This window comes from Mytilus californianus, unplaced genomic scaffold (assembly GCF_021869535.1).
Source record: "Mytilus californianus isolate M0D057914Y unplaced genomic scaffold, xbMytCali1.0.p SCAF_1, whole genome shotgun sequence".
Classification (NCBI taxonomy): Eukaryota; Metazoa; Mollusca; class Bivalvia; order Mytilida; family Mytilidae; genus Mytilus; species Mytilus californianus.
Genome location: NW_026262581.1, coordinates 57,865,311 through 57,990,460, shown reverse-complemented (window position 1 = coordinate 57,990,460; position 125,150 = coordinate 57,865,311). Strand labels below are relative to the sequence as shown.

The 125,150-nt window shown below is 32.3% G+C and overlaps 2 protein-coding genes across 2 annotated transcripts; one reads left to right on the top strand and one right to left on the bottom strand.

The window, feature by feature from the left end:
• Nucleotides 1–8,836: 8,836 nt before the first annotated feature.
• Nucleotides 8,837–28,036, bottom strand: LOC127722210 (tryptophan--tRNA ligase, cytoplasmic-like). Its single transcript, XM_052229118.1, has 9 exons — nucleotides 27,997–28,036; nucleotides 21,190–21,325; nucleotides 19,691–19,799; nucleotides 16,797–16,916; nucleotides 16,407–16,589; nucleotides 15,178–15,391; nucleotides 14,221–14,394; nucleotides 10,332–10,472; nucleotides 8,837–9,395 (listed from the first exon to the last, which is right to left on the bottom strand). The coding sequence occupies exons 2-9, from the start codon at nucleotides 21,317–21,319 to the stop codon at nucleotides 9,237–9,239; spliced, it is 1,230 nt and encodes a 409-aa protein (XP_052085078.1). The 5' UTR covers nucleotides 21,320–21,325; nucleotides 27,997–28,036; the 3' UTR covers nucleotides 8,837–9,236.
• Nucleotides 28,037–28,527: 491 nt separating this feature from the next.
• Nucleotides 28,528–86,045, top strand: LOC127722179 (tryptophan 2,3-dioxygenase-like). The gene is made up of 12 exons (XM_052229073.1): nucleotides 28,528–28,619; nucleotides 52,878–52,968; nucleotides 56,070–56,140; nucleotides 56,391–56,456; nucleotides 57,292–57,353; nucleotides 63,173–63,248; nucleotides 66,127–66,240; nucleotides 77,087–77,167; nucleotides 77,391–77,430; nucleotides 78,309–78,461; nucleotides 82,757–82,847; nucleotides 85,111–86,045. The coding sequence occupies exons 1-12, from the start codon at nucleotides 28,560–28,562 to the stop codon at nucleotides 85,193–85,195; spliced, it is 990 nt and encodes a 329-aa protein (XP_052085033.1). The 5' UTR covers nucleotides 28,528–28,559; the 3' UTR covers nucleotides 85,196–86,045.
• Nucleotides 86,046–125,150: the final 39,105 nt, after the last annotated feature.

Below are 125,150 nucleotides of genomic sequence, written 5' to 3'. Positions count from 1 at the left end.
GGTCGAAATGCTATACTTACGAGTTTTCTCTAGTAATGTTCTTTAAGCAACAAAAAACATCATGTACCGGATGACGAATAATATAAGGATAAATATATGTACCAATTTTATACGGACAAATACATGTACCTCTTTTAATTTCCTTTCATACTGACGGGATACAATCATCTTCATATCATAGCTTATTGTCTTGGCATGTCAGAAAAATTTTAAATGTCGTAGTCATATATAATAAGGATCTCGTAATAATAATAATACATTATGGGTTGCACATTTATCTTTTGTTTTCATTCTATACTACAACGAACATACAGTAACTTAGTGTTTGGTCATTCAGAAATAACATTACGAATCACAAACGAAACACATCGTATTGTCCTATTCATTCACCGAAAGATACAATAATCGTATTTCAAAAGTGAAGGACAATAGAATGTACTATCATGCTTACTACGGAAATAAAATGAATTGGATGCATATTTGTTTTAAAAAGGGTTGAAATGTTGCGCTGTTGCTTCTGCATGTTTTGAACAAAAAACTAAATGCTTATTAGAAATGTAGTTTAGGGCTGGTACTATTATACTAACGGGACTGAAAGCCGTTATACCAATCAGTGCAATCGTACTTAACATCACGGTCGTTGAATGCTTGATTTGTCGATTCGCCATATTGTTTTGACATTGCCAGTGTGCCTTCATTGCGTAACTTTTGTAAGTTGTTTTTATAGATATTTGATAATCCTTTTATGTAAACATGATTATTATTATGATAAAAGATATCTCGATCATTGACAGTTGTTAGTAAACCCCGCCTTTAATGTAAAAAATGACATCTAAAGCTGCCAGTAACTGCGAGTACTCTCAGATCTGTACTTTGTGTCTTTTGTTGCTAGGGATGTATAAATATCCTGCCACGTCATGTCTGTGTTTTTGTTAGATGTTTTTCTGCTTTGTATCGATCTGATTAGTTAAGCCATTTTCAACTGATTTTTATAGTTTGTTCTTTCCCGTTAGTTTTCTCAATTGAAATGTTTCATATTTTTCATGTCGGGGCCTTTTAAAGCCGACTATACGGTATGGGTTTTTCTCATTGTTGAAGGCCGTACGGTTGCCTATAATTGCTTACATCCATTCGAATTTGGGGGGATTGTTGTCTCATTGTCAAGCATACTGCATCTCCTTATTTCCATATTAACGAATATAAAGTTTAGTAACGATAAAAAATCAAAAACAGCAAGAAATGTATGTCCTATATATTTCTTTTCCTACTATTTATGTTTAATTTATGATTATAGACATCTATCTAAATTTTTCTATTTCGTGTAATCAGTTGTAAAATGACTTAATAATAACTCATGAATTGCATTTAATGTATAGTATCATTCAATTTGTTTTACCTAAACATTTTAAGTCTTCAATCATATACTAAGAAAAAAAACAAGCAAACGTTGATTCGGATACTGGAAGAAAATGCATGGACGATGTTATGCTTTGATGGTCTACCCCGTATGCACTGAGCAGCCGAATCCAAGACTCGTGTTTGATTGTTTAGACTGCGACAAAGAGTTTGTATGCAAGGAGGAATTCGAAGACCACACGAAGGAACATCAAAACCGCCGAAAATACAACAATATAGTTCTAACCCCCGCTGAGTTTATTGATAAAATAATTTATAGTAAATATATTGTTTTTTTAACTTCCTGCTTGCTATTTAAGCATTTTTGATAAAAAAAAAATCACTTAAAGTTATTATTTTTTTTTAGATTTAGGACATTTTGAAATGAACATGATTAAGGCAATCGTTTTATTTTTGTGGGAATCAGCCTTCATTGATCTTGGAAAAATGCTTGGGTTTAACAGTATACGGGTACTGGTGTGCTGTAAAAAAATGTTCAGGTATGCCTGAAATACAAGATGAAATTAAGAAAATGTGATATAACTTCCAATGTGTCAAACGACAAAGTTGTAAACGATTACAAAATTACCGTGGTAAAATTGATTCAAAAGAGAATTTAATTTTGTTGTTGCACTGAATATGAATCATATAAATAAAAAAAAAAACATACTATAAGATACATTTGTGTTACTTGTTTTATTGTTGAAGTCTGCATGTTGACTTCTGGGTGGATTTATTGTTTTTTTTCTTTGATTGAGTAAAAATCACCATTAATGTTGGCAGATGTTGCAAATCTTTCTGCATGCAATGGCCCAGGAACTTATTCTTCCTTATGTACAAAAGGTTATATTGGAGGGTGGCTCTCCTTTCCCCTGCATGTTAACTCATAAGACGAAGAAAAACAGTCAACACCATTGAAACAAAAAAACAACAACGGAAAAAAATTTCTACAAAACACTTCACAGAAACCTAGAGAGTGAGTAACAAAAACCCCACCTAAAAACCAGGGTTGATCTCAGTGTTTATCTTACAAAATTGTATTTTAGTAAGGTTTAAGCTGTTTCAAAAGTCATTTTAAATCAACTGCGTTATAAAAGTGATTATTGCATTGTTGCTCTGTAATAGTTTTGGGACAGTGAACTGCCAACTCTCATTTTCTTTACGAGTAATGTCACGCAAGTTTTTTTAATCTTTATTATATCATGCCAGTGATATCTTAACTGCTTGCTTCCCTATAAGATAAAAACGGGAAGGCCACAAATGTATTTTTTAGACATAGTCAAAGACTGTGTTATTGGACAGCAATTGGTTTTTTTTAACCTGGAAATTTTCCCGATGCAAAGTAATATCACACTATATTAGCGGTGTCCTCTATGAAATGTGTCTACTACGAATTTGCCGCAATACAGGGACAATGATTAAAGCTACTCTTCTTGTTAACGTCAAAGACTAACGAAAAACTTATGTTACGTATTGTAACGTTATATCTTTATTACGCTATATTGTATGCATAACGTCTCTAGTCAGTCTAGTAAACAGAGTTTGAAAACAGCTGAAAAACTTTAGAAGAAAAGAGACGTTTTACAGGATTTGGACACCAAGATTATTGACATTACAGAAGTCGGAGAAATTAACAAGAAATATTTGATACGGATGATAACACGTTTCAAATGGGAATCACTATTCGCAAATTCAAGGATATGTTGTCGAACTCATAGGCAAGCGTACCACAACAAATGGTGAGTGATTTTAAACATTCTTCGTTGCATCACACTACTATACTTAATCAGAATTGTAATCAAACTCATGAGGATTTTGAAATAAACCCGTTACAACACATTCCCGTAATCCCGCCAAACTTCTATCACCGGCTAATTAAACTAGATTTACCGACATTTTCCGGGGATATCTTAATAGCATTGCAAACCTTTAAGGATTCTTTTCATACAACAGTGCACACAAATCCGTCTCTAACGAATGTTAGAAAAATTCAGCTACTTAAAATCCCAATCAGTTCAGGAAGCTGAGCAATGTATTTGAGGACTAGCTTTCACAAGCGCTAACAACGAACAAGCAATTCATCTATTAAAGGACCGTTTTGGACACAAATAGCACAGTATGAACGCATAAGATGTTCAACACCTTGACCTACAACATCCTTCCATACTGGAGCAAAATCTAGGTACAACACTTGTATACAGCAAAACAGACAAAATCAGAACAAAACAAATGAGGTAAAATCATGCGTTTATTGCCAAGAACGACATTTTGCATCAGAGTGCACAGAAGTAGATACGAATGAAAAGCGCTATGCCTTTATTTAGCAGGAAAAGCTTTGTTTTAACTGCTTTGGAAGTCACAAAATTTAGAGTGTAAATCTAAATATACATGTTGTAAATGCAACAGCATCACACAAGTTTTTCTGACAGCAAACGCCGAACATAGAACCAAACAACCAGACAAACAAGCCCAGCCGTTAATACTACAAATGGTGAAGTAGAAACACATACAGGAACCTTTTTCACCTCGTATGAAAATCCCGTAAAACAAAGAACCGACGTACTCGTGAAGACAGCCATATCGCCAATACTGCAGGTAATAGTTCTACTTTAACAAATATTCTTTAAGACGAAGGGTCACAGAAATGTTAGATCACCAAGGATCTAGGAAAAAAGATACAACTAAAATCCTGTGGAGTCACTTCACTCAGTCTAGCTGCTTTTGAATATGCTAACTGTAATGTAAGGAACATAGAAAAAGCCGTTGTTAACTTGGAGACTTTATACGGAGGTAAGACATCAATAGAAGTACTTATAGTGCCAATAATCGCCGCAACCCTATCAAATCATATCCATTACGAAGCATTAAAGTTGCCATGTCTACAAGGTATACAATTGTCCCATCCTGTAAGTCAGGAAGACAATTTTATTATAGCTATGTTAGTTTGACAGACTACTACTGGGATATCTTTGAAAACACCATACGAGGAAAGGGTCACACTGAAGTAAAGTCAAAACTATGATATTTATTTTCTGGACCAATGCCAACAGCAGGAGAATCACTAGCATCATCTGCTGTATTGAATGTATTAGTACAACGCAATAAGGAAGAGGTAGATCTGGTGCGATTTTGGAAGTTGGAATCTATGGGAGTAACGCCTGATGAATCTACACAAAAGGACAAACATTTCCACGAGACGTACAAGTCACCTATAGAATATCGCTACAATCACCATATAACTAAATCATAATGGAAAGATAATTGTCTTGAGCTACCGAGTAACTATACTGTAACCAAGAACAGAACATTAAGTACGGTCAGTAGACTGAACAGGGAATCAGAAACACAGAAAATTTATAGCTGATCAAGAACAAAATGGATTTACTAATCGTCCGATTACAAAACTATAACAAATTGAACATTTACCAAGCGAAGATGCTACCAAATTTCGTCGACCAAAGGAAGAGGCAAAATTAAAGATTCGACAATGGACAATATAATTTGTGATTTACATAGACACTATTCAGTAAAATTTATTTATCCGTAAGAACTTTTAAGTAATAATTAGTTTTTATACAAGGATTTTAAAGTGATTAGAATCATGTGCAAAACAGTGTAGCCGAAACCATTGATTGGCGCGCTAAAATATCCCATTGACTGGGTCAGATTAGGTGAACGTTCGTCTGTAACGCCCACAACTCACGACGTATTTATTATAGACATTTAAACTGTGGGGTCACCAAAGGGTCTCAACGCCTAAATAAAATAATTCGAAAAACTAATCAGGAATAACCTTTGTGTTTTGATTTAAATTGAATACTTAAACGTTCTTTACTTGTGTTTTTGTTATGTTTTGATAATCAATTTTTATGATATCGGACGTTCTTTCAGCAAAAAAGGATTTAACTGGCTTTAAAAGTTACAATGGATGTGTTGATTATTATCTTTTTTTCGGACGTCAAAGCGATTTAACAATTGCGGTTGTCCAATTATGTCATCTTTTAACTTTTATCTGGTCAAAATTTTATTTTAGAACGAATGCATGATCAACTTTAAAAAGTGTGCAAACACAAAACATATAGACTAAATATGCTTCTTTCCTGTCTTTTTCGTACTTGCAAGTTATTAGACAGTAAAAAGGCTATTTGGATCAAGCCTTGTGAAATTTGCATTTACGTTTTTGAATAGGTACACTGAAATGCAGTCAAGTTTAGCGATTGATAATTCATTGATAACATTCTGGCGTATCACAAACAAACAACTTGTAACGTCTCATATCATTGGCCGAAAGATTTAAATACAACAACAATTGAAGTGTGCACGTGAATTGACACATGTGACCGACAATGGAATGTACTACGTTACTACGAACGTAAAAAACAATGATTTTTGGTCGAAATAATTAAATAAGTATTTTGTGAATTTCAAAAAGTGGGGTCGAAATATTATACTAATAATTTGTGTTAAGTAATATTCTTTATGCATGCAGCACTTGTACCGCACTATGAAAAATATAAGGATAAAATAAAATACATGTGCCGCTTTTATACGGATGAATGTATGAACCACTTTAATTTCTTTCATATTGACGCTAGGTTATTATCCTGACAATGTCGTAGTTACTTATAATAAGGATCTCATAATACTGATCCATTTCAAATTTATGATGGGTTGCGCATTCGTCTTTTATTGTTTTCATGCTATAAAACGAAAATAAAGTAGCTAAGCGTTTGGTCATTCAGAAATGACGTGTCATAAACGAGCAAATTGTCCCCGAAAGATCGTATCATGTGTGCACGTGAATATAGATGTACTATGCAATGTACTAGCATGGTCACCACGAAATTCAAATGAATTCAGTGAAGGCATGTTGGTGTAAAAAGGTTTGAAATGTTTCATCGGCGAAGATTTTATTTTTGCATGTGTGGAACTAAAAAATAAATAAATACTTGTGAGAAATGTCGTAGTTTATAAGGAACTATATAAATGTACTGTTTTCGATTTTAATTGGTTGAAAATTTATCCTCTAGTTTCATACCGTAAGAATAGAGCTTTGCATAACATTGTTGAACTATCCGCCAAAGTAACGTGTGGCATGCGTGCGTATTAAAATGAAATACAAAATCATACATGTATGATAAACTTATAAACGAAATATTAAAAAATTAAGGATGACTACTGTAAAAGTATGTACAAAAATGGAGTCACCTTTTATCAATACATTTAGTGAATAACCACACTGTTTAAAACTGATTGTTTTCTATGCAACTGTTTAAATATTTACAATATATAATTTTCAACCGAGGATAGCAAAACAGTTAATTATAAATTAAGAAAGTATATCGCTGGAGTTTATAAAGTACATTTCCTTCCACTGTGCCATGGTTTGCCATCTTCATTTTTTCTCTAAACAAAGCATGGCTGGTTACATGTTCTGAATTTACTTAGAATTTCGGGATTTTTTTTTTCAAAATCAAGTAAACTAAATCAGAAAAAAAATCACACTATCCTAAAACTTATGAAAGAATATGAATAATGAACATGACAGTTTATAACACAAACCCATTTACTATAAAAATCGAGCAATATCTTTAGTATGTAATTTGGTTATTTTTGTAGTTAAGTACGGTTTCATTTCAAGTACAACGTTAATTCATCAAGTCGATTGAATAAAAGATAAGGCAGGGTGAGCAACTTGACAAAAAAAAGGCAGGATGACGATTTATGTAAAAAAATCAGGATAAACTAATAAATATAGTCAGGACCTGACAGACTGAAAAATAGAAAGACAGGACAGAGATAACAACTAAAAAAAATGCAGGACAAAATGTTTCATCCAAGTCCCCCACCCCCAATCAAAATAAAATGGTAGCTCCCTTAATCCAGAACCAATTGAGAGGAGACAGTTGAATTAAATATTTCGACGTGACTGTTCAGATTAAAGTTTAAAATTTTACATGCACATGTATAAAAGCTAGAATTGCCATGGAATAATCAAGAACACAATCATGTACGTGAATACGACGATGGAAGTTTTTAACGACCTTGACCGGCTACGTGAATACTGATCAGTCCATTCAGCTTTATAGTACGCGTGTTCTATTTTCGCAGGTGTGAGGTCGAAGGTTTGAAATTGAATTGACCAATGAAAACGATCGTTCCTTAACGAGTTAATCTAATAAAGTTTGTTTGACTGATTATGTTGCACGACCTTTCGCTAAGCTTGGCCGCAGTTTAGTATAAAATGTATAGTTTGATGATCTTTTCTGCTAACTACTATACTTGTGAAAAACCCTTGGCAATAGAAACATATTCAGCTTTTTTTTTAATCGACCCAATTTACATAGTAATGGACGACTTCGTACATTTTATGATCGCAAATAAAATATGTATATAATATACTGTGCACTGTAGTTCGTATATATACTGAGACCCTTTGGCAACCCCACAGTTTAAATGTTTATAATAAATACGTCGTGAGTTGTGGGCGTTACATACGAACGTTCACCTAATCTGACCCAGTCAATGGGATATTTTAGCGCGCCAATCAAAGGTCTCGGCTACACTGTTTTGCACATGATTCTATAATTCATGGTTAATGTTTTAAATTTTCGATTTTATTTCTTTCTTTTTCTTTTCACTTTCCAGCAGCCGGAGTATTACAAATTTGCCGCAATATAGAGAAAATGATTACAGCTTATTGTTAACTTCAAAGATTGTAACGAAAAACTTAAATAACGTATGGTAACTTCATATCTTTATTACGCTATATTGTATGCATAACTTCTCAAATCAGTCTAGTGAACAGAGTTTGAATATACACACGTTTTTCTATTTACACAAAGCGAAGTACTAATCAACTTAAACCAAACAGTGCCTTTGCTTTCTCGGTGTAATATGACTTCCATTTTGAATGGACTATGTATATTTATTCCATGTAAATGTATACGGCGATATTAAGGATCATGCTTGTTTTATATCAAAAGGTTCTGAAATGATTTTAAAGAGGGTTTAATTTATTCTTTGGCATTTGTACCAATATTTTCTATCTGAATTGTCAAAAATCTTGGAACGCCACCCAACGTTCAAACAATACACCCAAATTCTTTTAACTAGTATTATTATCTTATGTAAATATGCAATCAATGTATGCAAAATTCATTCTGAAATACATCATCTTAATTAAAAGTGAAGAATCAACATAGAAAGTCAAAAAACCCACAAAAAACATACCAAACTGAATGTACTGTTGTCATTTGGTGTTGCAAAATAGAAGTCACAGTACACCGAAAACGCGAAGGCACATTTCATAGAGGACACTGCTTACATATACTCCAAAAGTGGAGCAAAACAGCTGTGCTGAACAATATACAATTGCATATTATATATATATATATATATATATATATATATATATATATATATATATATATATATATATATATATATATATAAAACATAGACTAATAAAAAAATTGATAATAAAGATTACAACTATATCATATGCTTAATTTCGATTGTTATTTACAAATTAAATATTCAATGAAGTATTAATGAAAGCGGTTTATTAAAGTTTTAATCAATGCTAGAAATAAGTAAAATATTAGGAAAGAGATATAATCACTACACGATTTCAGCATTCCGATACATAATTTCTTTATATATTTATTAAATGCAAACACTCATCTCACCATTTCAGTTCAAATAGCAATGGAAAATATTTTTACTGTGGTCTTAGAAAACAGATTGGTTGTTTCTACTATTTATAAAATACAGTACTTTTAATCATTTTTTACGGTGTTCTGTTAATCAAATGAATAGCGGGATCCTCAAATATATTTTTAATAGTCAAATTTCAATTTCCTTGATTTCATGTATTCATTCACTAAGTTATCAGTGACGTCGGCTCGTGTCTTCCGGTGCTCTCCAACAAGATTTTGCAGAACAGTAATTAATTCCTGTTTCAGCTCACCTGTTAACATCTCACCACTTGAATACCTCTGAAAAAAAAATGCAAATAAAATATGTAATGAGCTCAAATTGACTTATAAATCCGGTGTAGCAAAAGTATACCATATTTCTGACTTGGTACAGGCATTGGTATTGAGGTCTTGTTTGCATAGATGACGCAAAAAGTTTTCAACTAAAATCAAAGCAATGAAAGAAATTAAAAGCGAACAAAAAGTGCTAAACGGAAGTCAAAACGGTCTAAGTACGAATTTGCATGGTAACATCTGTTTCCCTATTTAGAACTTCTTCATTCAAAACTTATCACAAACCGGATTTCTTTTAATCGTTAAATTAATGTCGTGGTATATTTTTAATTTCTATATCAATATCGATGTTACACATATGACTCATTACACATAAATGATGTAAGATAAAAAGATGCACCAAATAAAAATACCAAAATAAATTAAAACAACAACAAAAAGAGGTCAACAAAGATTTTGTAATGATTAACAATTATAATGCCGTTGATTACAATGCATCTCATCGGTTATTTCAAATACCAGTAACATAATACAAACGATAAATATAAAATTAAATTTTGTTATTTTGCTAGAAAACAAAGACATTATTTGACAAGATCCTACTTCACATGAATGTTAATTTGTACTTGGAGGATAGTTATGATTGAAAATGTAAGACTTGATAAAAAGGATGTTGCGTATACATATATATTTCAATTTCAAAAACGGTAACCTAGCTTAAGTTGAAAATGTCCTTTCGAATAATGCTTTAAAGTGCAATTTAATAATATTAACATACCAATATTACTGCACTAGATGAAATATATTTCGTCATTGATGATTGAGTACAAAGTATTTGAAAAGTCAAAAAAGATTTTATAAACCAAAAAGGAAAAAAAATTATATCTAAAAGTATAGTTAAATGACTAACATTTGATCAAAATAAATTAAGTAACTTATTACCGCTTTGATATCGGCCAATTTGTCGTCATCTTCCATAAAGAATGTCAGATATTGGTACGACACATCTGTGTCACAGTCGCCGCCATGCTTTTTATGTTCTTCTTCAGTTGGCATTCCTCCAGAAAAAGCATATTTGTTGATCTTTATATGAAAATACAATAAAAACGAATATTTTTTATTAATATATAACATAGGTATAAACTTCTTTTTTATTACCCATTCTTATCATATGTTCTTCGTAAAGGAAATAGCTTTATTAAGGATTAACAAAAACATAAAGAGGATGGAAATTTTTCCATAAAAAAAAATGAAAACAACGCTTTTCTGGATTTACCTTCACTAAGAACGCTCAAAGCCGAATATTTGATAATAACCAAAACAGTTGAAGAGCTATATGACAAGAAAGAACATAAAAAATTAGCTACTTGCCTGAGGGAGTTTAAACCTTAGTTTCTTAATAATTTCTTTACTGATAAACGAACAATTTTACAAATGTTAGTTATAAATCACGCCAATTCCGATAGTCCACCAGTAGCGGTATCGACCCAGTGCGGTAAAAAAGGAAAAGCACTCTTTATGAATTTTATGCGTCCGAAGCGGTTTTCTGGATTTACCTTCATCAAGAACACCCAAAGCCAAATATTGAAAGTCAAACCAACACAGACCAAAATGGACATAAAAATAAAAGCCAATCTATCTAAAGTCAATTTTGGCTGATGGAATTTCTTAAAAATGTCTTAATTTTTAAACAGATAATTTAACAAAGGTAATTTTATAGTTTTACACAATAGGAACATATTTAAAAGATTTTTAATCCTAAGTACACATATATAGTAATCACTGTTCTAAGTTAGTAAAAACACATTATGACGTATTTATTAACATTTAACCAAATTGTAAAGGTGTAAATAAAGGCAACAGTAGTATACCGCTGTTCGAAAACTCATAAATCGATAGAGATAAAAACAAATCCGGGTTACAAACTAAAACTGAGGGAAACGCATCAAATATAAGAGGAGAACAATGACACAACAAAAATACAACATTAAAATGTAACACACAGAAACGAACTATAATATAACAATGACCATTTTCCTGACTTGGTACAGGACATTTTAAGAAAAAAATGGTGGGTTGAACCTGGTTTTGTGGCATGCCAAACCTCCTGCTTTTATGGCAACGTCAAACACAACACCAAAACGACAACATCACATGACAGGACCACAATACAAATGAATGGGAGAACATATAGGACAAAGAAACACACGAATAATAGCTAACAAAAGGTACTAGGCTTAAAATTCAATACGCCAGACGTGCGTCTCGTCCACACAAGACCAACCAGTGACGCTCAGATGAAAAAAGTTTGAAAGCCAAAACAAGTACAAAGCTGAAGAGCACCGAGGACTAAAACTTCCAAAAAGTTGCGCCTAACACGGCCAGGGTTTTCTGCCTGGGACAAGAACATCCTTATAATTTAGAATAATTTATAATTTTGAAAACAGTAAATTTTATAAAATGACTATATAATAGATAAAGAGCACACTCCTGTATATGAAGCACGAGAATAACGTATCAGTTGTAAAGGTGATTCAAAACTGCCATTTCTTTATAGATTTTGACCAATTTTGAGTAGTCCACCGGAATTGAATTAACAAGAAAGGTATTTGGTATTATAAATTAACATTATATTAAAAGTAAAGGTTTGTATTGGGTCTTAGAAATAAATAAAATGATTTTGACTTCTGATGTTCTTCGATGCAAAATTTTACCTTACATGTAAAATTTGAAATACAATTAACGTTACCAAAATTGTATAAAAACTCGATGAACAATCCTTTCGGCATGATATTGTTGTTTAGTGATTTGGATATTCAAACTCCAGAAAGTTTCAACAACTGTCTGATTTCCCCTGAAGTTCAAGTACAGGGAATATCGGATATACTTCTAACCATTCATCGACTGATAACGAAATGTCAACAAGAATATGACTTGGTTAAAATTCGATAGAAAGCAAAAGGTTTAAATTTTGAACAGTTTTATCTAAGTCAATGTTTAAGTTTTTATACCATTTGTATTGAGAAATTATAAACACACGTCCAACTTCGTCTAATCAGAAGATTAAACGTGAATATCAAAAATAATAATAATAATTATATTTGTATGTATCTTACCTTAGTACATTACATACTAGGATATAGTCTGATTAATCATCAGCATCCCCTATGTCTAACATTGGATGTCAGGCATTTATTGAGGGTCATAAACCATGAACTGCAAGGGAAGTTAAATATTGCTACCTACTGGGCCAATTAACAGGTGGTCAACCAGGTGTGTAATTGTATTGCCACAGGTTGACAATTTTGTTTCATATTTTGTACATGCAGAGGTTCATGTTTACCTTTGTTTTACAGGTGAACTTTGGATAGGAAAAATCAATAAAAACAGGAAATAAAAAAGAAGATGTTAAGTAATTGTACATTTTCAAAAAATATATGAAGTAAATCATATGTAAATGCTATTTTCATTTTTAAAACTTTCAAAATGAGAAAAGTATTATCAATTAAGTTATATTAATTTATTTATTCAATATGAAAGGACTAATGTTTAAGGTTATCAGAAAATACGCTAAATGATATAGAATAAGATATAGCATAAACAAATAATGCTGTTGTCACTTCCAATTCCTTTTAATCACATGACAAACGACAACATCTGAAGTCAAGTTTAGATACCTGTTTCAATATTTTATTTAAGTTTTTTTCTTCACCAATTTAAGATAATACTATTTAAAAGATGTAGGACTGAAAGTCACAAGACAAAAACTGACAGCTCTAAGATAAATAAAATTTCTTTGATAAACAAACTATGTATGTTCAAAATTATTTTTGTATTTTTCTTGAATAATAATACATTACATATTTTTGTTAACGTATAGTACAAAAATAATAATGATCATATTATTGTAAGAAAACACACGGTCAACATGCTAAAATACTGGCTTCTTATTTGTTCATTTAAATATGATATTACTAATAAATAAACAATGTCCTTCAATGCATTTTTTTTTCATAAAAAGAAACTATTTCAAGGATTTTCTCTTTTTTGTCCTATCAATCCTTAATCGAAACTATAAATTAAATAAGATAATGAGTTCTTTATATCAAATTGAAAAACCTAAACAGTATATCAAAATTTTGTAAACTTTCATTTTACTTTTATCACATGTCATGGCGTTGTCAGTTTATTTTCGATTTATGAGTTTGAATGTCCCTCTGGTATCTTTCGCCCCTCTTTTATGGATGTTATGGCAAATGTCCCTTCTTTTTACATATATAAATGCAGTATAATTTTTACATCCACTCACTTCTGAACTATTTCAAATACTAAGAAAGTTTGATTTATAGTAATTTCGTTTACCATGCATTTTAAAAAAGAGAATGAAATATAAATTCTTACAATGTCAAGATAGCAAAATTGAAATCTAACAAACACTTCGAAAACAAAATTGTTTAAAATTCATTTATCTAGATTTTACCTGTAATTTTATGTTTTAATCCCTGTTGTACTTTATTATCCTTAATTATTATAATACCTGCCTATTTTATTACACCTGTTTGTCACCTATTCCCCTAATCACAACAAGTGGTCTGATCATGGATCTAAATGCCCAACATGTCAGACATACAAAAAATGCTCAGCATAATTCAGACTATGTCCAAGTGTGTACTGTACATGTACATTTGATCTCAAATAGAGCAAACTTTCACCTAGATCTGATCATTGAATGTATATAGTGTCCTTTGTATGAATATTTAAAGCCTTTTTATCACATAATGTTCTTTACAAATAACGGACGAATCTTAATTTTGAAGAATTTTTATTTTACCTTTGTTTTAATTTGTTCGTCCGAATCTGTTAAAAAAATAGACGAATTTGGATCACTTGCACTCATTTTACCATGGGCTCCTTGTAATGCAGGAAAGAAAGTGGAATGAAGCAATGCTGGTTTGAGAAGTCCCAGTCGTGGTGCTACATCACGAGTCATGCGGAAATATGGATCCTGTGATATAATGTATAAACTAATGCAGTACATTCGTGTAATTATCTTATTTTACAATTATTGAAACTTCCAACATAGTTTTCATGTATAGACATATTGAAGATTTGCAACCCACACTAAGCATGCTATAAGACATTTCCCCTTTGTATGTACTTCAAAAAAATAGGGGCCTCGGTGGCCGAGTGATCTAAGTAGTCGGTTTACTGTATCACTAGCCTATCAACACTGAGGTTGTGAGTTCGAATCCTGCAAGGGGCAGGTGCACTCGACTCCAATCTTAATTGACTAGGATTGTCAGTTTTCCAACCGAAGGTCGGTGGTTCTCTCCGAGCACTCCGGCTTCCTCCACCAATAAAAACTGACCGCCACGAAATAGCACAATAGTGTTGAAAGTGGCGTTAAACACCAATCAGTCAGTCAAAAAATATGTTAAGGACAGATTATTATTTCAGGAGTGTCATTTTCTATTTCTTCTCTTCAAGATTTATAATGGTGATTAAAATATAACGACATATGATAATAAGACTTAAAACAAACTCGTAAATAAGTGGCTAAAACAGATTAATACTCTTTTCTTATAATTTAAAAAAAAATGTGTTAAAAAAGTAATTTTCATAAAAATCAACATTTTGAAGACTGCGTATTTTCTAACAACAACCCTCTCCCATTTTGGGAAAATTTGCATACCAACGGAATACAAATATTTTAAAGAGAATAGCAATAATTTAACAATTATTTGGATACAACATACAAGGAAATAATGCATTACATCAAATATAATACCTGATCAATAGCACACGGAATAAGACAAGGTACGTCTTTCTTTCCTGTGAATATCTGAGGAAATGCTGAACTGAAACTTGGTGTGGCTTGAATGGCAGGAAAACTAATTTTACCGATGCTGTCACTATCTGTGAATCCGAAGATTCCCTTCACCTGATTGAATGTGACGAGTTTCTGTATTTTGCACATCATTTTATAAAATTCCGTGCTCTCTCTACAATACAGTTTCCAGATAAATGTCAAGTTTCTGTATATATAATGTGAGCAAATATTTTAATTTCAAGTGAAGCATAAGTTGTTCTTCGACTAGTGTGTCAGTGACGTTTACCCACATGTGCTTTTCTTATATAATCAATATTACACCCCAACTAAAGTCTCCTTATTTCATTGAAGACCCTGTATGAAATCGTATTTTGATACTCACAGCCTTAATATCGGTATAGATAGTGCGTATAATTGTGAATTTTACTGTGTTGTCAAATTACATTCTATATTGATATATTTATATAATTGTGAATAACGAAAATTTGATGATTTGGCGCGGCTGTGAGTGGATTTGAGATGTTATTACAACAGGTATACCAAAAGTAAAAAAAAGAATTATATACAAAATATATAGAAGAGAAAACAAATTTTGAATACTTAAAATTGGAAAAAAAATATTTCTGGGCTTTCACAAAATTTTTATATGAGTAAAAGATTGCATCAAGGAATACCATCAAATCCATGCATCGACAAGTACCCTAATCATCCTTTTATTCATCATGTTCATATTGTTAAAATTTTGAGATTACAAAATTTATAAATTTAATTCAGATAAAAAATATTTGATCAGAAAACAAGAAAATGATTCAACTTGTAACAGAAAAACAGGAAAATTATGTTGTAGACACGAAATCTCTAACGCACTTGACAAACCCAAAGCAAAGAAACAACGCATTTTTAAGAGCTTTCTTCAAGAACTGAGCAATGCTAAATGGACAACATTTAAATCCGATTTGTAGCGTAATTTATTGCTATGTCGATAACGCTAAGTCTGTCTATTAGAATTTGACACCGATGCAGTGTTATATCAACAAACTATGACTAGTGTATGGTTTTATATAGATAAGGGTTTTGTACAAGTTTGAGCAAGCGTACTAAGCGAAATTTTAATTTTCAAACACTTGTCCTGTGGTATGCTACATATTTTCTTCTTTATGAATAATAAAAAAATTAAAGATGATTACGAAATATATTCTACATCACTGAAGATAAATGTCTTGTCCTTATCAAAGCCACATGCGATGATGTCTTTGGCATTCTCATGTGCAAGTTTGTTTGTCTCTTCAATCGTCAGATCTTTCCATAGAAATTTCTCATCATCGGTCATTTGGATCACAAGTGGAACATCAAAGGTATCTTGAAGCCATCTGTAACAATAATAAGGCAAACAATTCAGAAATCGTGTATGTCCCTTTGGTATCTTTCGCCTCTCTTTAAAAGTCGCGTTGTGTTCATATAAACTGTTGAATTTTATAAAGTATATCGTTTAAAAAGAAAATTTTATATACAAAAGTCTGAAGGAAAACAATCTGATGATAAATTGTATAGAAATGAAAAAAAAAACAACATTATACTTTGTAAACATGAACGGAATCAAATGACCCAGATGCATAGATTCTGAAGATGGTCCTCTCCCTGTGTACAAATAAAATCCTTTCTTCTTTTCAACAAGGTCAAGTATCTGATGCATATCTCTGTTAAAAAAGAGGATCAATATATACTTGTTTATTACATAAGACAAAACTAGGTATTGAAATTGCAGTTATTACATAGTTAATGGTTTACATGTGTATCGAACACGTCATAAAACGATATAAAACAAACACAAATGGACGTTTATAAATAATCAGACGCGTATCATACCTTATTTGGTAATTTCGGAAAAAATCACTAATGTCAATACTCTAAACAATGCTAATTTTATTATGTATAAACTTATATTTTTTTTCGAGTATGTGGTTTCCTGATTAGTTAATGTACCTCATTTAACCTCCAATATAAGTAGTTCAAATTGCAAAGGAGTTGTGTGAGTATTCGGTAGCTACTTTAAACCCGCGAGATTTGTGCCTTGGTCAACTCAAGCATACATATGGTGATTTCCACTGTTTCCAATGTCTACACATTTGTTTTTCGTGGACTCGTTGGATTTTGGTGAAGGGTAGTACAGGGTATTCTTGACGATTTTTATTAAACCTCTTGGATTCATTTTGATAAATTTTGATCTTATACAAAACAGAATTGCTTATTTGCTTTATTGTTTAGCAAGGTACTAAAGCTTTTTACATGTCTAATCTGCAATATTGAAAAGCAACAGTATAGGTCGCCGTTCTTTTATCGAATTTACATTTTCATGCAAGATATGCAACTATACAACTGTTGTTAAGTTCGAATTTTGTCCAATTTAACTATGTTCCTTTGCATTTTAAGTCCCCTCTGATTAATTCATATCTAACACATATTCTATATTGCATCTTTTAATACTTAAACAAAAAAGAAAGGAATACAACGCGAATATTGGGGAAAAAAAATTCCATCGCAAGAAATTTTTAGCGGGCTACCCGCGGCTCTTAATGGATTTTTTTTTTCATCGGGAATGAAAAAAGCTTCATATTTTCAGCAGCAACAACCATCTAACCAAATAACATATAGAAGCTTCATATTAAAAAGCACACTTTCACATTGGATGCCAATGGAATTAAAAACACAGAAGAAATCCTTCTTCATGCCATAGAGTTTTGCTTTGCTAGTATATTTTCTGCTAGAATTAAAACAGATATTTTAGAAAGATCCACATGAACAATATCTCGTATAACATTTTAAGTTACGTTTTCTTAACGGAAGATTTGCGGACAAAGGGTTTCTTTATCGTATTTAGAGAAAAAACAAAGGATCTATAGTAAATCATGTAAATAACATATTATAATTAGAATTGCCATTGCAAAGCAATAGTGGATGTCACCCCGTTTCCCCAATTTCATGAGAACGGCAGCCATTTACAAAAGTGAAAAGTCGAGTGCCACATCTACACATGCCAGTTTGTAAAGTTTCATTAAGTTTAAAGCGTTTTAAATTTTTTGACATTTTTGAAGTTTACATGGCAACGGTCTACATTCCACAGTCAAACGCCACATCTACATATGCTAATTAACATTTCTGTAATGTTTTATTAAGTTTAAAGCATTTGAAATGTTTTCCTGTTTGTTGTGTTCCAATGGCAACGGCGGCCATTATGAAAATTCCAAAGTCAAATGTCTTATCTACAAATGCCAGTTAACCTTTCTATGAAGTTTAATTAAGTTTGGAGCGTTAAACAGTTTTGCTGTTTCCATGGTAAAGATGACCATTTCCAAAATTTCAAACACACCTAACACATTAGCACATGACGGAAATAACCATAAAAGTTTCACTAGGTTTGACCTACCATGTTAAGTGAATAAATACTAGTTTGAGGTTTTCCCCATAGTGTTGAATGGTAACACTTATCCTGGCTCCATGGTAATAAGTAGTTCCAAAGATTCTCAAAATCATCTAAAACCTGAACGTAGTGGACACCAACATTGTTCCAAAAATTTGAAGACTTTTCGTTGAGGCATGCTCAAATTAGACATCAAAAACCAAAATTTTACTTTATACATTTTTGCTGTTTCAAAGATAACGGCTACCATCTTGCACATTCTTAAGTCAGGTGCACAAGGTCACATGGTGGTCCAATTATGGTATAGTTCTATCGACATTGGTCCATTCAGTTCCGAGAACTAGCGTGGACATAAAGTGTGGAAGAATAGAAATAAGAAGAAAAAAAAACATAGAATAACAATATGTCACCCGACCCTCGGAATGACATAATTAAGGCTTGAGACACGTAAAATTACTGCTTTGCGTGTAGGTTCAAACGCCTTTCAATATATATCATAGAAACAGTGAATTTCATCGTAGAGTTAGTTACCTTTGTTCAGTTGATTGAATCAACGTGCTTTTCTATTTCCAGTTTTCCTGCATAAGCACGAACACCGGTTTTCTTTGAAAGTTAACGAGCTTTATATTTTACAGGTTTATTAAATAATATCTACCTTAAGACTACAATGTATAACTAAAACATGTACTAGTATCCAATATTCACCGCATTATCCTTGGCTTTCAAATATTCGGCTTTGAGCCTTTCTAAAATTATCCGTTAATAAAGTTTGAAATTGTTAGAAACTAAGGTTTCAACTCCCTTAGGCAAAGTTGACCTTAGATGGATTTGGCTATTTTTATTTATGTATGTTTTGGTTATATAGCTCTTCAACGGTTTCGGTTCATATACATCCTTGGCTTTCAAATATTCGGCTTTGAGCGTTCCTGATGAAGGTAAATCCAGAAAAGCGCATGAAATTTATAACGTGTTGTTTTCATTTTTTATGGCAGTAGTTCTGATACTTTTTGTTAGCAGAAATGCAAACAAAGAAAAGGTATTTGTAAAAGAAACCTGTGAGAGAAGAATATGCCCCTTCGCAGGAAGTGATGAGGCGGTTTTCCTGTTAACTTGACCATTCTGTCTATCAACTCTTTATCTATTTCAGAACTTCCAAACCTTTCTGTGAAAGAAAATTTTTAATAGATATATATCATATATATATATACATATATTTGGTTTGTAGAATTATATGACAATGTACATACATAAAAACTAAAAATAAAGAAGAAATAAAAAGAATTAGTAATTAATAATTTCATCATAGATACCAGGATAGAAAATGTTTGCACACCAGACGCGCGTTATGTCCATATAAGACCCACTAATGACGCTCGAATAAAAACAAGTCAAAAAGGATTAATAAAGTACGAATCCAAAATGCACCGAGGACCAAAAATTCCTTAAGTTTTCTCCAAACACAGCTTAGGCAATCTATCAGTTAATTCATAATTATGACCATATCAATGATAATTCATGTCAACACAGAAATGATGACTACTAGGCTGGCGACTCCCCCGGCAAAGAAACCTCCACTAGCAGTGGCATCCACCCAGTGGTTGTAAATAAAATTATAGATACCACGCTTTAAATTGTATACGTCACACGTTCATTTCCTCTACAACAGACTCACCATAGGCGCTCGAATAAAAAAAGGTAAAAAGGTCAAATAAAGTACGAAGTTGAAGAACATTGAGGATTCAGAATTCTGAATGATTTTGTTAAATGCAGCTATCATAATCTATTCCCTGGTAGGACAATCATAATTATTTCGAAAAATATAAAATTTTGTAAACGGTTAATTTATAAGTATGACTTTTTTATGCTTATTCATGTCAATGCAGCTGACTTCTGGGCTGTAGATACCATCGGGGAGGAAACCGCAGTCAGCGGTGGCATCGACCCAGTGGTTGTAAATAAACTCATCATAAATACCAGGCTTATAATTCTAAACGACAGACTTGTATTTCGTCCAAAACAGACTCCTCAGTGACACTCGACTCAAAAAAGTTAAAAAGACAAAAATAAAGTACGAGGTTGTAGAGCATTGATGACCCAAAATTCGAAAGGTTTTTTTCCATATATATAATATATATATATTATGATTTATTTTTTGGTTTTGCTTTTGTATTTCATAAATTAACCAGTTTTCCATCATTTAATATTTCACCTAAAATAAGTAATTACAGTTATACTACAGGAAACAATAAAATTAATCACGCACACGACCTTGTACAATGTAGGCTGCAAATTTATGTGGAAAAATTTGTTTGTGCTCACATAAGTTATTAGAAAATATGAGACAGTATTGTTGGTATTATCACGTACTAGTTTACCAGAAAATACGGACTCTTTCGAATACAATACTCTTTGAAGCATTCAAACTGACTTGATATCTTAACGATTAACCAGTCAGCCGATGATATAATTGTTAAATTATTAAAGCAGATACGATTTAGGAAAGCGAGCTATCATTTTGTACATAATTTGCAATGGATCCAGATTATACCTACTGATAAGTTTACTATAGTCTACTCCTTTGTCAGAAGAACTAACAACATCCCATGGATTAACAATGTCTTCATCATCTTCAATTGATATTTTTTTAACTTCCTCAGACACTTTTTCAGTGTTAGATGCCATAATCTACTACAATATATAAATGCTCCTATCAAAATAAGGTTTACCGCAAAAAGAATTATTTTACACACATATTAAACACAGCCTAGAATTTTTTGCTTATTTACTCAGTATGCAACCCGCACATGAAAAGTTGACCTAAGACGATTGTGGCTGTTTAATTTCCAAAAGAATTAGGCTCTCAACCGTACCCGATGAAGATTAATCCAGCAATATATATAGGGCGCACTGTAAATTGAGACACGATATCCTGCTTTGTTTTGTCTGCTTCCATTCAAGTACCAGAAATAAATACTCTTGATGTCGAATTGTAAATAAACAAGTCCTACAAATGAGTCTAATTTGCTGAAATCGTTAGTAGACACTTTGCATGAGTGATTGCCCTTTGAGTGAATTTTGTTTTATCCTTTTTATCCGTTTTTATGTTCTGGGTAAAATTCGAGAAGATAGAGAGAAACTGGAAAAAAAAGATAGGCAATACAGGATCAACAAAAAAGAGATTTTTGTCATGAATTTTATTCTAATCTACAATGTTGGAGAGTGTCTTTTTTGAAGATGTACATGGACCTAAACGAGCGACACAGGCTCATTATAGCCAGTAGAATTTGAATTATCTCCATCTGGAACGCTCAACGCCAAAAAGTTTAAAGCAAAGTACCGAAACACGTGAAGAGCTATATGACCAAATGAGCCAAAAAAAAAAAAAGCGAATAACATCTAAGGGCAACTTGCCTGAGGGAGTTGAAACTTTAGTTTTCTCAATAATTTCCTAATTAAACACAGCCTAGAATTTTTTGCTTATTTACTCAGTATGCAACCCGCACATGAAAAGTTGACCTAAGACGATTGTGGCTGTTTAATTTCCAAAAGAATTAGGCTCTCAACCGTACCCGATGAAGATTAATCCAGCAATATATATAGGGCGCACTGTAAATTGAGACACGATATCCTGCTTTGTTTTGTCTGCTTCCATTCAAGTACCAGAAATAAATACTCTTGATGTTGAATTGTAAATAAACAAGTCCTACAAATGAGTCTAATTTGCTGAAATCGTTAGTAGACACTTTGCATGAGTGATTGCCCTTTGAGTGAATTTTGTTTTATCCTTTTTATCCGTTTTTATGTTCTGGGTAAAAATTCGAGAAGATAGAGAGAAACTGGAAAAAAAGATAAGCAATACAGGATCAACAAAAAAGAGATTTTTGTCATGAATTTTATTCTAATCTACAATGTTGGAGAGTGTCTTTTTTGAAGATGTACATGGACCTAAACGAGCGACACAGGCTCATTATAGCCAGTAGAGTTTGAATTATCTCCATCTGGAACGCTCAACGCCAAAAAGTTTAAAGCAAAGTACCGAACCACGTGAAGAGCTATATGACCAAATGAGCCAAAAAAAAAAAAGCGAATAACATCTAAGGGCAACTTGCCTGAGGGAGTTGAAACTTTAGTTTTCTCAATAATTTCTTAATTAATAAACAACAAGTGACATCATTATTTATATAATTAAATTGACCGAGAGTTGATTTTAAACTTATACTCAAATATTCAATGATCGAAAATAAAAGAAAAATTAATAGGTTCAGCAAGACTACCTACATGTTCGTACACAAAAACCTATATATTGGAGATAACGCATAAAAAAGAACGATAAATATATTTTGTGCAACTCATACAAAGATTTGTATTTATTTGCTTCAACAAGCTGGATTTTCGTCCATACAGAGGTTTAGAGAAAAAAAATATCTGATTCAATTTTAATACATTTTTGTACTTTGCTTTAATCAGTTTAGGCTTTCTATGTTATTTTTTTTTGGAATTTTTTCTTCCAAGTGTTGATAATAGTTTTAGATAATGAACACTGTAATTGCTATCCACATTGTGATTTTTTTTTAAATTTGTAATACCGATATTAAATCGTTTCCGAACTAATGAACACAAACGTAAATCATCAGTTGAGACTTTTGTTCTGTAATTTGAGTGAAACAATCAGAAATAAACAAGGTTTAACGCTCACGTTTTAAATTCATACACCAATATTTAAAAAATAAAGAATAATTTGAGAACGCATATGTTGAAATATGTTGGAGTTTAAACGAATGGCTAAATTAACTGCTTAGAAAGTATTTTTTCCGTAAATAGAATTTAGAATGAAAGATATGAAACCGATAATTGGTCGTTAACCAAATAACATTATTATCCAACAGAGTAATGGAGGAGTAATTCATTAACAATGTTTTCATATACCAATTTTGAAAAACTTAATAATTTATTTATCATTGACAATGTTCGTGTTAAAGTAAATGAATTTTTATTTTCAATATATTTCTTTGAAAGATAATCGGATAAAGGATGAAAGCATCTTTAACACCCTCGAATTTTCACAGGTTTAAAAAAGAGAGGCGAAAGATACCAAAGGGACATTCAAACACATAAGTCGAAAATAAACTGACAACGCCATGGCTAAAAAAGAAAAGATGCATGTATTTTGAATGGGAACGTACATAACCCAAATTTAACATTCATTAAGACAAAATGTGGTTTTCAATTAAAAATAATCATTAGGTGTGATGTTGCCTATAAATAATAACCGAAGTTTTAAATCTGTATGATGGCGTCATTTAATTTTGTTATGTCACAAAGTGATGTTAGAAATTGAAATCCAAATTGATATTTGAATTTGATTTTGAAAAAGTAAAACTTTTTACATAGCTAGCTAATAGACTTTGTTCTCTCTTACAAGTAACAATTTTCCCATTCAAGAATTGAATGCTTCACTTTACAATTTTATTGAAGTTTAACGCGTTGACCGAAGACGCTTCATATTAAAAATGTGCGCACGATTAACGCTTTTACAACGCTAATAAAATTATAAGAATAAGTAAGCATTCAATTCTTATAATCACATGTGTATGCTACAACCATGAACTTATGAGTTATAGCAAGCTTTTTTTATTGTTTTCAGTGCATTGTTTTAACAATTTCACGGATAGCACGTGCAGTCATAGCTGTTGTATTCTATACGGAAATAAAATTGGAGTGCCTCGCGATTTTTGTCAGCCAATCAAAATTACGGATTCTAATGAAACATACGTGTTATGTAATTATATTATGACAAAGCAATACAAATGAGTCCGTACATGTTGAATAAAGTATGTAGGAGACTTTTAGAAAATATGAAATGCAATGTAATGGTGATCAGCATTTAGCTCTCTTAAAACATACTTTCTGTTTTGGATCAAATAGCATGCTTCTGTTGTTCAGTTTTTCTTGCAATCGTGATTCAGATAGATATTGGAAAGTATGAATCATGAACAAATTTTAGTTTTGTCAAGTATTATGTAAATTTGAAGTTAATATTAAAGGTATAACAATCTGATCGATTGTCTAACTACAAAATCTATTACGTGTGACCAGCTTAGGGACCGTTCAATATTTATCAGAGGGATGGGCCGGTGCATGCTCAATATTGTTTCATTAAAAAAGTTGATGCCCATCCTTTTAAATTCTGCAAAAAAGTGCTTGCCCATCTCAAAAATTCTAATAAAAAAGTTCTTGCCCCTCTAAAACTTAAAGACGATCAATAATGATTTAGGTTCTTTTTCTCAGGCTATTTTAAGGTTTGCATGTTTATGCCTGGAAATAAAAAAAAATCCTTTGAAATACATATAAAAATTTACTTATTATTTATCAAGTAAAAAACCGTGATTATTATTATTTTTTATAGTTTTGAAATTGTTTGGATAACAAGTGACTTGATATTTATTTTTTGGTATGTGAAACTCATCAATGATCTTTTTCAAAAATGACAGTAAATTATATTGCTAATCAATAAATTATCTCCCCTTTCTAACAATTTTGTATTATATTCAGATCCCTTTTTACATTTTTACTCAAGTCCATTCAAAATATGGGAGGTACATATGTATACATTATCTTCATATCTTTTAACTGCACCGCAAAAACTCATTTAATAAAACCTTTCGGATTTTCTTTTAATGCATGTACCTTAATCATATCCTGCTTGGTTCTTGAAATATAATAGAAATACTTGTAAATTGTAAGACTGGTGTTTGGAATATTTTTGGAACAAACTATTGCTATATATATATTGATCCTATAGCTGTCTTAAATATTAATATAAAATATTGTCCATACGATAAAAGTATCTATCATTGAATCATGTAATAGAGGACAGCCTCTGGTATTATTCAAAGTAGAACAAATAATTTACTTTTTTTAAATACATGTGCGCTTGAAGTAATTCTGTCATTTTGTAATTAGTATAAGTCAGTATGCAAATCTATTTCTATAGTTATTTTATATTTTCAGCATTGATCAGAAGCTATATACTGAATATATTAAACAAGTATAATTTTACAAGTTTAAATACATTGGAGATAACTTCGTTCATCTGAAAATTGTTGGTTGATCAAAGTTTTAAAATGTTGTGTTTTCATGATACATGATTTATTTTTTTCTAAAATACATCAAAATCATATCAAAACTGTTATTTTTGTTTTTATTATAATTTGCGTGTCTGCAAAAGAAATTTCCTACACACCGATTATCGTGAATGTTAAATGATATGAAGTGGAAATGATTATTATTAGACAAAAACAAAAATGTTCATATTACCATAATCTGAACTGTCTCAGTAAATAAAGGCTCACGCAAGTGTTTACAAAAAGGACAAAAGAGGCAATCAAAACCGATACATTGAAATGAAATAGATTTTGTTTTCAGATACCCACATGGAAGTAAATCCAGTTTTGTTGAGACACTTACCTTATAGTTATTTAGATATTAAAACATATTTTTTATCATTTGTACTGCCTAGATATTGAATGATCCATTCTAAGGCAATTCATTCCAATATATGTTGTCAAATTTAATACGTTCCCTTTTTTTGACCAATTACAAAGATCAAAAATATCCCTTTGAATAATAAATGAAGACTCAATACAAAAAACTATATTTCACCAATTAATAGAAAGTTTTTGTCTGTTTGAATATACACAGGGTTGTTAAATTAATTTTTTTGAGAATCAAACCAAAAAAAAATCTGCATTTATTTAGCGTCAAATTTCTCATTGACAAACTATTTGGATTGGAATGATAAAAAACTCATCATAGATACCAGGATTGAAATTTTGTATTTGCGCCAGAAGCGCGTTTCGTCTACAAAAGACTCATCAGTGACGCTCGAATCAAAAAAAAATAAAAAGGTTAAAGTAAATTAACTTGTTGTAATGGTCAAGTATGTAACAGATTAAAGCTGTTATGCATACTATTATTACTTAAACCATCATAAAATTGCCTTTAAAATACAAGGGGTTGAATTCATTGATAGAGAGCGGTATGGGGAATTTATTGCATCCATAGGATCAAAGTTTGAAAATAGTTGAAACCTACTTGAATTTTAAATAATGTTAATGACTGATTTTCATATTTCGTTTAACACATATCACAATAGACCCTGTAGGATTTGTTTATGGTAACTATTGAACACTTGACACCGTTTCTTACCAATGAAATTTTAATTTAGCGCTACAATTTTCTGTTGAAGACAAAGTTGATACCAGTTCGAAATATGATAATGATGTAAGCTTTTGTGAAAATTTGCCTTGAATGCAACCTTAAGCAAAATTACTTAAGCTGTATCTGATAAACAGTTCAAATAATCAATTCGGATAGAATATTGATTTAAGTTGACAAATACTCCAAAATTTCGTTCAGACCTGGAAAACACAAACACACATGTGATGTCCATTGAAAAATGCGATACCTTAAGGAAATAGCCATGACGTAAAACATTTTCCAGAACTCGGCTTGCAATTCTTGGCACGAAAAACATCAAGAAAGTGTTTTGATCTTATTTCATGAGTTTTTCTCGTGTTGATGTTTTCTAACTTACCAATAATATTTATAAATTAAATAAAGATCCATTTTGTTACATCTTGTGATCCGTTTATTTGGCAATCGCTAATGGCAGTCAGCAGGGTTTAAGAACATCCGTTGTTCGACCTGTAAGTCAAATGCGTTTTGTTTAAATATACTTTTTCACTTTTTTGGTCTTTTGGAAAATGTTGTTTGTGCTGTATTTAGACCCCGCTACCAAGAAATTTGTTTTGCACGCACACGTATAAAAAATGCTGTTTTTATCATACGCAATCATAGGTTTGAACGTTGTTTTCAATTTAGACTTAATTATATCTTATATATTGATATGTTAAAATATGACAACCTCATATTTAAGATTTGAAGGCAGAGCGTTGAAGGTAAAAGGGTAATACATTGATGAAATACCAGCCTCAAAAATAAATGTAAAAGATCAAATTTGTCATGTTTAGTGTAAGTTATATGATAATTTACCTTCGCCAATACTATTTGAGTGGCTTTAATTGAATGAACTTTTTGACGAAAGAAAACATAAGATAGTACACACTTAAAATCACATTCGAGAAAACGCACAAAGTTTATTCGATGAAACCAACAATTCAATCATAAATAAAAATTAATTACAAAACAAATCTATAGACAAGACCTAAATAATGTTATAATATATTTAACATATAAAATTCAAGATTATGTCGGACAAATACAAGTATATAAAGTAGTTACACATTACAGTTTAATTACGCATCTACTAATTACAAAATACATGCTAGATGACTTACCAGCTCTCTCTGGTCAGGATTTCAATCTGCAATAAAAAACGAATATGATAAACTATAAAGAGTTTCTATCCAATGAAATTCTAATTTTCAGAAAACGATTGAACAGGTGACTACAAAGAAAAAGATTTAAAAATAGAATATTTTTTTAAATGACGAATAACAGATTACATCAACACATTTTGGTACATAACTATTTATAACATATGCGTACATATTGGTGTCCATCAGGTGACCATATAAAAGAGAGAACCGTGACAAAAATCCTTAAAAAGAACTTCGGCTACGTTCAGCACTCTCATACAGCTATTTTTACATAAACATATGTCCGAAATAGGCGATTGCAGAAAAAGGTACATTCTGTGTGCTCAAATACCAAATATTGCAAATGGGAGAAATATTTCATAATTAACTCCTTCAAAAGGCAATGCAATTGTACTTTATGAAACTTGTATTGAAAAAAAATGATTCAAAGTTGTGCGATGATATTTATTGTCATAAAAAATCGGCACAGTCTCTTTTCTATTTAAGGCATAGAAGAAGTATCACAAACGATTGCTGGTGGAATGGCGTCTGGTGGAACATCTGAACCTGAAAAGGCGAAGTCATATGAAAATTATTTACAAGTAAGCCTAATTTTCCTCATTTAATTGAGACTTATAAAACGTTCTCTTCACTGGACGTTTTCAATAAAATATTATGTTTTTCACAAAACATTGAAGTTATCAATCTTTTAAAAATTTATTAAAGAAAAAACAATTTTTTTTCTTGTAAAAGCGAAGTCATTACATGAATTTTGGTTTGACTGAATCAATTTTAAATCATACTTGTGTACGATTCTGCGGCTCTTTTCACAAAAAAACTTAAGAGTAAAAATACTCGCAAGACATACACATTTCAGTATAACTTACGATCAATTTTAATCGTGAGATTTTTTGTGAAAAGAGTCGCTGGCGTCAACCCTAAGAAAGTTAGAGTATATGTCTAATTAATTAAGGTTTGATGCTGCATTGTTTATGTAAAACCAGCAGGATGAAAGCAAAGTCGTGGCACACTTTCTTCAAAAACATAATGAAATAAATTGATTGGAAAAATTAAATAAATATATATTATATATATAAACTGGTATCATTTTTAATAATCATTTGAATATCAATGTTTATTAATTATTATTCACAAAACGTGTTTAATCTGCAACAATGTTTATGTTTGTGAAGTTTGCGCATGATTTGCATTTAAAAAAAAAAACTGAAACGGAACACAATTTTAAGACATTATATATATACGCAACTAAACGTCTATTTACATGTAAAATCTTAAATAGGAAAAAATTCAAAGCAATTCTTAATATGTAATTAAGGTAATTTCATAATCAGTTCCTCATTAGGAAAAGTTTTGATTAACAAGGAAATCTATCTAACCTGAATTTAATGTTATTAAATATTATCAAACTTGTGTTAACTGAACTTTTGTATCAGAGCTTAAAGCGAAAAATAGAAAAAAGGTGATACGGAAGGATTGCAAATGAAACAACTATGCACCAGAGACCAAATGACGAGGATGTTAACAAATATCATTATTCAACAATGCTCAATCCTTCTCCTAACCTTGGACAGTGCTGTAACAGCACAATAAAGTAAATAAGTGACATCATTAGAACGACACTCAGTATAGTTTCTTTTTTGGCCCAAAGAAATCTGCAGTGTCAATAGATTTAACTGTAAAGCATAATCTTTTTGGGTACATTTAAAATTGAATTATTGAATTATTTAGTGTATCATATCAAGCTGTAAACCACCAAAAGGAATTTGACCGTTCAATTTTGTAGCAGATAAATATTTACATTACATGTATCTTTTATTAGAATCCGTAATTTTGACAGCACGTGCTATAAGTGACTAAGTTAAAACATTCATAGAAAAACAAATGAAAAGCTTGATATAACTCTTAATGTCATGGTTATAGCATACACATGTAATTATAAGAATTGAATGCTTCTTTTTATAATTTTATATGGTTGTAAAAGCGTTGATCGTGCGCACATTTTAATTATGAAGCTCGTCATATTTACTGACATGGTTTGAAATCATACTAGTTCAACTGGTGACGTAGCTGTAATGAAGTTTCGCGTATGAATGGTTTCTTTGTCTGTTAAAGACTAATGTTGCATTATCTTAGTGTAATAAGTCAAATGAAGTAAAATGGCGTTTGAATGTCTTTGTACTGTTGATTTTAAAAGCACAATAGAAAAACCAATGAAAAAAATACAAAATAAACAATGAATAGATCTATAAACTGAAATTATTCAAATGAATTTTTTACATTTACAATATCCATGATATTTATATCTAATTATTTCTATTCGGAACGCGCATTCTTTCGGCAAATGTATGCGTTTATATCAAAATAAATTGAAAGATAAGAATTAACATTTTATTGCTGTAAACATAAGCTTATACAGATGAACCAGAGTGACCTTACATTTAATTGTTTAACTTTTACACTTATATTTGAGGAATGCCAGATGAATATTCTAAGAAATCAAATATTTTATCAACCAAATAAAAACATACACGTAAAACATTACAGAAGTAATTGTAAATAGATATCTGTCTCGTCCGATTAAATCTGTACTTTGAAAAAGTATCACTGATTTAGCTTAAACAAATTTCACTGTTTACTGTTATCTATTTATTTATACATTTTATTGCTTCTGTAATTTATGCAACGCCTTTTTGTGTTTGGTATTTATCATAAAACTTTTTTTTAAATTAAAAGGATAGCTAATTGTTCTGTTTTTGTAACCTTTACACATGTTACAAGGTCTCTAAATGATTCCAAATATTGAGATTAAGAATTGAGAGAATAATATTCTTATTAAAACAAGGGGCATCATGGAGCATGTATCGCTCAACTGTCATTTTTGCCAAATATAAGTTGGATAGAATACAACAAGACTTTTTGGAGAAAATAGGAAGTAGGTTAACCTTGACATTTGGGTTTTACACTGGTCATTTTTTGGGCCCTTTATAGCTTGCTGTTCTGTGTGAGCCAAGGCTCCGTGTTGAAGGCCGTACTTTGATCTATAATGGTTTATTTTACAAATTGTGACTTGGATGGAGAGTTGTCTCATTGACACTCATACCACATCTTCTTATATCTATTTGGGGCATTTAATCCCTATCAATTTTTCTATATCTATTCTGGTTTTCAAGATATAAGCACTAATAAACAAATGTTTATCTTTACAGCTCTTGAAAGACTGTTAAATAAATCATTCAGTTATTTTCAGTCTTTCAGTACATTTTCTGACTTAATCACTGCTGTAAATTCAGTACTGTTAAGACAATTCGCTTACCATCAATTAAGATATGTCCAGGCCATTTAGTAATTGTTCATACTATACTTGTTATTAACCTGGTCACATTAACAACATACTGACTTGTCCGAAAAGCTACTGAACAGTACTGAATTGACTGAAAGTGAATTGTCTGAATAGTACTGAATTTACCGCAGTAGATTAGTCTTAATATTGACTGAAAGACTGAGTATAACTTTATAATTAATTGTTCAAATGTTTTGGGTGATAAAAATGAGCATTTGAAATTCATTTCCTAGTGAAGACAATTAATGCATTTTACCCTAGAGTTCTAAATTAAGCCATGATGGTCATGCACTTTATTTTGCCTTTAACTTTTTTTTATTCGAGCGTTACTGATGAGTCTTTCATAGACGAAACGCGCTTCTGGCGTATGAAATTATAAACGTGGCATCTTTGATGAAATTGTTTAATATAGTTTGTTCTTATGTTGTACTGTTACACTTGCGTCCCAGTTAAAGGGAATGTTAAGCTCTCACATACCTCACACACATTTAATCCCGCCACATTCTTTACGTGCCTCTCCAAAGTCAGGCGACTAATATCAGTGGCTGTCGTTGGTGCTGTACTGTGGATTCATTTTTAATTCGTGTGATATTAAATTTGGTGGATTTCGTGGATGAAAGTTAACCACGAATTTAAATGTACAGAGAAGTACAATTGTTTTAATAGGTTGGTATGCAGAAACCACGAAATCAAATATCCACGAAACAATAATTGTTCCTTAATCCACGAAAATTGGTTGCAACAAAAATATATGTTTTCATAGTATGTCACATTTGTTTTTGTTCCGTTTATTTTCTTGACATATATTATGTGATTGTTTTTTCATATGAAATGTTTCACATGTCGGTTTTTTTATAGCTTACTTTACTATACTGAATAATAAGTAATGAAAATATTCAGTTCAAACCATCAATGGTGTTACGAAAAAAAAATTAAGTTAAGGACACGGTAAATAAGCTATATCATCTACTATGAGATAGGAAGTATAAAGATGAGATGTAATTATATTGCAAATATTTTCCATATAGTTAGATTTATCTATAATGTTGTTGTTTAATACTTTTTCTTCCCTGTTTGGACATAAATTATTTCGTAATTTTAGTACACATCCTCATCTTATCGTATATATTTTTTCTGAACTGTTACGAATCAAAGTTCATGGCTAAAGCTGATAACGCCAACCATTGAACAAAACCTGCAGATAGTTAGAATACATACATATATATATATATATATATATATATATATACCCTCAAATCATACTGGTTTCCTAAATATACAGAAGAAATTCATCATTCTTAATATATTTATATTCTTAAATTCATTTTTATACATTAAGATATTATTGAGAAACTAAGATTCCAACGACCTCAGGAAATCACGAAAAGCGCTAAGGAAGCACCAGTTTTTGTAAAGTGTTATTTCCCATTTCTTGCACTTGGTCTATACGACTGCTGATGGAATGCCTGCCTCTAATGGTATCATAATCTCAATAGTTTTGGCTTCGGTACTGACAAGATTTATTGATACCCTTCTTAAAAATTCTCCGTTGATAAATTGATCAATGTAGAAACTAAGGTTCCAACTCTAAGTCAGAGTTTACCTTGGGTGGAATTGTCTTTTATTAGCTCACTTGGCACATAGGGCAAGTATGAACTTTTGTCATTACTTGGCGTCCGTCGTCTATCGTCGTCTGTTAACTTTGCAAAGATCATCTCCTCTGAAACTACTGAGCCAAATTTTACCAAACTTGACCACATTCACCATTGCGGTATCTAGTTTAAAATATGTCTCCGATGTACCAACATGGCTAAAAGTAGAAAATAGCGGTGAAATACAATATCTTTCTTTTATCTTGAAAACCACAAAAGATATAAAAAATTAGGACAGAAATGTTCATAATGATGATGTCCATCTTCTCTCTGACTTTAAAACTGTCAGATGACTTGCGGAAGGGGTTATAGCCCTTAAATGACGGATTTTTCAATTTTGCCGTTTATCTTGAAAATTATAATAGATAGACATACACTTTATGTACTAAAAATGATCTGCAAGGAAAAATCTACAAGTCATAAAATTGAGAATGAAAATGGGGAATGTGTCAAAGAGACAACAACCCGACCATAGAGCAGACAACAGCCGAAGGCCACCAATGGGTCTTCAATGCACCCGGAGGCGTCCTTCAGCTGGCCCCTAAACAAATATGTATACTAGTTCAGTGATAATGGACGTCATACTAAACTCCAAATTATACACAAGAAACTAAAATTAAAAAAGATACAAGATTAACAAAGGCCAGTCTACATATCTCAAATTGTTCCTTAATGGAGTAATTGGTGGGATTTGTGTTGCTCTGTCTTTAGTTTTCTATATAAAAATAAGGAGATGTGGTATAGTTGCAAATGAGACAACTATCCACCAAAGTTCAAATGAAGTGGATATAGGCAAATATAGGCAAATATAGGCAACGGCATGGCATTCAACAACGAGAAATACACATACTTTATAGTCGTCAATAAAAGGTCCTGACATGAAAAATATAAAACAATTCAATTGAAAACTAACGGCATAATTTATAACAAAAGAATTTACGAAAAACAAATATGACTCTTGACTTTAGACAAGCCATAAATATGTGGTGGGGTTAAAAATATTTGAAGGCGCCAACCCGCCCCTAACCTGAGACAGTGGTGTACCGGTACAGCATAAGAACAAAGTTTTCTTCAGGTACAGTCAAACTTCCAAGCTAAATCTTTGTATCTATGGAAGAATATAGTAAAGGTTTTAAGTAATCTGTGGTAACAAATCCCTGACTTGATGAATTACTAGTAATACATAGATTACGCTCAGTGAAGTCTAAAACGTCACTACAGACACGGGCATAGCGAACAAATTGGGATATATTAACACCGTAAGACGGTGCCAAAGGAACATCATCATCCAAAAAAAGGGCAATGAACAATAGGGAAAGAAAATCGTTCCTGTTGTGAAGAGTTTCTCGTGTAAAACTGGAATATCTAAATCTAAGAACGAACAGTTATTTCTGGTAATATTTAATTTATTTAAAGTGAGTTCCTTTGTGTAAAAGAGGGACGAAAGATACCAGAGGGACAGTCAAACTCATAGATCGAAAACAAACTGACAACGCCATGGCCAAAAACAAAAAGACAAACAGACAAATAATAGTACAGACGTAAATTTCGGCAGTATATATAGATAATTCTTGATTATTTAACGAAAAAAGATCATCAAGGTAACAGTAAGTGTTGTTGAATTCATCAATTAAATGGAATTTAGACGGGTTTTTACTGAGTTTGGTTATTCACAGTACAGTGCCCTTAAATGACGGATTTTTCAATTTTGCCGTTTATCTTGAAAATTATAATAGATAGACATACACTTTATGTACTAAAAATGATCTGCAAGGAAAAATCTACAAGTCATAAAATTGAGAATGAAAATGGGGAATGTGTCAAAGAGACAACAACCCGACCATAGAGCAGACAACAGCCGAAGGCCACCAATGGGTCTTCAATGCATCCGGAGGCGTCCTTCAGCTGGCCCCTAAACAAATATGTATACTAGTTCAGTGATAATGGACGTCATACTAAACTCCAAATTATACACAAGAAACTAAAATTAAAAAAGATACAAGATTAACAAAGGCCAGTCTACATATCTCAAATTGTTCCTTAATGGAGTAATTGGTGGGATTTGTGTTGCTCTGTCTTTAGTTTTCTATATAAAAATAAGGAGATGTGGTATAGTTGCAAATGAGACAACTATCCACCAAAGTTCAAATGAAGTGGATATAGGCAAATATAGGCAAATATAGGCAACGGCATGGCATTCAACAACGAGAAATACACATACTTTATAGTCGTCAATAAAAGGTCCTGACATGAAAAATATAAAACAATTCAATTGAAAACTAACGGCATAATTTATAACAAAAGAATTTACGAAAAACAAATATGACTCTTGACTTTAGACAAGCCATAAATATGTGGTGGGGTTAAAAATATTTGAAGGCGCCAACCCGCCCCTAACCTGAGACAGTGGTGTACCGGTACAGCATAAGAACAAAGTTTTCTTCAGGTACAGTCAAACTTCCAAGCTAAATCTTTGTATCTATGGAAGAATATAGTAAAGGTTTTAAGTAATCTGTGGTAACAAATCCCTGACTTGATGAATTACTAGTAATACATAGATTACGCTCAGTGAAGTCTAAAACGTCACTACAGACACGGGCATAGCGAACAAATTGGGATATATTAACACCGTAAGACGGTGCCAAAGGAACATCATCATCCAAAAAAAGGGCAATGAACAATAGGGAAAGAAAATCGTTCCTGTTGTGAAGAGTTTCTCGTGTAAAACTGGAATATCTAAATCTAAGAACGAACAGTTATTTCTGGTAATATTTAATTTATTTAAAGTGAGTTCCTTTGTGTAAAAGAGGGACGAAAGATACCAGAGGGACAGTCAAACTCATAGATCGAAAACAAACTGACAACGCCATGGCCAAAAACAAAAAGACAAACAGACAAATAATAGTACAGACGTAAATTTCGGCAGTATATATAGATAATTCTTGATTATTTAACGAAAAAAGATCATCAAGGTAACAGTAAGTGTTGTTGAATTCATCAATTAAATGGAATTTAGACGGGTTTTTACTGAGTTTGGTTATTCACAGTACAGGTACAAGTGTGCTATTGAAGGGACACAATTAGTGCCTATAGGAGAAAATACAACCTGTCGGTAAACTTTATTTCATAAATGTTGTCAAGGAGCATATTTACAGCTCATCTCATCACACCTCCAGTGAGTATATCTAGCATATTTATGTTTCTCATTAGAAAAAAGGCTTTTCATGAGTTGCACCAACATATTTTTTTTCAAACGACCATTTGATTAAATAAGAAACTGTTGTTTGATAAGATTGTGTGGAAGAGTAGTATAGAGATTGGAAAACTCAAAACTGTCAACCGAATCAAAAGAATCACCAAAAACACGTAATTTATCTAAAACATCCAAAGAATGTTTTACACTCCAATATTAGTTAATTCCACTATTTTCGTATGTTTTAGTACAAAAAAAAAATGAAAAGTTCAATGATAGCAGTTAAGAACTGAAAGATGAGTAGAAGAACACTTACTATAGGCCGAGATGAAAAGATATTTTACGGGTTCTTTGGTTGTAGTTTATGTAACCAATTAATATTGGGGACCTTCAAATGTTCAGATAACGCCTCAAGCTGGCTGTGGTAGGGACATGATTATGTACTATTTGACTCTCTGTGGAGCGCTCGATCTTGAATGTAGTTGAATGTATAATTTCGTTTTTAAGGACTTCCGTGTTGTATTTACGTCATACCACCACCACATTGTTGGCTACTTTGTCGGCAGGTATGTTGTGTTCTGTGTACTGGTGTTTGTCTTTTGGTCGTTTTTCTTTTATTTGCCATGGCATTGTTAGTTTGTTTTCCACTTACGAGTTTGAATATCCCTTTGGTGACTTTCGCCTGTCTTTAAATTTTACATTTGTTTGCGTTTTTGCCTATCATCTTGAGAACAGTAATAGATAAATAGAAATTTTTAAAGCAAACATGATTAGTAAGACAAAATCAACAGATTAGTCGATTGCGGGAATTTCCTTAAATGACGATTTTAACCTTTTTTTTCGTTGTTGCCTGTTAACTTATAAACTAATGCATAGATAGAAACTTCAAACAGCAAAAAGGATCAGTAAGACAAGATCTACAAATAAGTCAAATTGCAGAAATCGTCATTTGGTTCCTTATAGGAGTTATCACTCTTAAATGACGATTTTTACTAAATTTTCCCCATTTTGTATGTTACTTTTGGTCATATAACACCTTAGGTATTCAAGTATTGATACATCTGTGGAAATAATGTGTTTGGGTTTCAGCATTGAAGAAATAGGTAAATTGAAAAAATTACTATGGAGTAAAATTGTTGAGGGCTATATTTGTCCCATCTATTTAAGATAAAAACAGGTTTTAAGTTGATGGTAAAACTTGTAAGAAAGCCAATTGTAGCTTTTTTGTCAAGAGTTTCTTATAAAGCGGTGTAATGTACACCTCAAATAGTAGGCCTGTGAAATGTGACAAAATCGTCTGGATTTCAGCCGAAAGTAGACATTGGAAGTACAAAGTACATGCTTCCACATACTAAATATTCAAATCCGATATGTTATTTGTTATAATGAACATAACGTTGAAGATATTTTTATCGACGCATGCGCAATATGTTTCCATTCCTAAAAATCAATGGAAATTGACCCGTTTTCACTGAAATGTTGTGGAAAATAAAAGTTTTGTTCTTTTTGTTACGTCATGAAAAGAATGCTAGTTCATAAATTTTCAAAAAGACTTTCCTGAACTAGTATTTATTATTGTTTAGGGGCCAGCTGAAGCCCGCCTCCGGGTGCGGGATTTTCTCGCTGTGTTGAATACCCTTTGGTGCCCTTGGGCGGTTTTCTGCTCTTTGGTCGGGTTGTTGTCTTTTTGACGCATTCCCCGTTTCCATTCTCAATTTTATTATTTCTATCTTGTTATTGTATAAGTTATGATTCATTGTGAAATTGATCAATAAATCCTTCATTGAAATTTTAGCTAGTAATAAGGTCCATATTAGAGCTATCCAACCTCCTCTCATATATCCCAGTGAATCTGGTATTAAGGATACTTCTGGAACGAAGATTTTCCTCGATATTGAAATAGATGGACGACTTTAAACTAAAGTTCATGACAAGCCTGATGACTTCAGTTTTTCAACTTCCAATTTCGCAGCAGTAAAATAGCATCTGTTCAATCGTATGGCGTTTACTTATTCTCATTATTACGTTACACTCATACACGTTAATACTACACGGACTTCATTAGCAAGGTATTGCTTCTTACATAAAAACTGCTTCAACAAAGTAATAAGGAAGAACAACTGATATCGACCCTACATAAGTTTTATGGTCACCATCATGAATTGGTTGACTGACTGATACGACATGTTATAGTCTCAACTCACAAGCAACATGTTTTAGCAGCCTTAGCTGTTTAGATACCAGAAAAGTAGTCTTATCTGTTATTTCAAAGATTGTTTTCTATTCTTGAATATGACATTTTGACAGATTGTGGATTTATGAGGCGGGTAATGCATGCATACAAGGAGGTGCTAACCTGTTAGTACACACGATCTCACTTATTTAAGGATTCATGCGATTTTCTCAAGTTTTGTATGTTACCTTTACTTGTCTTCTTAATCGATTAATGAGATTTGAAATATTGTTGCCTTAATTCATAGCAAAATGGCGGCTTTTCCTTCCTATAGTTAAATATCTTACTTGTCTTAAATTTGGTAAGTACGAATTGCTTTTCTGTTCTTTTTATCATATTTGAGTCCATATGTTTCCCTTTAATGTCTTCCTCTTAAAATGTGAAATGTTGCTATCGCTTGGACGTATGCCCCAGTATGCATCTAATTTAAATAATGTTTTAGAAAATATGAAAGATAGAAATAATAAATCTCTAACATCACTGATTTTTATGTAGCTCAACATAATGTAATACGGACACAAACATTCTGTAAATAACATAAATTTTCAGTACAAATTTTATAACAAAAAACCCTTGACACTCTGATCTAGCAAAATATGATAACCTTGTGCAGAAGTAAGAAGATACCAAAGTAGCTTTGAAACTCATATCAAAAAACATGACAAGGACATCATGGTCAAACGATAAAGACGAAAAGATACACGACAACCAATCAACTTAGAAAAAGACCCACTACACTAAAAGCTAAAGATCGGAAAGCTAGAAAAAATAGGGGAAATCCAGTGTAAAATCTTTTATACAAGTGCAAGAAGAAATACACTTAGATTGTACTCTTAACAGATCTTTGAAATTTTTTAGTATTCACATCTGATTCACAGAATAGTCGGCTCTGTTTTCAGGAATGAAACTGATTTATATAATTGTGTGTCTTGTTTCCCTGTTGATTTTAATGAAACTGTCTTTTTTTTTATCTTTCTAAAAAAGTTAGCCACATTATTTATACCAAGACGTACTTGTTTTATTTTTATTTACTCTATCCAATAAAATCTTTATGGATTTCTACTTGGTTTGCTGGTCACGCTTTAGTTATAAGTCATCTATATTTTATGTTTGTATGATGATTCGATATGTTCGTCCGGTTTCCATTTATATCAAACATGGACATGTGTAATTATCACAACCAAAACAAGATTACGCAACAAGTTGTAAAATAAATCATCTACTTAATTACAAAAAATCATTTATATTGTTACCTAAAATTAAATTCCTTGTGTGAATACCTCCATAGTTTACCAAAGCATACAAACTCATGAGTATTATTGTTTAATTCAGTTCTAAATTAAACAAGCAGGAAGCATTGAAAAGTTGGTAGTTCATCTGGTGATGTAATTTTTATTATTGCAAATATCTATTAACCGAATATTTACTAGACTAGAAGACGGAAACAATATGAACGTCTGATAAACTGTATATTATCATTTACCTATTAAATAAACAAAAACCTAGACGTATGAAATCGATTTGTTGTGCATATCGCATTTGGAGTTGCTAAATATTTATTCAATGAAAATATTTACTGCATTAAAACTGAATTCGTTTGATGTGTTTGACATTTCGATTTTGTCATTTGATAAAGGACTTTCTGTTTTGACTTTTCCTTGGAGTTCGGTATTTTGTTGTGCATATCGCATTTGGAGTTGCTAAATATTTATTCAATGAAAATATTTACTGCATTAAAAATGAATTCCTTTGATGTGTTTGACCTTTCGATTTTGTCATTTGATAAAGGACTTTCCGTTTTGACTTTTCCTTGGAGTTCAATATTTTTGTTATTTTACTTTTTATACTGATGTAATATTACAAAATAGGCGGAAAATACCAAGGGGACAATCAAAACTCATAAGCTTAAGTTAAACCATTTGGCAAAAAACGAAAAAACACGAAAAGACCATCAAGTCTACAAAAATATCTATTTAGAGAACTAAAGACTGAGCAACACAAATCCCATCTAAAACTTAGGGTGATCTCCGATGCCCCGCAATGGTATGCAGATCCTGCTTCACCTATCATGTTGCTTATGGTAAGTACAAATTCGGTGATAGGTATCATTCGGTCATGTCACAGTCGAGAAAAAGAGGGAGGACGGAACTGTGGTTACGACAATTTGAAAATGTCCATGGTTATCTCTGACAACTCGCGCAACTTAACCACTTGTGACACTCGGTTAAAAAGCTTTATTGTAAGCAACAATCCTCTATCAAAAAGTAAAATAACAAAAATATCGAACTCCAAGGGAAGTTCAAAACGGAAAGTCCTTTATAAAATGGCAAAATGAAAAGTTCAAACACATATAACGAATGGAAAACAACTGTCATATTCCTGACTTGGTACAGGTATTTCCTTATGTAAAAAATGGTGGATTAACCTGGTTTTATAGCTAGCTAAATCTCTCACTTGTATGGCAGTCGCTTAAAATTCCATTATATTGACAACACTGTGTGAGCAAAACAAACAGACAAAATAGGTAAAAACGTCAAAAATTGGGGAACAGCAGTCAACATTGTAATATAATCTTAATCACTCTAAAAACAAATAACTGTTTAACAAAGAAACACAAAATGGTATATAGACTAAGTACATAAGCAAAAATGAAAGACAAAAACTCAAAATTGACCATAGAGTGATAAATATTCCGTATCAACTTCACAAATAATACATGATGGTCTTGAAGTATAGTTTCTTGGTACTGACAATGTTTATCATCTTAATTACGTGTTAAAGTTCCCCTTTGTTGTCCTTGTACATTTCTAACTTTTACTGTTTATCCATTTTTGATTATGTACTTATGACATGGATCGGTACTTATACATCCCGCCATGTACAAGGTCTTGGTATCTTCCAATGAACTTTGTTAGAAACATGACGAGACGTTCTTTGACATAACCTTGGCTCATCAACTTTCTACTCAGACACTGGTGACGTTTTATAAAGTCTGAGTAGCAACTGCAAGCTCTTGAATATCGAATGAGTTGGGAAATGTATATTCCATATGCAGGTGAAGTTGGTATATTGCTGCTTAGGTGGGGAAAATTTATAATTTCAAAATTAAAATCGTACCGCTTGTCATAGTTACGGGTATTGAGATGACCACTTATTTCAAATTAGAGGTATAAGTCTAAAAATGAGGCGGAGGAAATCTTGATAGGAAACCCAAGCTCTGGAATAAAGTATCAACTAAGAGATACATACCCTTAATAAAGGCTATGCTTGAATATTGTAACACACATGGAAAGATCACGATTGAGAACCTGAAATCACCCCTTTTCGTAAAGTTTTTTTTCAATCTATCCTCACTGATAAATTCTAGATGTTAGGCAAGATACGATAACAAACGCTGTTTGTGCTTATAAATCATATATTACCATTAATATGCTGTTAAAATTGGAAGACAGATAAAAATCCACATGAGAACTTGTTATTGGCTTTTGTATTCAAGAGAGTTTAATTCTTCTCAAGTTCATCATTTTGATATAGTTATACAAAGCCATCTTCTAGGGACAAAGATTTCAGATTTGAAAATGTTTTAACTAAATGTTGTATACACATGAAGATCGACATTTTCAAAGATTCAAAAGAATCCCCCCCCCCCTTTTCCAAAAAAAAAAGAATAAAAAAAAGATGAACGATTTGCCTTTTCTTGAATTGCAGATTAAACATTTAATGAATAAATATCATCTAGTAATGAACATCTCGGCCTCTAGTAAGTGTTCTACTACTCATCTTTCAGTGCTTTTAACTACTCTCAAAGATCTTATCATTTATGTTTTTTGATTAAACATATGAAAATGGAGGAATAAACCGTTTTTGGCGTGTATAAAAATCTTTGGATGGTTTAGATAAATTAAGTGTTTTTGATGGTCTTTTTGATTCGTTTGACAGTTTTGAGTTTTCCACTCTTCATACTACATACCACACAATCTTATCAAACACAAGTTTTCCTATTCAGTTAAATAGTCGTTTGATAAATTTGATTGCAACTTTCTTTGCTGCGACTCATATAAAGCCTTTACAGCCTTTTTCTGAAATGAGAAAGCAAAATATATTAGATATACTTACTGGAGGTGTGATGAGATGATCAAAGCCGTAAAGTTTCTCCTTGACAACATTTCTGTACGTTTTGGCAATACAGTTTATCGACATGTATGTATTCTAATGGGCACACATTGTGCCCCTTTAATAGCAGACTTGTCCCTGTACTGTTATCAATCACAGTTTAAGGCCAAACCAAGTAAAGACCCGTCTAAATTCGATTTTATTGATGAATTCAACAATACTTACCATTACTTTGAAGATATTTTTTCGTTACATAATCAAGAATTCTCTTAAAATACTGACGAAATTTACCCAAATTTACATAAACATAAACTGAGGGAATTCTTGGTCATGCACCTCACTCCAGGAAAGACTCTGCAGTTTTGCACCAGTTGAAGAATGCATGATACAATCACAATTACAAAAATGTTTATGAAAAATTACAGTCATAAGAAAATTTTTTTTTTCAAGCAATATGAATTACAGAAAATTCAATAATTACCTCCTATGTAACACTTTTTTGAGGAGTTGAAGTTTACCTTTAACCTCTATTACATCATGGACATGCTTTTGTCGGTGTGGAATTAAAATGGCCAGTTTTGATCTCCTCCACTGCATAATCTAAAAGTTATATAACAAATGTACATGATGTAAGCGGGGATATAGCTTTTATTCAAGCTGCAATATAAATAAAAATACTGTTCCTTTGCTTTTGTGATTTTTCCTGTGCATGCACTGATCATTTCGTGACATAGACAAATAACCCAATATCCTTTCTTTTCAATTGTGTACTAGTGATTAAGTCTCGTGTACATGTAAATCTCATAATAATCTGTTAAGCATTATAAATTAGCATGTTGAGAAATAAATAATAAATAAGTGACTTCTTATAGTTAAGTATCTTTGATTGCTTTTTAATTAAGAAACCAACAGCTACATGAATGATTAAAAACGAAACTTCAAAAACAAATAACAACATCCAATTTTCAAACACAATAATGTCAAACTGAAACAATATGAAAACAACAATAGCTGAACAAGAACAAAAAATAGAAAAAGAAAAGCACCAACTTCAACATTTGTTTAAACCTTTCATATTTGGACTGTCATAAATTGGCCAATTTTTCAACTGCAAAATGGCTGTAGCTTTCATAACATCAACCTCAAATCCAGTTCTTAAAGCACTAACAAACCCATCTATTATTTCAGGTTTATATGACATTGTGGGTGCAACACCTTTTAGGGCCACTCCTTCATAAATGCCTGAACTCAATATTTCAGTTACACCTTCACCATTTTCCCGAGAGAAATTAGAATATTGGATAGAGTGTGATAACTTAAACGGCTTTATGACTAATAATTCAGCCTATTCCTACATAATGGAAGTACTACATGTGATTTGAGATAATTGTTAGTTTTGTGTGTTTTTATCAAATAATTTTTTTAAAGTAAAACTAATGACTTAATTTTATTAACAACTATGTTTTGTCTCCATTGTATTTGTCTTATGTGTCAAAGCAGCTTTAGATAGACCTAAAGGGGTTTACTTTTTAGCACTTCCACAATATTGATTAAGCATGCATATGAAATTTGAAATTAAAGAATGTAAAGTTTTAGCTTTAGAAAAAGACTAAAACACACGAGGCTTTTCCTAGCATTATTTTTAACAAGGCCTTCTGCCTTTGGATTTTAGTTCAGGTTTGATAGATGGACCTCATATTTTATGAGTGTCCTGAGGAGTCGTGTAATGCTTCTATTCAGATGAGATAGCCATCTGGTCCCAGTTACCTTCCCAGGAATAACACCTTTGGTCTTGGTAATTCCAATTGTTTCAATTAATTTCTGTTTGTTTTTATGGGACTTTTTGTAAAAATAGTCTAAACAACATCTGATACAAAAATTTAACAATACTTTTAGATATTTGGATGATATATTGGCTCTCAATAATGACAACTTCAGTATGTATACTAAAGAAATTTATCCTGTTGAACTTACTTTAAATAAAGATAATACTAACAATGACCACTGTCCTTTCCTCGATCTTGATATCTTTATCATTAACGGGAAGCTTAATACAAAAATTTATGATAAAAGAGATGCTTTTTCATTTCCTATCGTTAATTATCCATTTTAGATAGTGACGTTCCCTTGTCACCATCTTATGGTGTTTATATATCTCAACTTGTACGATTCGCTCGTGTATGTAACAACGTATTAGATTTTAGCGAGATAAATTTATATATTACTGAAAAATTATTACACCAGGGTTTTGATATCATAAACTAGTCAAAACATTTACTAAATTTTATCATCGGTATAAGGACATCATTCGTAAATATAACTCAACATGCAGACATCTTATACGTTCGGGTATTTCATATCCAATCTTTTATGGTAATATTCTTTACAAAGCACAAAAATGTCAGTATTCACCTCAAAAGCTAACAAAACCCTTAAACAGACTTATTAAGAAGGGATATAGTTACGATACTGTTGTCAGGTCATTAAAGATTGCATATTTTGGCTTTAATATTGATTCACTTATAGGGTCTTTGCATCGGAATAAAACATATTTATTCTAAAACCAGTTGTTGGCATGACACGGGTTATGTTCTTCTCATATATTTTATGACGGTATAATACTAAACCCCTAACAGGAGGGATTGTGCCTGATATTCATATGATGAAGACATAATCTTTCAATCAGTTTAATTGAGGTCTGGAGCTGGCATGTCAGTAACTGCTAGTAGTCTGTTGTTATTTATGTATTATTTTCATTTTGTTTATTTTCTTTTGTTTCCTATTCTGACATCGGACTCGGATTTCTTTTAAACTGAGTTTTACTGTGCGTACTGTTGTACGTTTGTTTTTTTCTACATTGGCTAGAGGTATAGGGGAGGGTTGAGATCTCAAAAAACATGTTTAACCCCGCCGCATTTTGCGCCTGTCCCAAGTCAGGAGCCTCTAGCCTTTGTTAGTCTTGTATCTTTTTAAATTTTAGTTTCTTGTGTATAATTTGGAGTTTAGTATGATGTCCATTTTCACTGAACTAGTATACATATTTGTTTAGGGGCCAACTGAAGGACGCCTCCGGGTGCAGGAGTTTCTCGCTGCATTGAAGACCCGTTGGTGGACTTCGGCTGTTGTCTGCTCTATGATCGGGTTGTTGTCTCTTTGACACATTCCCCATTTCCATTCTCAATTTTATTTTTTAGTCCAATAAGAAGTGTCATAACTTGCTAAGCCCCCTTTTTTCCCTGTCATGTTGGACGCACCATCACTCCCTAAGGCTACTATTTTCCCTAAAATACATGTTTTTACATAATGAAAAGAATGGAACATAAATGAAAATCTCTTTTGCTAATGCTTGTACAGTCATTTAAATAATAAGAAAACGTATCCATGAACAACTGAACAATAACTTACAAAGGATATTTATTATAGTATAGAAGTTGGTTACAATTAGTATACTACAGTATTTTATTTATTGTAATGTATTAAACATCTTCACTGAGTTTTAAAAACAAATAATATATAATATGTAGCTGATGTAATGTATGTATAATGATAAATGATGTTCAGTACATGTATGTAGTCACCTACAGTACAGTAATTGGTAGTTTAATTTTCATTTAATAACTAGTACATGTAATGATGATGTATGCTTTGAAATTGATAATTAATGAACATGTCTTAATGTGAAATGTTGATATTCAATCACAATAATTTAAGACTTTCAGAATAAAAAAAAATAATTATATACAAATACCTTTATCAATTCCATTGCTCTGAAGCATGTCCAAAACAAATACTTCTAGTTCCTTTGATGTTGTGCTCACTGGTGACCCTATCCTCAGAAATCTTTCAACACATTTGCCATTGTGAGATAACCTCACATAAACAGCCTCCTGTTCGTCACCAGTGATATCAGTAGACCCGTCCATCATGATAGAGAAAAAAGGGCCTGTTTTGATCATCTCAACTGTTTTGTCCTTTTCTACGGCAGCAATAGATTTGACAAACTCTAAAGCAGCCTTATTATTGTGATAAGTTTTGCCTAAGTCAAGCCCTTTTGCTTGGTCAAGTTGACTTATCCACTTAAATTCTGTTATTGGTTCATCATTTTTCATAACAGCATGAATATTTCTAAATAAATAGGACAGACGACCAATTTCTGCTTCTTTAAATGCCAAATATGCCTTGCCAGCTTGAGTGGACCGAAGGTTTTCCCCAGATGTAGAAATTGCACTTTTGACAGATGCTGCAGAAACTGCAGCTTTATGTGAAACACTAGCTTCGTGATCAGTTATTGTTGAGATACGAAAATTTGAACAACCTTCCAAAAAATTGTTTTGTCCTTTAAGATTGTTTGGTTGTTTGTAGGCATTTGACTCTACACATACTACACAGGTCATTACACCGTTGTCATATTTTAGCCATTCACGACCCTCTGTCCATTTCACATTAAATTTACGTTCTTTTCTATTTTCTTCATACTGCTTTCGTGTTTTTCGTTTTTCCTCTTCAGTATCTGGCTTTCTTTTCAGACTTTTTTCGGGTATAGTAGCCCCCGCGACAAATTTAAAACCCAACATCGTATACGATATTGTTTACAAAATATTTTATTATCTATGATTCATCATTTTTTTTTTACATCGATCAATGTTAAATCGGCGCTTGTTTAATTTTATAAAGTAAAATAAAGCGTCACGAAGATCCCGATGATAATCCGGGTTATTACCAACTACAAACCGTGACAAAGGAGAATGCAAGCACAATTTCGCTAGAAATTTTTATTTTTTTACTGTGAGGTCTAAAAAATTGGGAAACGGCTGCTGACAGTTTCACACCAGAAACTCTACACAAAAATTTACGACAATAGGGACGATTTTTCTTTCGCTATTGTTGATTTTCCTTTTTTTGAATGGTGATGTTCCTTTGGAACTGTCTTACGGTGTTTATATATACCAACTCGTTCGCTATGTCCGTGTTTGTATTGACGTTTTGGATTTCAATGAGTGAAATCCATGTATAACTGATAAATCATTCATTCAAAGATATCGTAACCAGAAATTACTTGAACCTTTACTAAACTCTTCCATAATACAAAGATTTTGCAAGTTTGACTGATACTAAAGAAAACGGAATAGCACATCCTAATTTTTACAGTGATGTTGTTTACCGAGCCCGAAAATTTAGATACGATCTCGGTAAACTTATCAAGCCTTTAAATAAAATTACTCAAAAAGGTCATCAATTCAACACTGTAATTAAATCTTTGAATATTGTTTTTATTGATATAAATATTGATTTTGTTATCAGTAAAACCATACTAAATATAATTAATATACACATTTGCACTTTCACGGTACTACAATCTGCCGATACCTATATTTTTGCATTGCACAAGGTCATGTTTTTTTTACTGTTAATGACGTCTTTACACTACATTCATTGGATGTGTACTGATTGATATCTTAGTCTTAGATACATGATTTTTTTATAAGTTGTTATTGGCTTTGAACTAGCTGTCAGTAACTGCAAGTACTTCCAGATCTGTACTGTGTGTCTTTTAATGTTGTTAGGGATGTATAAATACCCTGCCAAGTCCGGTCTTTGTTTTTGTCAGATGTTTTTTCTGCTTTGTATCGATCTGATGAGTTAAGCCTTTTTCAACTGATTTTTATAGTTTGTTCTTATGTTGTGCTGTAACACCACTGTCCCAGGTTATAATTAGGGGAAGGGTTGAGCGATCACAAACATGTTTAACCCCGCCACATTCTTTATGTGCCTCTCCCAAGTCAGGAGCCTGTAGTTCAGTGGTTGTCGTTGGTTCATGTCTGTTATATTTGTTTTTTTTTCGGAAATTGTTTTGTTATTAATTAGACCATAAGTTTTCCCAATTGAATTGTTTCATATTTTTCATGTTTGGGCCTTTTATAGCCGACTATACCGTATAGGTTTTTTTCATTGTTAAAGGCCGTACGGTTGTCTATAATTGCTTACATCTACCTCATTTGTACTTTGGTGGATAGTTGTCTCATTGGCAATCATACCACATCTCGTTATTTTTGTTTTAAATATAGTTATGTAAACATTTTATAAATAAACAGAAAACAGAGTATTCCTATAAAAAAGCATAGCTAAGCAAAACACATCATGATAAAGGTGGACACCCTATTTCTATTTTTTACTATTAACAAATGCTTTTCCATTGTCTCTCATGTTTTTCCAATGTCTATTTTGTTCTTGATGATGCCCTCATTTGTGATATTGAATAACCCGCCTTATGACCTCAAATGATTGAGTTAACAATAAATGTTTAAAATTAAACCGTTTTATTTAGTCGATCAAAGCAATAGAAAATAAAATTTAAAAATGACATGCATACAACGCCTACTTTTATTATTTTGTACTGAAAGTCTACATTTTATAAATAGATAATTTATTCCTAAGTTTAATAAATTGTAAACGTTAGTGGTATTTTCGTAAAATCCTAAACAGTGCTGCAACTGAACTTTCCGAGTTTAAAGGCTTTTAATCAACTTTTCTGTTTTGGTTGATTGAAGAATATGAACGTTAAAAGTTATGTAATTAAACATTTGAAATAACTAAACAAATGCATAAATTGAATGATTACAGTAATTTGAATAACAAAAACGCAATATAGCCGGTATTAAAATTGTAGTTAAATATAGTGATATCATGAGATGATATATCTATATATGAAATACTTTCATGCAAGTATATATTCGGTTTAGAAAATGATCAAACTGCTAAAAAGTTAGGCATGGTTTCCCATGAATTTGCTTTCAACTGATTAATAAAAAAAAAAAACTTCTGTATTTACCAATATTTTTAGTATCCAAGTTTCGTATTTGCACTTTGAGGTTGTATTTTCTAACATATCATCTAATCATTCTCAAATTGCAATTTAAATAAAAATCGTCAAATTGTTAGTATGTATAAAAAATATATGCGAAGAACAGCCTCAACCAAAACCAAAATTTCAAAAGAGGTGAAGGTGTTTTTGTTTACTTTTGTAGACTGCTGCTTGTCTTTGTAACATGGCAGTTTGTCGTCGACTTACGAGTTTGAATATCCTTTTTGGTATCTTACACCTCTCTTGAATCCATTTTGTTATGCATGTCCTTCGCTACAATATTTTCCAAAACATGTTTATTTTGCAATATGTTATACCAATACTGTCTCCTATAGCAATGAATAGCACTGTACACAGTTTTGATATTACTGATATATGTAAAATTAAGTTTTTGTTTATAGTATGTAATTATTCAAATTATACTAGGTTTTATCATCTATAGGATTTTACCTCGCAGAAAAATGGAACATTTAGCCATACTTCTGGTTTGACTGTCAGTATAAAGTCTTCTCCATTGATTCAATATGTGGATAAGTTTAATTTCTCCTGTCTTACACAAGTGTTAATAGACCTTCCATTAATGCAGTTATCTATGAGTTTTATTTTTCTTATTTTCAAATATCTTCAGTACTTAGATTCAACCATCAGAAACATTTTTTTCTTAAATCAAAAAAATATCCTGTATGGCAAGCCAAAGTGGACAAAAAGGGCTATTTTTCAATATTAGAAAATCATTTTTTAATATTAAGAATTCATTTTCTAATTTTAAGAATTCATTTTTTAATATTAAGAATTCATTTTTTGATATCAAAAAATCATTTTCTAATATTAAAAAATTCATTTTCTAATATTAAAAAATTCATTTTCTAATATTAATAAATTCATTTTCTAATATTAAAAAATCATTTTCTAATATTAAAAAATACCGTATTTTCTAATATTAGAAAATGAAATTTTAATATTGCAAATGAATTCTTAATATTAGACAATCATTTCTTAATATTAAAAAAATCATTTTTTAATATTAAAAAATAGCTCTTTTTGTCCACTTTGGCTTATAATTTGTATTATTTACAGTGTTGAAGCGTCTGAATGAAAAGTAATACTCTGGTAAAAAATATTTTCTCCCTTCTTCTTTTAAGGTAACGATACCAAATGGCATATCTCCTGATTTCTAAATTTTTTGGCACAATTGTACTTTGATTCGAGTTACATCGGAATATGAAATAAAAAATTGGGGTCACCATTTTTTTGTTGTAATTATTATAAGAAAAATTTTATACTGAATTCATTTATGTATAGAAACACATTTTTCACAATTCTTGTTTTTTATATACATTGCTTCAAAGTTGAATGATACGCTTTAATAGAACTTGACAGAAAACGTGTGACGTTACTGAATACAGAATACCGTTATTTTTATTCAGAGGCATTGAACAAAATAAATTGACGGGATCTGAATGGTGTTTGTTATTTTATTTTCATTCCCCCTGTCGTAAATTTCCGATTAATTCAATATAACATTCTACTGAGTTAATTTTATTTCGTCCTAACTAGGTGCCCTTTTAACTTTTCAAAACTGAATCTTCAACTTAACCCTACCAAACTAGAAAAAGGTGATGTATCCATGCATGAATAAAATAAAATTCTTCAAAAATTTTATTTGGAAAACAATGATCTCAGATAGTGATGATGAAGTACAATTTGAATTGATTGATTAATGGTTACTTAACGTCCGGTGGAAAATATTTCATGCATTTTCAGGATGATACAATACAATTTGAAATAGTTGTGTCTAAAAGACACATTTGATGCATCTGTCAGAAAAGGTTAAACAATTTGTTAATTGTGAAAATCATAAAGAAAATCAACATCCTGATAAAATACCCCTTCTAAATATAGCATCATATTTTCGCTAAAATCGAGCACAAATCAGTAAAAAAAATCAAATATATTTTCATCTCGTTATGCTCGGGATACCATTTTGGATTTACGCCCCCGCTATGAGGCAATACCTTTTTCTGTTAACATGTTTTGGCCATATTTTGGCTGTTGTTAACAGTTCTATTGCATCTAATTTTTACTGTTAACTGCTTTTTACTAAGTGAATTAGCTGTTAACCTATTAAAATTTCTGGTTTCGGTTAACTGTTTTACTTTAAATTAAGTTTGTTAACAGAGGCGGATTTAGGGGGTCCGAGGGGGCCCGGACCCCCCCCCCCCCACCCCCTCCCAATTTGTGGGAAAAATTTGGTTCATTATCTAGGGAATCACTGGAGCATGACTGGAGCGAGCACCCTCTTAGGCAGTCAGTGGGCCCCTTCCCCTTATGAAAATTTCTGAATCCGCCACTGGTTAACCTGTTAACCTGTTAACGGACCCCTATTCTCCATATTGCCTTCCCTCTATAATATTTTGCACGTGTAAGCCAATGATTTTGTTAACTTAAAGTCTCGAATCAGACAGTGGAAGTAGATTTGATTTTGAAATTCGACGTTGTATGAAAGCAAAATTATTGAATAGAAAAGAAACAAGTGAAAACTCTTTAGTGATGAAGATTTTAATTTGTAACTCTGAAAGTTGATTTTTAATATTAAGAAATGATTTTTTTAATATTAGAAAAAAGTAAAATCACAAAAATACTGAACTCCGAGGAAAATTCAAAACGGAAAGTCCCTAATCATATGTCAAAATCAAAAGCTCAAACACATCAAACGAATGGACAACAACTGTCATATTCCTGACTTGGTACAGGCATTTTCTTATGTAGAAAATGGTGGATTAAACCTGGTTTTATAGCTAGCTAAACCTCTCACTTGTATGACAGTTGAATAAAATTACATTATATTGACAACAATATGTGAACAAAACAAACAGACATAATAGGTAAAAATGTCAAAAATAGGGGTACATCAGTCAACATTGAGATATTATTTTAATCACTATAAAACAAAAAAATATGTAAACAAACATGATTTCTTAATATTGAAAAATTAATTTCTAATATTAAAAAATCATTTATTAATATAAGAAAATGAATTTCTAATATAAGAAAATTCTTTCGAATTTTTAATATTAAAAAATGAATTTCTTTTGTTAATAAATGATTTTTTAATATTAGAAATTGATTTTTTATTTATTTTTGAATATTAGAAATTCATTTACTAATATTAAAAATTCATTTTTTGATATTAAGAAATGGCGATTATCTTTTTTAATATACGAAATTCATTTTTTAATATTAGAAAATGAATTCTTAATATTAAAAAATGAATTCTTAATATTAAAAAATGAATTCTCAATATTAATAAATGATTTCGTAAAATTAAGAAAATAGCTCTTTTTGTCCACTTTGGCTTGCCATATTTCTGCATTATATAATTTTATAATATGTCTTTTTTGTTTCCGATATAGCTGTATTTACATATTTCATTATCTGATTTATAGCTGGAAAAAGTTTTAGGAGGTGTAAGACGATTGAGCGAAGTAAACAAAGATCCGGCTCATGACGAGCATCTCTTTATTATCATTCATCAAGGTATGTTTAAATGATAAAAGCTGTTCAGACACTACAAAAGCTCTTAGAAATTTAACAAAATTATCACGAATATTCGAAAAATGCAATTGACATATCAGATATATAATTTTAATAACCTATCTGACACGGAATGTGAACAAGGATGTAAACTGATGTATTCATAAATATGTTTTCTGAAAAGTCATCATGTATCCTTTAGCTAGAAAAATCTTAACACTGATGTAGAGCTTGTCGAACCTAAACAAATAAACCATAATAAAAATTATTTCGCAATATGGAATTATACTTTGAGTTTATTCTTTCTTTTGAATACACAATTTTATTTGTTTGAAAACAAACTATTGAATCTATATCTGCAAATGATTTGTTTAGTAGATGGAATCAGGATTAACAACAACACAAAGAGACAATTATCCAATAACCACGACAAGATTTACCAACATAATTTTTGTTTTTATACTAAATAAATAACATTAATCTGCTTTAAGTTTGCTAACTTTAATTTTATAGATTTTAATAAAGGTCAAATATGTAATAACATGTTTTTCAGTGTTTTGTTGTATTTTCTTAAAGTGATGGGTTTCCCCGTTATTCGTCTATATATTGGTGCACGTTAGATTTCCAAATCTTAAATTAACCTCCTCAAATTTTTCCCGCGCTGATTAAAATGCTTTACAAAAGAAGATTCTTTATATTTTTATCCAGTGCAAAAAAAAAAAAAAAACAGAAATGTACTGTCATATGATGATTATATTTATATCCGTGTTGTCAAATTGACAACTTAATCAAATGTTTCAATTGAATTGCTGATAATCACAAGCTTTTATTGCTTAAACTCTGATGCTTTTTTTCATAATTTCTGTTGACCTCATGTATTAACCATGGAAGTACAGATACCAAATGTACAAAATATGTTTTTTAAGCTCCCAAGACTCTCATTCATGTGTATACAGTCGATATTAAATTTTGTGCGTCTATATCCTCAACGAACAGGAAGAACACCAGAAAGATATCTAGTGTATTTGAAAAAACAATTGATATATTTGGCTTCCGGGTGGCAAAACCCGTCAATACTTTATCAAAAAGTAAAACAACAAAAATACCGAACTCCAAGAAAAATTCAAAACGGAAAGTCCCTTATCATACGTCAAAATTAAAAGCTCAAACAAATCAAACGAATGGAAAAATACTGGCATATTCCTGACTCGGTACAGGCATTTCCTTATGTAGAAAATGGTGGATTAAACCTGTTTTTTGGCTAGCAAAACATCTCACTTGTATGACAGTCGCATAGAATTCCATTATATTGACAACAATGTGTAGGCAAAACAAACAGAAATAATAGATAAAAATGTCAAAAACTGGGGTACAGCAGTCAACATAGAATTATAATCTTAATCACTATAAAACCAATAACTATGTCATCAAAGAAAAACAAAATGGCATATAGACACTCTAAAGCCAGCTTTAACTGTACGTTAAGGGTTGATAAACTATTTTGAACGAAAATTTGGTAAAATATCTAAAACCAAATTATATTTTGATTCCTATACCACTATATTTTATAAATCTTGAAATTTAATGCATGTGTAATAGTTATATTAAGGCTAGTGGTAACAACTTATTCAACCAATCCGAAATTCAGATTCATGAGAATCATGAAACTCAAGCTGTTTGCAATGTGGGTACAATGAAATCCGGTAATGATAATACAAATGTAACTGATCTTGACAGTAACGTAGGCATATCATTTTAAAATCAATTTCTGAAAAACGAATGAAAGTTAGCCTGTTGAGTTATCAAGTTGACCTTCTACACAACATATTATAAATATATTTATTATATACTTAGTAGTAAATACAGATAAATTGTATGTTTAATACAATCATTGGCCAGCGGGCTGTATCAGCCACCCGTGATGATATCGATATCAGCACGGTTGCAAAGGCTTTATCACACCTTTAATCTGTATGACGTCACGTCATCGATTGCAGTTACTGTTGCAAAGGCTTTATCAAACCCCTAATCTGTATGAAGTCATGTCAAACCTATAATCTGCATGACGTCATTTCAAACCTCCTTATCTGTATGACGTCATGTCACATAAAAAACATCTACGTGAGGTATATGTATATAATAAAGTGTATATAATATGGCTTTTTCAATATCACACACCGTATCAACCCTCAACCAATATAATCCCTCGAGCAGAGCTCTTGGGATTATATTGGTGTCTCGGGTTGATACGGATGTGATATTGAAAAAGCCATATGATATTCTCTATTGATATGATATCAAGCAGCAATCTATAGTGTAATAAAATAGGTTGATACATAGAAGTTGTATCTTGAACATAGTAACAAAATTTATTTTCTAAGGGGAATTAACTGTTATTGTTCTAAATTGACTATCATTTATTTCTTTTTTGTATGTTCATTAAATCATCTCCAGAAAAATCTTCAATTATGAGTTGCAGCAGATATTTTATAAAACATTTTAATATATTTTCCTACTCTTAATTTTAGCACTAACTATAGCCATAAGGAGAAATAACTTTTCAACCTTTAAAAAAAAAATACGCATCGGTTGGGTCCGGTTTTTTTATTATTTGTTCTGATACATATATTTCGTAATACAGTTGAATGGTTTACAAAGGTTTGCGCTTTGTTAAGCAATATTTCATTTTCTTACGTACCTTAGTTAACTAATGACACGCTACGACTGTTCTTTTCAGTGTTTCCTATGATTTTTCTTTGACATTTGTACCACAATAACCTTATAATTAACTTATTAACCGTCTATGTGTGCGTTGTCAGATTTAAAATAACTTGGTACCAATAGAAGCAGAACTTATAACTGTTAAAAAATTTCTGGTTTAGATATTTTAACAAATATTCATTTAAACAAATAGTTGATCAGTCATTATCATTATGTTTTGAAATAGCACTGAGTGTATAGATGGTCCCAAACCTATACTGGCTCCGTTAAGAGCTCGATAACAACATTTAAACTATCCTCAATATGTTATACGTATATTTATTAATAATATATGAGGTTGTTTTTCATTTTAATTGTTATCTAATTTTATTGTATATTGTTAGCGTTTGAGTTATGGTTCAAGCAAATGTTATTTGACTTGGAATCTATTATGGAAATTTTTGACAGTAAACCGGTAAGTAAATATTTTTTTTCAAAAAAATAAATGTCCAATTGAATGAAATTTCGATGTGAAATTATTATAGTAATATTTTTGTAAATTGAAACATTGAAAACAATTCTTGTAAGTTGATTCTTAATGTTAAAACTGAAGAAACAAAAATGGTTCAAAATCAAAAGGAATCGGTATAACCATAAGTAAAATTAAAATAAAATAATTCTGTTTTGAAATGATTCGCAATAGATTTGTCCAATCTTTGTTTCAGGCACGTGAGCAGAAGCAAATGTTGACCATAACTCAGAGATTGGAAAGAATTGTTCTCATATGGAAGGTTGTCACTTTTGTCGCGGATTACGAGACTCTCAGCTAGTTAACATTCGAATTATGAGCGGGGATTATTGTAATCGCATTGTCCGTCATTCCGTTTGTCTATTTGCCCAACATATATTTTCGCAACCCTTTTTAAGAAAATACCTATCAGAATAACTTACTTTTTGGTTAGCAGCTTGACAGTGAAGATTTGTAGTGTGTAAGCACTATAGGATCTGTCGTATACATATTTCTTGTTTGCTTATACTTTGAATGTTTACATTATTGAATGATTTTTTTTCCACAAACACTTCTCCAAATCTAATGAATCAAAGAGCACGTGATTCTATAAAAACGGTACTGGTTTTACATTTTTAACGTTCTAATTCTGCTAGGAGATGGGTTCGTATTTATACAATCCACAGAATCAAACTGATATATGTGAGGTTCTTTAAGCTGCAAATTTATAAAAAAATTACCCAAACATTTAATTTATTTTGAAAGATATGCGTTGGAACTATATTTTGCAGAATATTTACTACTTTCATCAGGCCTGAATTAGTGGTTCTATACCATTGAGACCTTAAAATCGTTGTACTACCATCGTAAATGCCTTTTCTCACTGTTGATTGGTATCTAAGAAATTAACATGGAGAAGTAACTGCAAAGTTGTTTTATTTGACAATTCGAGAGGATAAATGAACTTACAAAATTAATTTGATTATTCCAGCATTTAGGCTTTCAAAATAATACATATATTAAATAAATATGTTGATTTTGTATTGCTTTTAAATTTTACTCTAAAGTTTGAGGTATCATCAATGTCGTTGTACATGTAAATATCTATCTTTTTGTAGTTATTGATCGACCAGTTCTTCATAATCGAGACTATGCCACCATTGAATTTCTTAGAATTCAGGTACTTGATAGTAGTAGTTACCTAGATAAAGTTGTATTTTTTAATCGATCAACATATTTTTTGTAAATTTTGCATGCGTTTTTTAAGAAGCTGTACACTTTTTAAAGACTTAATCTAATATTTTTTGGTCGTTATCGTTTAATTTTTGCCATGTAATCGTCATTTTGTTTTCGACGTATTAGTTTGAATATTCTTTAGTATCTTCTGCCTCTTTTTGAAACAATTTTTGACTGACACATATTTTAATTTTATAATTGAGTATATCTGCGACTAAAATGCGTTTTGTAATCAAAGCATACTAGTTTGATTAAGACTTGACAAAAGGATACAAAGTTATGTAACTGTGCATAAGAGAATGACGTATACCTGTAGTACAAACAGGAGTGTCCACATGTGCGTTCAAAAGACAATATTTTCACGTTGTACATGTCATTGATGTTAAAAAAGAGGCATAAGATACGAAGTGGACATTCAAACTCACAAGTCACGCCTTGGCAAAAAACGTAAAAAAAAGGCGAAAAGTCAGATAAGTTCACAAAACACTATCCACAAAAGAACTGAGCAACGCGTACCCCACCAAAAAACTTTGGTAATCGCAAGTGTTCCGTTATGGTAAGCAGATACTATACTGCTCCACATGTGGCATTATCAGTTTTCTTATGGTAAGTACAAATTTGATGATAACTCTCATCCGGTGATGTTACAATCGAGGAAGAGAGAACGGGATTGTGCTTAAGACAATTGGAACATACTTTTGGTTATTTGTTGCACAATATTCAATAAGTCAAACAAATCTTGATGGCGTCATTAAGTTTTCAAGGAATGAATTAAAATACCACTGGGATCCCTTGTAAGCATCAACTCTCTACAGAGAAACCATGATAAGAAACGCACGCTCCCGATTATTTTATCAACTGTGAGATTTATACTCATATACAAGTTCTGCTGGATTGCTGTTACATAGAAATGTAAAAAAAAACATAATTGGAAAGATGAAATCACCCCTTTTTGTCGTAACGTCTTGTTCACACCGTCACCCTCATTGTCAATTTCTTGATAATAGTCAAGATATGAGGCACACTTAACTGTATTTGTTTTAACCTTTATTTCCGAGTCCGATGCGTTTACCCTAAATCATCAAACCATGAAATAATTTGTGTAAGGACGTCAACTTTATAGCGGAACGTGTAGTTACACCTTCATTCTTCATGAGAAGCTCCGGTATGAAGTCTGCCTCATATGAATGAAAGACCAAGTATGCAAGAAGGGGAGCTAATATAAAAAGAGAAGATGTGGTATGATTGCCAATGAGACAACTCTCCACAAGAGACCAAATGACACAGAAATTACAACTATAGGTCACCGTACAGCCTTCAACAATGAGCAAAGCCCATACCGCACAGTCAGCTATAAAAGGCCCCGAAATGACAATGTAAAACAATTCAAACGAGAAAACTAACGGCCTAATTTATGTACAAAAAATGAACGAAAAACAAATATGAAACACATAAACAAACGACAACCACTGAATTACAGGCTCCTGACTTGGGACAGGCACATACATACAGAATGTGGCGGGGTTAAACATGTTAGCGAGATCCCAACCCTCCCCCTAACCTGGGACAATGGTGTTACAGTACAACATAAGAACGAACTATAAAAATCCGTTGAAAGAGGCTTAACTCATCAGATGGATAAAAAATACAAATACTACAAATACAAGTGGACGTTGCCGGGTACTTGTACATCCAAACAACAAAAAGACACTAAGTACAGATCTGAGAGTACTCGCAGTTACTGACAGCTAGTTCAAAGCCACTAACAACTAATAAAAAAAAAATGCATCTAAGACTAAATTATCAATCCGTACACATCCGACATCCAATGGATTTAGTGTAAAGACGTCATAAACAGTCAGAGAAAAACATGACCTTGATAACAAAATCAATATTAGTACCAATAAAAATAATATTTAATGATCTAATTACAGTGTTGAATTGGTAACCTTTTAGAATAAGTTTATTTAAAGGATCGATAAGTTTACCAGGATCGTTTCTAAATTTCCGGGCACGGTAAACAATATTGCCGTAAAATTGAGGATGTGCAATCCCGTTTGAAATAAGTTTTCTACAGGTACAACCAAACTTCAAAACCAAATCTTTATAGCTGTGGAAGAATTTAGTAAAGGTTTTAAGTAATTTGTGGTAACGAAATCCCTGGCTTAATAATTTACCAGTAATACATAGATTACGTTCGTTAAAATCAAAAACGTCACAACAGACACGGGCATAGCGAACGAGTTGTGAAATATAAACACAGTAAGATGGTGCCAAAGGAAGTTGGTTTCCCATAGAAATGCCGATTATTTGTTAAAACAAAACACGTCCTTTAACCATACGAAACATGTTGTCAATAAAAAAATCAAGTATCTTGATGATGTCAGTTTCAGATAATTGATTGTTTGAGTGAATGTTTTTACAAGTATGATCTGATCTGATCTGATTCGCACAACCTCTAGAGTAGGTATTTTTACAGTTACTCTAAAACCCGGCTTTGATTACTGATAAAATTGATGTTAATAGTATATAAGGTGGCTAACTTTATGTTAATATATCCAGGTGATTTTAATACAGGTAGATATAGATGCACTTTCCTTACCAATGTATTACAAAAATTTTCAAGACGCAAGTGCACGTGAATATTACTTTTTCCTAAACAGACAGAATATCCCTCATTTACGTAGCCTGTTAAAGGTTGCACTTTGTAAATACAGTTGTTTCTCAAACCACGCCTCTTTTGGGGAGATTTAGAATATTCATAGAAAATTAATTTTGTTTACATACTGTTTCCCAGTTATGCTCTCTGTGTTCCATCTCATAGAGACATAACTTGGGAATGTTACCAGTAAATATACATGTGCATATTGTTTACATTGAAATCTGTGGTAACCCTTCATTCGAGGTAGGGGTAGTTAAGAAAATTAGTGTTAGTTTAAACTCCGAAAAGTTCAGGGCATATAAACGTTGAAAATATGCCGCACAGCCCTATATTTTGACCTTTGAAAAAAATTGTAGTGCATATGAACTTTCAATTCTAGGATAAGATTTTGTTCAAAACTTCATAGTAAAAGTGGTACAGTTTTAGCCGTAAAAGGAGTTCCTATGGGAAATTGCATTGTCAATATTTACAGAAATGCAACCTATATAGGGTGAAAAAAGAAAACATTCAGAATTTAACCAAATTTGCTTTATCTCACAGTTTTAAAGAAATTAACTCAAATATGAAGTTTTATAAATATTTCATGAAGATTGATAGAATCCTGGGCCTTAGATATGATGACTCAGCATAAATTCACAGTTTACAGTATGCATAGTTTACTTAAAGTCCTGAATACAAAATTAATTCATAATATTTGCATGTTTGTAAATTAAATTGTTAAGAAGTGCTTATATTTACTCTTCGCAGTCATTGAAACTCATCGATCCTTCCTGAATATTATTTATGGGATGTTTGTGTCCTGTCATTAACCCAAAAGTAAGCCGTAACACCTAAATCTGCTTTTTTGTCACCACGGCATAAAAAATACAAGCTAGAAATACAAAAATATCTCAACAAAACTTACAATAGTGTGTTCTATCCTGAATATGTACTAAATATTCCAAATTACTAGAAACAGCAGAATAATTTAGGAAATTTGAGGCCCCAGGGGCAAAAAACAGAGAAAATTGCCTACCCCCTGGGTCATAAAACAGATAATTTAACTTGTAAATGCTATGATTTTATGATTTTTAAGTTCTTGATATAGACAACAATAACTATGCTTGGAAGTTATGCAAAAATTAGATGTTAGCAGTCATCTCTATAACATTTTAAGTGAATTTATATCTCAGACTGGTATCTGCATACATACAACTATTGCAAATATGGCTTTGTTTGAACACTTCTAGTATATTTATTAGGTAAATTGTGTCAGATATATGGTTACAGATGATACTGTTGTGACAAGAATTCTAAATTGACCATTTGAGGTAGAAAATGTGAACTTTAATTGACAAATAGGCATACAGTAAGATGTGGACTGGAGACAGAGGCAGGATTGGATATTTTATATAATCTTGAATGTTGTAATGATTGACTGCTAAACATAACATTTATAGTATTCTGATATGCTTTCAATATGTTATCAAAACAGTTTTAAACAGGTTCTAGGCATTTTATATCAGAAAATATGCAAATAGGGTAAGCTGGCAATAATTAAAGTCTTTTTTTCAAATTCTTTTAAAAATTGAAACAGGGGAGGGGTATAAAATGTTCAGTAAAAAAAAACTTAGAGTATACACAGTGATTTCTTTCAGGCTATAATTCTGATAAATGAGTATTAATGTGAGAAAAACTGATTTTAGAGAGTTTTCTATTTGAATAAATGTTTGTATAGGTTGCACTTTGTAAATACAGTTGTTTCTCAAACCACGCCTCTTTTGGGGAGATTTAGAATATTCATAGAAAATTAATTTTGTTTACATACTGGTTCCCAGTTATGCTCTCTGTGTTCCATCTCATAGAGACATAACTTGGGAATGTTACCAGTAAATATACATGTGCATATTGTTTACATTGAAATCTGTGGTAACCCTTCATTCGAGGTAGGGGTAGTTAAGAAAATTAGTGTTAGTTTAAACTCCGAAAAGTTCAGGGCATATAAACGTTGAAAATATGCCGCACAGCCCTATATTTTGACCCTTGAAAAAAATTGTAGTGCATATGAACTTTCAATTCTAAGATAAGATTTTGTTCAAAACTTCATAGTAAAAGTGGTACAGTTTTAGCCGTAAAAGGAGTTCCTATGGGAAATTGCATTGTCAATATTTACAGAAATGCAACCTTAAGTAATCAAAATCCGTCAAAATTAATCAAGTTAAAGGCATAGTTTTATTTGTGTCAGAACTGATTACGGGGACAACGATTCCATGTGAAATAAAACATCGGCAGTGGCATGTACCGAGTCGTGATATTTTAAACATAGGACATCACGATATGCATTAGCCTTTGTATAATCAGTATATCTTAATCGTATTTTGAAGAAGGCTCTATTTTTCATGGAAAAGGAAATAAAAAAAAAAAAATGATTATACGCTTTAGGGCTCACGCTGCCCTGTCAATTACCGTAAATACAATTTGTTTAATATCAATTGTTTTAAATAACTTTTTTAATACATCTGATTAGGGCTTTGAGAAATGTTCCAAGCTTGGTGTCAGATTGTCATTGAAATTACTTCATAAAGGTGACTTGCCAGATTTAAACAAAAAACATGCTAATTTCAGACCGTTTGTTTGAATTTGTTATACAGCAAACGAGTCTAGTGACCATATAATTTATAAATTATTAATTAAATATCTTTTTTGCGCGAGGGCTATATTACTTCTCACCACATGTGCGCCATATTGTCCAGATGATGAGTTAAGCCATTTCCATGCATTTGTTTTCATTTCATGAGCGTAAATATTACAAAAATCAATATTTCAACAGAAACAACAGCGTTGAAATCGTAAATTTATCATCTAATTCTGAAAATTGAAGAAATATTGAAACACTTTTGATTTAAGGGAATTTTATCTTTTTTTTCGAATGGAAAGTAAAATATATTTTCTATGTGTGCAATTTCTAAAAAATCAATATTTCAACAGAAACAGCAGCGTTGAAATCCTAAATTTCAACAGAAAAAAGATCGAATTACTCATCGACTTAGTAATATATATTAGTCAATAAAAAATTGTAAAATGTTCCACTTATTCTCTATTTCATTGGTTTTTTTTTTTAGACACCACCTTGGATCAGCATCTGGATTTCAGAGCTTGCAATTTAGGCTGCTTGAAAATAAATTTGGAATTCGTGATGTATGTGAACTATAAAATATGAGTTGATATGTTGATTGACTATAACAAACCCGACTTCATTTTAAATTTGCAGTTACAAAAATATAAATCTTAAATCGAAACATTATTTGTATCCATTTTGATAGTAAAAAAGCTACAATTTAATTTATTTTTACTCTCTGTTACGTATCCTGGGCTAAACGACCAGTTTTATCATTTACTTTCACTTGGCGTTCGTCGTCGTCCGTTAACTTTTACGAAAATCTACTCCTCTTAAACTACTATTCAAATAGAACCAAACTTGGTCACAATTGTCCTTCGAGTATCTAGTTTAAATGATGATCCTGACTGACAATCAACATGGACTTCAAGGCTTTTAAACATAACAGAGGGATAAAATGTACGTACTAATGTATTGTCTATTATCTTGTAAACAGTTACAGAAACTGACCGGACATAAATGTCAGAGTGTCAATATCTACCTACTGTTTATTTTAACAAATCTTTAAGACGAATCATAGGCGTCATTGCCCTTATGACGATTTTTAATAATTCAAAAAATGAAAACTACACGTTATTAGTTTCATCAAGTATTTGAAACTTTAAAAGCAGCAACGACCAGCAGTACTATAACTACAATATAGTCAACACTGCATAAAACGTGGTCGACTCATTATAGAAGTTATTGCCATTTATAACAAATTTCTCCTTTCATGTGTGTTTTGCGGAACAAATACATGTATTATTAAAGATAAACTGTGAACAGCAAAATTGATTACAAATAAGTGAAAATGTCCTAAATATTCAGTCCACTCTTTATAGGAGCTGTTGCCTTTAAATGACAATTTTATTCTGTTTTATATTTTGTTGCGGAAACTTTAGTGAATAGAGAGAAACTGTAGTAGCAAAAATGATCAGCTAAAAACAGTCACAATTGCCGAAATCGTTGACTCCTTATAAACTCTTTGAATGACGGTTTTTACCCATTATTGTGTTGGTTTTTTTTTTGCTGAACTAAGTAGATAGAAACTGGAAAAGCAAAATTAACAAATGTGTTAAAATTGAAGCCGAAATTGTAAGTCGACCTCTTAAATTAGTTATTGCCCTTAATGACAGTTTTAACCCATTTTCTGTGTTTCTTTTAAAACTAAAGTAGATAGAGAGAAATTGTAGATAACAACTTGAGGATCTAAATAGCGTGTGTCGCTCACATAGGTTAATGTGCAGTGGACACTCTCCAACAATGTAGACTAGAATATACTTTATGACTAAAATCTCTATTTTGTTAATCTTGTATTGCTGATCAATTTTGTTCTTTTTTATTTAAAGAGAAGAATGGGTAAAAAATAGCAGTAAATATTATAATAAGACAACAGATAATTTCATTCATGCTAACCTATTTGCTTCTATTTTTCTATATTGTTTTCAAGATAAAAGGTAAAAACACACACAAAAAAAAAAGATTTTTATATTTAAAGGTAATTACTTCTATAAAAGTCATGCTTTAGTCTAGAATTTTAGTTTATTGAAAGACCTTTTGTCTGATTTTAAAAATATACCTTAAATTGTTATAATATTCGAATTAGCTCTCGCCGCGATATAGCCTTTCTGTGCTAATGCGGCGTAAAGCAAACAACAATCAATCAATCCTATAAAAGTCGGCTTATGATTTCGGCCATGTTGACTAATAAGTATATAACTTTTGTTTTTTAATTTGCTATCCATCTATTATAGTTTTCAAGATAAAGGCAAAAACGCAAAAGATTGATAAAAAGTGTCATCGAAGGGCAAACACTCTAATAATGAGTCGATTAACGATTTTGACCATGTCGACCTACTTGTAGATCTTATCATGCTGGTCATTTTTGAATTTTTAGGTTCTTTCCATTTAATTTCAAGATAATACACAAAAATGCATAACAATGACGAAAGTCCCGAATTTAGGACAATAACCCTTTAGAAGTCGTGTTACAGTTGTAATATAAATAAACAGTAGGTAGATCTCAACATGTTAAACATTTTTGCCAAGTCAGATTTTCCTTATCTATAGTGGTTTTCAAGAAAAATTGACAAAACTTGCATTTTACCCCTATGTTCTATTTCAAATCATGTTGGTTTGCAGGCGGGGTCATCAAACCCCATTTCAAAACTAGATACTCGAATGATGATTGTGGCCAAGTATGGTTAAATTTGGCTCAGTAGTTTCAGACAAGAAGATTTTAGTTAAAGTCAGCGGATGATGGACGACGACGACGGACGACGAGAGACAACGGTCGCCAAGTGATGAAAAAAGCTCACTCTGACCCTTTGGACCAGATGAGCTAAATAAAAGGAGGAAAATCAGTTCTACAAATAAGTCGGCATAGATCAAATCATCAGTGGACTCCTTATAGGAATGAATGCCTTTTGAGGATGACTTTTACCCATTTTTATGTTTATTGTATTGTATCAGTGTTATGCAAAATATCCAGGTGCTCCTTCAAGTCTCTCGTAAGACGGATATATTGAACAGTGTTTTGTAGTGAATGATTTGAAATATTATACAATAATAGTTTAAACATCAAACAGGAATATGTAATTTAATTATCAATGGAATTATCATGTTTTTCTTTTAACGTGCTTTAAGTTACCCAATTGAAGCTTGTAAGATTACCAGTACATATACGAAAATAACATGGTAAACAGCTTCAGAAAGTGTTTGTGCTAAGTTAGATATAAGATTCATTATAAATGTCTTATTAATTAATGTCTTTCCCGTTTGTATGTCCTGGACTTTCTTTCGAAATTAACTTGGATTACACTTATTTCCTATTCTTGGAACGGATATTGTCTTTGAAACGAAAAGCATACTTGCAGATAATAAGTTTTTGTATTTAATATTTCATGTTTTAATTATAAGGAAAACAGAACAAAATATGCCAATAAAACCTATATTGACATGCTGGATGCAGAGAGTTCAAAAGAAACACTGAGAAGATCAACCGAAGACAAAACATTGTTAAACGTTGTTCAGGTAGGGCAATATTACATATTTGTTCCGAAAACATTGGGTTTTGCATATGCAATAACCGCAGAGTTGCAATAGTCATATTCCTGCCCGGGGCAAACAACCGGTTATTGTGCTCTGTAATGACGTCATAAGCGTTCCTAACTACAATGACGAACATGAAACGTCGATTAAAATGACACCGGAATTTTTTAAAGAAATAAAGAATACAAATAGTAAAAGAAAATTTGACATTGACATTATAATATTCAAGGAATATAGTTTTGGACGCTTAGTGATATTCGTAATAACGAAGTTGTTTCAATGGTGGACAAAAAATTTATGATCTTGCCAGACGGAATAATGAATTTGTTTTCAAATTTTTTAAGCATTTGCATAATATGTGATAAATAGATTATATAATGCCATTTTCCATATGGGCCCTGGTATCATCCCTCGACCCATGAGCCCTCGGCTAGGGCTTTGGGCTAATATGGGATTCTTGGTATAATACTAGGGCGGATATGGAAATGGACATGTTATAATCTATAAATGTATCATATGGAGTAAATAATTGCTAAATACTATAGATGTAGATTGATAATCAACTGAACGTTCAATGCAACTCATGCAAGATCATGTAATGCACCTAGATCTTGAAATGTTTATTGCTATTAAAGTGAAAAATCTCAAATAGATTGCTTTAAACACTTTAAGAAGTACTGTTATAAAGATGAGTTAACAAACAAAACAGCGTGACAGTATCACAAGTGCCAATCTGATTCCTCCGAGTATGTAAAACAAATGTAAATTCAATTTACAGAAGATGATTGAATTGTCAAAATACAGAAAATTCAAAATGAATAAGATAATTAAATAAACGAGTTTTTTTTACGTAACGAAAACATACGATGCGGCGATCTAAAACTACCGCCACAGGTGCAACCTATCTTTAATTTACCATGTTTCCCGGTTATGAGCATATGACTAGTATTGTCGGAATTGTTTAACATATTGTTGTAATTATCAAAGCTGCAAAGTTCCATACATAAAGGCAACAGTAGTATACCGCTGTTCGAAACTCATAAATCGATAGAGATAAAAACAAATCCGGATTACAAACTAAAACTGAGGGAAACGCATCAAATATAAGAGGAGAACAACGACACAACAAAAACACAACATTAAAATGTAACACAACCAGAAACGAAATATAATATAACAATGGCCATTTTCCTGACTTGGTACAGGACATTTTAAGAAAAAAATGGTGGGTTGAACCTGGTTTTGTGGCATGCATCAGCTTCAATGGGTGCCAAATAATTGCGACAATCGTATAGAATATGCCAGGAATTTTATTGCAAACATGGGTTCTGAAAGAAACTTGAATTCATACATATATTGGTGCTAAGCAAAAAGTCGTCCAAAATTGTCCAATTTTGCAAAAATTGTTCATGAAAAAACTTATTTTTGTGACTAAAAAGATATCTATGGAATATAATTTTGAAATAAAATATGAAAAGATAGGTTTTATAATATGCTTTAAGAAAATAAATTGAAAATATGGCGTCACCAATTTTGTTTCCTTGCTACAAGATAAAAATGAGATCATTCCAGTATAAAATATTTACTATAAGAGTTATCTCCTCTTATATTGGCTAAGTTTAAAAATTGAATCAAACAAAAGCAAATATTAAGTATTTAAAACAGTCTAAGTAATGCAATTAACCACTTATTTTTCTTTATTTAAACGAACAGTCTTACACATTAATTGCCAATCTCTCAAAATAATTGCAGATTTAAGCAAAGATCTAGACCGATTGTGTACTGCTCTTTTAAAAACTAAGATAGCGGTATACATTTAATCTATCTTAATTTACTCTAATATGCCTATTGTGATAATGTACATATTACTTGACATTTAGCTGCAGCACCAGTATGTTCATGTTTGTGCAGTTTCAGTGTGATACTTGCTGAGTGATATTTGTTACAATATTTCCACTACTATACTGAATACCGGTCGTGTGTCTGTGTCAATATTTATCTGTTTTGCGTGAACTTATTAAGCTTCAAATGAAGTCAATTAACTATTATCCCTACATGTTTTCAAATTATAAAAATTACTGAAGATATTACAAGTTAAGAATTACAACTTTCACATTATGAAAGGTAAAAGATCTACCTTTAAAATTAATCTTTTCTCATTAAGTTGTGAAATTCTACAAAACACATAAAGTGCACATTTGTGATATTACGTCAAAGCTATGGTGACTTGCATATGTATATCACTCTTTAAGTTTTCTTTTATTTCAATTTTGAATGGTCCAATAGTCTTGCAAGAATCTCAATCAATTGAAATGTCCCAAACCATTTATCATGATTAGAGTTATTTTATATATTGAAGTGTGCATGTATTAAATGCAAGAAAAGAAATAAATGGCTGGGTTTTTTTTTAAATTTACGACCACTGAAACGAGACTGTTGGCCTAAACGTTTTTTCTTTCTTCACTTATTAGTTACTGCTTTAGCACTGTTCAAAATTGATAAAATGTATTATTGTGAATTATTGCATATGAGTGTTTTTAATTTTAAAATGCTTAACTTACAGCTTTTAAGCCAAAATGTATTTGGACAGGTTTTCATCTCTCTTTAAGATTACCTTTTTGATATCGTTAAAACGTTTCATAAAATTTTTGGCTCTGGCTTTTGAGAATTTACAATATTTACTCAAATTTACGCAGATTTCTCATATTTGAATTCGAATATATACATATATATATATAATCAAGAGATGAGTTCTGCAACATATTTAGGTCTTTTCTCGATATTGAAGGTATATCCGGTACTATAAGAAACGTATTTGTTTTTTTAAATTTTCATTTCTTAATTTGTAAAAATTTCATTTTTGAGTAGACATATTATCCTATCAGACATATTATCCTATCAAATATGTTTCACATATATATGTAAGGTCTGTATTATTTTTCACCGCTGTGACAAAAAAATAGTATATTTCATTTCGAGTGATTAAAAAATCATGTATTGATTGGTGATTGCATTACGCAGCATCACCACTAATAGGCACCACCTGGTCCCCCTTTCTTTGAACTTAAGTTATCCGTTTCATAATGAACTCTTGATTGTCTTTTTCTTTTTAAGCCATGGCATTGTCAGTTTATTTTCGACTTATAAGTTTGAATGTCCCTTTTGGTATCTTTCGCCTCTTTTTTATCACTTGATCGCTAAAGAGATCCAGATCTTTAATACGACAACAGCCGACAAAAAACTTAACTAAAACCAAAGCAACAAGAACCTCATCATAAACTTAGGGACATTAACAGAGTTTCTGGAAGCGTTTACACATCTAGTGAGGAGTCGTATTCAGTGATCATAATAACAGGAAAGAGGACGGGATTTTGAATACATAAAGTGAAACACATGCTTCGTCATCTGTGACACAGAGACTCGATAACAGTCAAACAATCATAATTGCGTCCATAAACTAGTTTCAACTTTATCATTAAGGGCCTATTTCAATAGCTTCATTGTAAGCGTTGTCTCCTTATCCAGGAAATATTGATGGGAGACGCAATACCAGGAATTACATAAAAAGTGAGATTTATTATGATATGCAGATGTTGCTTGAATGTTTCTACATAGAAATGGAAAAGTCCCAAAATGAAAATTGAAATCCTCTCCTGGTTCTTAAGTTTACTTATCAACCGACCCTTGTTGTCAGTCTAGGTGTTAGTCAAAATATGAAAATATGGGCCAGGTGAACTATTGCAGTAATCTGTTTATACAAATATTGTTCTATGTAACCTTCGTAGCAATTTCAACCAAACAAAATCTGCGTGACTCTAAGGGCATATAGTATAATGTGGATGTTTTGCCCGTCATTCTACATGACAGCAATGGCTAGAAAAAGAAAGTAAGGGTAAAATGCTAGCAAGAAGTTAATATTTGGATAATGATATAAGTAATTATATAAAAAGTATGACAAGAGTAGAAACGATCAGAATATTAAGATATAACTACTAGTACACATGTATATGCTGTTTTCGACAAATGTTATATTACGAATTTAAATATGATGTATTATCATACAGTTGGGTACAGACCAAGCATTAAATTGACATTTTGTTTTACCAATTTGAACGTTTTTGCCTTTTATCTTGAAATCTATGATTAACAGAAACTAAAAAAAAAATGCAATTGGATTGGAGCCATCAAATTGAGTTCCTATAGGGTATTTTGCCCTTACATGAAGTTTTCTAAGACTGTTTATGCTTTTACGTATATCTAGAAACCATTAATAGATAAAAACTGTATACAGCGAAAATGATCAGCAACACAAGATATTTACAGTCACAGCTAGACGTATCCATTAATATAGTTTCTTTTTTACTAAATTATTGACCTGGCCTCCAATAGTAAAGTGACCAGTCTTCATCGTCTTATTCATTTATGAAAAGTAATGAAGGTTTAAAACACCTGCTTTTATACAATGTTAAAATCTCTTAGTCACTGCATATCGTCATTCATATTAAGTTGTAACCTGTATTCAAATATTTTAAGAAAATACACAAGTTAAGGCAAACTGTTCTAAAATTACAAAGAAATCAAAATATTTGAATATATCATTAACATTAAAAGCATTTTTATAAATAAATATAAAGCCTGTATTGCAGATATTTCAAATAGTTGTCAATAGACAGAATTTGCCTATCGTACTTGTAACATTAACCGTTATTTCATATTTATATTGTTTGATAACCTCAAGCACCTTTGTCACAATTTAATTATTATTCACGTTAATAATCAAATACAATTGTTTACATGCACCAATCTTTGTTGCACATTTCAACAATAAACTTGATAAACTCACGGTAAATGACAGTAACAGCTTATAAATTTCGTGCGTCATAAGCGTTTTTTTCCTGGATTACCTCATAAGTTAACAATTATGATTTGACAAAAGGAAATAGAAAGATCTCAAAGGGATTTTTACAAGAAGATAAAAAATGTATAACGAAAACCGCAACCATGTGAATTTTATTATTATGTAACTATTAATGTTTGCATTTACAATGTTTATAAGATGAGTTTGAAAAAAAGTAAAATAACAAAAATACCGAACTCCAAGGACAATTCAAAACGGAAAGTCTCTTATCAAATGGCAAAATCAAAAGCTCAAACACATCAAACGAATGGAAAACAACTGTCATATTTCTGACTTGTTAGTTTTTACAGACATTTCCTTATGTAGAAAATTGTGGATTAAACCTGGTTTTATAGCTAGTTAAACCTCTCACTTGTATGACAGTCGCATAACATTCCATTATAGTGACCACAATGTGTGACAAAACAAAAAAACATAATAGGTAAAAATGTCAAAAAAAGGGGTACAGCAGTCAACATTGTGTCTCACTTGTATGACAGTCGCATATAATTGTGTAAATATGCACAAAACTTGATTTAGTTTCTTATTTTCTGGCTTGACCTTAACAGGAATTTATCTGACATGTGTGCAAATAGAGGATGTTATAAATTTGGATTAATGCTGCCAATTCTGTAGTTTTCAACAAGGTGTTCGTACTGTTTATATGGATAAACTTTTTTTTTATAGGTGCGCTGAGTTATGGTGTATTTTTTCATTAGATTTAGCTATTTCTAATATTGAATACTAGTATATTGAAAGATATTGATTTTGATGTCCTTTCAAACTACTACAAAATGATATATAAATTTCCTAAGATAAAAGTATTACAAAAAAATCGAATTCCAAAGGTCAATTAAAAAAAGAGGAAGTCCATAAAAACTGACATAATCAAACGTTAAATTTATAAAACAACGGAATGAGTGAAAACAGCTGTTATATTAATGACTTGGTACATGCATTTGCCGAATTTTTTAGTTGATTATCAGGATATTTGCGAACGTTGTGGTTTCAAACTAAGTTTCATTCACATCTGTGATTATTTCGAACGTAAGTTGCGCATGCGCGAATACAAACATGAGACACGTGCTCCGTTTTCTACAGTTAACCATAAAAAGAGGCGGTAGATACCAAGAGTCGAAAATAAACTAACAACGCCATGATAAGAAAAACTAAAAACGACGAAACGACTATAAGTCTAAACCAAATACATCGAAAAGTAAAGACTGAGCAACAAGAAACCCATCAACAACTGAAGGGGATATCTGGTGCCCCGGAATGGTGAGCAGAACCTGCTCCACTTGTGGCTCCCGTCATTGTTAGAAAAAATTTCTATATTAACTCTTATGCCGTGCTGTCACAACCTAGGAAAAGAGGGCCATATATACCAGAACGGTCAACCAACTCGTGATTGTTAACCACTTAGAAGCTTTGGTTGAATAGTTACCTTGTAAGCATACGCCCTCTCTAAAGAAATTCATGATAGAAAAGGCAAGCTCTGGAATATCGTATCACTTGGAAGAAAATACCACATATGTAGGCTTTGCTGTAATGTTGCTCCATAGAAATGAAAAAGGTCACTATTGGGAGGCTGAAATCATCCGTTTTGTCTTAAATTTTTGTTTTCAACCGAACCTCGTTGTCAATTTCTAGATATAAGTAACGATATGAGGCATATTTAATTGTATTTGTGAATCCTTTTTCGAATTGTGCGCCTCTCCTCCCGACTCTTCTTATTTTCATATGAGTCGGACTTATTTCAGACACTTGTCAAAAACAAGAAGATCAAAGAAGCCAGATCATTTAATTTCACATTCAGATATATTGATGATGTTCTTTCCATTAACAATCCAAACTTTTCTGATTGGGTTCCATCAATATATCCTCCAGATCTAGAAATAAAGGAAGAACAGACTCAGCTTCCTCCGCCTCATTTTTAGACTTATACCTTGAATTTGACATATACGGTCATCTCGAATCTATGACAAACGAGACGATTTTAATTTTTAAATTATCAATTTCCCCTACCCTTAGTAGCAATAAACCAACTTCACCTGCATATGGAATATATATTTCCCAACTCATTCCGTATTCAAGAGCTTACAGCTGCTACTCAGACTATGTAAAACGTCACCATTGTCTGAGCAGAAGGTTGATGAACCAGGGCTATTTTAAAGAACGTCTCGTTCTTTTTCTTAAAAGTTCGTCGGAAGATACCAAGACCTTGTTGATAAATATTCCGTATCAACTTCACAAATATTACATGATGGTCTTGAAGTATAGATTCTAGGTACTGACGTTGTTTATCATCTTTTACCTTTAGTGTTTAGTCCATATTTGGTAATAACCTTTTGGCGTGTCTCGGTACTTATGCATTCCGCCATTGTGTTGTTGTGCTGTAGTCATTTTTTGTATTCTTGTCTTTCATTTTGATTTTGTGCTTTCTCTATATGCCATTTTGTTTTCTTTGTTGACATATTTGTTGGTTTTCATAGTGATTAAGATTATAACACAATGTTGACTGCTGTATCCTTATTTTGACATTTTTACCTATCATGTCTATTTGTTTTGTTCACACATTGTTGTCAATATTAAGGAATTTTATGCGACTGTCATACAAGTGAGAGGTTTAGCTAGCTATAAAACCAGGTTTAATCCACCATTTTCTACATATAGTAATGCCAGTAACAAGTCAGGAATATGACAGTTGTTTTCCATTCGTTTGATGTGTTTGAGCTTTTGATTTTGCCATTTGATAAGGGACTTTCCGATTTGAATTTTCCTTGGAGTTCGGTATTTTTGTTATTTTACTTTTTATTTCAATTTCGATGAGAAAGTTGCGTTTAACTTAGTTATCAAACTATAATTATTTTGTGAGAGGACATCATTTATATAGCAGAATGTGAAGTTAAAGAGTAATGCTAGTCTCTTTCGTTCTCTCTGATGAGCGCCTGTATGAAGTTTGGCTCCTATGAATAAAGCAACATATCGACAAGAGGAAAACGTGTGGTCCATAGAAATGCCAATTACTTGTTGAAAACCACGTCCTCCAAACGTAAAAATATTTGTCAATCAATAAATATATTTTTACTTTGTGTTGTCATCAACTTCATTGAGGGTAGAAAGCTAATGATAGGAACTTTTTATTCAATACGACATCGCGAATGAAGTCTTTTATATACGAGTATTAAGACGATAATATAATATAACACACTTATGTGTGTTTTTTTCCTTTTTCTTATATCCTGTAAGTATTGCGAGCACTAGAACTACTTTTTTTCTGTTGATGAAATTAGTAAGAAAATAAGGTTCCAACGCACTCGGGTAAAGTGGACCTTGAATAAATTTTGATCATACGTGTTCAGGTATATAAACATCCTTTGCTTTAAAAAATTCCGGTTTGAGCGATAGAAGTAATACAGAAAAGCGTCTCGGACGCACAGAATTAACAAAGTGTTATTTTCATAGCATACTCTCTTTAAATTTTGCGTTGATCAATTTAGAAATTAATGAGAAAGAAAGGTTCTAACTCACTCAGACATATTTGACCGTAGATAAATTTGGCTATACTTTGAAGGTATCGTTTAAGTCGTTAGGGTTGAACGTTTCCTCATGATGATTAATCTAGAAACCGCTTCCAGCAAAATAAATTTTAAATAACTAAAAACGTGTCAAAAATCACATAAACATGCGTCAGATTACCATGTATCTTTTTATTATCTACATTGACAAGATAAACAAGTATTAATATTGATGGAATTAAATTAACGGTTTACGACAGATGCAACAGCTTTTAGTTGCGGATTTATCGTATGCCAAACTTGTGCTTCTGGTTATTTTTTCTGACTACCTGCTTGTCCACCCGTTATTTTGGCATATTGGTGTGAAAATGGAGGAATTTTTATATAGAATTTAAGCTCCTTATTTAATAGTGTTTAACAAGGTTTTTTTTTAATATATGGACCAAACAAATTTTTATGTACGTGTGTTGTGGTGCGATGTTTTATTTTCTTTTTTATTCTGTTTAGTGTGAATATAAGTATTGGTTTCATGTCCTCCGAGACTAAAATATGATTAAAATTCCTGTAGTTATTTAAAATTTTCTGTACAAATTAAAATCAAAGCAAAAGGTAATGCAAAAATTAATTGCATCATGATATGACATAAATTATTTATTTATAAATGTGTGCTCTTATTGTGTTATTGTGCAAAGTAAGCAAATACAAACATTTGCATAATACCGTAACTTAAAATATTCATATAAAATGGTATATTTCACACCTTTGGTCTATAGTACTGATAAAGTACATCTTTACAAATAATCTGACACATAAAAGGAGACTGGGATTCACAAATGGAAAAAAATAAAAAATCAACATTGGTTTTAAAATGAAAATAAAAACACTTCATCAAAAATCCCATCAAATAATAAATGATGTAAACTGCTTATGCCCATAGTTTAAAAAAAAACCATATTTGACCATAATTCCCTAAATCAATGCAAAGTTCAAATTTAAGGATAGTATGATTTCTAAGCAGGGTAAGTACTTTAACCGACCTTCAGAATTACGATCAGTCCTTTGGTCGGTATTATATTGTTAATTATGTTTTGTTTGTTTGTCGATTTTTCTATTATACCATTGTTGGGTAAGTGCGTTTCCTTTTCTGATTTTTGTAGTAGGTACAATCTCTTTTCAATAAACGTTTTGAAACTGGTATGGTACCAGAACTGTTGAGTAAAACTGTTCCAAAGTCTTCTACTGTTGACAGCAGATGTCCAGTGAATTATCGTGGTGTAGCCTTGGTGCCAGTTATATACATAATATTTTATAATATTTCAAATAACCAATTAGTATTTTGGGAAAAGGAACATGGTGTTTTGAATGATGAACTGAATGGTTGATCATATATAAAAAAAGAAGATAATGTATGATTGCCAATGAGACAACTATCCACCAGAGACCAAATGACATAGAAGATAACAACTATAGGTCACCGTACACCCTTCAACAATGAGCAAAACCCATACAGCATTGTCACTTCAATCATCGAGTGCAGGAAATTGAAACAAAGTCTACATATGCTGCATTTATTGACTGCAAGAAAGCTTATGACTATAAACAGGCTAATTTTATTCATCAAATTAAAAGTCATTTGTATCATGTTTAAAGCAATCCGATCTTTTACAATGATGTTTGTTGGTGTGTGCGTATAAATGGCTTTTTCACGGACTGGTTGTCAGTAAATAGTGAATCAAAGCAAGGATGTTTATAACCTCCCTTAAAGTCCAATTTCCATATTAACCATTTCGTGAACTTTATCAAAACACTTGATGTTTGTATAAAAAGAGAGGCGAAGGATACCAAAGGGACATTCAAAGTCGGCGTCATGGCTAAAAAAAGAAAAAGACAAACAAACAAACAACAGTATTCAAATCACAACATAGAAAACCAAAGGCTGAGCAACACGAACCCCATCCTGCTCCACACGTGGCACCCGTCGTGTTGCTCAAGCAAATACAAACCCGGTGATATGTCTAATTCGGTATGTCACATTTGAGGGAAAGGGTACGAGATAGTAGTAACGACAATTATAAATACAGATAAAGACAAAATTGGAATTCTGTTATACGAATGATATGGTTATTCTAACCAGTTCCATTGAAGACCTTCAGTTACCCTTATAGTCTCTTTCTACTTAGTATGCTGATTATAGTATGATAACAAACACTTAAAAGTGTTTAGTCGTGCATTTCAGACCGAAATCTATTGAAAGAACTAATTGTTATTTCGAATGAGGGACCTTTCAATTTCAACAGGAAAGAGGATATAGGTAAAGTAAAAATAAACCTCTTGAAACGCCGAAAATCATGACGGTCATGTTCTTATATAAATGCCAAATATTTATATTTTCATAAAAATTCATGTTTTCTAGTTATGGCTTGAAAGTATAGACGATATTGATTCTGAATTCTGGCAGCGATATACAAAGGCAGTTGGAAACAGTGGAAACGAAGTAAGTAAAACTGAATCAGATCGAAATTAATCTTTGCGAAATTTTTGTTGATTATATTCATTAATAAATAAAATATAAGATTTCTTATTAACCATACATATCTGTATCGATATTTAGTTTGAATGTCCCTGTGGTATCTTTCGCCTATCCCTTAGCAGTATACCACTACTATTGTCTTTCTAATTTAAAACCAGTACTATGTTTTTGTCTTTTATTGTTGCAGGCTTCATTTCAAGGTGTTGTTGACAAAGACAAGTATGAAAGTAAGATAGAGATATTATTTTAGCTTTCGGCCTGGTTAATATATTCTTTAGCACTAGAATATACGGCTCTTCAAAATGAGAGTATCTTAAGTTTTTTGTTTATCTTTTATCTGTATATTCGAAATTGTTAAGAAGCGATAATGTGTGTGAAGTGTCATGTACAAGTGTGAATTATAACAAAATGAATGTTTGGTAAATTGTTGCATTGGGTGAAATTATACATCGCCTTAACCTATATTAAATTTTAGGAAATTCTTTTGATAATACATTATTCTTTGTCGGATGAACAATGCCATTTCAATCCGAAAAGGAGAAATTGATTTTGGTCCAATTGCTTGTAAGGCATGCTACGAATGATTCTGACAACAAAGGTAGCACCTATAAGTAGCCTAATGTACATATACGTCATAACACGTTTTAGTGGGGTAAACGACCGCGGAATTAATGTATATCAAAAGTTCGCAACAGGATGTCATTTCGCCAAAAAATGCGGGGTTCTTGTTGCTTAGTCTTTAGTTTTGTGTAATTTTGTTTGTCTGTTTTGTCTGGCGGTCTTTTTCTATTTTAGCCATGGCGTTGTCAGTTTATTTTCGACTTATGAGTTTGAATGTTCCTTTGGTATCTTTCGCCTTTATTTAAAAGAGATGAATTGACCATTTATGTTATAGTTGAATATGTTAATTATATGGTGGAAAACATAGCAGTCTTTACATATTTAGACATATCTGGTTTCCACTATTCAAAATAAAGTGAATATCAAAGGTACAACTTGAATAATCATGTTTTTCAACTGTTAACCAATTTTTGTTTGTTTAAGCTGCATAACTAGAAACACGTTTGCGTTTACGATAACACAATTATGCACCTTTTGTTTACAGGTGATCGCGAGAAAGGAATAAGACGCTTGAGCCATAAAGCCTTCAAGGGTGCATTACAGATTTCCCTTTTGAGAGATGAACCTGGTTACTGTCTGCCGTACAAAGTCCTCAGCCTTATTACTGATGTGGATGGTTTGATGATGAAGTGGAGATGTGAGCAAACTTATTTTATAAAATAAAGTGGAAAATTGTTTAAACTGATAAAATATTCAAACGGACGTGATCGAAAAGGAACAATTAGAAGCTAATTAATGCATTTGCGTTGTAAAAGGGACAGACCGAAAAAGGATTAGTGATGTTGCCTGTTCTTGACTTAAACGAATAGGGAGCATATCGATACTCAATTAATAAATTTATAAATTAAAATCCCAGTATAAGCAGACAAGACAAAAAACAAAAAAAAAACATTTAGAGACCAGGTGCACTTATGGGGTACGCATATCTTGTCGCGCATGCAGCATCGCTTGTACGACTATAAATACATTCAGTAATTAGTGTTTAGCAAAACCAGTTGCGTTAGTGGTTCTATCATAGATCATTTTTAGATTTATAAAAAGTCGACCGTAGAACTTGTGAAGACATACTATCAGTTGCTCTTCATTATGATCTAGTTTTATGCGGCCGTTACTAATTTGCATTGAGACATAGTGTTACCAATGAGCGTCGTTCCATCCATCTGAAATTATATCATTATGCCATTCTGAAATTAAAACGTTGCTCGGACTTTTTGGTTTATACTTGAAGATCTGGAGCTGATTTATGTTTCCTCAATGTATAATATTAATGTTAACTAACAGATTGCGCTTTGTTCGCGGTGGCTATTTTTTTTTACATATTTACGGCTTATGGACTTCAAAAATATTATGAAAAGTCTTTTTGTAATGCCCGGTGATTAGCTGATTTTTGGTACATTATTGTATAATTATGACTTACATAATGAGTTTGGGTTTCATTCCTGTTGACCGAATTGTGGCGATATGGCTGTATAGGATATTAGTGTCATGCCGACTTAACTAATTTATTTAAGTAAACAGGCCTCCGTAAATTGGTTCATTGTAATGATATCGAGCTCTGGAAAATCAAACTAAAACACTGTTAAACTAGTAATAGGATATGAGATAGGCGACTTGTATCCATTTTAATAATGAGTAAGATACTATAACCCTGCGGAGGTGTATAACATTCAAAGTTCTTAAAAACTTCATCTAGTGTTCGACCACATACCTTTTCATTAAATTTTGTTACGGTAACAATAAGTGACAAAAGCAACTGTCATCGCTCCCTTGTCCTTTCGTTTCCGTCGTTTAAAAACACCATTGTATGTGATTTTCAATTTTACCCGATACTTCAAAAGCTTGGAAATTATCGAGCTGTTTTGGTCATTGTGGGCAATGTTGACCAGCAGCAGGAATACCGTTATTTTAAAGATAGAAAATCCGATAAACGACCAATCATAAGTTCATTGAAAGATTATGTTACATACTAAAATGTAAGAAATGTAATTATTTTTTCTACATTTTTAGCTCACCTTCCCTAAAAGGAAATGTGAGCTTTTGCCATCACTTTGCGTCCGTCGTCGTCCGTCCTGTGTAAACTATTTCAAAGACGTTCTCCTCTGAAATTACTGAACCAATTTCAACCAAACTTAAGCTGAATGATCTTTAGGGTATCTAGTATAAAGTTTGTGTTTTTTTTCTGTTTCGTCAAAAAACATGGCCGCCATTGATAAAAAAAGAACATAGGGGTAAAATGCAGTTTTTGGCTTATATCTCAAAAACTGAAGCATTTAGAGCAAATCTGACATGTGGTCAAAGTGTTCATTAGGTCCAGATCTACCTACACCTGAAATTTTCAGACGAATCAGACAATCTATTTTTGGGTTATTGCCCCTAAATTGATAATTTTAATGAAATGTTGCCATTTAAAGGCAGTTTTACACAATTTGTTCATCATGATTGTTAACGTTAAAAATCTCCTCCTCTGAAACTACTGAAGCAATGTCAGCTAAATTTACGCTGAATAATCCTTAGGGTATGCTGTATAAAGTTTGTGTTTTATATTATGTTTCATTAAAAATCAAGGCAGCCATGGCTAAAAATAGAACATAAGAGTAAACTGTGGTTTTTTGGCTTATATCTCTAAAACCAAGGTATTTGAGCAAATCTGACGATGAGTTAAAGTGTTCATTAGGACAAGATCTACCTGCCCTGAAATTTACTGCCAAATTGAATAAATGATTTTTAGGTTATTGCCCCTGAATTGATAATTTAAAGGAAATTTTGCAATTTTGGTTTTTATCTTGAATATTATTATAGATAAAGATAAACTGTAAACAGTTAAAATGTTTAGTAAAGTAAGATCTACAAATAAGTCAAATGAATAAAATTGTCAATTGAACCTTAAGGAGTGTTTGCCCTTTAAAGGTAATTTTGCATAATTTGTTCATCATGTTTGTAACTTTCAAAAATCTTCTCTGAAACTTATTGAAGCAAATTCAGCCAAACTTGGACTGAATGAACCTTAGGGTAACTAGTATGCATTTTATGTTTTATTTTCTTGTACGTCAAGAAACATGGCCACTGTGGCTTAAATAGAACATAGGGGTAAAATGCAGTTTTGATAAAAAAAAATAGTTTTTGGTTATTTATCTTGAATATTACTATAAATAGGGAGACACCGTAAAAATGTTCAGCAAAGTAAGATCTACAAACAACTAAATCTGAAAATCTTTTTTTCTTTTTTTTTTTTCATTTTTTGGGTAAATCCGTTCTGAGTTCGGGATCGTGGTTTTTCTTTTATCATTTCCTTCTTACATCAACTTCCTGTTTTATTTTGCATCCTGGTAAGAGGTAAGATCAGGCTGTTGTTTAAATAGTCTAAAAAAGTATAATTGTCATGTAATTCATCACTTTCTGAATTTTTGATGAAGGAGATGAATGCAGAAATGTTTTATACCAATGACAAGTTATAACCTGAAATCAAAAATTGTATTGTTTTATCACTGTAAATTTATTCACGTTTTTGGATTTAATTGCTAAATACTTGGACATTTTATGACTAATAAATTTGCCCAGACCCTCTGAGAACGTAGTGGTTGTCCCCTCAGAGCTGACAAGAAACTGGAGTTTACAATAAAATATGTTGAAAAATTTGTTTTTATTACTTGCCTAAAAAAACAACTGTAATATTGCCTTGTAAAAACAGACTTTATAACAGACTCACAGGTACTCACTAAGGGTCATGCATGCATCCTGCTCCATGTGAAAGGATGATTTTCTTTCTTGATGCAATGTTGACCCCCCTCTCCCACCCCACCCCAAGTAGCTCTGTTAGCACCAGTATATTGATTTATCCCTCTGCTTCAGGAAAAAAAAAAAGTTGCAAAAACTTGCCTCTTGTCAATATTTTGGAAATTTACTTTCGTTTATGTCTATAGCTTTGCAATATGGTCTAAAGAGAGTTGAATATAAATATGACTAAAGCTTAAGTTGGAGCTATTTGGATAAAAGATAGAAATTGACTTGTGCCCCTTGGAAATATTAATCATATGGAAAAAAGGTATCGTTAACACTCTCACGTGTACAATTCTTGACAGAATTTTATCAATCTTTTATATACCTGTTTTTTTTTAGATGGGGCATATTATGGTACATGTTTATCGTTGTCCGTCCGTTTCCATCGTCAACACTTCTGACAATAACTCAAAAATGCTTTGTTCCTGAATTAGGACATGCACAAAAATTCAGCAAGTTATACATGTTTTGTGAGATGTAAACCTATCACCAATAAATTGTGTACCTCTAGCTAATGTGAAATAAATAAACACACTGATACATACAGGAAGTCTATTTAAAAAAAATAAATAAATATTTGTTCTTATGTTGTGCTGTAACACCACAGTCCCATGTTAAAGACAGGGTTTAAATACAGTACATAAATTTTATCCCTCCTTGGACAACTCAAAATCCAATAATTTTAGTGGTTGTCATTTGTTGCTGTGTTTCATATTTGCTTTTCGTTTATTGTTTTTAGCTCACCTTTCCTAATTGCCATGCAATACTCTCAGAATGCTGTATACTATCCACACTGGTTTGTGTCCACACTTATTAATTATAAATTAAAAACTTAAAAGCAAAAGAAAAGCTTTGATGAAAAATTTAAATAAAAAACTAAAGGTGAGAAATTCAGGCTCTTGAGAGCCTCTTGTTTTATGTTAATATCTGTTTAACATTTTCAAGAGGTAACAATATTTACAATTTTCTCTTATCGAGAAAATCCCAAAAAAAAAACTAAAAACAAAACAGATTGTCAGTACTCACACCTAATTTGTTCAAGGTAATTAAATTTTGTAACACTTATTAAGTATTGCAATATGAATAATTTATTCAAACGTTTATACTTACATTATAATGAATATGTATTGATGTTGTCATAATTTTATTTGAAAGACAACCACGTGCTAATGGTGCATCGCATGATTGGAAGCAAAGCTGGAACTGGAGGATCATCAGGATATCAGTATCTACAATCTACAGTCAGGTATTGTTAAAATATTACAGATACACTCATCATATATACCAGGCTTATAATTTGTATATGCCAGACGAGCGTTTCGTCTACACAAGACTGATCAGTGACGCTCGAATCTAAAAAGTTTAAAGACAGACTAAAGTACGAAATTGAGTACCGAAGGCAACAAATTCCGAAAGGTTTTCCAAATACAAATAGCAGGACAGAAAATCAAGCTGTTTATAAAAATATAATTTTGATAATATTGAATTAAATAGGAAATAAATTCCAATCTGTCAAAAGAAATATATGAATAAAACATTGTTTTTAAATGATTATAAAACAACTTTAAAATAAAAGAAGAAAGTGTCTGAGGACACGAATGCCCCCGCTCAAGCTTTGCAATTTTCCTAGTTAAGAAGGGGTAGAACTCTAGAACGGTAAATGACTCACTGCCCAAATTCAAACTCTGTCTGGGTGTTGTGGTTCTTAGTATTGTATGTGGGTTTCATAAAATTTGAACGAGACAAACTTAAGTTAGAGTACAGAAACTGAAAAAAAGTTGCAATGTTCCAAGTTATAAAGGACATAACTCTAGAACGGTTAATGAAATACTGCCAAAATGTTAACTCTGTCTGCATGTTGTGGTTCTTAGCATTGTGTGTGAGTTTCATAAAATTCAGATGGGCATAATAAAGTTAGAGTGCGGAAAAAAAATACAATTTTCTAAATTATAAAGGGGCATAACTCTAGAGCGGTAAGTGACTCACTGCCCAAATTCGAACTATGTAGACTGCGAGTTTTTTGGTTCTTAGCATTGTGTATGAGTTTCATATAATTTGTCTGAGTAAATTGTTTTAAGTTAGAGTACAGAAACTAATAAAAAATGCAATTTCCCAAGATATAAAGAGGCATAACTCTAGAACGGCAAGTGACTCACTGCCTACATTCGAACTCTGCTTGCTTGTTTTGGTTCTTAGCATTGTGTTTGAGGTTTATAAAATTTGGGTGAGGAAAACTAAAGTTAGAGTGCGGAAACGAAAATGGTACGGACGGAAGGTCAATTGTAACACTTTATGCCCCCATTGCCTATGGCGGGTGCATATAAAGTTGCTGCAAACATCATGTTCCGTTCGATACGAATTATATTACTGTTATTTTTAATTTTTTACTGAAATGATTGTCAACTAATTTTTCTGAACAAAGTTTCTATAATTTGCACGGTTAAAACGAAGCGTATAAAGATTACATAAACTATTAAAATTTTAGTTGTCGACATAATCGTCAGTGACGCAGCACCCAATCTGCATTCAACATAACTAAAATACCAACAAATATCAATTACGCTTGCGAACAAGTGTGCCATTAATACACGAATAGTGGTAAATATATATTACATTACATTACATAAAAAAATCACTGAAAGCATAACATAATATTATATCTAAAAAGTATGTTGCATTAGCATTATAGCCATAATTTTTTTTTCATTCATGTATTCAGATTCCTTTTAAGTTCTTCTTGCAATTGTTTTTTTATGATTTGCGGGCATCAATTGGTGATTTGATATGTTTAAATAATCTATAACAACTGAAAAAAACATCGTTACAAAATACTGTTAAAGATCAGTTACATGACATTTGATCTAAGGTACTAAATTTCAAACAAACAATTGTGGAATTTTTTAATCTTTGAAACAGTGTTGTTATAGAATACCATACAATGTATATAATTATACTGTTTTCATCTTTTAACAATGGTTGCATTAGATCTGGCTATTTATGTAGTAAATTTCAAAATTGTTTAGTTTTAAACACATTTACCAGTTGAAATTGATACTTGGATCACATCAGTATCATGAAAACGAAATAGGAACTCTTGTCCGTATTCACACACAAAAGAGACGAAATTAAAATATAATACTACGACAACTGGCCTGGATCATATCATTGGTCATCTATGATACAGATATTCTATTACGATCAACCAAAATAAGTTATTCTTTTGTTATGTCAAATAACATCTGCAGGTTAATAATTTGTAGGCATGTGCTTTGTAATTTATTAATTTGAAAGACGAACAATTAATTGGTTTTGTCACATGTTTTCAGAATAGATTGTCCCGTTTTTATAGGAAATTAAGACGCGAAATGCTGTAAATATTTTTTATGTCACTATTCAGCGAATTGTAACATACTTAGCGCTTGCCAAACTAAGCAGCTGTTTATTTTGATTCACATTTTGATTATTCTATTTTCTAAACATGTATCATTATACAATATCTTAATTTTCAGCGACAAGTACAGAATTTTCATCGATTTCTTCAACATGTCAACTTTTCTAATGCCTCGTCGAGATTTAGAAGCCGTTGCAGAATGACATTGTGAGAATAGAAACCTGAACAAATATAGTTGATAACGTTATTCGTAGCTTATAGGTGCTGTAATTGTTTTATTTTTTAATCTTTTAGAATATCTATTTCTTTTTCTTAGACCATTACTGAACGTCCCGCTGAATATTTGTATATATACCCCAGGAATAGATTACCATAGCTGTATTTGGGAGTAATACCACCATTGTTTCCCCTTTTAGTCTTTGTTAAATTGGCACTTTTCAAAAAAATTGTCTAGAATTTATCTTTGGTTCAGAAAAGAAAAACTTGGCATGAGTAAAGTTTTATCCTGTTCAGTACTACAGACAAAAATTCACATAACATTTCATTGCATATAAGATAATAACCATCGCTGGAAGTTAACCAATCGAATTTCACCCCTTTTTTTCTTGTTTACAAGCTTTAGTAATCATGTTACCTCAAGTTTCCAAAATATTTTATAGAAACATCAAATAAAAAAAGAATGGGGATTGAAAACACCCAAGATATATGTTAATGAATCAGAAATTTTTACTGCAATGAAATGTATGATTTATTTCATACAATTGTCAAATTCAAGGGAATATTTTTTTTCTGACCCTTTTTCGTATGAAACCGGATGTGACGTACTATGATTTGGTAGTATTACACCTTTGGCCAAACCTTTCGGAATGTTTGACCCTCAATAATCATCAACTTCGAAACGTATTTGGCCTTTTAGCTTTTTGATTCGAGTGTCATTGATGAGTTTTTTAATAGACGTGTCGGATTTACACAATTATAAGCCTGGTATCTTTGGTGAGTTTTTTTTGCAGAGTGTACTTTTTTATAGTATTTAAATAAAATTATGGAAATATAGATCATTGTCGTTGTTCTTAATTATCATTTCTTCGAGCGATAGCTACAAAGAAATACTATGAAAAGATAAAAAAATAAAAATTGAAGGAACTCTTCCTGCTTATTTCCTTTTTGTTAAAATAGATAAATCCAGACTACAATGGGAAGTAATACTTTATTAGGGTAAATATTTCAAAAATATATAAAATAAATTCAAACGTGTCTGAACAGTATGCATTAAAAAAATCGTTTCAGTGTAAATGTTCAATATGTGATCTTTATTACTTTATTTGAGTAAAACAATACATCATAAATGAAACAACAACAAAAAAAAAAAAAAAAAAGAATGTGAGAAGAGGTATACAGTGGAGATCACTTCTAACCTCTCATTAGAACTGTCAGAATAATCTGTCATAGAACTGTTCTAAACTGTCCTAGAACAGTTCTACCCTAGAACTGTTCTAAGTAGAACTGTCAGAATCAGTTCTAGGTAGAACTGTCAGGATCAGTTCTAGGGTAGAACTGTCTAAAACTGTTCTAGGTAGAACTGTCCAAATCAGTTCTAGTCGTAGAACTGTCAGCAGAACTGACCAAATCAGTTCTAACCGTAGAACTGTCAGCTGAACTTACTAAATTAGTTCTAACCGTAGAACTGTCAGCAGAACTGTCTAAAACTGTTCTAGCCGTCGAACTGACCAAACCTGTCAGGATTGTAGAACAGTTCTAAATGACGGTTACGGACATTTTCCGTAACGAGAAATGTTAAAACAGTGCTGTGATGAGAATTTTTTAATATATATTATATTCTTTTGACTTTTTTATATTTAAGACAAAGAGTTCTTAAAACTGTTCTATGGATAGAACTGACTAAATCAATTCTAGCCGTAAAACTGACCAAATCAGTTCTAATCGTAGAACTGTTTTAGTCGTAGAACTTCTAGCCGCAGAACTGTTCTAGTCGTAGAACTGACCAAAGATTTGGTCAGTTCTAGGTAGAACTGTCTAAAACTGTTCTAGGGTGGAACTGTCAGGATCAGTTCTAGGTAGAACTGTCTAAATCAGTTCTAGGTAAAACTGACCACATCAGTTCTAGGTTAGAACTGTTCTAGCTAGAACTGTCTAAAAGGTGTCAGGATGACAGTTCTACATACTGTCCTAGAACAAATCTCCTGACAGATTCTGACAGATTTGATGAGAGGTTAGAAGTAATCTCCACTGTACGTCTATAAGGCAGTAACCTAACATCATCATAGAACCAAAAAGGCGTATCAAGGTCACACGGTCATCAGTGATAGAAGTTTCAATACCATATAAACGAAAAGCAAACCGCTCCTATCTATATAATCAAGGCATAAAGTGGATTCATTAAACAGGAAACATCTGCCATCAATTTAAGAAAAATCAATGAGACAAAAGATAACTTATGACGAATTGACTGGTCTTTTTAAATGCCCTTTAACGTATAAACTTGGTTTGCGAATAGTCAGTTCTACCCTTGACCATAAATTAAGATAACAGTAAATCTGGACTGTTAAATCTTGCCAATTGGTTAGGAAGATACAAATCAAGATTACAAACAAAAACAAGGACTCGTATGAACTCCAAAAGGATCGACACCAGGTGAGTCGACAGGGCAAGCGTCTCTTGTCATGCAAGCATCACCCGCCATGCCAATTCAACCTCACTCAAGAGGTCATAATCGGGAACAAAATCGTGAAACTACAGATCAGACGACTTTACTGGTATTTAAAGATGTTAGACCACGAAAACATCGGTAGTGAGTTGAGACAATGAAATGTCGTATCGGTCAACCAATTCGTAATAGTAATCGAAAAGCTTATATAGTGTCGATTTCAGTCGTTCTCCCTCATAACCTCACAACTCTGTTGGAGTAGTTTTTGTTTAAGTAGCACACCCATGTTAATAAAGTCCGAATAGTGTAAACATGCACGATCATAACGTATGGTAAGGCATGCTAGTATATAAACGCTATATAATGGAACAGATCGAAGGTATGTTACTGCTGAGAAATGGGAAGTTGACATTTGGCATAGATTTTAGATTGTATGCGTCGATTTATATGGAAAAGATCAAGATATAATGCGGACCTTATATTTTTGGTGGTATCTATAATCCCAAGATTACAAGGATCATAAATGACGAAGGAACAAATGATACAAAGTGAATTAAAAAACTGTCAGAGATAAATTGTGTGTGATTTGTTTTTTTGGCTTATGGTCTAGATAATCATAGAGGGGGGTTGGTGCTCACGTAAAACTACATTAATATAAAAAAATTGATACACAGAGGATTAAAAAACTGTCAGAGATAAATTGTGTGTTTTTTGTTTTTTTTTGCTTTGTGGTCTAGATAAGCATAGAGGAGGTTTGGTGCACACGTAAAACTACATTAAAATAAAAAAAGGTGTGGTATGTTTGCCAACGAGACAAATACCCACTAGAAACATAAAGACACGGATGTAACAATTAAAGGTCACTATACGGCCTTCATCAATGTGCAAAACCAATATCGTAAGCTACAAAATGCCCTGGCATGACACAGTGTTGCTGAGTTGTCTAATTAGTTCATCTACAATAATCACTAGCTTGCAATTGTAAACTAATAGATTGGATTCCCGTCGAATGAAACACAAAGTACCGATCTAATAGTACTCGCAGATAGTGAATGCTAGTTCAAAGCCAATTGCAACTAATGAATAAACCCTGTTTTCGAAAATTCGTCTAAATCTCGCGGCTTCCGAGTCAAAGTATATGAACGTAGTTTTAACAAATATAAAGACACATGTGTGTTTTATACCAGTTCGTATCGTTTGTTTAAATTAATTTATGTCACAAAAATGTTGCCAACGAGATAGATAGGAATTCACACTCAACTCAGTGTATTAAATATAAACCAATACTTTCCTATTATTTTATACAGTGCACAATTATTTAATTCAAAAACATTTTTCATTTCAACCGTTTGGTATATAGCCAAGAGGTTTTTGCGATTTGGGTAATATTATCACACATTACAGACTTCAAAGAGGAAGTTAGATTACCAGTGACGACAAATGAAAGCCCTGATCCCTTCATTTTATAGCTTATTCCTTTCCATGTACTTTCCAATTTAGCCCATATCCACAAATCGAGTAATTGATCTATTGATAGTTGATTTTTGCTGACTACGTGTTATAAAGTTGTTTGTAAAAAGTTAACTTCTACGACATTTGGTCTCTGGTGGAGAGTTGTCTCGTTGGCGAACATACCACATCTTCTACTTTTACAATAAAAATATCTCATTAAAGAATGTTTATGTAAAATCTAGTCACTAGTATCTTAGCTTTCATATCTTGATCTTGAGAGTGTTGAATAAAGAAGAGTTTTTAGGTCAACCAAGCAAAAACAAAATTAAAAAAAATGCAATTTGAAAAGAACCTCGCCTTCAGAATGAAAATGATGGTAGCTGCTAGAGTAGGGATGTATATTGAGATATGTCATTTTCTTTAGATGGTAATATTGACAAAAAAACTGGAATAGATAGTCTAGTGGCAGTGTGCGTTCTACAAGTTTTGAAAACAATTTCACAGTTCAACTAAAGCTATGTAAATTTATTAAAATATGGATTTATGTGGCCAAAAGATGCATGTTAGTCTTGTGGCATAGGCATTCAAAAATCAACTATCAATAGATAATTTATATAATATTACATGTTTGGAAATCATCTTTGTCTCGCCTGCGACGAAAGTAGAATGCGAGGCAAAGTATTTTTAATATCCGAATACGCCGTTAACTATTTTTATAAAGCTTTATATTTCACAAGGAAGAAGACCTGGAAGTCTCATACCTTGTATACTGATGCCTTATGTTACGACCTTTTCGTCTTTTAAATGTCCATTTTCTCGTCTTCGATTGCACTGTTTAGCGACTGCTTAGAAAAACTTTATAGTTTTTTTTTCAAACGTGAATTTCTAACTAACCATGAGTAAAAGGATAACCGTACTTAGCGTATGGGATCCTTGTAGGATCAACAGGTCCGCCAGACAGGTTCCCTTGACCTTGACCGCATTTCATGGATCAATGACCAAGGTTAAGTTTTCATGATCAAGTCCTTATCTTAGATAATATAAGCAATAGGTCAACTAAATTTTATGTAAGGAATTATTGAACGTTGAACATTTACGTCTGGCGGGTTTTATCTGACCATGTCCTCATCTGTAAGGTTCAGTGATCAATATAATGTTTTCAGGTTTTAGTCTGTTTCTAAGATACCAGAACAACTATTTTGGGTATGCATTGCTTGCAAGCTGTACATGTCCGTCTGGCAGCGTTCACCTAACATTGGCCTCATTTTCATGGTTTACCAGTCAATGTTTAGTTTTAACAGTTAAGCCCGTTTCTCTGATACTAGGAGCAATATGTCAATTTAATTTGGTGTATGGAATGATTAGAAGGTGTAAATGTCTCTCTATTACAGGCTTCACTTGACCTGGACCTCATTTTTTTATTGTTCAGTGTTCAATGTTAAATATTTGTGGTTAGGCCTGTTTCTATTTTTGTGTATCCAATGATTGTAAGGTCTGATAGGGTTAATTTGACATTAACTTTATTTAAATGGATCATTGATATTGTTTATTTATATGATTTTTCCATTTAAACCTTTATCTTAAAGACTTTAAATATAAATTCAAACGTGATCAGTAATGCAACAGAGACATTTCAGCGTTGCACTGTTGTTTAACTTCACAGTACTACTTAAAAAAAGTATATATAAAAATGATAAATGAATCGTTTCCTTCAGACATTATCACGGTGCTTCAATTTATGACGAAAGATATAATATTCCTTAAGAACGTTTAGAAAACTTATCACAGTCATTATCGTTTAATGTTACATTATTATTATATTGTTCTCAAGTATAACAACTCTTCATCCAATCAAATTTCTTAAAAGTCCATTAAAAAAAATCAAAATGTTTCATAGTCCATACTTTTCTATGTGCTAAATAATTGCATGGATTACCACAATGATAACATTGCCTTGTATGCCCTCTATATACACGTAGTCCTCAATGCTCTTTAACTTCGTACTTTACTTGACCTTTGACTCTTTTTGATTCGAGTGTCACTGATGAGTCTTTGGTAGACGAAATGCGCGTTTGGAGTACACAAATATAAAACTGGTATCTTTGGTGAGTATTTTATACTGTGACCAAAGTATACTTAACAACACAAATAACGCATCCCATCTTACCATATATAGCAGTTTCACAACTTTTTGATTTTGCTCCAAATATTTAGAAATCTAGTTTATTTTAGACGTAAACGTGAAATTAATGCAGAGTTTACAGAGAAATTTTCATTTTAGGGGCGACAATGGAGATTTAACCAAACAAGTCAAAAATCAAAAGTCTGAGATAAGTCCATTTCAAATTGGTCGCAAAAAAAAGATATCGATTAAGAGACTAAAAATCAACATTCACTTTTATTGTTTTCATGTGAAAACACGACTGCAGTTCTACAACTTTTTTTTTATTTTTGTGTATAAATGCGTTTTTTAAAATGTCAAATATTGAGTTTTAGAAAATTCCTATTTTCACAGAATTTAGTGTTTATGAAATCAGAAAAGGTGTGTTAAAGTTTTGACTGATTTCAATCTCTTTTAAAAAAAAGTGATATGCTAAAGAAATTAGAAATTCAATAGAATTAATGGAGATAGTGTGTTTCTTTTGCTATTAAGTATATTTGCAAGAAAAAAAAATCTTTCGTTTTTTTGAAATAATAATATCTTGTCATTAAGGAAATATAAAACTCGTTGAGAAAACTCATTACAATCACTGTTTCAATTTGGGACGTTTAAAAAAAAAGAACTTTATATATTTTGATAACAATACAATGAAAAGTTACCCTTGAGGTTATCCATGCATTATCACTTACATCTAAGGAAGTATGTTCTCTGAAACGTAGATGTGCAATTCAAGCAATTTTATTGGACGAGTTGTAAATATGTGCCCATAAGGGTGATTATAGATAAGAAACTAAGACGAATGAATAGGTTGATGTCTCATAAATACATGTAGAAATATAAAAATAAGAAGAGTGATGTGATTGCTAATAAGACAAATCAATGTAGTTCAAACAAACATTCAGATTTACACATTTGGAGACTCTGGTGGAAATTTGTCTCACTGGCAATCATACCACATCTTCTTATATTTATAATGACGGTTTAACAAAGCGTGTTCCTAGAATAAAATTCGCCAGGAACGCAAACAAACAATTGCGAATCCAAATAAATAAAAACTTCCAAGGCATCAAAACGCGCGTTTTGTCTACATATGACTCATCAATGGTGCTTTAATCAAAACAAATAGAGGTGAAACCAATTACGAAGTTGAAGAACATTAAAGAATAGAAATTCCGAAAAGTTGCGCAAAATATGGAGAAGATAATATATACCTCAGGGTAAAAACCTCAGTGTTTCGCATATGTCAACATTTATATAAACAGTAAATTTACACACAAAAAAATCCTCAGATCAATGGTATCTAATGTGTTTGGGATACCCTCGAAGATGAAACGTCAATTAGCAATGGCATCGACCCAGTGCTTGTAAAAAATTATCAAAGATACATTTGTACGAAAGCATTGAAAAATAGTAACCCTGAAGAAAGACAATCCACTAGCAACGGTATCGATCAAGTGGAGGTTGTCAACACAAGTGGTGTTTTTGGATAACTTTCATCAGTTGCAATAAAAAATGTGTATAATTCAGTGGTTGCTGTCGGATATTTTCTGCCTTATTGGTCGAAAGAAAATTTTAAGCCGTTGTTTTCTCTTTTGAGTTGTCTCACACTGTCATGCCGGGCCCATTTATAGCTTACTTTACGTTATTGGTTTTGCTCATTGTTGAAAGTCGTACAGTGACCTATAGTTGTTTACAGATGACAACGGATATGTTTCAATACTACAATCCCGTCCCCTTTTCCCCGAATGTGACCTACCGAATTAGACTTATCACCGGGTTTGTACATTCATCAGCAACACGACGGGTGACACATGTGGAGCAGGATCTGCTTACCCTTCCGGAGCACCTGAGATCACCCCCAGTTTTTGGTGGTGTTCGTGTTGCTCAGTCTTTAGTTTTCTATGTTGGGTTTTGTGTCCCATTGTTGGTCTTTTTCTTTTTTTAGCCACGTTTTTTTTAATGATAAGCAATGGTAGTTGCTAGACAAGTGGGCAATACTTTTTGTTCTCTGTATTCTTAACAATCGTACTGAAGCATTTTTCTTGGTTAACTGAAAACGAAGAAACAAATTTTCGGTAAAACATTGATATATAAATATAAATTCAGTATTTCAGGATAGGAAACAGTGTTTATACACGATCTCATCTAAAGCCGAGAGAAATCTCATTTACATACCTGTTACCTTGTTTTAAGTAACATAGATAAACATGTATGCACTTAAAATATAATATTTGGTATAAACCAGCATACTTTGATTGTTTTACATCTACTTAACTAATTTCTCACAAATAGGTCAATCGTGTCCAAGCAAATTTTGCGACGAAGTTTTTTTTTTGTCGAACTCATAATTATACTTTTCAAGTATCGAAATAATCGATCTTAAATTAAAAAAATATTTTAAAACTGGGCAGGAGGTTTTTATTAGCCCAATAAAATCTTTGTGACTGTTTTCTTGTTCAATAAATTGTATTTGAAATATAAATTTATTCTGATTTTATCGTTTTATCTATAATTGCCGACCTACAAATGTTATCGGTACCACAAACAATGCAATATCAAAAACATAAAGAATTTAAAAGTAAATATTGAAAATGATATTACCTTGTTATTTTTCATTTTTATAGAATTGTTTACTGCAACTGTATTATTATGGAAATTTTTGGAAAGAACATATTTGAAAAGGGTGTGGTAAATGATATTTGAGTTAAGTACTTTACAGCTGAACGCCACGTGTGCTTAAATGGGATAAATTAATAAAAAATTTGGCGTTTCAACATTGACCTGTTTTGAAGGATAACACATGGATAATTTCATAACTGATCTCATATAATAATAAATAATATCCGATAAATAACGTTAAAACAAAGCAAACGATATGGACATACGAATGCTTAAATTATAGGACACATATTCAGGTATATATTAGGGTAGTATATCCGATGAAAATTGTAATTTTTTTAATTTCAGTACTGGTAATTGAAATCATATTTTCAAAATGATAAGCTCGTTTGATGCACAACATATCTCCTAACATTTATCACTTTAAAGGAATGACAGGCGATATGTTTTGCATCAAACGAGCTTAATCATTTTGAAAATACTAACATCCTGACCAAATTGAACTCAAACTCTTTTAAATCTCAAAAAGTAGAATATAAAAGATACATACAATCATAAAAATTAATACAGATAAAACCCTCTAGATTATTACTAAAGGATAGGATGAGTGTGCTTCTTAAAAAAAGAGACAACAGATACCAAAGGAATATGTAAACGCATAAATCGAAAACAAACTGACAATGCTAGAGATAAAAAACACCATTATTTTGGCCCAACAGTTTTAATAGTCATTTTCCAGTTGGCCCCAATATTAGTTCCTCAACGCAATAGTGCCATATTTTCGCGGCCTTAGATCTTTAGATACCATTACAGTCATCTGATCTGTAATTTTATTCATTGTGTCCAAATTCCGATTATGTCATTTTTAATGAGTGTGAATTTGCATGGCGAGTGAATCATGCATAGAAGGAGGCGGATATCCTATCAAAACAGCCGGTCTAGCTCCTTTTGGAGTTCATACGTTAACAACAGTATGTGTTTGTTAATTTGATTATCTCTTCCTAAACAATTGTCGAAATTTGAGCATCAGTAAACTTTTGTCGCCTTAATCAGGTCACGTGGATTTTGCGTGATTGATAAATACGAATGAACGAAAACGCATAACATGTTGAAAGTTCACATGAAAATTAATTTCATTCGCTAGTTTATTAGTTTTTGATGTCTTTTGATATGGGAAAAATCTTGCTGATTCTGCTCATTATACGGAATATAAATGGAAAAATGTCTTATGTGGTCTTTTAAATGTACAGGTGGATACCTAAAGAACAAGACAACTAGGTAATGGAGCATTCACCCGTCCCATATAGGATTACAGATGTAGAAACAATCATTAGCATGACAGTTAAAAGCCTGCATGCACTTTTTTTTCTTAATCTTATTTTTTTAAAGTTTCAATAAGATGTGTGTGTCAAGGTTAATGGTTTAAATTGACACATATATCAAATAAGATTCCAAATCGTGACCATGAAATTAAAAGTCGAACATCAATTTGATACCCTCTTTCAGGGTGACTGGGGAATAAAAATATGGTCACTATAGCCTTCATCCGACCGGCCCTAAAACCTTTGCCAAAATTGGGGCATCTGTTACGGTGTGCGGGATGCACAAGTACGCAGCCACGTCCGGTTAGAATGGGGACGCTAAATTCAATGCCTCATGTAAAGAGAACGCTACGCTCTGCACGTTACGATCGCTTACAACGACTCTTTGTGGGGTCCATAGGTGATGATCTGTTGTGAGGCAATGTACAGTCGGTTTCTCTTCTGTCCAATACAATGTTACTGGCCGTTTAATGATTGATTCGGTAAAATACTTTATCACATATTCCATAAGAACTTTCTAACTGCTTTTTATTTACTTGAAATAATTAGGGGGTATCTAGCAACTGCTTAATACCTTCTAAACATGCTAAAGTACCATATCTTTTGTATGGGAAAGATTTTTTTTAAATTTATTTCCCAATTTCATGCCCGAAAATAAAATGCGGAACCGCTTTCTCTTTCCTTTCACAATGGTAAACATTGACAAGTTGTTTCATTCGGATCACCCGATATAATACACAGGAAACGCAGAACTCAATGGTTAATCAGTATCTCTTTATCCAGTACAGATTCAAAATAATCATTGCTACAAAAAATGCTGAATGTAACAAAATACACCGTGAAAAATAAAACAATTGGGAAGAATATTATGGTACATTATTTGCGTTCTCTATAAAAAAAATTGAAAATGAGAATGCTTGATTCTTCTATTGGTTATCTCTCTTTTCTCTATAATTTATGATCAGTTTATTTCCAATATTTTAATTGTTACTATAATACATTCATAAAACGCCTTTCAGAAATGCTTATATAATAACGTAAACGGTCCCGATAAATGTCACATGTGTCTGCCTATTTTCTGTGCTCCTATGAAGTTTGCCTTCCCCGATGGACCGCATATTAGTTAAAATTTAAAATGAAAATCAAAAAAAAAGGCTGATAAATCTAATAATACTCGAGAAGAAATATTGATATATGATTTCAATAATATCATTATTAACACTGTTTATTTTTCCCAAAGCAGTTGACAAGAAATAGTTTGATAATAACTAAAATAACAAAAATATCAAGTTCCAATAAATTGGCTTTAACGGTAATTGGAAACGCAGCATTACAAAACGTGATTGCATACATGTAAAAATTCAAACGAAAAGTGAATCTTTAAAGTTTAAACAATTTTATATTAATACTAGAACACACCCGCGGGTCCGTGACTGAATTAAATCACAAAAACCTTATTTTTTAGACTGGATTTTTAGTATTCGTATTGTCATCTGATAACGTCATGCTGATTACAAGGTGCACAGTTTTCTCGGCTTTCCAAATATTTCTGTTTGATCCCGTCCTAAATTTCTTTCAACTCTAAATGCTCACATTAAATCTGTACCAATACCGTGGTGCTCAAAATTAAGGAGGAAGATACAGAACAAACATACATACTACAACCGGAAACTTCATGTGACATAAACTATTGATATCGTATTCGGATTCGACCCGGAACTTGTTAATTATTGGTAATATCAATTATTTGGAAAACAAAAGGGCCTGGAATGGTTTAATTTTCAATCAACCCCATTGTCTTATATTAGTTATAAATCAAGTTGAATTCTTTGATTCGTTAATTTAACTTCATGTCGGCTAACAAATTGGACCTCGTTATTTTAGTATTATAGATTATTCAAACATGTTAAACATTTATTTTAGCAACATGCATGACGTTTGCCACTAGTGGAGCAGGATTTGCTCACTCTTCCAGAGCACCTGAGATCACCCCGATTTTTGTTGGGGTTCTTGTTTTTAGTTTTTTATGTTTAGTGTTGTGTACTATTGTTTGTGTTATCGTCGTTTTTTGTTTTCTTGCCATGGCATTGTCAGTTTGTTCTCGATTTATGAGTTTGAATATCCCTTTGTTATCTTTTGCATCACTTTTTAAGTTAATGTCTTTGGCTTCTATATAAAAAAAAATAAAATAGAATAACAAAATACCGAACTCCAAGGAAAATTCAAAACGAAAAGCTGAACATCAAACGAATGGAAAACAAATGTCATATTCAAAGTGGACTTCCAATGAGCAAAATATCGTTTGTAACTATTAGCGAAGGATAAAATTATTTGTACTAAAGATAATTAGACTATTGTTTGTCTTTCCGACGTATGTTTTTTTTTGTGTAAAAAATTCCTTATGTAGAAAATGGTGGATTAAACTTAGTTTTTGCTAGCTAAACCTCTCTCACTTATTTGACAGTTGCATAGAATTCCATTATATTGACTTGGTACTGGCATTTCCTTATGTAGAAAATGGTGGATTAAACCTAATTTTTTGCTATCTAAACCTCTCTCACTTATATGACAGTTACATAGAATTCCATTATATTGACAACAATATGTGAGCAAAACAAACAGATATAATATGTAAAAATGTCAAAAATGGGGTACAGAAGTCAACATTGTGTTATATTCTTAATCACTATAAAAACAAACAACTATGCCAACAAAGAAAAACTAAATGGCATATAGACACTCTATAGACAAAGCACATAAGCAAACATGACTTGGATGGAGAGTTGTCTCAATGGCACTCATACCACATCTTCTTATATCTATGAAAGACAAGAATACAAAAAATGACCATAGCATAATAACACAATGGCGGGATGTAATAATACCTTGCCACGCCAAAAGGATATCGCTAAAAAATGGACTAAATAGTAAAGGTTAAAGATATACAAAGACAAATAAAAAGAACACTATAACGTAATTAAGATGATAAAAAAACATCAGTACCTAGAATCTATATTTCAAGACCACCATGTATTATTTGTGAAGTTGATACGGAATATTTATAAATAATGTCTTGATTACATATTGTTAAATAGAATTTAGCAATAACTCTATTAGATCAGATCGGAAGATTACACATTTACGTTTCAATAAGATTATAACCAATACAGCAATTTTTTTATCAACTATTTATTGTTTCACTTAATGAACGGGTTAATAATGCCCTTTTCGTATACAAGACAAAAAGTACTTTTCAATTTATCCTTTGTTGTACATTGTATAGGAATATAATGATATTACATTTTTTGTTCCTTCGGTGTTCGATCGTTATAGTCTGTGAAAAAAATTAGCACATTTTTTACCATGTGCTCCCCGTAATGCTACAAACAAAATTATTGATGCAATGCAGGTTTTAGAAGTCCCAGTTGTGGTAACACATCGCGGATCATAGATGAAACATCGATCCTTAGAAGAAATAATGCTACTCATATATTTTCCTCGAAAATTATTGAAACTCCACTTAATGTTTTCATATAAAGATATATCGTAGTTCTACAAACCGTAATAATGATGTTTCCATTAACGTAAAAAGTAAAATAACAAAAATACAGAACTCCAAGGGAAATTCAAAACGGAAAGTCCTTTATAAAATGGCAAAATCAAAAGCTCAAACACATCTAACGAATGTAAGGGATACAACAGATACAGGCAAGTCTGCTTTATATCTTAATTCATATCTACAGCTTGACAACAAGATTCGGCTGAGAACTAAACTTTTAGTCTTCACATTTCGAACTTTCCATTTCTACAATGTATGTAATAACATTTCAGCATCGTGCTAGGAGTTTACATCTACAAGATATTCCAAGGCTTGCGTTTTATCATGGTTAACTTGATAGATTGTTGTTGCTAACAAGGAACCTATTGAACATTTGTTTATAATGATCAAATTGAATTTACACCTTCGAAAATTTTACGGGGCTGCCATGATTTCGTTGACCGTTATAAAATATTTGTGTAACAGATGACTACGGATATGTTCTATTTGTCGTAGCCACAATCCCGTCCTTTTTAAATCGATTGTGACATCACCAATGTAACTTATCATAAAAGTGGACTTCCAATGAGCAAAATATCGTTTGTAACTATTAGCGAAGGATAAAATTATTTGTACTAAAGATATTTAGACTATTGTTTGTCTTTCCGACGTATGTTTTTTTTGTTGTTCTGATTATACTATCTGTATTCTTAAATTAATGGTTTTGGATTGTCCACTCGTATATTCTGCCTTTTTCATGAGACATTCATCCTGCCCCTTTATTTTCAGGAGGTGCCTTTCTGTGTACCTTTTTCCCATAGATTTACAAGGCTTTGATGATAAGGAATAAGGAAAACTAAAAAGTTGATAAGAAATCCTGTTGTACGTATACGTCAAGGTTAAGCAACTCAGCGACCCCAAAAAAGACACAATCCCTTTTGATAATTGTACCGAAAAATAAGTATACTCATATGAAGGAATAGAAAGGTAACATTAGTTGATAATTTCAGAAAATTTAAGCTATGCATCTTTTCTAACAATAAAATGATTTCTACCATCGGAATACACGAGTTTGTGTTAACAAATTTATCTAATTTGCATTCTAAATACTGTATAACACATTTATTCTTAATGAAATTGGTTGGTTCTATTTAGTAATGAGAATTTATCGACCTTCATATTGTACTATGTAAAAAAAGGAAAGGATGACTTTGTGAAAACTAGTAGAACTTTACACAGAAACTGGAACGTGTAAAGTATTTTATTAACAGCTTACGTCGACAATATCATTAATGGCAGATCGTTTATTTCTTGGATATCTCTACAGTGTACCGAATGCTTAATAGCACTTCAATTTGCCAATTGGAAGATCTACCGTAACACGGTATTCCGTTAAAAGTCTTAAATTTGCTGCATTTTCCATTTTATATTGGCAGATATTCGAGCATTAGCATAAACTGTTGGGCGTCGTTCTAGTGTCCAAAGCAACCAGATTGTATAGAATATACATCACCAAAAGGGTTAACAACAACTTGAGTTTGTAGGCAGTGATAATGACGGTGACCGGAAAAATATTGCTATTGCGGCTCTGGCCACCGTTTCACAAAAGGTCGTAAATCGTGAAATAGGTCGTACGACCATGTTTACGATATGTGACCGTTTCACAAATATTTACGAGTTACGACTTACGAGAAATGTTGGTTTCAAATTCCCGATTGGGTATAAGCAGTCGTAAATCGAAAACTTGAATAAAACGGGAAGAAATACGTTTCATTTATAGCAATCCTGGCTACGTTCTGGGTTGTGTCAGAGTAAGAATAGAGGAAAGAGAGTAGGCCACGAGTTTTTAGATAGAAACAACCCGATTGACTAAATTGCAGATGTAGAACCGATTGAGACAAATATGAAACAAACTAATCTATTACAATCATGGATGATAATAAAATTGGATTTATTGTATGTGTCGACGAGACAGCACTCTAAAATGATCTTGAAAAACATATCTTTACATTAAAACGGATGTTACAAAGAGCAACGACTTAGTATCTACACCATCAACACACATATCTGGGAATATTGACGAGACCACGTCTTCGAACAATAAGGAAAAAAAGATATATAGCAAACTTTCCTCTGCATGGTTAAAATTTGGAAGTTATTGACAAGACTTTGTTCTGGACCATAAAAATTACAATGAAGATATTCCCAAAGTTTTAAGTACAAAGTATATACTTCCATTACACGAAAATAACAAAATGGTATTAAATTAAACATGTTAAGCAGACATCATTGTCCACATCATCCTCTAAAACCCATTCGAAGATTCCATAAATCATATTTAGTTGAAAATGTTGTTTAATAAAGTAAAATCAATAAAACAAAAGAACGAAAACAAATGGGAGAGAAAAAAAAGAAGAACGAGCACTAGGCAACAAAACACTTCAAACTACACACAGGACGGACCAATATTATCACAACTAAACATTCAAATTTCAATGGCTATGGAAGACGACAACCTCTAAATGTCCTATTATCTTGACAAGTTGATAATTTAAAAACATGAATGAAAAAACCTTGAATTAGCAAGCTCACACTCATGCACCCCCTAATTGATACGGAATATCTTTAATAAAAGTCCCTAGAGGAAAATGCCCCCCCCCCCCCCTCCCAAAAAAACAAAAAAAAAACAAAAAAAAAACAAAAAACAAAGGTGGCACAACAACTCGAGTGATGTCGGACGACGGGACAAAATATTATACACTCCGCAACTCCACTGCGTGTCACATCATAAATATTTAAATGAAAGTGAACCATTGACATTATTTCTGACTTGAAACAGCCATAAGTTAATTTGATTGTTCCAGTTCTTTACAAGCCATAACTACTATATTCAAATATAGCTTATTCGTCACTTTCAAGAGTCTGATTTGGTGTACATAAGAAAGAACTTGAATGACGGTCGGAATTGGATTTATAGGATAGAGAATAGTGGGCAAAAAGTGCAGAATAAATGGCTAAAAGTATAAAGATTAGAGAAAAACAGGCCAATAAAATAAAAAGTAGAGAATAATGGGGTGCTGAAATATAAAGAATTACTTTATAAAGATTAGAGAAAAATGGCTTAAAAATTTAAAGAATAGTGAAAAATGGCTTAAAAATTTAAAGAATAGAGAATAATGGGGTGCTGAAATATAAAGAATTACTTTATAAAGATTAGAGAAAAATGGCTCAAAAATTTAAAGAATAGAGAATAATGGGGTGCTGAAATATAAAGAATTACTTTATAAAGATTAGAGAAAAATGGCTTAAAAATTTAAAGAATACAGAATTGAAGGACCCTCGTGAATCAATGAGAAAATAACAAATTGACTACCGATATTTTAAATTAACCCTGCGAAAAGTTGAACTATCTATGTAATCAAAAACGACTAGAAGAATTAAAAAACGAAAATTATTCAAAAATGCACGTTTGCTTCTTACGATCTCTCACAAATTTACTTCAAGTTGCCCTTTTCTGACTGATGTTAACCTGATTTCCACGTAAATTACGACAGTCTTAAAGCCACGAACGGCCCCAGTTCGTATCTAGCGACGAAAAGCATACAGACCAATAGAAATTATCAAAAAAAAAAAACAACTTTATTCTCTTTATGCAGTAATATAGACATTTAAACACGTGTACAAATTCAACAATACGAAAGTAAGACAAGAAGACACAAAGGGATCAATAAAGAAGTATTTCTTACAAGATACAACACCGACAACAATCGAGCAGCATTCCTCCTTACACTACATACAGCTAAGTCTAAGCAGTAAAATCCAAAACTGATGGTGAACTAAGGTATTCATGAAGGAATAAAAAGCATTTTTTTTTTATCAAATAACAGCATGTGTGCACGTGTCGTGTATCTCAAAACAAAAATCCTTGAAATTACAGCAAGTAAGCTCAAAGAACTTTATTTACTGACTAAGACATAAGGTGGTCATACAATACAATATAGGCAGCTTTACATTCTACAAGCACGCTTTTGCGAATAGAATTTCAGTGCATGGTTTTCGTTGGTTTCTTTCTGTTATTGGGTTTTTTGTGCATTGTTAAGTATAACCAAACCGTTAGCTTTATCTTTAAATTCTTTTACATTTTTTAATATTTTGGCCTAATACAGCTTAATGTACGGTGTGGGGTAGTCAAGGTAGTTAAACACCTCTTTAGAAGTAGAGGTTTGCTCAATGTTGAAGCCCTTACGTTCACGTGTAGTTTTGTCCACGTCTTTGGTATCTAATAAATAGATATATTACTCCACATCGTTTTATTCTTTTATTCTTCTGATTGATTTATGTATTTGTTTGATCAACTGCTACATGTTTAACTACTAGTACAACGAGTTGGCTTAATATTGATTATAAGGCTTAAATGCGTGTAATTAAATGTTTGTAAATAGTCAAACGTGCACATGCTGATATGTCTCGCTGCCTTTTTTTTTTTTATTAAATCATAAATGAAATTCACTTCTGCAGGCTTTTACTACAGTTATCACAAAAACTTAAAAGTGCAAAACCAATGAATATGAGATCAAGATCATATAAACCTGCCACATCGGCATTTACACCTTACATGCATTCCCAACATCCTGAGACTACTATAACTCACTTGACCAATAAGCCGGCACGGAAATGACTTCAAGGTAAGATATCCTTTTCAGACAAAATAGTACACATAGCAATCATTCCATACACCAAATATAGTTGCCTATTGCTTATACTTGTACCATTTGACTCGGAGAAACTGACATAACCACGAATACATTGACCAATGAACCATGAAAATAAGGTCAAGGTCAAATAAACATATCCAACCGGCATTTACGCCTTACAATCAACACATACACAAATCATAGTTACCATAATGCTTATAAATCGTTCCTGACTCCCTAAATAGGCCACGAAACTGTTGTCACATCAAGAAGCTTTTCTGGCCGGCATTTACAACTTACATACATCAAATATATTTAGATCCCATAATAGTTTATACTTGTGTTTGAGATACGGACATAACCACGAAAACTATGAGCATTGGTCAATTAAAAGATTGTTTGAGTGTTGGTTGCTTGACGTTCAATTGCAAATATTTCATGCATGTTCAGGAAGAGTAAATTAATGGGCATATGACACACCTTTCGATTATTCCATATACGTAATTCAGCATGTTTAAAGTAAATGATAAAAAGGAAACTACCAAGGAATCAATGAACCATGAGAAATGTATGACATTAGTTCACCTTACTATCATTCCTTACACTAAATATATCTGCTGAACAAAAAAATATCATTACAAACATAATTATCCTATTAATATGAGTGAAAAAAATACCGTAAGAACAATCCTATGCAGCTATTTAAGCAGTCGCTGAATGATGAAAATTAGGTCAAGAAAAACAACCATATACCAAATTTAAATGTCATAACTTCCGGCATCTATATACATGCTATGCGGTATCAAGTATCCAAATTAAAAGTTAAGTTGTATAAAATTTACAACGTTGCTGCTACTGGTCTAGCAACCATATGGCTTGCAGTTTACATTTATGACTGGCAAAACGAATATTAATAAGAATTTTGCAACTTTGACTTACCATTTATGAACTGTTGACACAGAGCTATATCTCGCCTTCTGGTTATCATGATAGTAAAATGCAAATGTATAACAAAAATGGCAATATTTAAACAGGCAAACGCTGCAAACACACAAAGTCGATGAACCATGACTGAAAGTGCAAGGTCAAATAACTTCCATGAACTCAATACAAGTGGTTTATTTTAAACTGATCTAATCACAAACTTTAACATGAAAATTATGCAAAACATTGACCACGACCGAGGGGACGAGGCCAAATAATCTCCACGGAAATGAAAAGTGGTAATGATCATACAACTGCCTACCAAATATCATTGACCCTCCACTAGAGGTTCCCTTAAACTAACATACTCACAAACTAGTACGTTTTTTACGCTGCCTATGCTAGCGGAAACAGAACCCTATGTTTCACTTTTTCGACCTTGTCGAGGCGAGACAAAAAAGTATGCTGAATTCTAATTCTTCTAGCAATTAAATGTTATCATTGTCGTATGTTAGCTTAAATTCACAATGGCATATTCAAATAGCACCCACATATTAAAGAAAGACAGCCTCGCTTGTCTCGTGATAGCTTCAAGTGAGGGAGGTCTTAATGGGTTAAACTGAAGACTCAATAATTGGCATTTGCTGATTCTCCATTATTCAATTTTTTTCACCTACATATATTTCAGGTATTGGTCTCTTTGAAATATTATGCAAAAGGGGACTTTTATTCAGAAGTTGGAGATTTGCACGGAATTTCCAAAGCCAGCGTCTCTTGATGCATCATGAGAGTATCAAAAGCCATAGTCACTAAAATGGACAACTTAAAATTTCCGTCAACAGAAGATGAGATGAATGTAGTAAAAAGGGTATTTTATCGTATTGCAAAGGTCCCAAATGTTAATGTGCTGTTGATGGTACTCTGATTCCTATCATTGCTCCAAAAGAGAATAAAGTTGCATATGCCTGTAGGAAGGGATACCGTTCCCTGAACATACAGGCAGTTGTGGATTATGAGATGAGATGAGGTCAGTGAAAAAAAACCTTGAAATATGATATTATATTTACATGAAGTTTGGTTATTAATTTCCTACTTTATCTATCATATCATGGATATAAAAAATAAACTCAATAAAAATAACAGATGATAGTATCATAAAGCACTGTGGAAAAGAAAATAAAGAAAACTAACTTAAAATATATAAAACAGGTTTGGAAAGGAAACATTAAATAATTTAAAGTTTATGCATTATATACATTAACCAACTCCTCATAGATACAAGGATTAATTTTTTTTTTACCTCAGACATGTGTTTCGTCTAAAAAATTAAAGACTCATCAGTGACGCTTATATAAAAAAAATAAATAAAATGCTCCAATATCCAAATTCTAAATACATGGTTGAAATCAGCATATCAAAGAACCCCAAGAATTCCTTTTTTTAAAGAAAATCAAAACAAAATTTTATTTGGGCCTTGGGACCTCAACGTGGATCAATTTGAAAACTGTGCCAAAAAAACAAAAATCTAAATACACGCTTAGATTCAGCATCTCGAAGAAACCAAAGAATTCATTTTTTTATAAAAATAAAAGATAGTTTAATTTTGGACCCTTTGGACCTTAATGTGGACCAATTTGAAGACGGGTTCCAAAATAAAAAATCTAAATACAAGGTTAAATCCCAACCTTCCTTTTATGGTATACAACCTTGTGGAACAATTAAATAGCAATCCATAGACTTATACTCAAGTTATTGTCCAGAAATCAGAAAATCCTAGTTTTTGGCCCCTTATCAACCCCCTAATTCCTAAACGGTTTGGGCCATGCCATCCAAAATCAATCCCAACCTTCCTTTTGAGGGATGAAACCTTGTGGTAATAGAAACCATTAGTATTTGGAAAAATTCTAAAAATCTAAACCATGTAGAAGAATTTGTAATAAGTATCAAATTATGGTGCCCTAAATTTAAATATTTCTAAAAATTCTAAATGGATGAAAATTGTGACAATAAAGCAATACATACCATAGAACAATGTGAAGTAAACAATTTGATTTTAATTCAGATTGTAGCAAAATTTCCAGGCAGTGTACATGATTCGTACATGTTTTCGAACTCTGAATTGGGATTTTTTTTTGAAGAGAACAATGTGGATGGATGGTTGCTGGGCGATTCGGGATATGGTCTGAAAAAATATTTGCTGACTCCAAAATTAAATCCCACAAAAAAGCACACTGGCTGAGGAGAAATTCAACAAGGCACACGCAAAAAAAAGGTGGAACAGGCCTTTGGTGTATGCAAATCTAAATTTAGGTAAAACAATGATTCGTTTCAAATATCAGAAAACATATCATCTTGAAGACATTTCTTTGTCATATGTAATTCTAAATTAACATTCAACAACAAAATTACAGCATATAATGAATTTTATTTTTCAATTCATGTTTCATTAGATTGTTGTACAAAGTCTAATTCAATTCATTAGTTAGATAACTTCAATTTGATAAAAAAAGATACTAATTGAGCAAGTCTAAAATCCCCAAGGTCATTGTAATATCCATCTATTAAAAAAAAATCAATAAGAACCACACTCTCATTACATACAATATATCAAAATTGTGCTCTAAGTTCATCTAATTTCTGAAAGTTATATACCTCATTTTTAAGTTATAAATATCCTATTGTAAAATTACTAACCACTAATCAGTTTACAAAAAAATATGTTTTGGATAAAACAAGTTTAAAAATTCATATAATTTCACAAGACGTATTTAATGATCATAAATCGTTTATTTAAGGTGTTTGCATAAAACTGGAGGATGTTTACCCTTCACACCGGAAAGATCAACAACAGTTGTGACGGCAGTATTCATATTACACAACAAATGCATAGATTACAAACTACCACTACCAGACTTAACGGAAGAGTTCCTTGATATTGGTGGCAATTATACTTTTCAAGATAATGCCCCGGCAAACGTCCAACAATTTAGGGAATAGATTGTCCATAGATTTGCATGACAAAATTTCCATTTAAAACATAGATTTATGACGTTAGTTGTAATACAGAGAAAGAAATAATTTTTGAGACCTTGTACAAACTTAATGAGTATTTTCCGTAAGCATCCTATGAAAACTTATAGCTCAATGTAGTGGTATTTTTCTTTATTATTTTCTTTTCCTTTTCATCCGTATGAAGTAAATTTGCAATAATTTGCATCTATTTTGGTGAAACATAATTTATTCAATTGATAAATTCTTTATATATTTACTTTTTTATAAAGGTAAAACTTAAACAGACCAAATTAGTGGTGATATCACTTTCATTAAAAATAAGGATAAATTATATGCTCCACAATTATCAGTCTTTCTATTTACAGAGTTGATACTTGATAGAAGTGTTTTTAACTATGAGGAAACTTTTTCACATGTTTTAAAATGATATACTTGGCAATCTTTATTTATACTAGAGAGGGAAAGTTAGAAAATATACAAATTTTAAAATGTATTTGAGAAGTATATATATTCATATTTGAACGAATAGTAAATCTTGGTGGATAATAGTTTTAAAGCAAAAATTAAATTTTAAACAGAGCATAAAATATAATGATATCTTATGTCATATATATTGCTGATGAAAAATGTTAAAAATTTTATAATTGGAGAAAGCTCACAAGCATCTGAAACATAAAATAATGGTTTATGAAATTTGCACCATAAAAATAATGAAATACTTAAAACTAAAACAAAAATTGAATAATCACCTTTAAATCATTTGCATCAATTTCTGGAGGGGCTGAACCACCTCCAGTCATTGAGCGTTCTCTTCTTCTTTTAGACTCATTTTTCCTGGCGTCACTTTGTCGGACGATCTATTTCGGTAAATGTTCCATCAGTCGCGGGAACGTCACTTATTTCATATATTATAACGTAAAGACTTTGTGTTGTTACACACTTGTATACTTGGGCATTCTATAGATCGATTTCTAATTATAACATGTAACGTTTTCTTCCTTAATTCACGTATTCTCGACAGACGGCTTTCCAACAAACCCCTGACCAGACCAGACTGACTGAGCCGAATACGGATCGAAGGGCTGAGGATAAGGAGGCAAATCGGGCATACCCATAGGTATTGTTCTTTTTTCTGGGTGGTTTCCAGTTGAATAATGCAGCGAGTGGACTGATATCTAAATTTATAAAGGTGAAGTATTTAATGTGATAAAAATATTTTGCATATTTTCTGGAAAATATCGTGATTTCATTTGTATTTTGCAATGATTTAAAATTTTATAACCCTTTGCCTGTCTCTTTAATCCTAATACGTATTTTGCCCTATCCTTTTGAAATGAAAACTATGAATTGAACTATCACATACATAGATGTTCATCTACCTTTGCCATCTTTAAGCTTTCAGGCTAACAAACAGGTGCATGTTCCTCGTGAAAGGTGTACTCGAATTATATAAATACATGTATATTGAAAGACGGGGAATTCTCACGCCTGTACAAGTCAGAAGTGCCTAGTCTTAAAAATGGGATAATCTATTCTCCTCCACCCGTCCATAGCAACAGTGAAAAATCTTTTTTTTAATTTTTTAAGGCAAAATTCTTATATTTATGCTCTACTGTGAAATTTTTTTATATTAGACAAAAACTTTGGGTTATTTTTCCTTTCTTTTCAAATTAAAAATGAGAAAGGAGTCAAAAAGTTTTTATCCGAAAAAAATCATTATCATAAGAAAAACAAAAACAAAAATCATGTTGTTTTAAAGTATTTTTTTAATACATTCAGTTGATGGATGCAAATCGAAGACTGTTCAGCAAAGCAGGTTTGCCGGCATTGACACAATCTCCTCCAGATCCCTTTGATTTTTTACATGTTTTTTTTCATCAATCTGTTTGTGGAACTATTTCCAAATCAATTTTGTTGCTGATATAGATGAGTTATTCCTGGAGGAAAATGGCTGTCGTCACACGCTAGCACCAAGAAATTGAGTCAATTTACTTATTATGTTGTAACGCGTGTATGATCATACCCCGCGTGTCGTCTTCTTTCGTCTTTGTTTGACATTTGCATTGCAACCGTTCACTATGAGATCCATGAATGTACCCCTGTTTATAGAGGGAAAATTGAATCACTCATTTCATCGACAACAGTCTATGAATGGAGGTCTTTTCGGGGAAAATGGTTAAAATTACCGTTTGCAGTGGGCGCGTAGTGTTAGCGCCCTAATTACAAAATTCTGGGGGCTGCAAAAAGATAAAATAAAATTCTATATACAATACAATCTCAAATGTGAATGAGAAATTTCAAGTGAATAAGAAATTTCAAATAAAAAATATCTAGACGATTGGAAATTAAAGTATCTATGTATAAAATTAATGTCTCTTAATAGTGGTATTAAAATTTGACACTTTTAACGCTTAATAACGATTTACAGTTCATATCTATCCTTTATCATATCGACTTGATGGCAGATTCAACCAATTACGGATTTTTTCAGCTTTTAAACTTGCTTGAAGTCTTTGACGAATGTCTTGTACGGTACTTTATTTACATGCATCGTCATTTTTCTAACTGGGTGGTGCGGTATGTAATGTTTTTTCCCCGTTACATTCCTTGTTATCAATTCTGTCAACGAAACCTATGTGCGCTTTGTTCTTTATGATATTTTCATAAGCTTTCAAGATACTTGTTTCCTTTAACGAACCGGATAGAAGGTAGCCTAGATTAGATTTAACTGCGGTAGGTACATCTCCGCGGATGATTTGGTCTTCAACAAACTGCCAATAGTAATCTGCTACTATTAAAACGGCAATTTTGAACATATTTTCGTCGGTGATTGGATGCGCTATATTTAAGCCTTGTAGATACATGTATTTGTTTCTCAAGTCTAATTTTCGGAAATGATTCTTAAACGGAACAGCTATCTTCGGTACGACAAGTACATCAATTGGTATTTTCTGTTTCGTCTCTGTCTCGATCAGTAACGTACCTTTACCTAGGTGTCGTAAATTATTGCCTGTGTCTCTGAACATGACAGTTGTATGGTTTCTGTGTAGTCGACTTTAAGTTCTAGTTTTATTGCTAGATCTTCTGTAATGAATGAGCCTTGGGCACCTTCATCAAAAAGGATGTTTTTGTCAACACCTATACTATCGGACCAAACGGATGCAACTGCGGTTTTCAATAATACGCTGGTATGTGCCTTATGTTATGAGTGGGGTATTTTTGTGTCGTCGTCTTGTTTCCCCTCTTTATCAATTACAATGCTTACATTTACAGATTGTGATGGTTCAGTAGAATGTTCGTTTTTACGTTTTTGTTTTCGTTACGATTGGCGTTTTGATTCATGTAAGTTCGACTTTGGACATGGGTACTTCTTTTATCGACCATTGACTCATTACATAAGCTACTATGATGTTTTTTCTTGCAATGACAGCATACATGTTTAGAGTTACATTCATTGACTCGGTGCGTACCGAGACAATTAAAGCAAAGATTGCTGCGCTTTACGATATTCATTCGTTCGTTTGTGTCTGTAATTCGTTTACAGTTCGCTGGTGCGTGAATTTCCTGACAATATATACATGGTCTCGCGGTCAGAACACGTTGGTTATTTTTTTACATAATCTACTCTTCTTGGCGTATATGATTCTTTTCTGTAAGATTGTGTTTCAACGAGAAACGTACATGTAGGCGTGGTAGAATAGCTTTGTCGGATACTGTAATCTTGACCTGCTTCGATTATATTTATCTCATTCTGAATAGATTTGCGTAAATCTGATAAAATCCAAGTATTTGATCCATGTTCTCCTGCTAGATGTTGTCTTGCTTAAAATTACAGGGACCAGTAATGTGCCGTAAGTGTCTTGCGGTTACCCTAAAGCTTCTAATCCGCGAACGGATGCCTCTATACGGTCATACAAGACGTGTAAACTAGCTAAATCATTATTTGGTGGTGCAATGTCTAGCATTGCTTTCATATGTGTGCTTGTGTAATCTTACTCAATTGTCCGTATCTTTCTTTTAATACGTTAACTGCCTCCTTATAATTAGCGTTTTTCAATGCGAAACCATCAATAGTACGGGATGCTTCACCTTCAAGTTGTGATTTTAAATAATTAAATTTCTGAATGTCTGGTAGACTTGGATTCATATGTAATGCTGATTCGAAAGTGTCCCAGAAAGATTGCCATTCAAGAATATTTCCACTAAAATTGGACAAAGTTAATTTCGGTAGGCGGTGTGTTTGATTGCTAAACGTTGACAGTGATGGTGCGATATAACTCTGTTGTTGATTTTCAATACATGTAGTTGGAATAAAAGGTGGTGCTTCATAATTCAATATTTGATAGGATGATGAAGTAGACTGTTGATTTGTATGATTGTTCGAATTGTCTAAACTCTGTATGAAAATGCGCAAGTGTTTTAGTTTGTATCTAAATCTAAAGTATAATCATCTTTATTCAGAATTTCATCTTCAATATCCTCCGAATCGATTACATTACAAATCTGTTGATTCAAATCTTCCAAAAGTGTCTTCTTTTGCTCTAAAATCCACCTTGGCTAACTCCGCTTTGTTTTTTAAATCGTCGATTTTTCGTAAATTTCTTGTCACAACACTTCTGTTTGCTTTCCTTATCGATTTCAGCTTATTTAAATCCAATGGGCACGGCACCAAAATGTCGAGAATGCGTGAATTAAGGAAGAAAACGTTACATGTTATAATTTGTAATCGATCTATAGAATGCCCAAGTATACAAGTGTGTAACGTCATAAAGTATTTACGTTATAATAGTTGAAATAAGTGACGTTCCCGCGTTGTGTTCGCGCCGTATTTAAACACCGTCTTCAGAATCATCCTCTTTTAAGGATGACATGAGAACTCTTACAACTTCTATTCGTAAGATGGAAGCATATGTTAACGCAAATTCACTGAGTTTGGTAACAGACTTGTCCTTATGGAGTCTAGGGGTCTGTCTCAGGATCCTCCCAGACCATTTAGACATCTGGTGGAAGATAATTCTGTTTCCTTGGCTCTCAAGAAGCCAAGAAGGTAACTTTCTTAAAGACCAATGTGCTTCTCTTGATAATGACAGTGTTGGGAGCACAGAGGGAGATGCTATGAATTCCAAGGAACCTTCTTCAGGCAAACCCTCTGAATGTCTTAGGAGTCTAGTTAATGCCATTCGTAGGGATATGTCGGATATGCCCATGTGTTCTCCACCTAGGGTTTCGTCTGCCCCTTCAGATTTTATGGCTTGCTCTGGTTTGGTCAAGCAAGATTTGAAGGGGTTTCATTCTTTTCCAGAGTCGGGTCATTTCACAACAGCTTTGTCTTTTGTTAACTCGTCTTTGGCTGAAAGAGAACCATGCTAACACTAGCAAAACTGGTGGTAGTAAATTCTCTGGTTTCGGACCTGCCTCTTACCAAGGGAAATGCAGATCTAAGGAATATGAAATTCATGGATCTTCCTTGGGTATGTCGGCTCCTATCTGTGATAAGGCTTATTCTGTTTTACTGGGCTTGAAACCTGTGGACGGCCTCAGACTTTTTCAGTCTTCATATGTAAAGTCGGGGAATAATCCGAGGTTTCTAACTTATGTTCTTGAGAAAGCTGTGGGAGGCACCTGTTCTAAATCTTCAGTGGTTGTTTCAGGAGAAACATCTTCTGAAGGGAGTTTTGCTGGATCCTCCAGACCCCACAGATGCAAGCTTGATGGGTTGGGGAGCTTATCTAGGGCAGAACCGCTTCAGGTTTCTGGTCAGGTGCTCAGTTGGAGGAACACATCAATCTCCCAGAGATGAGAGCTGTGTTACTTTCTCTCCTTCATTTTCTGGCTGTGATTCAGGGTCAGTCACTTCTGGTTGCCACGGACAACTCCACAGTAGTGGCTTATCTTCAGAATCAAAGGGGAACTCATTCCTTGTCTCTGTATCAATCTGAGCAAGGAAATTCTTCTGTGTCACAGTCTCGATATGATATTGTCAGTCAGTCAAAATCTTCTGACGGATGCTCTTTCCCGTTCTTGTGTTCCAGTGAACACAGAATGGGAACTTCACCCATCAGTGTTTCATGAGATCACTCTTTGTTGGGATCGTCCTCATATAGATCTTTTTGACACCAGTCTGAATCACAAGTTGGATACTTACGTTTCCTCCATTCCAGACGAAAAAGCTTGGGCAGTATGTGCTATGACCCTATCTTGGAAGGGAATGTTCAGTTACATATTTCCCCCCTTTCGTCTACTTCCAAAGATCTTTCACAAAATTCAGATGGATCTTTGCAAAATCATTCTCATTGCTCCGGCTTGGCTAAGAGAGTCTTGGTTCACAGAACTACTTCTGTGTTGTGCAAAGCCGTTTCGACTTCCTCTAAGGGACGATCTACTTTCTCAGTTCAAGGGAAAAAAGATTCATCAGGGTCTAGAAAATCTCCATTTGCATGCTATATTACTGTCAGGAATTCCCTCCAAAAAGTAGACTTTTCTGAAGGAGCAACCAAGCGTATCGAAGGTCAGTCAGGCAATCTACTGGAGCCGTTTATGACTCCAAATGGTAAATTTTCTGATCTTGGTGTCAGTCGAAACAGATTGTTCCTCTCTCAGTTACTGTGCAACAGTTAGCGGAGTTTTTCCTCTATCTTTTTGAAGAAAAAGGTTACACTCAGTCTACTCTAAAGGTATACAGATCTGCAATAGCCACAGTCTTTCAGGAGGCTCAGATTTTGGTGATTATGAGTTTTTTTCCTTGTTGATTAAAACGTTTGCCTTAATAGACATCGTCAAAGGCGTTTGGTTCCTTCTTGGGACTTAGGTTTAGTCTCGAATGTTCTTCAGTTGTCGGCTTTTGAACCTTTGCATTCAGCCTCCTTCAAACATTTATCTTATAAAGTATCTCATAGCTTTGGCTACTGGTCGTAGAAGGAGTGAGATTCATGTCTTGTCTCCTATTTGCGGCTGATAAGACCTCAGATACACTTCTCACTGATCCTTCTTTTCTAGCTAAGAATCAATTACCTGATAAAGGTTCTGGGTTAATCACTATTCCTGCCATACCGGCTTTTGCAGGTAATCAGGTATTGTGTCCTTTGAGAACTTTGCTTTTGTACCTAGCTTCGTCAGCAAAATTAAGACCTGCTGGTTTTTCTAGGTTGTTCATTCTTATTAAAAAAGAATTTTTCTGACACTTCTACCTGGATTTGTAATAATGTCATGTTGGCCTATAAGTCTTCTTCATCTGAAGTTTTAGCTAAACATTAAGTTAAAGCTCGAGAAGTAAGAGCCATAGTAGGCGGGTGACAATTTTCAAAAAGACGCTTAGTTAACGACTTTAATGCACCCACCTAACATACGGCTATATTGTATATCATTAGAAAGCTTATTACCTGTACTTTCATTTTTGCCCGGTCGTCAATAATTCGAACGGTGCAATTTTCGTTAAATCAAGGTCAAAGGTCTAAACTGAGCATTCCAAATGTTTGCTATAATTACACAAAATGCCATTTTCAGGTACTTGTATGGCATTTTATTCCCTAATATTGATCTAAACCTTATTAAACAAATTACAATGAATTCAAATCAAGTGCAAACTTAAATGTTGATTGCGCTATATTAACAAAAAATTGCATTTCTTGAAAAAACTTCCAAAAATGATAAAATTGCAATAAAATCTAAATGTTTTCTGAAATTTGAATATTTGTATGTCAAAAATAGAATAGATTTATTGTTTATGGACCGAGGGAATTTTTTCATCATTTTAAACTGCAATTTATATGATGTAGGTCCACATGAGGCCTTTTAATGAAGCTTTTGTAGTTGCCCCAAAAAACACCATCTGCAAATGGGGATCATTTAGTTTTTTTTTCTTGCTAGATAATATTGCTTATATCGGCAGATAATGATCAACCATATTTAAAAAAAGGTTATGGAAGAACTTTAAGGAACAAAAGAAGTATATTTGGTAAAAATTAGTTTCCCGATGTGGAAAGACATGTTACGAGGATTATGCTCGTTCAATGTTCGAAAGAAAACTGTCTGTACCATGCGCTTTTCAATGTCAAATCCGGCGAATTCCTTTTAATGTTAACCCATTATAGTATACTTTGTTAGTTGTTTTATTAAATATGACTAAAATTTAATAATTCAGATTAATTAAGATTGAATAACCTTCATGAACAACTGTAATCACCGTACTGGTTTATATATTGTTCACACAATTCGGTATAGTGTTTTAAGCATGGTCATGCTGTCTTCTGTTTTTCTTCGACCATGGTTTGAGACTGCCTCCATATTATTTTGTCCCTTCTTTCAATCAAAGAAAAGAAAACCATAAATTTCAAAGCTGAGCGAAAAAAGACAACAGAACTGTAAAACAACATGAATTACCGAACTCCAAGTGAAATTTCAAAACAGAATGTCTCTTATCACATATCAAAACCAAAAGCTGAAACACATCAAACGATTGGAAAACAGTTGTGATAGACCTCGTAGTTCTCTCTCCATCTCTATCTATCTTTATATGATATAGCGGAAATGTAGGAATCATCTTGTCCTTACGTCCTTTTTTCTTTTGTTCTTTCCATTCACATACCCATATGTTAGTCTCAAAATTGTAATGAGCAATATTCCTTCGACATTGCTTGGCAGAATTATGAAAGTTCAAAGTGCACATATGGAGGTTATACGTGAAGGGATTTGTTTCATAATAGACATATTCAAATAGCGCCAAAAACAGTAATCGCTTTAAATTTACCAGAACATACCTGCTTTCAAGCTATCTCATTAAGTTAACCCTAATCTTATTAAAATGTAGTTCTCTGATTTCGTTATTCCCATGCGATATATGAGCAGGCGAGTCGTGATTGATCTTAATTTTGGTCAGATTGTTTTAACCCAAGTTTTTAACACTTATACATAACATTTTGTACGTTTTTTTTTCATGTCAACTTATATCACTTATTATTGTTGTGAGATCTTCGCACCATTAGAAACTTGAACCGAAAAAAAAATATGAAAATAAATTGAGAAAATCGCAAAAAGTCGCTGTCAGATCAATAACAGAGGGCTCAGTGCACAATAAATATCCACGAACATAATTTAAGATCAGATGACATAAAACCAATTAAAAAAACTGGATAAATTCAACCACATTTTTTTCATTTCTCACAATTGTATAGATATTTTGAAATAAAATAACTTCATTTTAACCATATGTATTCTTAATATACATGTGCTATCTTTAATATGCCAATGATCAACCAATACTTAATAGATGATCTACTAAAATAGTAGATCGTGCTCTTTTTTTTTAAATGCCTAAAATGAAAATATTATGTGGCAAATCTACATTGAAATTTTAATGCAAAATCATGGCCAATTAAATTTGAAATAAAAGTGGTTCAAATGCATTTATATTTTTGTTTCTATTAAGAAACTTTACTTGTAACATTTAGCTGAAGTAAACAACAACATTAACACTGCTGTGTTTGGTTAGAGGTTGCTTACTTTTACAAAAGGTGATCAATGCTGATTGGTATATTTGTGTTGTGACACCTACACAGTAACTTCGTCCTTGATACTAATAGCTATAACTAATGTATTGTTGATGGGGATTGCCAGTTTTCCTTCCGAAGGTCGGTGGTTCCTTGGGCATTCCATGGGCCTAAACCATTTAAAACTGATCGCCTCAAAATACTTTAGAAGCCAAAAGTGCTAAACCGAAAATTGCGTCAAACACAAACAATCAATCAATCATCTTTATATTAAAATGTATTTATATGTAAACTAATCAGGGAGTAAATTTGATAAATGGAAATGTATGTATTGTTATTGCGAATTGCTAAATTTCCCAATTCAAAAATTAATGTAAGTAGATATAATTGCGAGAGTCTCAATTTATTTACAAGAAATTACGTAGTTAGATAGGATTAAATATATTGGCCAGGCATGAAGAACATTTCAGTGGCTAGCTTATAATAGTTTTCACTTCCTCATTCAATGCAAGATGCAGTATAAGCAACCAAGAAAACATACAAATATTGAAATATTGAATTATCAAAGTTTCGCTCCCAAACTTTTCCCTATATGCACGAATTTTCTGTGTATTCTATCCTTTAACATTTTTTCAGTTTTAAAATTTGTGTTTTTCAACATAATATCGACTACATACACATTGTTTTAACAAAGAACAGCTTGCAGATGGCGGTATTTTGGGCAACTGCATGGTTGTTATAATTGGCTGTTTAATTAACAAGACGCGTAATTGCAGTAATTTAATGATGTCAAAAACACCCTTATCACTAAATAGAATATGTTATTTGGTTTTATGGCGAATAACAGACATAAAATTTGATTTTCATGCATTTTTGTCATTTTCAATGGAATTTCTGGAAAACAGCGCTATTTATTAAAAATCCGACATTTATATTTCAAAGTGCTTTTGATAAGTTACTATCAACATCTGTTCTACAGATTTCCATATGTCCATACAAAATATCATTATTCAGAAGACAGAATATGCAAAAAATGCTGACTTCTTGTAAAATTAGAAGTTGTCCGTCCTTGACCCTTCGTTGTGATTTGACAGAAACTGCACCATACGAATTTTTGACGACCGGGCAAAAAAGGTAGTGCAGATGATGTGCTTTCGAATGGTATATGATTTAGCCGTATGTTAGGTGGGTGCATTAAAAATAAAATTTTATGGTTAATGTCACTCGTCTATAGCCTTTTCTTGGAATATTTATAATTCCTCCTCTATGTCGGAAATCATGTCAGCTGGTTTTTGGAGGTCAGATAATGCCTTTTATAACCGGTATTTACACTATATGCCTCTTCATTGTGACCTCTATTCTTTGGGACCTTTAGTTGCTGCTCAACAGGTGACTTTTCCTCCTCCTAGTGAGGGAGATTTAGCGCTTCGTTAAATTCTGTTTAACTAAATTTATGAAGGTGAGGTATTTATTGTAATACACATCAAACTTTTAGAATTAAAATTTTGTTTTGTAAATTAAATACTCTCCTTCATAAATCAGGGGTCCCGACCCCTCCCCTTCATCTCCCTTGGTGCCTGGAAATTCAAGGAACAAATGAAGGTTTATGGCGCGCATGCGTCAGGTGGGAGAAGTTGACACAGGGGCATGGTTCTTTTTTATGGCTGGTTTCTAGTTGAATAATGCAGCGAGTGGACTGATATCTAAATTTTTTACTACAGATGATGATGATGCACCTACACAACCAAGAAGTTCTAGAAAAAAGAAAAGAGAAGAAAATCCAACTCAGAAAAAGAAAAAACCAGTTCGTGGCTTAGCTGTTGCCAAAAAATCTCATCCAAAAAAACAACCGGATCGGAAGATTCTTAGAAAGGCATCAAAGGTTCAGTCGAAACAAGAGACTATTAGCGAGTCGGAGTGGAACCCGTTCGCCGATACGGAGGATGTAATGAGTGACTGTGATCAATTAGCACAGACACAGGATGCAAGTTCAAAAAAGAAAGGAAAAGATAATCATTCACAATCAACTCGGAAAAAGAAAAAAATACTTCAAGATGTCGACCCGCCATGATTGTGCCGTACTTTCGAAATCTTGGAATCCCCAGGCGTCAAGTGCAACTTCATATCATAGGAGCAGTGAAGACCCGATCTTCTCTGCTGGGATAGATGGGATAGTAAAGGAAGGTAGTAGAATGCGGGTCCGCTGCTTACCCGGCTGATCTGCCATCACGATCCCTCAGTTGGTAAAGACATAACATAGAGGCTGCACGACCCTACACCCTACACGGTCAACCAAGGCAGTCCGGGTACGAAACATTGGTCCCTCAGTTGATGATTTGTTGATTTGTTTTTAATCATAGGCGGATGCGGGTCTCTGAAGCAGGTGAAAATTTGTTCTGCCTTCTACCTCGGTCAGAAAATTCCATTTTTTTCATCGGGGTACATCGCAAGAAATTTTAGCGGGCTACCTCGGGCTCTCGCAACGAGAAGGGTAAAAAAAAAAATTTTCATCGGCGTACACCGCAAGAAATTTTAGCGGGCTACCTCGGGCTCTCGCGACGAGAAGGGTCGGGGTACACCGCAAGAAATTTTAGCGGGCTACCTCGGGCTCTCGCGACGAGAAGGATCGGAGTACACCGCAAGAAATGTTAGCGGGCTACCTCGGGCTCTCGCGAAAAGTAAATTTTAATTCTAAATTTTATTTTTTTTTAGTCTTCAGTTAAAAGAGCATCCCCCCTTTTCACTCAAACAAATAAAGACACAGAAGTAAGGATATTAACAACATTTGTTACATATATTAACATCCGACAATATGTAGGAGTTAAAAAAAATTAGAACGATAAATATAGATTCTTACATTTGTAAATTGTACCAGTGGATTAGCGGATATACAATCTGTTTCTCTAATGATAATCAAATAATTATTTCATTTTTTGATAAACGCAAATCCCCTTCGAGTGCCTTCTACATTCCTGATTTCTATGTCATACACTTACGAAATTGTTGCGCAAAAAGAAGCTTTTGCATCTCTGGATCAAATATTTAAAAAACAATTTTAATTAAAAACATTGCATTTACTGAAATATATATTTATATGTAAAAAATCAACAATTTAAGAAGGTCGGACTATTTTCACTTAGTAAAAGTTTTTTTTATGAAGTTATCAATTTCTCATAAACATGTTAGCACATTTCGATTCATCCAGAAAGCCACTGATTTGATCGGCAATCACACGTTGATTAATTGTTTTAAACAATGAGTCCTGAAAGGTTTAAATTGCTACAGATTTGGAGAAAGTATACTTACTTGTCGACTTTTTCTAATGAGTTTTTGACGAGAGTCGATGGGATAATTACAAACTGAAGAACAATCTGCGCGCATCGCATACGCCCAGAACAAAAAACAAACAAAACAAACCAATAGCCAAGATTCTTTTTTTTGGATAGTCGAATACAGCAAAATAAAGTTTAAATGGAATTTTAAGTGCATGCATTTAAAATAAAATTATATATATTTAAATATTTGATGGATTTATGTTTCGTTTTTAGTTTATGCTGTTATAAAAAGAAGATGAAATGTTGTGGCTATTTTTGATCAAGAATACGTTTTACTTCAGAGTGCCTGTCGTCAGTATCCTTGTGCATGGAGCAAATGAATGACAAAGTCCATCTTTTACCAAATGATGCACAAAACATCCATGAAAAGGTTGCCCAGTAAGCAATTGAAAACCAGATTGTCATCTTAGCTTGAAAAAATTGCTGGCCACTCTAGTGAAAAACAAATCAACATTATAATTGTAAGGTAAGAAATTTTGTAGATAACTGACTAGTCTTGCTGAATTCAGGAAATGATAAAAAATATAGTTCAATTGAATAAAAGCAAATTAAGAAACCAATGTGTTAATGAAACAGATGAAATTCAGAGACTATCGTTATTATGTTTTATTCAACAACTTATAAAACCTAAACACCTCTTTTGAATGTTATTTTTTTCGATGATTCTATTGTTTTAGGGGGAAATTAAATAAAAGTCCAGTTGATAGAGACACAATTGCGTTGGAGAACAGACAGAGCAGCGAGAAATGAAGAGATATAAAAAGTTAATAAACGAGATGTGGTTTTCGCTATCTTTCCACTAATGATCGGGAAGATGCTGACGAAGACAACAACTCTGCCGATCTACTACCACCTACAGAGGTTAATGCTAACCCCCAACACCACAGCAAGCAGTAAAGGAGGCTACAACCATCAATGTCATTTCAGTGGCATAACAATTACCGAAATAGAGAAAAAGACAGGCGGATTCGGTGATTGAGACCATAGAATACACAGATGGAATACATCGAATTCAAACAAAGCGAAAACTATTGATAGCACTCGGTTTTTCTAGTTCATTTCAGAATAAAATTGATTGCTGAATTTTTACCTCTGATGAGTCCAACTATTCCATTTATTCAGTAGGTTTTATACGGTCATTTTTTAAGTCAGTGTAGGTATCGGTGTCGGTACAAGTGGGTTGACGACTTTTCTAAAATGTCTATTGGAGTTCATGCGATTCCTTGTTTTTGTTTGTTACCTCGGCTTGTCTCTTCTTTATCGATTTACGAGATTAGATCATCGATGAACTATTGTCGCTTTAATTAAGGTAAAATATGTCAATTTCGATAGGTGTATTAAATCTTAGGGACACAAAAACTAACTTTCTGCACTACCTAATTTCACGGCTGATTTGAGCGCAGCCTTATATAACCACTATTGGTTAGTACACTTTGGCGGTTTGATTCCTGTTTTCTTTATGAGAATACATCTTGTTGACGAAATATGTTTACTATCTGAAAATAACTGTTGAAATACCGTATGCATGTTTAGCTTGCATGCCAAGAACGAGTGTTACACTTTATAACAACAAAGATCGTAAATGTATATAACTAAAAGAACAGTAGATTTTAAGATCATATTTAATTTTACTTCAATAAACTATTCATGCTATTTAAATCTGATACTAAAATTTGAAGATCAACTTTGCATATAAAAAAATTAACGAATGCGTGGATCGAGTGGACCTTTATGAATGTTATAGTTTTAAAGGTTAATCGAATTAAAGTAATATATCCAGGTTTAATATTGATCTTTAAAGTAACCATAAGTTTTTATACATGGGTACTCTCCTCATTTATGGGTATTATATCCCAAAGCGGGTATTTATTTTCAGTGTCACAAAATACAACCTGGGGTAGCACAACATAAGAACAAACTGTAAAAATCAGTTGGTAAGGGCTTGAATCATCAAATAGGCAACCATAAGCACAAAGCACACAAAAAACAACAAAGTACAGATTTAAGAGTTATTTTCAGTAGTTAATGAAAGCATAGGGTAATTGCAACTAATAATATTGAATTAACCATGTTTCTTTGACTTAAAAATCAGTACACATTGATGGATTTAGTTTAAAGACGTCATGCACTAAACAGCATGAAAAACATGCATGACCTTGTACAATGCCAAAATTTTTATGCAAGTAATAACCATCCGTTATCTATTTTATTGCTTTTTTTAAATTGTTTTGTTGTTGTATTTTTGATTTTAGATGATATCATTTCTGGCATTAGCTAGTGAAGTGCACCAAAAGATCGAAAAGGTAATCAATTTAAAATTATTTACATAAGAGAAGATTTGTCATTAAAGATTGGCTTTTTGTTAGTTCATCTGGTCTATTGGCATATGGGCCAGGTGATCTATTGTGATCTGATCACTTGGCATCACTTATCATCATGGTAAACTTTAAAAAATTTCCTCTGAAACCTATAGACTATAATTGCAACCAAACTGGCCAGAAAAATCCTAAGGGTGTGTAGTATAAAGTGGATATTTTTTGTTTCAGACTGTGAATCATCTATAAATGACACGAATGCAAAAAATAGAATGTAAGGTTGAAATGTGCCAGACGTCTAATTTCTGAAAACCATAATAATCACTGGTATTAAACTGCTCGTGGTAACTGCAGTTACCCTGATCCCAATATGGCGGAGGTAAACCTATGTTAAAAAGGTTTTCTGCTCATTTCTCCGTTTAGACGTATTGTTTTCAAGAACTACTCAGCCGCCAGGCTGATCTGTACGGTTTTGTTATGTGTGTGTGTTATAAATACTATATATTGCCATCGAAAATTTTAGGAAGATAATCGTAACTTGTGAACAAATAATTGGAAAGATAATCGTAAATATTTCAATGTTTATAGTAACTGATTTTTATCACTAACCTCTGCTAACGGAATATTTGATAAAAAGATTGCGTCATAACACAGAACGCGATAGTGCTATATCATTTTTTGTTCATCAGAATGCCACAATGGACGACTAAGATATGGTATGAAACTATGATGCACACAACTTTTCCAATCTTTCCAACACAGATTTGATCACTTTATTAGCATGAATTTAGATTTTTTAAAATGTATGTATAGAATTGAATCAGAAACTTATAGTTGTTTAAATTTCAAATAAAAATAAGATGTGATATGATTGAAAATGAGACAACTATTCACCAGAGATCAAAAGACGTAGATGTGAGGAACTACGGTTCATTGTACGGCCTTCAAAAATGTGCAAAACTCATAGAGAAAGCTAACAAAAACCACTAAATTACATGCTGTGGCTTTGGACAGGAGCAGGGTTGAATATTATTGTGGGCCATCTCCTCACCTAACCTGGGACACTAGTGTAAGAGCACAACATAAGAACAAACTATGTAAATCTATTGATAAAGGCTTAACGACTCATCAGATTGACACAAAGCAACAACAACAGAAACACTAAAGACACAAAGTGCAGATCTACGAGTTCTCACAGTCACTGAAAGCTTTTTCAAAAGCTAACTACAACTAATAAATAAATCATGTATTTCAAATTAAAACCAATGAGTACACATCCATTGGATTTATTGTAAAACGTTAAAAACAATTCGAGAAAAACATGGCCTTGTGCAATACAAAAAAAGTAACAATCGGCTGGATATTGGATCATAAGTGTTAAAACAGTATAGGGATACATATTTAGTTTATGTTTTAATTTATTTATAACAAAATCAATGTAAGAACTGATAAAACAATATTCCAAACTCTAATTACAAAGTTGAATTTATACCTTTTAGAATAAATTTAAAAAAAGGATTGATATACATACATGGAGCGTACCTAAAGTTGGCAAAGGTTACTTATAATTAATTTGAGAACGAGAACTATATATGTTCTGATGATTGTGAACACCACAAAAATAGTATAAGACATATATTGACCGGATTTTGATGAGTGTTGCTATTTGGACAAAAGTATAAACTTGTCAAATTACTTACTTTATTTTTCTTATACAAAGTAATCAGTTTAACAAAAACCGTACTACGGGAAAACTAAAAAAACTTCATCTAGTTGTTTGTATTTCCTGTCGTTGTAGTTACTGTTTTATGCTGGCTAGACATGTTGCATCTAAATTGTGTTTCATTTAAGTCTTTTTACCCGAGATTGCTTTTTTGAACTGTGCATTTAAGATATAAGCTTTGTCTCATGAATCGTCATGTATAGTAATTCTGTTATTCTTATAATTGTGGTATATCACTTCCATCTGAACGTTTCTGTTTGTAGGTCCAAACCGTTTCATGCAGTCAGTTCTGCTGTCAGCTTCACTACTTCGCGTTAAAATGTCTTCTATGTATTTCCAAAACGGCTTTCTTATTTCTCACTGGATTTTGCTCCTCAGTTCTTTTTATGTAGTAGCATCTCTTTTATCCCCAGATTTCTTATTCTTTTTGTATGTTCTATTCTTTCTTTTGATTAGTCTTCTAATATTAGCTTCCAATCCTCTCCCCCCAAGGGTTACTGGGGAATAGAAATATGGGCACTCTTGGCCTTTTTCCGACCGGTAATAAAACCCTTGCCAAAGTGGGGAGTCCGTTTTGGCTTTGCGGGATGTATAAATACGCAACCACGTCCGGTCAGAATGGGGACGTTAAATCCGATGCCTCAAGTAGAGTGTAGAGAGAGTGCCACGCTCTCTGCACTTGAAGAACCCTTACAACAACTCTTTGAGGAGTCCAAATGTGACCTTTTGCAAGGAAAAATTGTCCTTTCCCAACTTATCCTCATTTCCAGTGGCAGTCCAAATTTTCCGGACTTCATTCTAAACGATCCGTTTTACAGGACCTACCTATTGTATTTATTGTCAATTTGTTCTTGTCCTGACATGCATGAAATATTTGCCACTGGACTTCTAAGCACCAACAATCAATCAATCT

Bases quoted from the DNA above. Each gene is read 5' to 3' on its own strand.
- LOC127722179 (XM_052229073.1), top strand. From the start codon at position 28,560: ATGGCGTCTGGTGGAACATCTGAACCTGAAAAGGCGAAGTCATATGAA. The intron at 56,141-56,390 runs GTAAGTAAATAT...TCTTTGTTTCAG, and splicing joins AAATTTTTGACAGTAAACCG to GCACGTGAGCAGAAGCAAAT. The intron at 63,249-66,126 runs GTATGTGAACTA...TTTAATTATAAG, and splicing joins ATAAATTTGGAATTCGTGAT to GAAAACAGAACAAAATATGC.
- LOC127722210 (XM_052229118.1), bottom strand. From the start codon at position 21,319: ATGGCATCTAACACTGAAAAAGTGTCTGAGGAAGTTAAAAAAATATCA. The intron at 16,590-16,796 runs GTATAATGTTGT...TTATTGTTACAG, and splicing joins ATTCCGTTCATGTTTACAAA to ATGGCTTCAAGATACCTTTG. The intron at 14,395-15,177 runs GTATTATATTTG...ATTATATCACAG, and splicing joins TTCCGTGTGCTATTGATCAG to GATCCATATTTCCGCATGAC.